The sequence below is a fragment of the Perna viridis genome, chromosome 8, assembly GCF_037379345.1.
Source record: "Perna viridis isolate PV_CMFRI_1.1 ecotype Kerala chromosome 8, ASM3737934v1, whole genome shotgun sequence".
Taxonomy (NCBI): Eukaryota; Metazoa; Mollusca; class Bivalvia; order Mytilida; family Mytilidae; genus Perna; species Perna viridis.
Window position 1 is genome coordinate 45,870,706 of NC_142452.1, and position 144,179 is coordinate 46,014,884.

Here is a 144,179-nt window from a genome sequence, read left to right on the forward strand (position 1 = left end):
AATATCTCTGTAAAGACAGTAAAATTCAAATTAGCATATCTGTCATGCAATTAAATTACTGGTCAGTCAACGTACGGCCACACGGATTAAAATGAATTAAATAATCAATTTCACATGTAACATACCCGCGTAAGAGGTAAGTCCGAATGCATGTTTGCAGAATAACAGACAAATCCAAATTTTTGGACGGAGCGTTAGCGACGTCCGATAAATGTAGAGTGTAAGACCAGAATTATAAATGGCTAAAAAATATTCTGACGGAAGTGACGAAATTTGTCGGCACGAAAGTAGACGATTGCGGAAGTCCGACGACGCTGTTCAGTATTTTAATACGTCGGTGGATACGATCTTATATTTATTTATGATAATTTTGAAAATTAATTATTGGCTGTGTAGAAATGCATTAAGCTTTCCCATAAGAAAGTCACGCACATTCTCCTCATCAAATGAGACTTCGCCAGTAGTAGTGTGCACCGGTAAACAAAGAATGAGCTTCGTCCATCATAGGCAAGCTTATAAAATCATATTATAAAATTAGGAGCTGTGTATTTCTACAATTAAAAGGGTGTTCATGCAAAAACCAGGCATTGGGTTGCACACAAAAAATTTTGTTTTCAAAATGTGTTTATCCATTTCATACCACAACTGCATTCTTTCTCAAAGTTCAAAGTTGTTTTAGTTGAACTATTAAGGAGAAATAAATTACATATGAAATTCATTGAAGAAAGGGAGATAACTCTTTAATTTGAGCAGAATTTGGTTGCATTGTTAGGGAACTTTAGAACGAACTTGAATATATATATATATACACATTACATTGGAACAAACAAAAATCGGCGGAATAAGATATTTAAAATAACTATGATCGAAATGTTTGCAAGCTTTCAGACATGTAAAATATCACACATCTAATATCAATGAAACTCATGCACCTACCATCTTATTACAACGGTGGGACTGTGAGGGCGTTTCGCGGTTTTTTTTTTTCACATCTTAAGAAAATCTACATTTTTTACGTACCAAGTAAAGCATAATATTTCGGTTATTAATCCACCATTACTTTGCGATACTTATACTTCAAATATGTTAAGGATAACTTGACCAAATATGTTATTCACATGGAATAATGCACAACGTAATTGCTAACAAATGATTAAGTGCTTTAATGTCGGTATTTCATTTTAAAACATTAAAATGTTCCATTATTCTCTTTTGTTCAACTCTATAAAAGTTTCGAATGCTTTGATAGATTAATGTCAACATCTGGTGTAAAAAACCGTTTTCTTCCACTTTAATTTTTCATTTCTATTTTGCGGGTGTAAACACATTTACATCACGTTTTACTCATTATTCATCAGGTTGCAATCATCAACTTTACCCGTACTGCACTCATAGCCTCGGTCGTAAATTGTTGGCGTCTTGAGGCTCGTGTATATATATATATGTGAGAAGAAACGTTTGACTGGAATGGCTATCTATTATTTACAGAATATAAAAACCTCGCTACATATGTAGTGGATCAAGCTCTACGCAGCGGCACACGTTCGTTCCGTCTCTTACTAACCGCTAATTTGCAAGATTTTTGCATTTTCTGAGAGGAACTTCGAACGTAAGATGCTGTTTCGGAGCTTGGTAGTGGATTGTGGGTTAGTCCATTTTATTCCCTACATTTAAGACCACACTATAAGACGCAATAAACCTTTAAAGTTTACCGAAAAGGTTGATAAAAACATACTCCAAGACCGGTGGTACATAAATTGATACATCAAGGGCAACAACTCAATTTAATTAGTTCAACTGACATATATGGGCAGATTCAGGGACTTTGAAAGGGGTCCCAGGATTTTTGCCCAAGTCTTTCATTAATACAAATTTCAACAGAAAAGGGGGGTCCCCATGGATCTGCAACTGACTATTATATAAATTAGAATTAATTAACGTCACTGTGAACTTGGATATCACGAAATAAGGACTGAACTTCAGGATGATCTAAAATAGGGTATGATTTATACAATAATTGGATCACCAAATACAGGAGATCCATCCAAAATACTGATTCACTAAAATACACAGTTTATTGATAGGGTTCAGAAACATTTCAGAAAGAGTGGTTTACCTAAAATTTATATGCAACTCGGGAATAGTAACAAAACAATATCCTTATTTTTCAAAATTGTTTACTGAAAAACAATATTTTACAATCAGATAACAATTGACATAATTTATGATTTCAAATAATGAGTTATAAGATAGAAACAAATACAAAATAATAAAAATATAATGAACAAGTGAATATAGTAATCTATTGAAAAATGCTACACATTTATCCCCTAATAGGCCATTCCAAATTAATTACTTGTTCCTTACCTACCACAACTTAAAGGTTTCTGAAGAATTACTTTCAGGGCTCCAGCTGCAAACAATTGTCAGCTGTTATAATGGAGGGTGATGATGCTATAAGCACTGAGCAGAGTCTATTTTAGATATTTCTGACGAAGACGCAATGAAATTCATTGAAAGCATGATGAACCAAAATAAGCAGTGATTTGGCAAGTTGGAAAATTACTAGTGTAAATAAATACATAGCTTTGTAACTTTCCTAACTCCCCAGTATGAACCTAGAAATATCAATTCTATGCTGCTAATCATTACAGGTCTGAAAAATATATAAATTGGAGTGGCCTTTTAACTAGTTGCTGATCTTGTCTCTGAGTGAAGTAGCAATAACCGAGGTACAAACTATGGGGAAATCTGTAGACAATACAATTTCATGAACACCAGGACAACTGACTAAGAATATGCTGTATATTATTATTTCAAATTCATTTACATGCAGAAATACTCATTTGTTTATGAGATTTAAATAAAATAAAACCCAAAGCTCTACACTGCACCAAAGGGGTCTAATGAATACCGCTTCTTGGACATTTTCTTGTGGTCTTTAAACTGCCCAACCAAGTTACTGCTCCTTAAAAATTGGAAGTTTAGATATCATAGTGTGTGTCTTTACACCCTGCAGATGTGTTTAAGATATCAGTTTTCTTTGGTTCTGTGTCATAATGCACAAGCTAAAATAAATTAAACTTTTCAGCTTCATAAACAAACACTAAATGTGATGCCTGTCAATTGTTACTAACAATTAATAATAGATTTATTTCGAAGGGCAAAATCACAACCAGATTTCATTCTTAAGCAGCAGTGTTAAAACAAAAACAAAAAACACAATCCTAAACTGTTTACAATCAGTAACATGATTACTACTTTATAACATTCAATAAATCATCCAATCACTGGACAGAGTAGGTCAGGGGGGAGGGGGGGGGGGAGGGTCATGTTACCTTTACCAGTAAAGGGTGAGAAGGTAATACAGGACCAGGTTTAGTCCTAACAAAATTTATTCATGGTAATCTTGACCTTTAGAACCTAAACTCAATATGGCATATTTCATGTTACTAACTTTAAGCATCTATCTACACATACAGCCAGTGCATTTTAATATTTTAAATCAGTAAATTTAGAAATGTTTAATCATCTAACAAAAGCTATTATTCAGGCACATCTATTTGTGATTTCCAACCTTACGTGTCAAGTTGCATAAAGATCAACTGAACAGCTGAGGAGATTCACAAATGGATAGATAGACTGAAGATGGTATACCAACATTGTGATTCCTATACTTAACCCCTTAGTTAAATTTTCAGGAGGTAAAAAACAGGACGGACATTTTTTTCCTGTCAAGAGCTACTGTGAAAGTACTTTTATTCGTGGGTTTCAATTTCATGGTTTTGGGGAAAAGCACAAGTTTGTGGATTCTAGAATTTGTGGTTTTGATGATCCTGTCATACAATTTAAATTAGTCCTTTTTGTTGGGAATCAAATTTCGTGGTTTACCTTACCCACAAAATCCACGAAAATTGGTAACCCCTTGAACAATAGTACTTTTCACAAAATTTGCTGTATTTTTTTTAACAATGACTAGTTCTTTAGCCCAATTTATTGAATTGTCTCCCCTAACAAACAGTGAAACATGTCTAAACCAACCATAATCCGAAAACCTGTCTAAACCAAACCCTGAATAATCACTGAAAAGTCGTAACTTATGAGCAAGGGTACAAAAATTCAGACTACAGGGGTTGACAAGAACTAAGAGGAAAATCAAACCCTCTCTTTTGGTGATGTACAATGACAGCATAAAGGTTCATAGGACTTCAATATGAAGACTCTCCAATACAAAAAAAATTAAAAATATTACATTGATATAATCAGAATAGTTCTATACAACAGTTCTTTATTTTAAGTACCATTCTGTGTAGGCATTAGGCAATTGATAGCACATCATTTTTCACAATTTTGTCTTTTTTTTGCCCTCAAATATATTTAATACATCTAAAAAAAATAAATAATAAAAAAAAACTGAAAAACTGTTTAAATCTATCCTGAAGCATTTGTGACAATATTTTGTATGCCTTATATAGAGAAAAAGGTTATTACCAGTGCATTCAAATGAAATTTGACCTATCAACAACTTCACAAACATTTTGATTGGTTATTTCTAAAGGTTGCGAAGTTTAAATACTTGAATTATGCAATTAAATCTCTCTGCTTTTTTTTCATGTGCCACACCTTATACATATTTAGCCTGATTCTTAAACAGAAATGCACTTAAACTGATATAAACTAATCTTACTTCAAGAAAAGGTAGAAACTTCTATAACAAAAAATAAGCTTGCATTTTATAGCTGTATAAAACAATGTTTTGTACAACAAAACTTTGTAATATTTAGGTTCCACTAAGGTCAATATCTAGGACACTATTTGTCAAATTTATTAGAAATGTCCTAGAATTTGACTTATTAGAGTTTTAATGTTAATCAGACCATGGTTGTTTGGTCCTTTCTATAGCTTATAAAAAACAATAAAAAAGGGGTTCCATCCCCACCAACACAACCTCTCCCTTCCCCCAGGATCTACCACTGTAATGAAATTTAACTCCACCAAGTGATTTTCAATAGCACTGTACTGTGTCAAATAAATTAAAACTAACAACTGTAATTTTATTACCTTCTAATGGTTTTCAATTACTTTTCACTAAAATTAATTTGGTTTCCCTATCTTCACTGAAATAGCATTATTATTTATTGCAAATTTATAACCATTGCAAATTTGTACAAACAGTATGCCATGAAAATTGAAAATGGGAATTCTTCATTTAAATGTGAGAAGAGAGATCACTCATGTACCACTACCACTAAAGTAGGATCAATACATATATAAATCTGAGCAGTTTGTAGAAGGGACAGTTCATATCGCTATTCATCCTTTCTCTAACATACTCTTCAAGTCCTCAAATATCTGTAAGAAAACAAGATCATATGATTTATTTTTATCAAATACATGTATCTGCATCTGCAAGAATACTACCAAATGAATTACTCACTAATATCTACAAGGAAATAAGATCAAAGAATAAGTTCACATAACCACAAACGTTCAAATTTACTTTTAAGAGTGGTTTTTATACACTCCTTGAGACATTTAGATTTGTAAAATCTGTAGAAATAAATGAAAGCTTCTATTGTGTGTTTATCATGTGTTTAAACAAATGCAAAACGATGTGTAAACGCACAATAAACAATGCACGAATGCTAAAATGGGAAACGTGAAAGTTTTAAGGAGTGTAGTTTCAAACCAATGGCAATGTTGTAGTTTCAAACCAATGGCAATGTTGAGAAAAATACAAAATCCCCAATGAAGTGTCAATTAAAAGAATTGAAGGTCCAGGACCAACTTATATTAAATTTTCCAAGGTTCTAAGTCAGATATTGTGGTCCTGGACTACCATTAATTTGACCCTCTGAATCAACATCACACAATCAAGTTGATTTGTATACATTTAATTGTCATATTATTTATATTATTTATATTTATATTATTTCACTTCAACAAAAATTAACAAGACCAGTGTAATATTTAATGAATTAAATAACAAGCTCCAGTGTCAGGCTATTATAATTTCCATGAATGGAGAATCCATTTTCTCTAAAGTTTTCTATACAATTCTTTCCCATTTGGTAAAGTGATTTCCAAATGCATAGATTTTCTTTTCATAATTAATTATGAAACGTCAGTTAGATTTGATTAAACAAAAGGTTAAATCAGAAACATTGGGATACATGTATTAAACAAAAGCTTAAATCAGAAACATTGGGATACATGTATTAATCTATGGACTAGGCCAATCAATAAAAATACTTTCTAAACAATTCAATAAGTATACAACATGTACTAAATAATAAGGAAAGAGAAAATATTAAATAGTGGTCCAGCTAAGAATCATGCAAAATATGATACAAGGCTGGAAAGCTTAAATTTTTTTTTTTGAAATATTGTTTAAATAGTAATAGTAAACAAAAATTAATATGTGGCTTTTCATATAACAACTTTTTCACATATTTTAGAATTTGCATAATTCTTACAAAGACTACTACTTAATTGTTTTGTTCCTTCTTTACAAATTTAACACAACAATTATGTTTGTACCTTATACAGCTCTTGTATTCTGGATTAAAAACTTACTTTGAGGACCCACGTTCTGTTATTTAGACATTTATCAAGTATTTCAGCATTGTCTAAAGCAGTGTTTCCTTCTCTCACTATATCAACCTAATAAACAGAAAAAATATAGTGTAACTCAGACCTTACTCTTTAAACCATGTGGGCATGTCAAGATCATTCCTCATAAGAACAAAGGTATGCATAGGTTCTGCATTTAATTATCAGCCAGTTTTAAGTTATTTTAGAATATACTAACACATTAATGTTGGAAATAGTTTTACATAATTTTTAGTTTCTCCTCTACAAATGTCACTAATTTATGAGACTTGCGTTTTCTCAACCACTCATGTAAAGTCTCCTTCGTAAAATAAGAACTCTCCCATATTGTCATCCACAAAGAACTTAGAAGAAAAACGTCACCAATGTTTATGACCTCTGCTTCAAACAGATGTGTAATTGTTGAACTAAATGTATGAAACCGGTGATGATTGAAAATTCTCAAGAGCTTCGGCCATATTGAAGCCCTTATTGTTAGAATGGCTAATGTGTCAACAGTTTTGCATTATTTTTAAGGTCTTTTTCTCTATTTAAATGATAAATAGAAAAATCTCCTACTAACTTGGCTCTCCAAGAGGATATTAAGTAGGATAGTGTAGAAAATTATATTATCTACCAATGAAAAAAAATGTGTAGGTATTATTACATATGTACAAGCAGGGATGACGCTACTGTAGAATATGGGGCCACCTGGCAATTCCCAAATGCAGTATCGAAATTTTTTAATCTGGATTTTTTTCATGTCCAAGTCTGTTATCGGTCTTTGATCCAAATCTGCTTTGTAAATTGACAGGAAAATTACACCTAAAACATACTCTTGCATCCAATTATGGTTTAGTAGCCGGTGTTTATCAACAGAGACAGGTACTTTGATCATTTGATGGTTATTTTTTAAAATAAAATTATATGTGTAATGTGTTACTTTACTTCATGGTATACTTGTGGTATTTTAGTGCCTTATCGTACTTTGACAATTTTCAATTCCGAGGGAAAATTCCCAAATGAGCTGATGTGGGACCCATTTGAAAAAGTTCAAAATCATCCACGGTGTAGTAGCACTCTAAATATAAATCATGCAATATATGACTCATGGTTGGAAAGCCTACATATTTTTATTTTTGATATTTTATTAAAAAATGCCATAGTAAACAGAAATAACCAAGTGACTTATCATGTAACCCTTTTTCTTAAGAGATAAAATTTATATAAAATGTACAGTAGAATTCAAAAGTAAAGGAAATAAGGCTGTAAATGGCATTAAAAAACAATATAAAACTATTGGAAATTCAATATGGATTATCTCCTAAAAGCAGATAGATTGGAATGAATAATTATACATTTCTTCATATAGACCTACGAACCAACTTCATAACAAAAATATAAAAGTATAGCTTTTTTTTCGGGTGTATCACATACTACAAAAATTGCATGATTCTTACAAAGACTGCTACTTAAATACTAACCTTGGCACGACATCTTTTATACAGATTGTATTTAAAGTGATGAAGATTGTGATAGGCACTAATGTAGTTAGATGCTGTCTTCCCAATCAAGTACTCCTGAAAAAAAAATAGGTCAACCTATTTATAGCAACTTTGCCACAGTATTGAAGACAATTAATTTAATACAGTTATTTTGGGACTTTTCTAAAGCTAGACTCTAAACCCTACTGTACTATTGTCACAAGAATCATTTAATCAATAGTCTTAGTTATCCACGTACATTTCATATTATGAAATAAATCTCTCATAGTCCTTAATGATCACATGTAAGATTTTTGCATGTTTTATTAATCAAAATTTAATATTTTTTAACGAATCATGAATTGAAATTCCATAGGTAAATATAGGTGATTATAGGGAAAGTTATTGGAGACCTTTTTGAAATTTTTGGACTCACCACTGAATCCTACAACCAGAGTTTTATTAGGATGTTATATGGGTCCTTACCACACTTCCTTGATTGAGGGTTTTATCTGGATGGTCCTGTAGAGTAATTCTGTCATACGGCTGACCAAACAGATGGACTGACTTTGTAGCTGTTTCTGTTGCACTCTTCGTTGCCTAAAAATAATGAAAGTGGAGTGAGATGTATAAGCTCAAGTCCATTAAATGTCTTACGATCACATTTAAATTTAGATTGACTTCCTTGGTTGAAAACAACAAAATAACAGAAGTACTTAATTCACAGACAGAGATGCTTAACAACTTAACAATACATACACAACGTATCTGTAGAAGTGTTCTAAAAATAATGTAAAAATCATAATTTTGTCAGCAATAACTAAACCTTATAACAATGGCTATTAATGGTGGAGTACTTGAGTAATTATTTAATGGCAGATTTGTATCAACATGTTTTAAATGCAAAGAAGTATCAGAATACTAAAATTGAACTTGAGTACTTTAATTTCATATCGTTTGCAATCCATAATTTCTATACCTACAATATTTCGTAAAGAAATGAATAAAAAGATGTGCTTTTGTCATATGATGTTTAGGTACACATACATAAACCAATAAAAACAAAGTTTTCTTCCAAACATTGCAATACAAAAATCTCAGAATTGGTGAAACTATTCTGGGACTTGCATTTTTTCTCCTTAAAAAGTCTAAAAATGAGAAAATTTCTGACATACTGCACTTTCCCATTATTACTAATGAGTAATATGTATACAGATGTATGGATGAATAGTACCCATGTATAAACAATGGGTTTGTTAAACTAGGAATATCATGTAAGTACCTGACATATGACTTTTAGGTTTGACCTGTTAATTTCCCTGATATGTGGTCTTCTCTCCACAGTTACCTGTGAAGTATAACTCATACATAGAAACAATACAACAATACTACATGTATTAGTGGGTTCAGTGTTCAGATATTTAACAGAAAGTTTTTCTAATTTTTTTCAATGAATTCACAGTATTGCAACAACTGTATATATTTGGCATGATCCTTAGATGGAACTATACATAACATTTACCATTTAAATACTAAAATGTTAATCAGTTACATATTATAATGTTAATATAACACTTTCTTTAAAAGTAAAAACAAAACAAATTTCACATGGAGATATTAAGAATCTAACACCTGTACAAGATCTCAGACACCTGAGGGTAAAATTAAATCATTCTCTAACAAGGCTCCACAGAGTTTGAGAACTATTACACCTTACACCAGGGTGTCTGAGATTTCCCAATCTCACATCTTATACCAGGATGTCTGAGATTTCCCAATCTCACATGAGAAAAGCCATTGTTTGATTCTTTATCTCACTTTAAATTAGTTTTCTGATAAAATGTTTGAATTAAAATGACCTGCATTTAAAAGTTGATCGTTACATATCAGGCCAGTGATACATCAAAACCAGGTATAAAATTTAGGCCTCTTCAAAACAGTATAAACAAAGTGCAAGAAATAATCAATACATTCTCGATAAATTATTTTAAAAGAATTTTCAAACACATATTTGATATTGGTAGGATATGATAGTTCATTACCTCTTTATTCAATTGCGCAATTTTTTTTTGACAGGAAATCTGATGTGTTCTGTCTCAACCCAATGTTGAAATGAAGAAATCTTGCACAGCTAAAAATAGGAATTTTACTGTCTCTTCAGTGAGAAAATTCCCTGAGAAATATTCTACTGCTGATATTTTACCTTGAATTCTGAGACCCATCGTACTTTACTGTTTATTTCCATCAACTTGTTTTGTATGATTTCGTCAATCATTTGTAAAGGCTTCATGTAGAACTCCTCTGAAATCGAAATTAATCATTTATAAAGGCTTCAGGAAGGACTCCTCTGAAATTGAAATCAATCATTTGTAAAGGCTTCAGGTAGCACTCCTCTGAAATTGAAATCAATCATTTGTAAAGGCTTCAGGTAGAACTCCTCTGAAAGCGAAATCAATCATTTATAAAGGCTTCAGAAAGAACTCCTCTGAAATCGAAATCAATCATCTGTAAAGGCTTCAGGTAGAACTCCTCTGAAATCAAAATCAATCATTTATAAAGGTTTCAGGTAAAATTCCTCTGAAATCAATGAGAATAAATTAAGCAAATAAATAGTGCCATCAATAGAATTCTTCTAAAATCAACAAACACTAATTCATCATCAAAATAGAGTACTGTTTTATTGTTCACTGAAGCTTTTGAAAAAGGCAGGGAAATCCAGGTTAAATAATGGCACTCTAGCAAGAAGCAAAACTGGAGGAAGACCATGAAAACATTTACATTAGAAAATATTGATAGAAAAAGGTAGGGCTCTACTAAGCAGCACAGCTCCCATGTCCTCCCAAAGCCGTAAATGGAGTAATCTGGATCTAAGTGAGTAGGATTACAGATTTATATGCACAATTAATCAAGTTGTGCACCAGCTTAAAAAAACTGAAATGATACTTGTCTTCATTAATTTTTACAGCTGCCATTTTGGTGTATTCTGTCAAGTGAACAACTTTTCAGTATCAACTTATGAAGCTTTAAAAAATCACAAGTATATAGTAGTGATAAAGGTAAGATTTAAAGTTGTCTTATGAGGCTGTGTTGTGTTAATAGAACACTATAATCTTATCCATGGCTTGTCAAATTTCCCTTGCACAATGTATTTACAAGATTTTTTTTTCATTTATTGTGATGTTGCAAAACATTTCATGTTTTACCTCATCCATTAGTGAGATGAAGAAATCTCACTTGACTTAGAATAAGTGCATCTGAATCTCAAAGAGTAATCAAGGGAACCAAGGTTATAGCGGTAATCAATAGAATGCAACCCAGGGACAAAGACCAGACATGGAAAACAGACATACACAACAAAGAACATAAAGTAACTAAAATCATACATACAAAGTAACAAAAGTAAATGAGCAACTCGGACTCCACTAAAAACTGGGAGCATGGACCAGGTGCACCGGTAGGGTAAGCGTCTTCTGCTTTTCTAGAAACACCCGCCGAGTTGCTCATAAAAAGTCAAGTCCGGGGTAGACAAACGAGGAAAGGAAAACCATGACCCGTTGAATAAATCAGTTTTCATGGTGCTGATGGATACACCATAACGATCCACGAGTTCATGATGACGACCACAAAACTTCTGTAGTGATGACCTCAATCTGGCAGCAACACAACCCTGTTCCAGAAGCCTATTTGTTAAGAGTTCTAGCGCGATACAAAAAGTCTGCATAGTTTCAGCAAGCTCTGGATGCGATGTATCAAATCCCCAAATTAGGATTGTTTAAAGATAATACGTCAACTATATAGCGGACACTGAGATTGAAGGATCTAGCCAAATGATATTCTTTCTTTCTGATCAGATCAGCCATAAAGTCAGCCTCATAAGAGTGAAGGAATAGGCCAGCAAAGTAAAGGAGTACAATTTGTTCCCATTGGAATACCGACCGTTTGTTGAAAAACATGTCCACCACACTGGACAAATATTTTGTCGATTAAAAATTCTAGCATTTTGTAAACATCTTCCTCTGTATATTTGGAAGATGATTTGGAATTATTTCTTACAAAGTATGAGGAATCTCTACCAAGTGTTATATATTTGTATCTAGGTGTACCATCTTTTTTGGAAAACAACAATGTATAATGTTTTTAAGTTGGGATATTAACTGAGTATGGGGAATAGAAGTATATAGTGCTGAAAAATCATAGGTTTTAATGCTATTATATTCAGATAATAGTCTTGAACTGATTGTCTCCAAAAGATCTTTCGAATTTTTCAGGATCCACATTGAATTAATACCACTACGGGAGTAACAAGTGTTGTGGTAGGACTACAGACCCTCTTTGACAGTTGTGAGTATAGAAGTTAAAAGTTTTGAAAGAGGTTTGGTGGTACATTTTGCAGATCCAGCTATGAAACATTCTTTGTATGGATTCTTGTGAAGTTTAGTAATCCAGTACATAGACGGTAAATCACAATCATCGTCCTTGGTAGAGAGACCAAAAGAGGATAGCACAGATTAATGGTTTTCCACAATCCCTTCTTTGGAGAGAGTGGTAGCAGTGTAGGTCTTATCACTGCTATTATTTTCTACGTCTACCTCTGATAATAAACATTGGATATTAAACGTTTTCAAATGTAGGGGAAAAATTCTGTTTAAGAAATTGAGGAGACACCAAGTCTTTTCTTTTTACAAACTATTGATAAATCACCCCCCAGCAAAATGTTTATAACAAACTCCCCATTCAAGCACAGAAATAAGCTGGCAAATAAAATCATACCAAGTATTCATTTTCCTCCATACTAGTCATTTTATTCATTTTTTCTCTAACACTAGTCTTCTATATTGACTACAAAACTTCTGGACTTCCATAATGTTACAGAATGATGTTCAACCCCAATAAACCTACCTCCACTATCATGTATTGCACTAAGGAATGTAGGTTCCATGGCCTGGCTCAGGAAAACTTGTAGGTATACATTAAACATGTCTGATAATGGGTCCTTCTCATACTCAATAGCTTTCCTGGAAAATACAACAAAAAATTAAAATCTTAACTAGTGTATCCTTTTCTATTGTCCACAAATATATGTACAATATCAGAAAGTAAATATTAATGAGGTTGGCAAAATTTCAAAAAAAAACATTGCAAAATTTTAGCTAGACAAATGTTTTAAGGTGGTATGGATGAATTACAGTCAGCTGTAAACCAAAGAAACCTATTTTAATTGTTCAATTTGGGCAGGTATTTAGTTACGGAAGATATCTGGATTAGACAGGTAACAGTTCATTGGGGTTTTCACTATAACATTGTTAGTTTTAAAAATGTTCATAATGTCACTTGTACTTCATGCAATCTACTTCATATCGAAAAGTCCTCTACTTTACCATTGAATTATTGCAAGTGTTCAAATCACCAACAAGATTGGAATATTTGGTTGAATGCTTGAGTATTTTTATAACATCTTCAAAAAGACAAATATACTACAACAAGACCATGGAAGGTGTGTTTAGTAGGTCAAGACTGACATATAGTCAATTCTTTTATTTCCTTAATTAAAATTTTTACTAAAGGAGGTAGACTTAGGGTAAGGGACACAACTCTTATAAATCATTGGCACGTTTGTATTCAGCATTTAACGTCAATCTCATGTATGCATCGAAGTAACTTGGACTAATTTCACTCTGTTTCAATTGAAAGCTTGAAAGCTTTGGTGAAATTGAATACGATACAAACATATCACTGATTTCAAAAGTTATATCTCCTAGGTCTACCTCCTTAATATCCAATTTACCCAGAGTCTAGCTTTGGTTTTGGTCGATCTTCTTCTAAGACTTGTACAATATGCTGGTTATCTTTCTGAACAGATTCTGCCTTGTACAGAGGAATGGTTTTGGTTCTGACAGCAACATAATTCTTCTCCATATTAGGTATCCAACTTGAATACTGAAATATTAGTCCAGTTTTTCACAATGTTTGATAAGAATAATATTGATTCAAAACTTTTGCATTATAGATCACATTAAGTACACACAGGTACAGTCCAAACATAAAGTAATGAAAATTCCCTAAGTTAGTTGAGAAAAATGGTCAAATTACTCCATAATTGGACATGCCAGGGCTTTTTCTACCTTTTTTCAAATAAGGCCCCTGTCCCTGTGATTGAGAATTTTTTATCAATTGGGAAAAAACTAACAAATAAAACAATTTACTATTATAAGACAAAACCAACAATGCCATTTTCACTGCAGATACCTTTTATTTTACAACTGATGGATGATAAAGGTAAAAGAAGTTCTGAAATAATTATTGCAAATTGGCTGCCGTAAAAAAAGGCACCTATTGAAGAATAGATGCACTTCTTTCCCCCGGCCTTAAAATTTCTCTCAAGAATCTGTGACAATAACTATTAGCTAACTCATCAATAAAATATTACTTTCATTCTACCGACAGACGAACTAATTAACAACTTTCATATTGCTTGCTTCAATTAGGGAATTCATGATAAATTTTGGGAAAAAAAGCACATTTTGTCATTGGGATTAGGGCCGATAATCCGCAGTAAATCGAAGGTAGAAAAGCTCTACTTGCCTATCTTCAAAGGGAATATGAACACATTACAAAGTTGAAAATGTTTGTTTTATACATATACTTTTTGTTTTGAGTTATAGATTACACAAAGTAGGTATCCCATAAGCGTGATGGACAGCTACTAGACGTCCTTTCATCATTTGTGACACAGGTATAAAGCAGGTGATAGACAGATGGACAGCCACTAGATGTGCTTTCATCATTGGTGACACAGGTATAAAGCAGGTGATAGACAGATGGACAGCCACTAGATGTGCTTTCATCATTGGTGACACAGGTATAAAGCAGGTGATAGACAGATGGACAGCCACTAGATGTGCTTTCATCATTGGTGACACAGGTATAAAGCAGGTGATAGACAGATGGACAGCCACTAGATGTGCTTTCATCATTGGTGACACAGGTATAAAGCAGGTGATAGACAGATGGACAGCCACTAGATGTGCTTTCATCATTGGTGACACAGGTATAAAGGAGTTTGGTATAGACAGTTCTAACTGTACAACTAAAACACATACTTACACAGTAATTACAATTTTCTTGGTACAGGGAAAATTATTAGTTCATAGATTCTAGACTACATGAATTTGACAACTCTATCATACAAAGTTTCTTCTCAGTTGGACCCAAATTTCATGGTTTACCAAACCCACGAAAACCATGAAAATTAGTACTACATTGTACTTTCATAGTAGAAAACATACCGTAGAAAGAGATCTATGACAAATTTCTCCTTTGTCAACGAACAGTTCATATTTCCTCATCATCATGCCTGCCTCTATTCTCCAGATAGGAAATCCTTCATAGTTATTCATGTCTTGCCTATTTATCACAAATGTACCAAGCTGAAATGACAATTCACTACATGAAGTGATTATAAATGTACCATGTAATGACATGTAGTGATCATGAATGTACCTAGCTGAAATGAAATGTTATTATCCTGTATTTGTTTCATTATTTTACAGTGTAGCTAGGTAATATTTTAACATAACAATTCACAGTAACTCCAAATCATCTCCACCCAATATTTAATCCTATAGTTAATACCAATCATATTTACTTTTCCATCTTGTGAAGTAATATCCTGAATCAGAAGAATCTGAAAACCAAAAGCAGGGAAAAATCCAACTCACCATAAATCCCTCTCCACTCTGAAACTTCAAACCCTAGGTTATACTCACCATAAACCCCTCTCCACTCTGGGTAGAACTATCAACTCTACCTGAAACTTCAAACCCAAGATTATACTCACCATGAATCCCTCTCCACTCTTGGTAGAACTATCAACTCCACCTGAAACTTCAAACCCTAGGTTATACTCACCATAAACCCCTCTCCACTCTGGGTAGAACTATCCTCAGCATCAGAAGAATCAGACTGAGAACTGGGCTGAGATGGAAAACCAACTCGTGGAGCTTTAGCTGGTGTTGCTTTATATGGTTTCATTGGTCTTTTGGATTTCCTTTATAGTAAAAAGAGATTGAAACCATATTCATTCTATCAAAGAAGTAGTAGTAAAACTGAAAAACACACACGATTAAGAAAGCCTTACAAAAGGTGCAAAGTTCAATGTAACATGGAATTACATTGGACAGGGCCATAAATGACAATTACAAGATTGATTGACTCAACTTTTCTATGCAACTGCAAGGTTATAATTCAAAGATATATTTGGCAGTTGAAAATAATTGTATTGTATTTGAAGATTTGTTGTTCCAAATCAAGATTTGATTGTGCAATACGTCTTGCCAGTAAACTCAATTTGCCACTGTCAAATCCTTGATTGATGCCTCCAAGTCTCCAAATATAATAAATACCGTTATCTACTAATTTTCAGTGCCCTTTCATTCAGTTTTATTATGCATTTTTCTTAAGAAAAAAAAATAGCAGATGTACCATGTTTGGAAGAGCTTTACATGTGTAGATTTTTTTTTATTTTGGGATACAATTTTAACATCATACATCATCATCTTTTACTGCAATCATAATTTAATTTGAAATGAAGGGATAATTTTATAGAAATCCAATGTTTATCTGAACATTAAAACAAATTGTTTTGAAAATTTAGAGCAAACATTTGACCCAAAAATATTCGTCATTTTTTAAGATGATGGTCAACACTTCACAGATCACTGATAGTTTTAAGATGATGGTCAACACTTCACAGATCACTGATAGTTTTAAGATGATGGCCGACACTTCACAGATCACTGATAGTTTTAAGATGATGGCCAACACTTCACAGATCACTGATAGTTTTAAGATGATGGCAAACACTTCACAGATCACTGATAGTTTTAAGATGATGGCCAACACTTCACAGATCACTGATAGTTTTAAGTACCCTTTGATTCTGTTCAGCTTAGAACGTCCTCTCTTTCCTTGGGCTAAAAAGTCATTATCTTCTTTTTTATCCTGTAATATAACAAAACAATTAAATAATTCTAAAACTGATGCTTTATATTCTGTTGGTAGTGTGAAAACAAGAATGCCAATAATATTTATAACCATTTTGTACCAATTATCTCCCTTCAAAACAATACAAAAAAGAGATAATTTTTTTAACCAGCCAGTTGGTACAGGGGAGAGAACTCAATCCACTGAGAATTTCAACACATACTGTGAATTCAAACATAATAGTGTAAATGTATTATTTTTTACTATGGGAGTTTATAGTGCCCTCCAAATTGAACACTATGAAACATCACTCATCTTTTTTTTTAAACTGAAAGTTTATACCCATTAATGTTCACTTCTGAGCTTCCCTAAAATAATCAGAACATATACAGTTGAATTTTTAAAATGTTCTACAGTTCAGTTAACTCAACACACAAAACAAGCGTTAAATAAATAATTACTATAAACATTTATCCCAGCAAACTGTTATCCAAATATTGGGTAATTACTATAAACATTTATCCCAGCAAACTGTTATCCAAATATTGGGTAATTACTATAAACATTTATCCCAGCAAACTGTTATCCAAATATTGGGTAATTACTATAAACATTTATCCCAGCAAACTGTTATCCAAATATTGGGTAATTACTATAAACATTTATCCCAGCAAACTGTTATCCAAATATTGGGTAATTACTATAAACATTTATCCCAGCAAACTGTTATCCAAATATTGGGTAATTACTATAAACATTTATCCCAGCAAACTGTTATCCAAATATGACACATACCTGAGCAAATGGTGTCCAGGCTGGATCCGAGTCCGAATCATAAGTCTCTGGTAGAGGTACATCATCAACCTCACTGTCACTCTCTCTATACTTCTCTACAAAACAATGACACACTTCATGGACAGAACAATAAATATCTTGTCCACATCAGGTACCAATGTACTTTGTGATGTAATATTTTGTCCACATCAGGTACACATGTACTTTGTGAAGTAATATTTTGTCCACATTAGGTACACATGTACTTTGTGATGTAATATTTTGTCCACATCAGGTACACATGTACTTTGTGATGTAATATTTTGTCCACATCAGGTACCCATGTACTTTGTGATGTAATATTTTGTCCACATCAGGTACCCATGTACTTTGTGATGTAATATTTTGTCCACATCAGGTACCCATGTACTTTGTGATGTACTATTTTGTCCACATCAAATACCCATTAATTTGTGATGTAATCATCATTTTACCTGATTTTCATATGAGTTATATAATGATTATAGAAACCATATGTGTTACAGATAAAATAATAGATGTTGACAGTATATATGCAGCTTAAACATATTTTCAACACCATCACAATAAAAAAATGTTTCAATAATATTTACTGGTGTAAACTTATGATGTTTAAAAATGAATTTCATCAAAAAATCAATCTGCAAGAGTTTCTGGTAAGTATATTTGCCTGACTGCTGTATGATACATGTATTTGTTTAGGAACAATATAGACATACATGTATACTTGGCAATTACAGTGAGTAAAACAGTTAACTTCAGGGAATAGAGTTGGTCCTCCCTTGATCAAATGATCATTACCTGACAAACTTCCTTAGGTATTACAAAAATAAGCATGTACAATGTTTATGTAACTGGCCATTTGACAAAGGGATGTAAATTTTCCTTCAAATTAAGCAGTAAAATAACAAACAAAAAATTTAGAGAAAATTACAGGGTATTCTGTAAAGTGTTGAAGACTTTTTATCTGAATTTTGCTAGTGACTTTAACAGTAAAGGAATGTAAATATATATGTATATACATACTAATAGGAAATAAAGCCAATTTTTTTTTCAATTAAGTATCAGTCTCTGTAAGAATCACACAGTGGGTGAAACATGGTATGAAAAAAACCATCATTTTGATAGTGTAATTTGTCTATTTGCACCACCAGAATCAAAAAGAAAACAGACAAGATTATCCAAATCACATGTATGCTGAACCAATGAGTTACAATTTCATTGAAATGCACTGAAAATGAACATTTCAAGAGTCAAAAACCTCATTTTTCTAAGATTCTATTGAAAAATTTGAGAAAAGACAGTGATACAGAGATCAAATAATAGTTTTGTCAAATAGAGAAAGTATCCTTGAGTGATATTACATTGTCAGATCGGTGGGTTTTTGACATGCATGTTTCTGATTTTTCTCATTTTGCCTGATTCTTACAAATACTTACACTTAATAAATAAACCTTACTTTCTTGAACCTTTGCCTTTCTGGTTGAAGTCCTTCTCGCAGGAACAGGCGAGGGTGATCTGTCATTTGTCCCAGAATTTGACCTTACTTCATCTCCAGAAGCATGATCATCATCACTGTCCTGAAAACTTTTAGATCGCTTGTATTTACCTGAAGATTTTGGAGTTTTCAATTTTAATTTTTTAGGTTTAGGAGGTGTTTTTTGTAAAGTAATTTTCATTTTCAGACTGGGATATTCCTCATTGCCAGTTTCAATACTTTGAACTCTTCCTGTAATTTTAGCTGCCACGTTAGAACCATCACTTGATTGGCCATTACTATCAGATTTGTCAAGGTCAGGTTTTATGTCAGAAGTTGAACTATGGTGAATTTTATCCACTGGGGGTGGCCGTGGGCGTTTTGGTTCCGGATAGTACTTCGGGAGTTCTGGTTTTTTCACGACAGAGGTATTAACACTTGCTAATGTCTCAGGCTTCTTCCCCTGTAAAAAGCTCAAAAAAGAGTCCATAAATGCATTGTTTTTATTAGCTTTAGTAGATGAGGTTTTCTCTGGAAGTTTCACTGGGGCTGATTCAACAGGTTCTGGTGGTTGTGAAACATGTGAATTGATCTGAGATGAAAGCATAGACGTATTGGTATTAGCCTGTTGAACAGGAACCACTGATGCATTGTTTTTCTGAATGGCTTGTTTCTGTACATTAAATGCATGATTAGTCTGTGAAACAGCCATTTTGTTGTGTTGGTGAACATTCGAAGGAGCAGCAGGTTTTTTTTCAACAACAGGTGGTTTTTTCAAATGTTCAAATTCCTCATCTTCTTCAATTGGGTTAACTACAGAAGCTGTTTGAGGAGCTGGCTCAGCAATGAAAGGCCTCTCTTCCACAAAGCCCTCATTATAGCCCTCAAAATATCCCTCCCGTCTGTCTATGTTTGGATTATTACTTATCAGATCTGACAGAGCAGATTCGTCCACTGTCGAAGAAGAGGCATTGTTACAGAAATTATTCTGTCCATATGTATTGTATGTATCTAAATTGCACAGATTTCCTGATGAGTATACACCAGGCTCTAGCTCTAAAGCATCAAACTCATTTGAGTTCAATTGATCAACAAATGAAGGTTGGTTTGGAGGAGATCCAAATCCAAATTGATTGTTCTCTATCATTCTATTTTGTCCTGACATGTTTCCATCACTGAACATATTCCCTTTGGGCATAAAATTATTTGTGTTTCCGGACAAACCCATTCCTTGGGGTGTATAGGTATCCTGCTGCATTTGGGAATTCCTAAAGGGAGAGTCCATATTTCTTTGTCCCATATTGTCCATGTTTACTAAATGTCCAGAACAACCAAAAGTATTTGACAGTCCTGAAGAATTGGACACTGAACAGCCTATTCCAGCCTCCTGACCTTTCACATTTTGCATCTGAAATTGGTGCCTAACATTTGGACTACAGGTACTATTGTAGCTTTGACCAAATACATTACTAGTTATAGGAGATGAATTTGAAATGAAGTTTTCATTTTGACGTTGGTTTTGTAATGGATTGTTAGAGAATCTTTGAAGCTGTTGTTCTTGTTCAATATACCTATTGACTAAATTTCTATCTTCATCCTGCTTTGGGTCTTCTTGTGAGTTCTCTTTCTTCTTTCTTCCCCTTGGTTTTTTCGGTTTGGTTGTCGAGTCAGCAACTGCTTGTATTGTTACAGATGAGCGCTTGGTGACATAAGGCTCAGACTTGGCCTCAAAGCCACTTTGTTGAGGACTGTAAGTTTGTCTCTGAATTTCTGAAGTTGGTACTCTTTGGTTAGAGACAAAGTTGAGGGGTTGAGTGTCACTAAATCCTGATGTAGAAAATCTATCTGTATTCTGTGGATGTCTGTCACATGAGCTGACACTGAAGTTGGCTATTTTCTCCTGTTCAAATTCTGATGATGTCCTTACTGAACCAAAGTGAGAGTTTTGTTTAGGACTTTCACAGTAAGGTTGTGATCGTGGTACACAAAAACTATTGTTAGAGTCTACTCCTCTTGATATCAAGTCCCTATTTGTACCAAATGATGGTGTTAAATTGTCTCTTACTGAAAATGGTTCACGAGTAAACAACTCTGATCTATCTGACACAGTAGACCTGAAAACTGGTGGTACTTGTATTTGTGGTGGTGCTCCAATAGATGGAGATTGATTAATGCCAGAGATACCTTGATGGGCAGGTGGTGGGAGGAGCCTCTGGCTAGGAGGAGATAACTCAGTTCCAATATTTCCAAAAGAACCAAGAGGAGTCTGTGGGAAATTAATCTGTCCAAAACCCCTGCCTTTGTCCTCTTGTGAAAGAATAGACTTTTGAGGAGAAAGTCCAAGTCCAAAGTGATCAGGTTCTTTTAAACGTGTCCCTGCTTCAATGCCAAAAGGAGATATTGCTGTTGGTTTGTATGGTCCTGGGAAGGTTGGGTTAACAGTTAAGCCTTGAACCAGTCCTGTCCCAGATAATGGGGTATGAGTTGGTATCGACCCAACTGAGAGACCTGGAATGATGATTTAAACAATCATTACAAAAAAAAAGTCTTATTGTGATAAAACTAAAGTTGTCTATACATTTGACCATAGTATCAAGCATATCATGATTGCAGATGTAGGTGACACATATAATAGGAATTCTACTCGCTTAAAGGAATGTTATACTTGTACATCATATATTATCAGTGTTCTCCCCAGGTCATTACAGTGCTGTACTTAGCAGCTCTTTGATTTCTTAGTACTGTGCTATCATTAATTAATTTTAGTTAGAATGCACTATGGGCACTGTGCTATAATTTTGGAGGACGGCGAAAAAAGCTGTGCTATACCAATAAGCACAGTGCTTTTTCAAAATCATGGGAGGAACAGTGAACTTATACAATGATCACCCCATAAATTTGGAAAAGTGCAATTCCACTCATACAGCACAATTTTTTACACTTATATAAATAAAATACCTTCCATGGTGCAGCTTGATACAAAACCTTGAACATTTTGGGCAAGTATAGGCACACAACTCAAGCTTGATAAAGCTTTGAATTAATGCTATTAGACATTTGACACAGGATAAGAATTTGACCAGAATGAAAGTAGCATTTATTACCTTTAATCTCCAAAGGGTTCCAATCATAAACAGATCCTATTCTTCCTTTGAGGTATTATACCTTGTGATACAATTGAAGAGAGATCAAGTTATTATCCAAGAAAATAATTGTTTCTGACCTCTTTTTGGCCTCTTATTCTTAATGGCTCAAGTCATTCCCCTGAAAATCACTGCCAGACTTTCTTTTGTGGCAAGGCACCTTATAGTACTATTTAAAACAGATCAATACAATAACAGTCAAATTATTGTCTAAGCTTCAGGAAAATGTATTTAACCCCTCATTCCTAAATGAGTTCAAGTTACACCAGTAAATCCCAAAATCAATCCTAGTGTGACCTTTAAGCTACCAAAGTTAAACATGTATTAGTAAAATTATATGAAATGCTTGTTTTTGACCTTGACCTTAAGCCGCTAATTTGAAAATGACAGTGGCCATAGTCTTTATGATATAGATTTCTGACTTGACTGACAGAAACCCAAATTTGACCTACATGTAAGAAATCAAAAACTTTCTAAATTTTTTTTTTCTGGCATGTCTGTCAGTCAAACGGTATTACATAATGACTGGGGCCATCTGTGACCCCCAAAATCTTTACTAACCTTCCTTCTTTTTTGGAACCTTGTTATTAAATTGTATAATGACCTAACAAAAACATGTAATACTTAAGTACATTATATAATTGCATGCAAACCAAATGTCATTGGAGGACAATGATGTCCATGCCAAGCAGAACAAAGTGCAATACCAATACATGACCCCAATTTTTGTTTGCGGCCATATAAAATACAGCACAAGTTCTTAGTGCTTTCTAATCAAATATAACTTCAGGTAGAATAGTGGTAAGAAATAAAGGGTATACTGGTCTGAAAAGATCACTTGTTTATGTTACTAGGCAAACTCTAAAAATAACATACTTTTCTAAGAAAACCAAGTACATGTACCAAGATCTTTTTACAATGATATAATAAACCCTGCATTATTGCTATTTTTATTATAATTCTTACTTTGTTGTTCAGAAACAATATATGGGTCTATTCTAGGAATTCCAGGTCCAAATGAATGATTTCTCCATTGGTTTGGATCCATTACACAACTAACAAACCTCCATCCTTCAGGTCATTCCTGTAAATGTATAACAAATAAAATTTGATATAATTTATTCATTACTTCTAGGTCAAGCTCATTGGCAGATCTATATTCTATTTAAAAATAATATGGAGTAGGCATTGCCTATAACCAGATAAGTATTTCTTGTTATCAGTGTTATATGAAGGTTTCACAGTAAAAGATAAGAACAGTACAGAACATGCAATGCAGCATGAGCAGTACTTATATGTAGTCAGCAGAAAACGTAGATTTCACATATTCTTCGAAATAAAATTAATAAAATGTATACAAAATGTATAAGGGTATTAATACTGTTTGTGTTTGGAACTGAGTTTGGGACGAAAGCATAAGGGAAGACATGAATTGCAATGTGATGTTTTTTTAATATAAACAGCTGCAGCCTGCCCAGTGGTTTCCTCATCATTCACTGAAGACCCATGGGTAGGCTTGAACTGACATTTTTTATCCTGTTGGTGTTGTTGTCTCTTTGACATGTTCATCACATCCAATCACCTTATATTGTATGTACTTCCAAACCTCTTGCTATTGAAGTCAAGATTCGTAAGCGTTCAACAAATTGTTTTTGTTTTTAAAATAATTATTGGAGACTGTTATCGATGATTTATTTTCTTATCATTCTGTATCCTGCTGACTTGCACATGTATGTTGCTGTAGAGCTCTCCCCGCTCGCTGTGGCTTCTTCTCAGCTTGAGCTTAGCTCGCTATTAATCAATGGTGCAGACCATGATTTTCACCACACATGAAGACAATAATTTTTGCTTGACAGTGTGAAGTCTTAAGAAGTAACTACATGTGTGACATGGATTGAACCCTTAAGGAGGTAAACATAGGGAAAGGAACATAACCCTTGAAATCAGTGATATGCTTGTATCATATTCAACTTCACCAAAGCCTATCAAGCTTTCATTTGAAATAGAATAGAATGAAATCAATCCATGTTACTTTGATGCTTACATGAGATCGATGTCAGTTGCTGAATACAAACATTCCAACGATTTGTTAGAGTTGCGTCCTTTACCCTAGGTCTACCTCCTTAAACTATCATAATTTAAGCCGAACTTTAGTAATATGACCACCATCACTAATCTTTGGTTCAGAAATTGAATTATAAGGCACTGACTGATTTCCTTAGGCATGCGATACATGAATGAATTGACACTGTGCTTTCCACTGCTGATAAAAGGATGTACCTCCCAAAAGTGTGGCTCAGGAAAACATACATGTAGTTTATTCTAACTTATATATAAATTCCAAACTAAAATAATGTTTATCTCTGCAAGGCATTGCCTTTTGACAATCTCTTCCATGCTGGGTATATTTGCTATTTCAAAGCTATTGCACCATCTTTGCAACTCAAGTGCTTAACCCAGATTCTTAATGCAAAAGAGACAGGTTAGTACAGTACAATAGAAACAGCTTTGCTCATTCCTTGTCAAGTTTTTTTTCACACTCTAAGAGCTATAAACTATCTGAATGATATACAGTATAAAAAGAGAAAACCGGTGTGTTAAAAGATTTATGACTACTGAAGCTTTACTTACAGTATGCAAGAATAATCAAGGAAACCTAGATTCTGGTGGAAATCAAAAGAATGTAATCCAGGGACAAAAACCAGACATGGAAAACAGACATACACAACAAAGTACATAAAATAAAAAAAAAATCCATACAAAGTAACAGCAGTAAATGAGCAACTTGGACTCTGGGAGCATGGATCATGTGTACTGGCAGGGTAAGTGTCCTCTACTTTTCTAAAAACATCCTCTAAGTTGCTCATAAAAAAGAGTTATCAATCAGGGTAGCTTATTTGGAAAGATACATGTAGTGCTTTTAAAACAAACTACAGGTTTAAACATGTCAACTGATTAAAAAATGCATGTACATGTACATGTATGTCTTCAAAAATATTCAAAAATGTTGCCAAAGATATTTGTTGGCAAAGCATTGTGTAACAGGAGAGCATGATTTGCCTTACAAATTTACACCTCCCCTACCAAGGATTGAACCTACACTGCTTGGCAACTGTTAGCTAGTGACTAACTGATTCAGCTAAATTAATCCTTTAGCAAAGTAAATCAGCTGGCAATTAAAATCTCACTACCTACTACAAGAGCAGGTAGACAGTCCTGCCACAATTATATTGAAAAAAAAAAAGACTCCAGAGTTCTAGTAAAGATAATCAAACTGGTCCCATGTGGCAAGTACATGTACTAATCTAAAATTGTAAATTTTGGAGGTAGACAACTGTTGTAATAATAATTTTCATTCAGAGGCCCAGAATTGACAAAAATGATACTAAATGTAGCACCCCTTTTCATGAAGATCCTCAGCTGGCATTCTTCTTTTTCAAAGGTCAGACACTTCATCTGCATTTCCATTTTCAGTATCTAAATTTGATGCTGTAAGGAAGACTTCACTTGCCTAACTATCATCAGTTCCTGTATCTTTACTTTCAACAACTTCCCATAGCACTGAATTTCTACCCACACTCCAATATCTGTATATTTGCAATTCTTCCAAAAATTCCATCCTGGTTGCACGGCATTGCTCCCGGACATTACAATTGCAATTTTCTGAATTAGTAATTGCTTTTTTTTTTAATTATGTTGATTGTGCAGGGGCAGATCCTACCGGTTAGGGGTGTAAATAGAATTGGAGGAAGACCTTGCGAAAAATCAAGATTTAAGGGGGCGTACACCTGGTACGCCCTTTCTTGGATCTGCAGCTAATTCACTAAAACAGTTGTATCATGGATCTTGTGAATCACATCATAAAAATCAAATTTCACATTCATTTCTATTTGTTTAGTGTCCAAATACTCTATTGCTGACCTTTTGATGTTAGAAATAAATCTGTGTCACAGATCAGAATTGAATCATATCTGCAATGTTCTATATTGTTTACGTCAACTTTTGTAACATCATATCAACATTTTGGTGCCCCCAGTGTCAAAGATCATAGTTCACATCAGTAATGCTCCTTAATTTTTTATTAAAATGTACCAATATTGTTCATGTCCACTTGAGTACAGTGAATGAACACAATAGCTTTTTACTATTTTTTTTACCTGCGAAGAACTAACCTTGAAACCCTAGCCAATTTGTGAAGGAAAACTGGGCCTGGTCGGAAAGCTGACAGGTCTTGTCAAAAAGCTTTCACATAACGGATTTGCTGTTAAATGGGGGTCTGGTGGAATAGCCATGGCCTTTTAAATAAAGCTTTTGGACTGTATACTTCCACTAGCAACCTTCAAGTGAGTCCAAAAACATTATACTTTTTTTTTTTAAAAATGACATTATTAAGTCCACTGATGAATGATTTTTGTCAATTCATCAAAATAACCTCTCCATTCGTGACATACATGTACACAAGATTCACTCTTGATGCGTGTATGAAGCAGGTTTTTAGCTCTAGTCTGTCACTTTCATAAAATAATAAAGTACTACACCATTGTCCTTTATGGTCTAATTTATCTTACAATATACTTTGATTTTTTTTTAATTTAACAAACTTGATTCTTTTTTTTTCAAGTGATAAAATTTCTAGCAAACTACATTTTGTACCATGGACCATTAATTGTGTCCCTGTTTAATTATCTTGGTATCTGAAAAGTATTTCCTTAATTAGATTTTGGGAATCCCCATTTTATTTGTTTACCGATTTTCCTGCCAAAAAGTCACATGGCAAAAGTGTGAACAAATGTCATCCATATTCTTTCATCAATTCTTTCATTTCTAAGTGTTTAGACATTTTCTGATGGGATAATCGTTGTTAAATGGATTTAATTTATTTAGTTATTAGGTAAGTCTGTTTCTGAATGTATCACATGGTTAAACATGGCTGTTAAGCTTGTATGCAGCCACGTGCACATGGCCACAATTGTGTTTACCTTTGACCAGATGATGAGAGTTTTGATTGGCTCAATAATATATTTACATTTGATTGACACCTCCCATGATGACATTGTCACTCACGGTCGTCTGATCTAATTACCGTTAATTGCCTTCAGTCGTAAATTGGTCATGGTCAGTTAACTCTGACCAGGTGTCAACATAATTTGATAATTAGAGAAAATATCCCTTGCTGATAAACTTCCTGTCAATTTTAATATACAAACCTTAGGCGCCAAGAAAATCGCTAACTGGTTATTTTTGTTGCCAGATCAAATAAAAAATCGCAAATTGCAACATTGGCGAAGCCCAGCACGACCCCTGGGAATAAAATTTTGGTGAGCAGATTGGCAAGAATTGCTTCTTTCTAGAAAATGGTAATATCTACTCTATGACCAGCATAATACATGTAACATTAGAGAAGATTATGTTATTGTGCAAGTCATATATATATCCGAATTAATCTGTTAAATTTTCATGAAAATTAAACTAAAAAAATATAATTTCAATTTGTTAACTAATTAATTGCTATTTATAATGTGGGAAATTGAATTTTCCTGCACCTATGGACACCACCATGATCATTTAATCTTTGGTATCACAAAGTCGGTTCATTAAGTGAAAGTAAATAGGTAATTGATAATGATGTCTGAAGAAAGCACAAATTTGAGACTTTTTTCACTATAATACATTGTAGTTGAACCCAAAAATTACAGAAAAAAGAGATTGAGGCACAATGTGTGAGCAAATGTCATACAACATTGACGAACTGCAGGATTTGCCAATAGAAGACCAGGATCTCTAAGGATAATCTTATGGCTACTTCCAAAGACTGTTCATGTTGCCAGTCAAAAAACTTTTGAAATACATTGTGTATATCTCTTTTATCAATTATGTAATCATAAGCTTGGCAAAACAACATGTTTTGGTGATTAGAAAAATAGGATCATAGAAATATTTAAGGGATATTCTAAGCTTACACATTTATATGCAGTACTTATATCAGTACCAAAGCAATTTAGTGACTTCACGAGCTAATCGGAAGCTGTTAGAACGGGTCCTACTAAACAAAGAGTGGTAAAGATCACAAAAGTGTGGTAAAGACTGGTCCCGAAATATTGATTTATTTTGTTGAATAAAAGTTTCTTTGTATCTATATAGTGATATTCTTTAATTTTTAGCTAAAATAAATGTTTTTGGTGCATTTCTGTAGACATTTATTTACATAGTCACGACTTCAACATTTTCATTTCTCCAACATGGCGGCCGTAAAGTCTGGAGGTACACAATTCATGACAATTTCAGTAAGTAATATTGTTTTTATGTGAGTTGTAGTTTAATCATGTTATTTTGTCATTTTCATATGTTCTTAAAACTTTTTCAGTCTTTAATATTTTATTTTATCATTCATTGATAACTCCCAGATGTCACGACAGATTTGTTGTAAACAAAGGATAGAGTAATTATAAAATGGATTCGGAATGGAGATGAAAAAAAAAACGTAATGTTCAAATAATTTTATATTTAATTTATTAATTAGTGGTGTGTTAAGCCCGATCAGCACAGAAAGGCTATATCCAAGCAATGTTCATATTAAGACAACCATTACATGCAGTAATTATGTAAATAATGGAAGAGCCCCCACGCCACGTCAAGGCTATTAAACGTTTGGGGATGGGTCCCCAAAATTCTTTAGCCAAAGTTTCGGTGATCAACCATACCCACTCCCTTCATTTCCTTTTATATCAGATAATTTTGGTTTCATATAGAAAATTTATTCTGGAATATTCAATCAAAAAATAATTTATAAATCTGGTAGCCTCTGGACAACCCAGTTAGTGCTACACTTAATGACATTATTGTATGACTCATTACAGTTGTTATACCAGAGTCGGGGTAGCCAGGGGTACTTTGAACGGGGCTTGAAGGCAAACTCCTTCAAGTTGGGCAGTAACCTGTTACACTGGTAACGGATGTCATACGAGTCTATCAGTTCATCGCGTATTTCGTCAAAAGTAATGAAGTCGTCGGAGGTAAGTATACCATCATGGCCAAACAACTTGGCAATAATCTTAGTAACCTCAGGTTGAGGTAAAGACTTACCAATATTATGTACCGCGTTGTCCTTAAGATGCTTCGCACAAAGGACACGCGAAGCATTGGGAAGGGACAACTTAATAGCTTTCATAAAAGCAAGTTCCTCATCTGACCCAAATATCATGTGGGACTGGTCAGTATCAAGCAACTTGCACTGAAGGTGGGAGGTGAACTTATGATAGGGGTCAAATTGACCATCCCAATGTAACAGCATGGGGCCTATCATAACTGGATGCACAGACGTCTGTGTGCTCACCAAATTAACATTTGGAAAGCACACAGGGGTGAGGAAACATGAACTTAAGTTAAAAGTTCTGTCTATGCCAATAACAGTACCTGTGTGACGACTTCTCTAATAAAGAGACTGCCCTTAACATGTTTAAGATGTCATCAGCAACGTTAACCCTATAAGTGGACTCAGGTCTGCCTTTCCTTTGGGCGTAGTACTTGGCATTCTGAGTAAAGCGGTGTGATATAATGTCTTCATTACGGGGGATTAAAGGATGTGTTCAAGATCTTAATATACCGATCTGAGGGTCCAATAACAACAGCGTACACAGACTTTATAGGTCTACCAATAACACTACTGGCAGCGTGCATGGTCAATGCACATGACCAACTACCAGTCTGTGCACAGTGTTAAATGGAATCAGGTAAGGGCAGGCATATATCTGGAATAAGTGTTTTTGAATGAATGCGTTGATAGTACGCAGCATTCTCAAACATCTCGAAAAATGTCTTCAATCTGAGCTCAGATGAAGCATTTTCGTTGCCAAATAATACCACCGAAATAGCATTAAAAAGGCAATTCCCATTGCCTGTGACAGCAACTGGGGTGGACCCCATCATCAGCAAATACCGTTTTTAGTCGCATTTGTAATTTTGTAGAGATTATAATTCAACAGTACGGGGTTGGAGAAGTAATAATTGGTAGCTTATTCCCACGTTTTAAACCAAGGGGTATGACAACAGATGCTTATGAGGAAAAAAGAAGTTCTATCAACAGATTACTACAAGACAAATTTAGAAACAGTAACAGAGTTATGTTTTGGAAAGTAAGAGGACATAAATCCTAAAGAAAGTGCATTTCTTTAAGACAGTGTCCATTTACCCGAAGAAGCATAAAAGACATATGTCAGACAAATTATATTAGCCATGTTTTGTAAACTTTTTAACCATTAAGTATTATCTCGTTTGTTTTAGCATGTTTGATATTCGTTTTCTAATAAATAAAGTATAGAAATTCCATTTATCTTTTCATCAAGATGTTATGAAATGGTTGAATATTACATATACTATAACACATATTACCAATGGTAGCATTTATTAGTACATACAAAGAAAAGAACTATATCATTTACCACAAAAAATAGATGGGATATTTTGACATTCGAATCTATTTCCTGATTAATTACGTTTCCTCACCGTCACCGTTACATTATTAGTTTATTTATCTAGTCGCCATTTTGAACAGTCTACGAGTGGAAATACATACTCCAAAAATCATTATTAAATTTAAAAAGACACGTTAATTTAATAAAATAACTTTGAATCATAACAAGTTATATACCACACATCATTGTTTTTGTTTATTTAAATGCAAATAAATAGCTATTTAACTCCTTCACATCACAAGACTCTGTGTACTGATCGCAAGACGATGTCTAGATGCCGATCTATGAATAAATATCCAGAATAGTAGTTGATATATTATTTTCAATGGTCACATAGAAAAATAAACACTATATAGATACAAAGAAACTTTTATTCAATAAAATAAATCAATATTTCGGCACCAGTCTTTACCAGACTTTTGTGCTCTTTACCACTCTTTGTTTAGTAGGACCGGTTAGAACTGTTGTATGTTCTAAAATTACATTTGTATATTTTTAACTTGATGTCAAACAAATATGTTACCTGTGTAAATATATTTTGTCAATTGTTAACGTTGGACAATTCAATACGTAATAGTTTGACATACTAACATATTACACTAATAAAATCAGGTCAGTAGTGAGAAATCTGATTCTGATTTATCTGAAGAAAATGAAACTGAGCTAGCAGTAGCACATCTAACAAGAAATTCTTATTACCTTTCTTTGTAAGTGCATTCCTCTGTACGAGAATCAATTTTATCATACAATGAAATTGATTAATAACAGAATTTGTCATTAAAGGCCATGACAACGTTAAGAACAGGGTTATTTTGCTAGCTGGTCAGATGAGTTTGTTTTCCTGCGCCATGTCCGGCCTATACTACCCATAATTCCTTACCGGAATTCGATTTTTGTCTTAAATCAAAGAATGCTGCGCAGTGCCCGGCATCATTTTTACAGAATCATTTAAGAACATTCATCTTGTCAGTCCTATTTTCGCAATTTTTGACTTCATTGGTTCCTCCAATTTGTTACCAACGCCATATGTACCAGATAATGCTCTAAAATTGGACTTGATCTAATGACATGCGGACCGGAAGTCGTTTACAATGATTTTATAGTGAAGGCGAGCTCCATAGAATTTTGAAAAATTCCCAAGTTTTTATGTTGAAAATGGAAGGTAATTGTATTAATACTGAAAGCCATGTACATGTGTTCGCATTTGTTATCGTCCACTTTCATATTTCTCATGCACGCCCTTCAAATAATGCATTATAGTCCTACAGAAAAAAAAAAAAAAACATAATGCACTGAATTTTTAATTTGCAGCCTTGAGGACATGGTATGAAGTACCTAGCATTGCACATTTCTGTTCCCTGTTTAGAGCAGCTTTTGATCTTCCAGACTTCGACATTGAGGTAAAGTTGATACGTTAGATTTTGTACCCAGAACCAACCAATATTTGGCAAGTTATTTGTTGTTTTTATATCTATGATTTTATTTTTCTTGACATGCTAAAATGTATTCTCAATCTTTTAATTAAAAAAAAAAACATAATTTTGTGTTGATGGTATTTCGTTATAGCAATGAACTGACACTACATTACTAGGTGTAAATAATTTTTAAACATATACAGTTGGGTAATTTGAGGATAGCATTTTTGTAGTCAATAAGTCAATTTGTTTGGTTTTGTTTGCCTTTTTCAATAATACAAATATGTTACATATAAAATATGCATCTAAGAGAATCACAGGTTTCTAAGAGACTATGATTAGCAAGTAACAATTCAGGTTTTACTGTACATTTTGTGAAGAAAGGGAAGTAACTCTTAAATATTTTTTTTCTTATCATTAGATACAATGTGCAGTATTTTGATGATCTTTCAACTTACTCCATTTTTCATATTTTATTTCTGCTTCTGCACTGAAAATTTGATGTATATGAATTTTTGCTAGAATATTTTCAATCAAACAATATTGATTGTATATTTATTCAGCTCTATAATTTTTGTTCAAAACTCCTCATCTGATTAATTCTTAAGAAGCTGTATGTATATAATCTAATAATCCATTAAGAGATTGAACTGAAGACTACTACCATGCTGTCTAATGATTTCAGAATGACTTTCAAGTATGCATGTTTTCATGTGTAACACAAATGTCTAAAGAATTATACATACTGTTTACTGTTATTTTTCATTTTTTATTCTGTGTAGGATTTAGAAATTGGTTTACAAGCATTTAGTGAAGAATTAGAAAGTCCTTTTGTTATAGAACTTATCTGTAAACTTCTGAGAGGTTGTTATAGCAGAACAGATATAGAGTAAGTATTATATGCAAAAAGATTGATGTTGGTTTAAAGTTCAGGTGACATTCCAGAAACTAATTGAATTTATTGTGAACTTCCCAAATTGAAAACAAAAATAATCAAACAATGAAAAATCAAAGATTAGAAGTTTTTAATGTGTTGGATTGTTACAAACGACATTTACTGGGATCATCTTGTACATGTTTTTATCTCCTTTGTGTAGTTAACAAAACAATGTAAAGTAACATTATTGTCTTCTTTTTGTTTATTGAGTTAAAAATTCTAGGTCTTTAAAAACTATTTTATTCCTATTTCCAACTTAATATCTAAGGAAAAAGAGTATTTTCTTTTGGAGACTGAATTTTTCAAGCAACATGTGATAAGTTACAAGTATATATAAACAGTCTGATGTAATACTGTTTCTTACTGGACTGAATGAATATTCACTGTCTACATTTTACAGGGTTTGAGGACTTAAACTTTATGTGGAGTGTTACATTTTTAAAGGAAATTCATGTAATTTGTCAAATCTGATCAAAATGTTCATATACCTAGACTTAAAGTAGATCATACTTAATATTTCTAGTAGGTAAATTTTCTAGTTTTTCTGGAAGATTACAGTGAATGAACATACTTTAGAATTTTAATGTAAAAACATAGGTCACCTAACTTGATTTTATACTTTATTAAGTTAAACATTATTAAGGCAGTTTTTATATGTTTCCTGTGGGGAGTTTCAATATTTCGCAAACAAATAAAAAAACTGGTAGGGAGAATTTCTTCTAAATTTATATAAAGAACTCTTAACTGACATTCTTTCATATTTCAGAAAGAAAATTAGGGTCACTTAATGTTTTTTCTTGTAATATTAAAAGAAGTATTTCTATAGAACATTTTCCACCAATTATCTCCCCTCAAAAGAGGCATTACACAATGTTTGTAATTTTACCATACAATTGTTTGTAAAAATTCTGTTAAAATAATTTAAACATGCTATATTTGCATCATTTTGAACATTATTATTAGTTCACTGACTATGTTTATATGATTTTGTAAGATGACAGAAAAGAATACTCTGTGCAATACATATGATCTAACTTTAAATATAAAATACCTTTTTCAGGCCATTTAATTATGAGGTTTATCTAAAAGACATATTCAAATACAGAGCAGCATTAGAAGAGGGTGAAAGCAATCCGTTTAAAGACTCAGATTTCAAGTCATTGAATCTGAGAGATAAAGTATTAGTCATACATAGATTATGTGATTACAGACTTGATGCTGAAGATGTTATGGATCAATTGAAGGTATTTGTGATGCCTGTCTGAACACTTTTTAAATTCCTCTTACATCAGATTAAATGCATTTAAAATCTGTCTTAACAATACGCAGGTCTCACTGCATTTCACTGGCACTTACATGTAGTCAGATAGAATGCATACCTGTAGAATATATGGTACTAGAATTATGAAATTGTTTTGAAAGGTTTGACTGTTCCAAAATTTAAATATAAATATATTATCATATAATATCAGCCCAATAAATTCTTGGAGAAACAAAACAGAGGGACAGACTGAGTCAGTCAATAAAATTGTGTCTGTTTGGGATTTCAGTAATTAACAGTATAATTAATATTGAGGATCAAGTCAACTATACATGACAAAATACATTTATAGATCTTTTAAGCTAATTAATCAATACTGAATAAGTTATTGTACCTGCTTTGATGGAACTTGCGAAGACTGTGTGGCCCACCTGAGCAGGTTTACTTATACTGTATAAGATATACAGTCGAACTTCACTCGCTTGAAGTTGGATGTCTCAAACACTCGGGATTTCTCAAAGACAATTAAAAAAAAACAAACTTTTCTTATATATAATCAACATAAATAACTTTGGATTTCTCAAACACTCGAACTGACTAGTCGGTCCGTTCAGTAATAAATCTCGGAGAATAACCCTCACTAACTCGAACTCATCAGCCATTTTGTCAGCTTTGGAAATGAAAGGTGTGAAAAACTGAAACCCTATCATTAATCAAAAGTCATGATCACTAATTAGATAGTTTTAATTTAACATAGTATTGGATACTGATTGAAGTTTGAGAATGTTCCAAAGTCAGCATGATGAAAGCATAAAAGAAAATTTAATGTCAACAAATTATTGAAGAAGAAACTTGAACTCTGAAAGTTTTTAAAAGCAAACAGTATTTTTAATATCAACAAGTCAACATAACCTTCAGAAAGTGAATGAAAAATATCAAAGACCTAACAAAACTTCGTACGTAGTGAGCAATTTCTAACGATAAAATCAAAGTCGGATCGGCAACGGAAAAAATCCGGAAATCTAAGAACTTCAATTTCTCAAACGCATGATGACTTGAACTAATTTCAATGGTCCCTTGGAATTCAAGCTACCGAGGTTTGACTGTAGCTCTTTTGATTACACATGAATTTACACTTTCGAATTTATCTCTGACAGAATTTATCTTACCTCATCAAATCCAATGACAATTTCCAAGTTACTAACAGACTCTCTATATAGTTGTTAAGTACGATGTGTTGATGTGTAAGACACATGTAGATTTTTATGCATTTTAAAGATACCCGAGGTTTGCAATATACAAACTTATTAAGTGATATTTTATTTATAGATTATACACAAATCAGCTGAGTTGAAATTTCCACTGTATATCTTTTTTTAAAATGTTGTTATAAAAACAGAAAGTTCTGCAACCCCTCACTGAATAAAGCTTTGAAATGTTTACAATGTAATGTTATGTTGGTGTGTAAAAAAATTTGAGTATACTCAACTTCATCTTTCACTTTCCATTAACAGGGTTTAGATGGAGATAATATGAGAATAGCTCCATTAGGTGTTGATGATGAAGGAGGTACCTACTGGTATTTCTATGGCAACAGACTATACAAAGAGGATCCAGGACCTGTGGTCAAAGAGGAAATACCAAAGAAAAAGTATAAGATTATTTATTTATTATTATAATCCCTACTTGCAAAGTAGTGTGCATATAATCAGTTGGTTTCCAAATTATTATTTTTACCGGTGAACTTGTCCGTATGTTTTCTCGGAAACTATTTGAGGGATTGGGAGGAAACTTGCTCAGAAGTTGGGCCTCACCCCACAGATGTGCATCTCACGAAAACAATTTTGAACTAATAGGTCATAATTTAGGACATTGCGATATCTTGGAAACTTAGCTGGCCAGGAACTTGAAACTAGCCTTGATATGGATTCAACTGATTTACTGTACAATAGGTATGAAATGGAGATAATTTATTATTGTCTTCATTTATTCTTGTATATGGTGGGCAAATTAAAGAAAAATACAATGAAAAAAGTCATAAAGCTTAAATGTATATTATAGGGTTGATAGCTGACCTAATCAGGTTTCTACTTTAGGAGTAGACACAAAACTATTAAGGTATAAATTGATGCAGATTAGTGTTGAAGTATAACTTGCATAGAATTTTAGGGAATTGTTAGTTTAGATTCATTCCATTTTACTTCAGGAGAAAGGAGAAAGATAAAGTTGAAAAGAAAGGGAAAAGTTCAAAAGGAAAGAGTACCAAGAAAGCTATGGGAAAACAGAAGAAAGAAGAGGAGACACCAGCCAGGCGATCAGCGAGGGGAAGGGTGTTAACTAAGAAGAAAACTTACGAATCAAGTGAAAGGTAATAGTCATAATATTTAAGAAGTTCTCTACAAGAAACTGCTGCTATTTATTGTCTATCCCTTTCCCTTTCTTTCTTTCTTTTTTTGTTTCTTTACAGTTTATGCCCATCTCTTAGTTTACTCTGTTTAATATAAAAATACCAACCATTAAAGTGTGATTTCTCTATAGTGAGAAAATAACCTTGCTTTTATATTTGTATTTCATTTTTCATTCTTTGTTTGTGTATTTTTTTTTTAATTCTATTTAGAAATGAAAACAAAAAATTAAATGGTTTCAATTAAATATTTCCTGATTGACTTCAATTTCAGACTAATTGAAAGTTGTTATCATTGTTAAATAAGCAATTATGAACATTACGAGGAGATCAAAATACATTAAAACTAATTGATTATACCATTCATCTAAACTTTAAAACTTACACTAAATAAAATTTCAAAACGAAATAAATGTTTAAATTTTACAGTTCCAATATTTATACATTTTTATTAATATCAGTCCACGTAGTATAAGTTGCAAAGAAATTAAAGTTCAAATTTTACACTTTCAGTATTAATAGAAATATTATTCATAATTGATAAAATAATTTCTCATGGTGTGGGTGGGGGAGATGGGTTTTGTCTGGGAAGCTTTAGTCCTGATCCTATTGTTTCCATTGTAAAGCAATGTCAAGTTAATTAGTATCAACATACATGTACTAGCATTTCTAACTGATTGATCAGCCTCTGTCATGGTATTTTCAACTTTACCATATAGTAAAATAGAACTTAAGCATTTTCTTTTAATGAAAGTTTATGAATTGAATTGAGGCCATACCATACTATAATCTATACTATTAAGATCATAGAGTTCATTTATGTAATCAGAAAGGTTGGAAATAATTATTAAGAAATATGGTTTGATGAATTTGAATCTTTAATGTCATTTTCCCCAGTTCTGAAGAAGAGGAAGATGGAGAGGAAAGCAGTGAAGAAGAATATGTTACTCCAGCAAAAAGGCAGAAATCTCAGGAGAGTACACTAAAGGGGAGACAAACGAGGTCTGGCAGAAAAACCAAACAAACCATAGAAAAAGTGTATGTGTTGTACAAGAACTTCATCTTTGTTGTTTTTTACAGATATGAAAGCATGACATATAAAAATACACATTCGTTGGAATTAGATATCCCCTGAAATTGCCAGATGAACAATACAACAATTTGATATGAACATCCACATTGTCACTGAAAACAGCTGATATTTTTTATCACCGTCACACACACCAACATTTCTTAATAAATTTTCATATGTCCAGGTCATTTTTTTATCCATTAAATAACATTTCATTCTTTTTGCAGTTCTAAAAACTACATATTATTTTAATGATGCATTATACATACCATTTTTGTGTTTATGTCTGATATATTATAGGGAAGAAACCCCTCAATCTACAAGAAAATCTGGCCGAAGATCTATAGTACAGAATACACCAGTCTCAGGCAAGAAAGGCAGGGGAAGACCTAGAAAGACAGAAAAAGCTGCTGTCAATGGGTATGGTTGTCATTGTTTGAAATGCTTCTAACCCGTTTTATTCTAAAATAATATACTTGAATAAAGTTTTATTTCAACTACTTGTTTTCTGATTTTGACCAGTCAAAAACTTTATACAGTGTATGAAAGTTGTTGGAACAATCTCATTTTAAGATTTTAATTAATTATTTTTATAGTTTTCCTACAATGTTTTTCATTATGAAAGTAAGCACTCTTAAGAGCAGCTGTTTATATACTGATCTGCAATGTTTTGTTTGTCTAAAATTTTGTGTTGCCTTGATTTTGAATTTATGTTTTCAAATTTAGAAATTTTAAACGACAGAATGGAATAAGTCTTCTTTCTCTCAGATGTTTAGCTGTGAAAATTGATTTAAGGAAATGTTTTAGGGTTAGCAGCTAAATTTAAGATCCTTAAGAAATCCTAAACGTAAGTTTAGGTTATCTCTCAGTATGACATAGTATTCTTTTTTCATACAGAGGTGTGTCTGATGATAGTGATGACGATTGGAATACTCCTCTGTCGAAATCAGTTACTAAGACGAGTACCAGGGGATCTCATGGGAGAAGTAGGAGATCCAGGCAGGCTTCTGTGGAGAAGTGAGTATAAATATGTCATGGGGAGAATCCAGCAATTCCCTTGGTTTGTTAAGATGAAGCCTATAAGGGACAGAGTAACAACCAACAACTTGATGATGTACCACTGTGATATTAAGGGTGATGTCACAACAAAAAATGATATGCACCGATTTCATAGAACACCAGTATTGTACCTGTGTTAAAAGTTGTAACAATGACGTCTGAATTATGTACATTATTTCCATTGATTATGAGCCATTCATGCTTCAGAAACCTAGTTATGAAAGATGTCACTCACACTTTAACTTCATAGCTGGGTTCAATGAGAACCTATATAAACTCATAGCTGGTTGAACTGGGTTCAATGAGAACCTATATAAACTAAGTAGTTATAAAAATTATTGATTGGATTGAATGTCTAGTGAAGTGTAAAGAGCTGGTTTTCTTCCATATAAATTAAGTGGAATTCAATTGTTTTAAAATACGATTTCCCCCTTTAATTTCTTTCTTTTAATGTAATTATATACTTGCTTCCAATTTTACCATTTTCCACTTCAAGGAACTAGTTATCCAGGTCTGATCATGGAAAATCCTTATAAGTAATAGAACATTTATGATACCTTGTAAGTATACAGTATGGTAGATAAAATGTCATATGTATTTTTATTATTCTTCCATATAGATCTGATGAAGAAAAAGAGGAAGTTGAAGTTCAGACTAGGAAAAGAGGAAGACCTAGAAATGCTGTTAAAATCACTCCAGATTCCTCTGTAAATGGGTAAGTTTTATACTCCAGCAGTTAATTTCACAAAAAAATTGTAATTTTCTGTGATAACTGCCACAAATTTCTCTGTTCATGTTGAAAGATTTTCACTCCAGGTTCCTATGCTAATGGGTATTGGTTTCACCCTCCATATTTCTCCGTTAATGGGTAAATACCGTATTGACTCTATTAATTCATCGCCCTAATTTTTCATCACTTTTCATTTTTTGGAAATTTTTGGATTTTTAAATTTCTGTAGGGATGTTCATAAGGTATTAAAGTTCATTTTCAGTAAAAACACAAAGCAAGAAAGATAATCACTGTTATAGTTTGTATGGGAATTCTACTAATTGTACGTACAATAATTTTGTAGAAATGTAAATTTTTTTAATAAATCATTGAAAATTTTTTATATTCATTACCTTAAGTGATGTATGCTTTGAAACCTGCCACTTAAATGTCTATCACCGAAGTGATAAGGGTTGAATAAATAAACAGCGTCTTGATATGCCATGTGCATCATTGTTAATGTATCTGTCAGATTTTACCATTTTGAGCTAAAAGTGTGGCTTCACAGGTCAATTGTTGTGTAAACATTTGTTGCAAATGGTAGTTTACCGATTTATTTATAATTTCTAGCAATGATTGGTCAATATGTTTACTGAGGGACAGAAAGGGGAGAAATGTATAAAAAATTGTAATGTAAACAATTCTTTCCATATATTGATGAAAACAGCCCTTATAAGTCCCACTTATTATTTTCTAAAAGATTCTTGACTTGATGGTACAAAATTGATAAAAAAATAAGCTTAATCCCATTTCGACATAATGCACTGGTAGCTCCACTGATTCCCTGCACATAGCCCATACTATCAAAAACTATTTTTAGCACCAATGATACATCACAATACACAAATGTCTGTGATGTGTAAAAAGCTATGCAAAGCCCAGGAAACGCTTTACCAATTAACTCTGCTTTCAATTACTAAATAAAAAGATTAAAAATTATTGAGGACAGGAAATTATTTTTAATTGATGATCAAGTTAGGCCCGACAGGTGTTCGTAGGTCATAAGCATGTCAGCATGGTACACATTGTTGGTAAGGCGAAGGCCACGGTTCTGGTTAAGGCGCATACACAGGTTCTGGGCACAAGAAAAAGTTGCTGGACGCGCCGGGTTAAAACATTGTGTGTCCACAGGATGCATCTTCACATCAGTAATTTATTTAAAAATCATTAAAACTATCCTAAAAATTGTTGAAAAACTCTATTAACATTGTTTTAAAACTTTATTTAGTATAATAAGTCAGCAATTTACGATACAAACATATAAGATTAACACATTTTATACTACAGCTTCTGAACGTAGCAATCCACTATTTCAAAAGATTGATCGAAAGAAAAGGTCGTCAAAATGTTTGATTTTTTTGTCACTTTTCCCAAATTTGTGAAAAACGTGTTTTTAAGTGACAAATAGAGAAATTACTGTAGTATAATAAATTGTTAAAGTCTCAAAATGACGTAATATAAGTTACAAACTTGTTTAAATACTTGAAAATCAAAAGAAAGAGGAGGTGAGAAGGCAGGGTTGAATATTTGGTCTACAGGGATGTCTGTTGATATTTTTTTTTTTTCAATGAAGATGATGCATAGTTGTAAACTTAAGTTCTTAACTAAGCCTTTTGGTAAAAAATTTCTTAAAATATATTCAGTAATGGCCAAAAAGTGCCTAACAAACAATTAGTCTTTGTTGGTCCATTTTCTGGCTAACGTGTACTCTTCAACATTATTTTCAATACAACATTCAACAGATTAAATATGATTTTTTTTCTATAACCTATAGACCTACATGTATATGTAAAAGTAGTTTGGAACTATTTTATGTGTGCGTGTGTGTCTCCTTATATTTAAATTTCCACTGCTTCTAGTGATGCCCAAGACCAAGATATGGATGATGTGATTGAGAACAATGACAGTGGTATAGAAGATGAACCTATTGGTAGTAGGAGTTCAAGACAAAATAGTGCTGAACCTGATTCCAGAACATTAAGCAGTAAGGCAGGTTCAAGGCAGAATAGTACTGAGAGAGAAACAAACAATTCTAGTTGCAAGAGTGGTTCAAGGCAGAATAGTGTTGAAAGAGAGACAAAATCAAGCTCTCAGAGTAATGTTGAAGAAGTCAACACAGAAAACTCTGAATTACCTGTACACCTAAATGAAGAAGAGACAGAAAACCAGCATAAGATGGATAGTGATCCTGCTCCGTAAGTGTTTTGTGGAAAAAGTTTAATTGAATTTAAAATTATTTGATCTTTATTTTGAAGTAAATTACACAGTTGCATTGGTAGAAATAAGTCCAACTGGTCATATTTTGCTGAAGCTGAACTGTCCAGAGTGAATTTAACTTGCCCTTATAATATGATGAACAGAATAAGTATCCAAAATTAGGTTGCCCAGTGGGTAAAGTCTGTTTGACTGGCTCATGATGTACTTTGTGGGCCAGTGGGCTTATTTCTACCCCTGCTTTATGTAGGCCAACTTGATTGGATAATGCTTTGTTAGGTATATTAGGTAAATAAACATAGTAGTTGGTTGGTTTTTATAAGAAATGGTCACTCGTTATGGACACAAGCTTGTTTTGAATTCGAAGGAAGATATTTTTTGCAAGCAGGAATTTTAGGAGGATGATAGGTTCTTGCACTAGTCTCTACTAAAAATCTCATATTTGTTACATTAAAACTGAACAGTTGATAAGGAGATTTAAACTTTCTGTCATTTTATTGGTGTATAAATCTGTGTCTCCTGTCTAGTATACTACAAATGGTAGTTCAATAGAAGCTCAATCCCTCTTCATTGTATGCATTATAACTTAAAGATGCTTTAGCTGCCAAATTTGTTCAGTTTTGATTCTACTGAATTTTGCTGATTCTATGAAATAAGTTTGCACTAATGCAGTTGAAGCAATAAATATCAATAATACCTACAGAATATTGTGGAAGTATAATTTTTTTTAATCAAAGAAGATCGATAGCTCTAATCTAAATTTAAGATTGCCTACAGGACATTTCTGGTTAAAAACACTTTCACCTTGGTTAAAAATAGCAATAACGGATAAACAGGTAAGCGTGTGTCTTGTTTTCAGTTCATTTCATTTATTTCTGGATTAGTTTTCAATTAAATAATTACAATTATGGACCATATTTGTGCCGTATTATACCACTATATGTAAATTACAAAAGGATCCTTCCATTATATATTTGAGCTTTTTTCTTTTACGGCTTGAGTCCATCAAAGAAATGGATCTTCCTTACCTCTGATAAACCACTTTCGCTTTGCAATAAGATTTTTCTTAAAAAAAGAATTGACCCTTACAGCACATGCACAGATTAAGGTCACCAGAAGTTAACCATACAAATTTTATCTAGGTCGACTTTGTCTTGCAAGACAATATATGTATCAACACCTATTTGATGTATACATTTAATACATTTTATTTGTGGATATCAAATGAAATTATACAGGAAAAGTACAATTTAGTACAAGTACATGTAGTTCAAAGTTAAGGCATAGTTCAACAGAAACAAAAATTTACAAAAATGGCAGCTAAAGCAGCTTAAAGTAAAGACCAAAATTTGTTTTCCATATTTTAATGGTGTTAAATGATAACCAGTGATAAATGCTTGCCTGTATAAGTGTCTTAAATTTACTGTGGGATCAAGAGAATAACGCTTGTGTATGCAAAAAGGAATTATTTACATACATTATTCTTACATTTATCAGTCTTTCTTTATAGATCATTGGGCAAAACAGAAAATGGTGTTGAAGAGAAATCTCAGTCAGATGATAAAGAAGAAAAAAACCATGAATTGGAAGAGGAAAATGAAGCATTAGAAGTTAAACAAGAAAAAGTGGAGGGTTCATCAGAAACAAAAAAATCTGAGGTTAAAGTTGAGGATAAAATTACAGAGCAGGAAGTAATGGATGCAACAGACACAGGGCCTGATAACGGGTAGGATATTAACTACAAGTCTTTGTAAGCATCATGTAAAATGTGGAAAAATCTGAAATCCATTGAACTGACACTTACAGAAGTACAACACGTGTATTCTCTTTTTGAAATGACCACTATTCTGATCTCTGCATGGAGATGTTATTTTCATTAGAATATTATAAAATTCAAATTATTAATATAGCCATCTTCCCTTAAAATGATCATTTGCATAGCATTTAAATGAAATTATAATAATTCATTTTAATCTGGCATCAAAATGATAAAAAGATATACAGTGGAACCCCCATAAACCGGCCCCTCTGAAAACCGGATTCCTCTGAAAACCGTACATTTATTTTTGGTCCGGAATGAACGCCTATATATTCAAGTAAAAAAGTCCTCTGAATACCGTCCCCTCTAAATTCCAAATTCCGGCCGTACATTCTGGTACGAACATGTTTTCATACAATATTGACCTCTTAAAATCGGCCGACAAAATCTGTTTACCTGAGAAATCAGTGAACCATTGCCGCCGGACTATTTACCTTGTTACGTAAACATGTCATACAGGTGCAAATCGTAACTAAATGTAATTATCAAACATCAAAACATAATAATTAAAACAAATCGGCTTGTAAAGATAATGATTAAAAGGCAATTTAGCTTGCTCACATAATGATCGGCGCGGTTTATCACATGTATATTTTTAATTTTGTACCTGTGGTTTTGGTTCAATGCACTTGTTTATCTTATTTTGTTTTATTAAATATGGTGTCATCCGCATGAATGGATTTTGAAAACTTATTCACATACGAAATGAAGAGGTCTTATCCACGTGGTCTTATCACCCAGCATGGTGAAGTTAATCTCATTGATCTTCGGCGACAATATGGACGTTAGTACCTGAGCTCCCAGATCACTGATCTCCAGATTTCATTTGGGACCCCAGAAAATCAGAAGGGAGTCCAAAGAACATGTGAAAATTCTTAATCCTATCGCCTAAATCGTTAATAATTGATTTGTCTAGCTTTAATTCAAGTACATTAAAATCGTAAAAAAGGCATTTATTGTTGATACATAGACACAGACACACATCGGAGACATTGTAAACAATGTGTTCATTTAAATTTAGAAAATATACAACTAACTATTTATGTGTGAGGTTCGTTAAGGGATTACTTTTATACGGGAACATTGGTCGGCATCAATGAAATTTCGAAACCGTTTAACAAAACTTATAATCGAAATAAAGATATGTGTAGGTTGTATTTGAAAAGTACTTTAAATAAGAAATTTCTAGGAGTTACATGTTGTAACTAGAAGCATTTTAGTGGTCGAAAACAACCAACTGAGGATGCTGTCTCATCCTTGTTTGGACAACATCTTGTAATTTATATGATTATTATGTTCCCAGTCCTGATTAAGGGCTTTTACTTTATAATTCTCATGTACACATTATCTTGGGACCTGTAATTAGTTTCTTTTATTTCTATAAAAGTTGTTCAATTATAAAAACTATCAGAAGCTAAAAGTGTCACCAGACTGTTTTTACAAGTCCATTACTCGAATCAAATTACAAAAATGAATACTCTCAAAGATTGCATTATTACTTGATAAAAATATGAAGTGATATTTCTACATGATATCTCCCACTTATTGGATGTAGAGCTGTAAATAAAAAACAACACATCAACAAATGATAAACATGTACAAAATAAAAAAAAAAGAAGATGAATTTTTAATAACATAACTAATTTTTTTTTATCTTAACTGCTTCGAATTACCTGAGAACAGAAACTTAATATACATGGTATGTTACAATGACTTAAAATGCCTCAATGAATTTTACAACTATTGCAATATACAAACATTTGGTGTTGGCTAGGTGGAATCTTGGTGGTAAACACTCAAAAAGTCAGTGGAACACCAAGTTTCACTCAGGTTGGACTTGAGTGTTAGAGAAACAAATGTCGTTCTGTGTAGTGTATAAATCGTCATATGGAATAATTGATTTGTATGAGTTTTCTTAATGGATGTCTACATAAAAGTTGTATTTTGGTTTTTTTTATTGTCAATTTCACTTAGACATCTATATTATGAAACTGCTTTTCTATCTTATTTTAGAAACACTGATGAAGTCGTGGTGATTAAAACAGTACCAGAAGAAAAGATGGAAGTGAAAACCAGTGCTAGTAATGACAATAACAACTGTGAATGGTGAGAAACTTTGTAACCTATTTTGTTTTGCAAAAGATTAAAAAAAACTACTGTGAATCCTAAATACACCAAAAACTTGTCTAAACAAAATCCCAAATACACCCATAACCTGTCTAAACTGAACCCCAACTACACCAAAAACTCGTCTAAACCAGACAATTTTTTAATTCATTTGTATTGGTTGAAATGTATTTTGAACCCAAATATGCAGAACTCTTGTCTAAATCCAACAAAAGGGGTTAGGTTAAGACAGGTTTCTAAATCCAACAAAAAGGGTTAGCTTAAGACACTGTATTTCTGTTTGTTGAGTAGGGCAGCAGTAAATATTATTACTTTATGGTCAACTTATATATAATAACTTGCATGTTTAAGGAACTTCTTATGGACATGTACTTACAGATGTCATTCAACTCTCCTTGTATAGAAAGAAATATAGGTTCTTACATGATTAAAGATAAGATTATTTTTCATGAGTGGTGTATAGCGGAACAAGTGAAAAGACCACTCATTTCTCTAATAGTGAAAGATAATCTGTCTTTGATATGCAACATGTATAAGTACTGTTGTTTCTGTGAAAGCATATATATTTTGTTCAGTTCTCCTTGAGAGAGCCACCATTTCAGGAAACAGTGTATTTGTTTAGAACATGTATATGATACTGCCACTTTCAAGATGTTTCATTGGTTAAGAAAACAATTTAAGACTAGCACATGTGACCTCATCTTACACTGGTTGTCTCAACTCTCAAGTGGTAATTTCTAGAAGAAGTCTTCATCTTATTCTGAATTTGCTGTTTGATTTACTCATGAAAACTGCTTTTGGCCCCAAAAAATAATACAAATGTTTCCTGCTACCAGCTAGAAAAAAATAAAGTTGGTAGGTAGAGAAATTAGATTATTTTAAAAAAAAACCATTCTAATGGAGTTATTTGAGAAGCAATCTACTGTTTCACAGTGCTTGAGCCAAAGTAGCCATAAAATGTTTGGGGTAGGGATAAGAAAAAGGGTAGGTAGGGTAGCGGAATACAGACATATAATTTGTTTGGCCTTATAGTTACACGATATATATACCAATACTAACCTAAAGTACAAAGAAAAACAAATATGTAAATTCTTCTTCAGCAAGTCAGATGACTCTGAAATGAAGGAAGAACTCAATGTTAAATCTACTGATAATGACATAAATACTGAAGACAGTGAATTAAATGTAGTGGATTTAAAACAAGAACAGGATGTCAAAGTCCCAAAACCTCCCCTCGAACCATTATATCAAAATCCAAGGTGGCATTTAGTGTGTGAAACTATGGAGGACTGGACAGGGCTGGCTGAGAAGTTAAAGGAGAGCACGTCAAAACCTGGAAGAGACCTGTATAAATGTATTACAAATGATTTCCTGCCAGAGATGCCTACTATTTTAGAAGCTAGGGTAAGTCTGTTTCTCTGAAGATGTACTTGTGCATGTTTGGATTCAGTTTTGTGGATTTTAAGGATAGTAGTACAATCAATTGTTTTGAATTAAAAAGTGCTAGGTATATTTAGCTTATATAATTGAAAGTCACATGTTGAATAAGTGTGTTGAATTTGGTGATTTTAAAAATTCTTAGCCTATTAGTGAAATGTGTATTTATTTTCATTAATTTATGTTGAATTTATGTTGTCCTTGCCTTATGCCCCACAAGAAAAGAGTACGTGGAAGCTATTGATTTTGTTCAGTGAATTAGCTAGCGCTCATCATTTTCGCCATTTACGAAAGGATTTTGTAAATGGCGAAAATGTTATAGGTCGTTTTCATCACTTAAAATTTAAAAAGTGTATAAAAAAATCCATTCAAAAATTATTTCAGATAATTTTTTGTCACCTTAAATATAAATGTTGTTAAAAATTGTCAAGTTACATAATTTCACTGGCCTTGCGCTCTGAGAAGTTTATGGCCCCATGATTGGTAATTACCTGGTCAACCAGGTGTGAATACATTCTATTGCTGTTAACCTGGCATCCCTGATATGTGCATTGTGAATAAGCCTTTAAAATAACACCAATTTATCAATCGTTTGATCATTAGGACCACAAAAGATAATCCCAGGGTTTCTTACTCGTCTTTAGCCGGTCGTTTTTGACCTCTGAAAAAAGCTTTGAGTTTAGTCGAGACATTTCTGAGTTTAAGTACTTTAAAAATATAACTTATATGTATCCTTATTTTAAGGATTAGTCGTGTTAAACGATTTCGATCTTTAATGGATGCCGACCGATATTTGCTCCCATATAAAAAAAAACCCTTCACGAACCACGCACATATATAGCTTTCTATTTTTAGAAATTTTAATGCACACATATACAATGTCTCTGATGTGTGACTGGTCATCTAATGGTTTTTGATTAATACCAGACAGTTAGGAAGTATTAATCAACAATAAATATTTATTTTACAATCTTTTCTCCTTGAAACGAAATCATAATGATTACGAACTTCTTCAATTCCACTCATGATCTGGGGTCTGTACCTGTAAACTTAAGATAAATATATTAAACGTGTTTATGTCTTGTCTTTAGTTAATAATACTATTGACTATTTAGAAAATTCTGCTGCCCATAATATGTTGTTCGTGCTTTATGCAAAAGTGACTAAAGCCCTCAAAATCTAGCTAAAACCCTGTTTTGTTGAAAAAATAGCTATTTAGAATAGTTATTTATTATTCAATTCTTTCTGAGTTCATTGTCAATTCATTTTCTGGTTTCAGTTGAAAGGGAAATAACTCTGTTCATCTTTGCTGCTTTTCTTTATAGTTTCATTTCCCCAGCTAGTTTATAGCAGAATGCTACAAGATATAAAAATGTTAATATTTCCCAAAATATACGTAAAAGGACCTTTACCAATGAAGCCTATGTAAATCTCTGGCATTTCTAGTCTAAATATAGTCATACAATTTTAAGAAAAAAACTGTGTTTCAGTCTTTCTGGAACAGATAAGTTGATGTAATGTATTGTCTTTTTTTATTCACTGAAAGGCAACATAGTAAAATTTGTTTATTTTACATATAATTTTCTAAATTTCATTCAAGAAATAACACATGGCACGTAATTTTAATTTTCGATACACAGTTTTTTCAAACACCACTGAGTTAATCAGTATTTGGCCAATTGGAAACAGAATTTCCTTTAGGTGACTTGCATTTCCATGGAAGAGTGTCTTAAAGGTCAAAGGGTAAAAAGCGAAACTATACCGACTGCGTCGGAAAAAAAAAAAAAAACCTCAGTCTCCATGCTGATAGCATGGTGGTACTAGTACATGCATATTCTCATCATTTAAGTATTTTTGAATCTGGTAGTAGCAATATTGTATATTGACTAGTACTGAAGTTTTCATTACAGCTATTATGAACACTATGTGTTCCTTGAACACTTCCAATCTTGGAAATTACTGTGACCTAATTAATCAACACTGAATAGCCAGAGCAATAGTTTGTATTGATCTTAAAGCTAACATGGCTTTTTGCTTTGCACAAAGGAAATATTTTTTTGCACTACACACAGGTGAATGAACCTGTCCAGATTTTTTTCCAATCAGGACTTGACTGGTTGAAATTTTCACCATTCCCTTTTATTCTCTTCTCCTGCAAAACTTGGATTTACTGTTCCTGATTTGTAATGATTTCTAAATTAATTTTTTAAGGTCATTCTGGTGGAAAGACCGTATTAGTCTTAGTATACTTCAATTTCCAGCAAACAAGGAGAGGAAAAAATTTTTCGATCACCTTGTCCATTCATTCATCCATCCATCCAAATATCATTGCAATTATCTTGGCTCCCAATCAATTGATTTAAATTTGATGTGTGGCTTTAAAAAGATTGGACATACATTATAAGTGATTATGGAAACTGCCCAATATCAACTTTCTGTACTATATAATAGGGTATGCTCCAGGTTAAGTCAATTTACTGGAGTTATATATATCTTTTAAAAAAAAACCATGACTTTAGAATGGAATTAAGAAAGTAGGTCAAGGTTTAGTTATAATGTCAGTAAGTGCTAATTATCCACTGTGAAGAATCTAATTTAGCAGTTTACTGGCCTATCCTGTCTCACCTGTTACCACAGGTAACATTGGTTTAATGTGTTATTATTACTATTATGGTGAGAGTTAGTTAATTTAATACTTGTCCTTGCAATATGCTTAGACCAACTTGGTACATTTAGTACCTTATTAATTTATGTTTTCAAGGTCACTGTCAATGTCTTGTCAAGGCCACTGTCAATGTCTTTTCAAGGCCATTTTCATTGTCTTTTCAAGGCCACTGTCGTTGTCTTTAAGGCCACTGTTGTTGTCTTTAAGGCCATTTTCATTGTCTTTTCAAGGCCACTGTCAATGTCTTTCCAAGGTCATTTCCATTGTCTTTTCAAGGACACTGTCATTGTCTTTAAGGCCAGTTTCATTGTCTTTTCAAGGCCACTGTCAATGTCTTTCCTAGGTCATTTTCATTGTCTTTTCAAGGCCATTTTTATTGACTTTTCAAGGCCACTGTCATTGTCTATTCAAGGCCACTGTCAATGTCTTTTCAAGGCCACTGTCATCGTCTTTAAGACCATTTTCATTGTCTTTTCAAGGCCATTTTCATTGTCTTTTCAAGGCCACTGTCAATGTCTTTTCAAGGCCACCGTCTTCGTCTTTAAGACCATTTTCATTGTCTTTTCAAGGCCACTGTCAATGTCTTTCCAATGTCATTTTCATTGTCTTTTCAAGGCCATTTTCATTGTCTTTTCAAGGCCACTGTCATTGTATTTAAGGCCATTTTCATTGTCTTTTCAAGGCCACTCTCAATGTCTTTTCAAGGCCACTTTTAATGATGTTCAGAGATTATAATGGTTATGGTGACAAATAGACAGTTTGATTCTATGAAAGTTAGCTTTTCCCCTTTACAACACACGAAATTTTCCTGTTTTTTGTTTTTGTTTTTTCTGAAAACAAGGTTACATTTTCAATGAAGTTATTAAAAAACCTGAAAAAAGTTAAATTCTGACATGATACCTGTGTAGTACATCCTTTAGGTAGAACTTCTGACTATTTTTCCCTACAATCTGAAAATTAATTAAACCACATTGAATGTTGGTTGTAAATATGTCTTCATGTTGTTATACCCCACGCAACGAAGTTGCAAAAAGTATGTTTTTGACCCGTCCATTAGTCCATCTTTAGTTTTCCGGACTCTTTTTTTTAAACACTTGCAGATATTGACATGATTTTTGGTATATATGTTTACCATGATAAGTTACAGGCCAAGTTTACGTTTCGTTCAGCTTCGATGATTTACCAAAATTACGGGCCTTAAACTTCACATAAATAACAGTTCTCCAGACTTTTTGTCTGCAGATATTGACATGATACTTAGTATATAAATTCACCATGACACAGTTCAAGTATACGTTTTGTTCTGCTACAATTATATTACTTTGGGATAACTAAAACTCAAAGAAATCACAGTCTGTAGTTTGAAATTACCATTCTGAATAGCAGAGATAAGAAGATCAAGGTCTAAAGCCTGAAAAAACACTCTTATTTTTTTTTTATTGGGGTTCTTCTACATGTATTTCTCTTATGAACAAATTTACTTGAGTATCCAACATTGGGACGTGTGGGGTATGTGAACCTGCTCACTAAGGTTCTTTAGATATTTTACTGTTTAGTTTATTTTTGAGAAGTGTCATTGTTCTTTTACTGTAGATGTTATTACTTGTGTTGTCTGAGTCTTTCAGGCCTTAATACTTAAAGGTGTGTTTTAGACTTGTTGAATATCTCTTGGTGATCACTGAAAATATTTATGATTTTGCATTTAGGTTATACGCTGGTGCATTTGTTCTGTTTCACCATATCCATTCTTTTTCTATTAATATTAAAAAGGTGAATTGGGTATATTAGCACAGATTTTTACTTCCTACTATTGAATTTGTCCCAAGACCACATTCTACTTGCTAGTAAGCTATTTCTTTAAGACTACATACAATTTTATTAACTTCATCCTGTTATACATCCCTCTTATAGTATTAGCTTTGAAGTCTCCCCTAGTAGCTTTTAAGTCTCTCTAGTAGCATTGAAGTTTCCCTAGTATTGAGTTGATAGTAAGCTTATTTCATTGTATAAATAACAACTGCAGAAGTTGTCAGCTGTTCTAATTGAAGAATTTACAAATTATTTATTCTTGGAAAATATTTCTGGACTCCTGTAAAAAGAAATGGGAATTTCAGAGCTCTGCAATATAGCTGCAAGTAAACAAAGAACAGCTTAGGATAGTAATGTTTCTTTCTACTGTTGGCAAGTGGAGAATGAAGCACCCTTCTAATCTGTAGTTTTTTAATATTCCAGTGTTTTAACACGGTGTTTTGGTATAGTGCTTGCTGTCTCTGAGTTTCTGTTTAATGTGATGTAATAACTAAGAAAGGGGGCAGGCATATCATGTGCACAGCTGTTTACTTACCCTATGGTGTGCAGCAGAAGGAGGTTTTCAGATAAATCACAACATGTTGCTATAATTTATGAATGAAATATTACATGATAATTAAACCACCTTATCTTCATCTAGGTGTTATGTAATTCTTAGGATTTGAATAAAATTTTCTCTGTCATTTTCATAATTCTGAATGAAATATTTGCATATAGAGAAACTTTCAGCCAGTTTCAAATACATTGAAAGTAATCTGTGAAACTATGTTAAATTGACTGTCAAAGAGAAGTAAACAACAAAGTATTAAAAAAGATCATGTTGAATTTTAATTATGACATCTTTATAATCTACTTTCCTATTAGATTTACATATACATGTAAATATATCTGAAGTTGGTCATGGACGAGTAATCAAGGGAACCAAGGTTATAGCAGTAATCAAAAGAATGTAATACAGGGACAAAGACCAAACATGGAAAACAGACATACACAACAAAGAACATAAAATCATACATACAAAGTAACAAAAGTAAATGAGCAACTCGGACTCCACTAAAAACTGGGAGCATGGACCAGGTGCACCGGTAGGGTAAGCGTCCTCTGCTTTTCTAGAAACACTTGCTGAGTTGCTCATAAAAAGTCAAGTCCGGGGTAGACAAACGAGGAAAGAAAAACTGTGACCCGTTGAATAAATCAGTTTTCATGGTGCTGATGGATACACCATAACGATCCACGAGTTCATGATGACGACCATAAAACTTCTGTAGTGATGACCTCAATCTTGCAGCAACACAACCCTGTTCCAGAAGCCTATTTGTTAGAGTTCTAGCACGATACAAAGTCTGTGTAGTTCGGGCAAGCTCTGGTATAACGCATGAGTTGTGATATGAATACTCCATACGCAGGAGCCAAAGGGATGTTGCCACAGAAGAAAGGAAAGTTTACAATTCTGAATGAAAAGGCATCACGTTTGTCGTAAAGTTTGGTCAATAGTTTTCCTTTATCATCGATTTGTAAGTGTTGGTCAAGATATGAGGCTGACTTCACAGTGTCTGTAGTATCCTTTATCTCAAGTTCTATTGGGTAGATGCGATGTATCAAATCCCCGAAATTAGGATTGTTTATTGATAATACGTCATCTATATAGCGGAAACTGAGATTGAAGGATCTAGCCAAACGATATTCTTTCTTTCTGATCAGATCAGCTATAAAGTCAGCCTCATAAGATTGAAGGAATAGGTCAGCAATTAAAGGGGCATAATTTGTTCCCATTGGAATGCCAACCGTTTGTTGAAAAACACGTCCACCACACTGGACAAATATGTTGTCGATTAAAAATTCCAGCATTTTGTAAACATCTTCCTCTGTATATTTGGAAGATGATTTGGAATTATTTCTTACAAAGTATGAGGAATCTCTACCAAGAACTATATATTTGTATCTAGGTGTACCATCTTTTTTGGAAAAACAAAGATGTATAATGTTTTAAGTCGGGATTTTAACTGAATATTGGGAATAGAAGTATACAGTGTTGAAAAATCATAGATTTTAATGCTATTATATTCAGATAATAGTCTTGAACTGATTGTCCCCAAAAGATCTTTCGAATTTTTCAGGATCCACATTGAATTAATACCACTACGGGAGTAACAAATGTTGTGGTAGGACTGCAGACCCTCTTTGACAGTTGTGAGTATAGAAGTTAATGTTGGTCATGGAAAACAGCTATTTATAAGCATAAACCATATTGTCTGATTAATAAAAATCCTTTTCAAAATGTTTCAGTCTGAGGCCTTCTTCAGTTTAATTGCAAATTACAATCCCATTTAGAGGCATTAAATGCATTACATTGTATTCCAAAAATAATTTTGACATTTTTACACTGCAGCTTGACTTACCTCTATAGATAGCTTTAAGAGTAACTGATACAGTATGACTCATTTTTAGGAAAAACTCTCGAGAGTAACTGATACAGCACAGCTCAGCATTTAAAGAAAGCCTCATGAGATACTGTAATAGTGACTGGCATCCTGTTTAGCTAGATAATACTTGTTTTATTGGAAGTCAATCTTATCTCACTGAAATTTTCTTTTTAAGTTGTCCTTCCAATATGTCACTTGACTTTTTGAACAAAATATGATGGTTTTATCAATGAAATTTATACAGCTGTTTCGGTTTTTTTTTTTTTTCATAATGATTTTGCATCATTTGTATACAGGATACTGTGGGAAGTGTTCTACAGATTTGCTGTTACATTTAATGGTTCATTGCATAGTTCACAGTCAAACCTGTTTTCATCAATAATCTGATTTTAGAGACTATGATTAAAATATCCCCATGTAATTTCTCTGTTTATAAACCTGTCTTAGCAGAACATGGATTGCTTGAAAGGTCACTAAAGACTGGTTTGTCTGTAGACACGATACTGACTGTCAGCTTGGCTGATATGCTTGTTTGTGGCAGACCTGGTGAAATCATTTTTCAACCTGCTGGACCGAAATAATTTCTCTGATACAATTTAAATTTGTCTCGATTCTGACACACACCATCTTTAAACCGGAAGTTCCGGTTGAGGCATGTCTAATAAAAAAAAAACGTACTGGACATCTGGTCCAGAAATCACACAAATTTTACCGAACCAGCGGCTAAAAGTATCAGTTATGTCCAACGAATTTCGCCATGACTGTTGTGGACTGATATACCTGTGTGTGGACTGATATGCCCATGTGTGGGCTGACATGCTTGTATGTGAACTGATATGCCTGTGTGGGAGCTGATATGCTTGTTTTTGGGTAGTTTGTAGATTGTTAAAGATCAGTTTAAGAGTGGACCTTGGCGCCCACTTAAGCAATTGGAATTTTTTATATGTTATACGTTGTTGCATCAAAAATTTAAAAAGAATATTAGATAAATACTCATTGGTTATTGTCCCCTGTGACATGTTGTGAGGGGACATGGAAATGCCAGGCATCTGTCCATCTGTCTGTCTGTCCAACTGTCTACGTTTTCCTAACTTTCCTAACTTTTTTTGGAAAGGCTTTTACCAAATAAGTTTGTTTTTGGCCTTATTTTGAAGAGTTACAGATTAAGTTTGACCTTGGTTATGGTTGAATGATTTTTATGGAAGTTACGGCCCTTGGACTTGGAAAATTTTTGTGAATTTCCAGTTTTCTGCATTTTTTTTTTTTAATGCTTTTACCAATTGATTTTATATTTAGTATGTAGTCTTATCATGAAAAGTTACAGGTTAAGTTTTATTTTGGTTATGGTTGATTTATTTTTATGGAAGTTATGGCCCTTGGACTTAAAAATTTTAGTGTATAGAAAGTTTTTTTTTTTTTTTTTTGTTTGGGGACATTGGAATGCTGTTCTTTTATTTAATATTGTACAAGTGAATGTAATCAGGGCTTGATTGGGAGTGGGAAGTTGGAGAAATAAACAAAAATTTCTCCTTGTTTGTGTTCACTTCTCCCATTTGTCTATGATGGGGAGATTTTGTAGATTACAAAAATGTCAATATTGTTATATATTTAATAAACCTTTCAAAATTTTTTCCTTTTCTTTGATGTATATGTAATAGGCCCTGAATTATAATATTATTTTTCACATTTCTGGATCTTCCCGTTGTTTTTACACGTTCGTGAGTACTTCAAACTTTTGTTGTGTCTTGGTTATTTCACACACAAGTGAATTTGAGTGTAAATAAATATCTGCTTTTTTTCAGGTTGTTCTCTTTTCATTATTTTATAGAAGAAAAAAATATTCAGCTTTAATTTGTCACAAAACCTTTTTCCAAAAGTCTGAATAGTTAAAATAAATAGAGAGGTGAAACCCAACAAGTGAAAGGCTGACATTCAAATTAATAATTACTTAATAATTCATTAGAGACTTTTCCTAGAGGGATTTAATGCTGAATTGAATAAAAATTCTGTGTGAACATTGGTTAAATGACTCATGAATTTTGGTTTTAAAAAATGCAATACTTAGTATGTGTTTTTTCTAGTTTAGATTTTGTTTTTTTTTTTACTTTGGAGAAAAATCATATAAACCTGTTACTAATTCCTGTCATGAAAGCTATTTGTCAATAGTAAAAATAGCTACAAGAGAACATTTTAAATTCACGATTCATTACGGACTGTTCCCAGAGGGAATTTTACTCTGAATCGATTAAAATTGAATGGAAAAATTATGCAACATGTTTCAAAAGTTTATGAATGAAATATGAGACAGTCATCAATGAAATTAATATTTTCAACTTGAGATCAAAGAAATCATTTACAGAAATAGCTTAACTAAATACGTCTTTATTGTAGAAACATGTGGCAAACTTTGAATCTAGTAACAGTAATTAGTATGACATACATGTACAGTACCTTAGGGACATGACATACATGTATTTAGGGATTGTTAAAAAAAAGGGGGGATAAATTCAGGTTGTAGGTGGACTGTTGTGTAATATAGATGGCAGATTATAATTGATAAAGCTCTTTGATATGATTGATCATGACATATTTTATTTACTGGCTTCCTAACCATCCATGATACAAAAACAAATATATCTTAAAAAGAGTAATTATTGACCCCTGATTTCTACTAATACCCCCACAAAAATGAAGATGAAATACATGGAAAATTAAGAAAGATCAGACAGAGACACTTGTTAATGATATTTGTACTATCTGAGTATGTTGTTTAGATAATTTACTGCAGTGATTAGTACGACCACTTGCCAAGAAAAATGTCTTGAGCTTCCATTCCTGTCGGAGAAATTTTCACTCTGCGCCAAAAATTCATGTTTTGCCGAGTTTAAGCCTTTGTTGATAGTAGTACAATACGAAATAATCATCTCCAGAAGGTTTGATGGGTGAGATTTTTGCATACTTTCAAGTTTTTGCAGTTTTTGCATGTCTGCGCCATTCAAACTATTTGGCATTGAACCTGCCTGTTTTGTCGTCTGCAGTGCAGATCTAAACACAAACATTGTTATAACTTCCACATCAGTGTCACTGGAATGCATCAGTTTATTTAAAAGGACACTTTTTGTCAATTTCTCCAATGACTTTGTCAACTTTTGACTAATACTAGTAATATTCACTTTATTTTGATGAAGTTTTAATTTATTGTCACTGTTCTGTAAAACTTCATGGCTCTTTGAATTTAGTTGACTTTTGAAATGTTTTGATGAATTTGATTGGATGTCACACATTATGTTGATTTGAATGACCCAATCATGTCCAAGTTTATTTTGAACTGTTTCTATATTTGCCATTGTTTTACAATTTGTCAGCACTGTGTGAACACATAACAGCATCTTTTTATAATTTCTGAAAAAAAAATTATGCTTAGCATTAGGGCACAAGAGTACATCAAAATTGCATTATTTCTGCTCATGAATTTGAGGTTCTAACTTATAATGACATCAGATGATTTTTTACCCTGAAAATTAAATCATGCTATAGGCTGAGTTTGGTAGCTTTAGAATGTGCCTAGTAATCCTGCTCTGGTCATGTGACTAATGAAAGTTCTAACTTAGGTAATGTTACTGATATTCTAGGGAGTTTTTGGCAGCACCAATTTTGACCTCTGTACTGGCTTTGCTGGCATATTATTTACATAATAAATCATGTGCATTGCTCTGTATTTACAATTGTTACCGATGACTTACTGCCACATTAGTGTTTGAGAAGAAATATTAGAATCTTATGGAGATATAGTGTATGATATTATTTATACAGAGTTAAGAGTAAACTTCTGCCAATTGTGTGCCAGCCAGCAATAGTAAATGGAAAAACATTTCATATTCATTCATGAACTTAGGCCTACTAAAATAGATTCCAGGTTGTCATGGCTTCCCTCAGTCAATCTACTCTCATATATTTTTTTGACCATGAATAATATTTCAAGAACCCACATCACTTTTTGGAGGCATTAAAAGCTAAAAAGAAATGCCCCCCCCCCCCCCTCAAACCACTCATTGGTTTTCGTGAAAGAGCCTGAGAACATAGAATGAACTTTGATTTAACTGTTGTTTGTTGTGTGTCTTGTTTCTTTCTATGTGTCGGTATGATCATAGTTTGAGAATCGTTTCTGTTTTTTTCATAGCAAATTTCATAACATGATGTGATCTTTAATATATTTCAAATATTCTTTTCGATGAAGCCAAAGCAATTGAGCAAAAATGGAATGGTGATATTTGTCTGTCTCCATGCATGATAGAACAAACGGTAAATGATTGAGGCATGTTTTTATTTTTTGTCATTGGGTTCAGTCAATTTCAAAACTGTTACTTAAAATTTGGTACAGTAAAGAAAAAGAAAATAAAAATATTACTTAAGGAAGTTTTTTTCTCACTAATGAGTTTTTAATTTCCATAGAGTTACTATATTATATGTTTTCAGTGATAAGCCATCCTCTTTCTAAACATGCCCAAGCATTTACTTAATGATATTTTAAATTATACCAATAGCTTTTTAATTTAAAAAAAAAAAAAAGACATATTTAAAGGGCATATTGACAGTAGGCATTACAATGAGTTATAAATAAGTTAAAATGATATGGCTGATGATGAACACTTGTTTATTGTTTGTGCTCCTCATGTAATAATTAAAGGATTATGTTACAACATCAGCTTGTAGATGTAGATTGTTATTTCATCCACAGTTGTTGTATAAAATGTCACTTTGACTTTTGTCAACCCTCGCTAACCATCTGTCACGCCTCATTTGCATAAATGGATAGAGATTAGAGAATTTGTCTTCATTACCTTTTAGTTAGTTAGTTGTAATATTGTAGAGATGCTTGTTTCCGTGAAGTTTATCTTAATTTCTATGATGTCAGTGGTTAGTACATACAGGATTCTGCTTGGGCTTCAATGTAAATACTTTAAATCACCTTCTGATATACATTATTTACTTCTTCTGATATACATTATTTCTTGGCAGTGATTGGGATTAGAGGGGGCCTTGCACCATTTATCATATTCCAGCTGAAAATGTCCCTTTCAAATCAGAAATTATTACTAAGAGTGTTATAGAATGACCCATTTGAATTCTGAAGATCATAAAATATGGTAGTAGTCTTGCTAATGATTCTAATGTATCTGTGTAGTTCTTTGAAAGGATGCATGGAATTGTAACACAATATTTTACATATGGAAATATCATCTTTTATCATAAATATCAAGAAAATAAAACCATGTCTGAAATAGAAAAGTTCAAGGCTCTTTTCACAATGTGAAGTAATAGATTTTACTATTGAAAAATACTTTGATCCTATTTAGATCCGTTTCTTTTTAATAAATAGCTTCGATTTTCTTATTTCACTCACTTATCATGGGATTAATTTCTCATAATTCCTTCCTCATTCTCATGTCATAAGGCCTTAATTTATAATTTTACATTATTTTCCAAAAATAATAATGGAAAGAGGTGATGTTACGGTCATTTCATTAATTGACAAGGGATTATAATTAAGATGGAGTAGGGATCTATTTTTATTCTGTCTTTTGTCTGCTTTAACATGTTTTAACATTGTCATAATTTTCATTATATTTATGCAGAGAGTTGCTTTTAAAGCCATATTGGTGTAATCTTATTATTGTCATGTGTTATTAGAGTCTTGAGTACTTAATGTACATCTATTTTTGTGTTAGTCTCAGGAATGCTCAGATCCCTAAGTATGAATGGAAGATAGTAAGAATGGCTTCAAAGAATAAATGTAAGAGCTTAGCTTAATAAAATCATGCCTCAAAGATTTATATTAATCTAAAGTCTTGGAATAAACTTAACTGAGCAAGTGATTAGATAAAACTGATTAGATTTGGGTTTGTGGAGCCAGGCCAGAATAGGTGCTTTCAACACTGCTTTCCTCATCTGAAAAACTCCTTTATTTCTAAGCTCATTATTGTATGTACTCCATCTATTGGCATTCTCTTGGGCTGAAGACTTTTCTTGATATTCTGTCTTTTGTTTTTAATATATTGTCTTTTAGACATAATGTTGTTAAGGATGAAAGTTGATAAGTTTACTTACTTGCAAACATGTTGTACAAATATATGATGTAGAAATGGGTCCCTGGGTACTATCTTAGTATACTGGTCAATATGTGGTGTGAAACTATCCATACATGTGTCTATATGTTTGGGAAAACTCTGGTCACATTGTCGAGGTGGTTGTTTGTTAACACGGTAATTTATGGACATTGTTCCTGCTATTATACTACACCATAGAAGGATAGAAGAATATAAAATCATGTTACTCCACGGTGCCAGGGAGTAAATGTTTAAGTCTTGTGTGGTGGATTTATCACAGCAGGATGTAACATTCAATAATTTTATTTTCACTTTGGTCATGTATTTCAACAAGTCTGTGCTTTCGGAACTCTTTCTCTTCACATCAAATCATTGCTTTCCAAGTTATGAAATATTAAGTGCAACGACTGGTTGAAATATTGCATTTGCAGTGAGTTCAGCAAAATTTATATCCTTATATGTTTTAACAATATCCCATAAATTTTACAACAGCTTGTTGGTCTGTGTGTGTGTGTGTGTTTTTTTTTTCTCTCCTTATGTTACTAGCACAAGCTGTGTGTCAAAGATGGTTAATGTAACTTTATATTCTCACAGATCTGTGTTTAACTGCTATCCAATTATATGTCCAATAGATAGGGTATATTTTGATTCTCAGCAGAAAAGTTTGAATGTTCCTGGACCTGACGTGTCAATTTTAACAAAGACCACTGGAAATCCTGTATGTTGTTGACCACTAAATATAATAACTGATCTGCTTTATGTTTTTAAAGTGTCCTCATTTGATCATTCTAATAATGTATCCATTTAGAATTGATGTGAACTCCTGTATCAGAATCGTTATATTGCTCTGTATCAATGCGTTGACAGTTCACATCACTTTGGGTATCTCTAATCTAATGGTGCTATTGTTTCATACGATTCTTAATGAATATCAGCTATTTTCATCGCTATCAACAACAAAGAATGGCACAGATAGTAATCTACTGTAAAAATCTAAATTATCGCCAGGTAAATAACAATATTGGCGGTTTGATTTTTTTGACTGTGTTGATGGGTTATCTCAATTCAAATGAAGTTCTAGAATAACTTGTCAAAATTTCTCACAATTCAGGTCAAATTTTGAAAAGAACTGTAAAAATCTTGTTATTTTATGTGAAGTTTGTAGCAGATTGATGATTAGGGATTAGTAGTGCATGTTTTGTTGATCAACAATAAATAAATCTGGCCTGACCCTGTAAATAATAATATTTATCTATCTATAAAGGTGCCAAGTACTTAATAATGTATGTTTTTGTAGATGAATTATTTACCTGTATAATTATTAAATTGACGATTTATTATTAATAGAAATCTTCATTACTTATATTTAATCTATTTAGCATTATTCTGATAAAAGAAAACTCATACTAAATTTCTTTTTAAAAATTATGTCTAGCAATGTTTATTTGACATGTCTTCTCCTTAATCTAAAAGTCTGACCTGCATTCGAAACTTATCCTTACCAAAAAACTAGATGTTGCATAAAACTAACTGTGAATTGTGAAACTCTAGAAAAAATTTCAGCATTTACCTATATACATTTGTATTTTCCTTAATAATTATTATGATGTCTTAACAAATTGGTTATCTAAAACAAACACTTTTATTAAATGAAAAAAAGAATGAAAAATTATCCTTTATACTTACATTTGTTATTCGAATTATGAAAATATATAAGTACCAAGTTCTCCCAACTACCACTACTTTCTTTGTGCTCTTCCACTGAAGAACTGACAGTTACATGCAGTTTCTCCCTGTTTAAATTCCATGTGTGATATTGATCAATTTTATCAATGGATCATGGCTATATTTAGATGGGGACATCCCACATTCGATTATTTTCATTGTTAATATAATTTTTTGATGCAGGAGCTTTTGAAGAATATTTAATTTTGGCTATTACCATGTTTTCTTTAATGAAACATGTTGGCAGAAGAAAAAAACAGGTTGTCAAAAATAGTTTTAATTGTTTACTTAAATTTAAGCAGACTAAATATTTCCCTAGTTTTTTTGGAATATTTCATTCATGGTTTTTGAAGTGCATACGTAAATGATAACGATTGCCTTAGAAAGAGGAAAGTCATACTAAAGATTACATTGATTATTGTAAAATTAGACCATTGATAAAATGTTATGAGAAAAAAATATTTGAACAGGAAATAGATGAAACGATATTGTCAATTACCCCGATACTCACTGTGGAAGCAGATGTTGAATTAAAAGATATAATCTTCAAGTTTCATAAATGATTGTAATAAGTTGTAAACTGTAGAAATTAAATTTTTTGGGGTCCTGATAATGTTTTTTGCTCTGATGGTTCATGTATTAAGGTTGGTTGGAACCCATGAAATCCCTGCTTAAGGTATGAGATAAGAGGAGTGCAATTGACTGAATGCATTATTTGTTTCTGCAACATAATTTTCATTAAAAAAAATATGTTAAGAAAAAATACCATCATGCATATCATATTCCATTTTTTATATAATTTACTTGGCTAGAGTTTTGCTAACTAAGGATAGTGGCCTTGAAAACTTGTGTAGGTGTCGCAATTGCAACATTTTTGTCAATGTGTTGCAAGATGTTGAATGGAACAGGTGGAAATGGACTGGAGAAATGAGAATATGACATAGGAAAGTGGGTGTGGCCTGGATGTCATGGGCCGTCTCTGCAGGATCCTAATCTTGTTTGTCACATGTTTTGTTCAGCTGAGCACTAATGATGTCAGTTCTAATTAAATTATTGCACCTTAATAGGGGCTTTTAGGCTGTTTCAAGCTTTAGTCAGCTGTCATAAACAATCGGGAGCCCTAGTGAGACATTGTATTGACTTGTAATGGATTGGTATTTAGACCAAGGGTAATGTTTGTCTAAAGTATTAAGTAGGGGTGTTGAAAGTCCTGCCATGTTTTGTTGGGGGACAATACTTGTCAAGGAGTGAAACATTGCATTTTGTTGTTGAAGCATACAAAATTCAAGATAAAATGAATGTTAAAGTTTAAATTTAAAAATACTTCGGCTGATCACGAAAATTATTAGAGGAAGAGTCTGGGCTATTTTTTGCTCTTTTTGCCCTAATTTTGCACAAAACTAACTTCTGAAATGCCTCTTATTTAAGTCTCAATAACCAATAAAATGCACTTAGAAGAGTTTGGCTTCCTGTTTGGAACTATTGAATTATATATCATGTGATTAAATTCAAGGTTACAATTTTGTGAAATGACTAATTCTTATTATGTGCCAAATTATCTATAACTTTATAGCCCATTTTGTTTGCAGAATGTGAGAATTGAATTTCTATTACTAATTCACATACAACTGTGATTCTTTGAATTATTTTCTAATCATAGCTTCTAAGTATTTAGTCATGAATCCTTGCTTAAGTGTTTTAAGAGGACATATTTGAGTACTAGTGCACTCTGTCCTGGCTTCATATTTTTTGTGGGTGGTTGGGGAGGGGTCAATCTTACTCATTATCTCAATTTGTTATATTTTTGTTTCATGTTGCATTTCTTTTGTCACTGATTTCCCAGTCTTTTGTCTTTTTAAGTTAAAGAGTGACATTATTGTATATAAGTGTTCTATGGTAATCCTCAGTGTTTTACCTGATAAAATTGGTAGAAAGGATTGTATTTAATTAGAAATTGTATGGAAGTAAAGTTGGTCCCTGTATAATTCTGTAGTTTAGAGCTTAAGGCCTAAATTTTACTTCAGAAGCTCACTAATGACACAAGAGTACTCACTTATGACTGGTTCACTAATTATATGTATGGTCTGATTGTCACGATATTTAGTTCCGTTGTAGAAGCCATAGTCCCTTGTTATTGTTAATAGCAAATCCCTGAACACTGCTTGTAGCAGTTAAAGTTACTAGGTTACAGGGGTCAGTTGTCATCGAGTAATGCCAGTCAATAATTCATTCATAAATTAGTCACATTGTCCAAACCATCTCATTGTTTGTTTAAAGTCGACAGGTGAATTAATGACCAATAGTATAACAAATATTGTCCATTAGGTCCCACTGAGCAGGATTCAGACCAAAAGTTAGATTGATTAGGTCCCACTGAGCAGGATTCAGACCAAAAGTTAGATTGATAGTCTTGTTAAGTGCAATTTTTTTTTAATGAAATCCAATGTTTGTGGTCCCTCTGGCTTGAAAATAAACTAGATTGTTGTTTCTTGCATTGTTGAGGAATTTTTATTGTTGGTAATTTTGTGGGTGAAGTGGTGAAGATATCGTTTGTTGTGATTTGGTTGACGTTTTTGTGTTTGTATCTTCAATATTAACACTGATAACTACATGTAGCAGCACTGGATAATATGTCACTAATCATTATCTGTCTGATGTAAAAATATTTCTAAACATCTAATGTAATAGTGTTCTTCACATTTCAGGGGTTTTCCTGACTTTAGACTATTATGGGTCCATTTTATATAGGAGCTTATAGAAATAGTCAGGATTTCAATGGCCCATTTGGAAAAAAGATGGACCCTTGCAAAATTTCTTTTGGCCAGAAACCTCTATAACTGTCATAAGGGGAAAAAAAACAGTTTATTTTGGTGCCTTGTCAAAGGGCCCTGTCAAATAAATGACCAGTTTAATTCTATCTCTGCATATTTTCCCATAAAATTGAAAGGGCCCATCCCAGGATAATTCCTGTAATTATTTACAAATGTGCACTTTTTGCTTAAGGCAATTTAGTATAACTGACTGTAGTTTGTTTAAACAACTTTTTAAGTTGTATACAGGTTTGTCTGGCTATGGTCTGTTTAGATAGGTCACTATCTGGCTATGGTCTGTTTAGAAAGGTCTCTGTCTGGTTATGGTCAGATTTTATAGGTCACTGTTTGGATATTGTCTGTTTAGGCAGGTCACTGTTTGGCTATGGTCTGTTTAGACAGGTCATTGTCTGGCTATGGTCTGTTTAGACAGGTCACTGTTTGGCTATGGTCTGTTTAGACAGGTCACTGTCTGGCTGTAGACTGTTTACACAGGCCAATGTCTGGCTATGGTCTGTTTAGACAGGTAACTGTTTGGCTATGGTGAAATTTTACAGGTCACTGTCTGGCTATGATCAGTAAGATGAGTCACTGTCTGGCTATGAACTGTTTAGACAGGTCACTGTCTGGCTATGGACTGTTTAGACAGGTTACTGTCTGGCTATGGACTGTTTAGACAGTTTAGTCTTGTTTTAGTCGGGTACTAATTTATTCAGGATCCAGGTTTTCACAGAACACTTTCTATACAATTTTCATTTGTGTGGTGGCAGACTTTAATACTGCTATTAATGATTTTAATAAAAGAAAAAAACTTTAAAATCTAAACCTGGATATCTATTGATAATACAAGACCATATATTCTGATGAAAAGAAAAATAGGTGATAAACTGGTTATTTTTTTTTTGCTTTAGAAAATGAATAATGAATCCAGTAGTTTCCAAATTTACAGGGAATTGAATTATTTCAAGTAGATCTGATGGCCTAATAATAAAGTGATTATCAGAGAAGTCAGATGAATTTGTGGGGACAGGAAAGTATTAGAATTTTATATTCGGGTAACAATTTCATATAAAATAATATTTGCTTCATGAATATTTTATTCAACAATTAAAGGGAAATATTTTAGTTTTTATCCTGCTGTGAAATTGTTCTTGTTGTCTAAAGGTCAATTGTAACTAAGGTAGGCAGCCCTGCATCAAGTTGGCAGTGTTCAAAGCAAAGTGTTTCAGAATTAGCATTGTTACATGTAATTTTATACTGTTTTATTATTCCTACATTCCTGTTCATTAGTACATTACTGTCCATCAAACAGAAAAACAATGAGAAATTAATCGGAGAAAATGAGACTTTGAATTGTTTGAAGAACTGAGTTTGATGTCAGTTTCATCTATAACCGATATTTCTCCCCCACATGTATTAATTAACATTCAAAACGTGGCATTTTGGTGTCAGCTATCTTTCAATATTTTTATATCCTGCATTGTGTGAGAACAAATCAAATAATGTAATTATTATTTTTCATAAAAATTCTCCACAATAGAAAATCAAATAAACAATATTACATTGGTAATAAAAACTTGGACACATTGGTGGTATCATATTTATTGAGATATTGAATCTTTTCTCCCACATTTGTGAATCCAAGTTCTCTATTATCAACATTGGTGCCTGGAAACTATTTAGTGCATCTATGTCATATCTTATTGAGAAACAGGCTGGCCATTTTATCTTTACCTTATAATGGATTTTGAAAATGATTTTAAGTATGCTGAAATGTATCCACCAGGATTCAAATTTTTTTTTAAGAGTTGGAGGTCCTGGATTATTCCAAATGATGGGTTCACTTGAGGGAAATCAGTGGTCTGTAATCAAGATCCAGGACCAAGGTAACCCTAGGTAATAAATTAATAGTCCTGGACAGGGGTTCAAATGAATGTTTGTCTGAGAACTGGGATGCTCACTTTCTGATATATGAGACCATTGAAATATCATTAACTGATGTCCCGGACCTACCATATTGTAAATTTATTTTCTCTTTCTTCTTGTGGACCTTTCGTTTAGAATGCAAAAAAAAGTCCTTTCACTCTTGATAGGAAATATGAACATCTGATCGGGACCTTGGACCACTAACTTAAACCCCTGTATTCTAATGTGTTTTCTATCCATACTGTACTAAGTTTAACTACCCCTGTTATTGACTGTCCATTTTTATTAGCTCACATGGTGTCAGTTGTTGTTGTCAATCCTCATTAACATTTTCCAAAAATCTTTTTGTCTGACATCACTGGACCAATTAGAACCAAACTTGGTATGGCTGTTCCTTATGGTATTCTGCCCAGAACTGACGAAGGGATTTTTATTTTTTTTTGCTGTAGACAAACATGGCTGATATAACTAAAAGGAGAGCATAGGATTCTGTCACTATTTTGTTTTACAAAAAGGAGAAAGCTGAGATTTCTTATGCTCTTCAGATCTATCTGCGTTGCAAGTTTCAAGTTAAGCTTATGACCCATGAAAGAGTTATTCACCATTTTTTGTGCAATTTCTTGGTTATTAACTTTAAGAAATATTGCAGTTAGCTTTTATAAAGAGAACATGGGAATTTTTTACATTTTTTTACAACTTTTTTTTTTTATACTATTTCTAAAAATTTTCCCCTTACATAATTGGAACTAAGTTAGGGATGAATATTCCCATCCAGAACTGATGTAGAGATTTATGATCTGTTGACAAACATGGCCATTGTTACTGAAAATAGACTTGAAGAGTGGAAACAAGATTTTTGCAAATACACTATATCTCTTTAACCATTTGAATCAGACGAATTGTGACATCAATAAAATGTTCAGCAAGATGAAATCTATCCATTGTGATATTTTTGGTGAAATTCTATTGACCCTTATTGGAATTATTGTCTCTATTTTGTTTTTTGGCATTTCTTATTGCCATATCAATATTTTCATTTTTAAAACAACTCCTGAAATCTCTTGTGTCAATGTTTTGAAACTTTAAAGGGATGTTAACCTTATTGCTCTTTACTAAATAATTAAATTTTTGTCTGGCTCAAATGATTCAGCAGGTTATAGGAAAGATATTAGTGTAGGGACCTCTTTTAATTGATGAAATATTGTTCCAAATGATACAACTAGATGATTAAAGAAATTAAAGCTCTTTAGAGCTTACAGTTTTATATGCTAACAAAACTGTGCAAGAAATTGTGTTCTCTTAATGGCAAAATAAAAGTAGCAAGATTTGCCCGCCAGCCTCTAATTTTGTAAAATGTTGGATGAGAATCTAGGAACTTTTTATGATGGCCTAAATTAAAACTTTTGAATAACGATTGTTTTGTGTGTGGTTGGTGTTCTGTGCCTTCTGGACATTTTTGTGTTATATCTTAAGTGAAAGTTATCTAAAGAGGTAAACAAATATATATATCATGTCTTTCATACAGAAATGATTTGTTTTCACATTCTAAGAGTAGAAGATAAACTTTTTATTCTGTATCTTTCATTTACTATTTTAAAAGTTTTTGGCCAATTACTCAAAGTCAACTTCTGATGAATTTTGTGATGATGACACATTAAAGTTGTGTATGAAATGTGTTGACATTGGGGATAATATATTGAAGTGGGAAAGGGTTAAAATATTGCTATCTGATAACATTTCGATACAGGAAACAACCTTTTAATACATTTTTATTGAAATAGAGAAAATTTGTAAAATAATTATGAGAGAGGAGATAAAAAATTGAGTTTGATTGAACTATTGCACCTGGATGTGAGGCATTATAGTATAGCTTTTACTTTGAAAGCAGATAATGAAATAACCAGTTTTCATGTTTGAGGAGCAACTGGTTAATAGTTTTAAGGTATATGCCCATAATATTCAGAAATAAATCTTTAAAAAAAAGAAAGAAAGCAGCTGCATACTGAAATGTGCTAAGAAAGCATTTCAAAAGTCAAGAGCCAGTAAAACTGAGTCTGTTGAGATTTGCCAATGAATTAAGTTATATGATAAGTTCAATGGAAGGCTGTAATTGGTGACTATAATATGTTGCAATTGTATCAAGCTATTTATTGAAATCAGAAAATGACATGATGCCTTTATTTGTGTCAAATTACTGGGCATTCAGATCTAAGGATATAGTCCACAATAGAACTCTGTCACACTTTCTCCTCACCTTATAGTACTGCTGAATGTTACCTCACAAGGCAGTTTTCTTGTTTTTTACAACTACAAGCTGTTAAGTAGTATGTAATACAACAAGGATGTCCTTTAGACCTTGTATAATGTTACGATATTATATCACATTTTCAGAATTTTCCTATGTGACATTTATATATTCTTTCCTGATTGGTTACAGTTGTTTTAAATCTTCCTGCTTTGTTTTTACAAACTGTCAATACTTTTTTTTTCTTGGAAAACAAAAACAGAATATTATATTATGATCTTCAATCAATATTTAAATCACTGTTATATAGGTTATATGACTTCTTATCTTGTGGTTCACGTATGTTCAATGATAGTCCTTCCCAAGCAATGTCCTGGTTCACATATGTTCAATGATAGTCCTTCCCAAGCAATGTCCTGGTTCACGTATGTTCAATGATAGTCCTTCCCAAGCAATGTCCTGGTTCACGTATGTTCAATGATAGTCCTTCCCAAGAATTATCCTGGTTCACGTATGTTCAATGATAGTCCTTCCCAAGCAATATCCTGGTTCACGTATGTTCAATGATAGTCCTTCCCAAGCAATATCCTGGTTCACGTATGTTCAATGATAGTCCTTCCCAAGCAATGTCCTGGTTCACGTATGTTCAATGATAGTCCTTCCCAAGCAATATCCTGGTTCACGTATGTTCAATGATAGTCCTTCCCAAGCAATGTCCTGGTTCACGTATGTTCAATGATAGTCCTCCCCAAGCAATGTCCTGGTTCACATATGTTCAATGATAATCCTTCCCAAGCATTGTCCTGGTTCAAGTATATTCAATGATAGTCCTCCCCAAGCAATGTCCTGATTCACATATGTTCAATGATAGTCCTTCCCAAGCAATGTCCTGGTTCACATATGTTCAATGATAGTCCTTCCCAAGCAATGTCCTGGTTCACATATGTTCAATGATAGTCCTTCCCAAGCAATGTCCTGGTTCAAGTATGTTCAATGATAGTCCTTCCCAAGCAATGTCCTGGTTCACGTATGTTCAACGATAGTCCTTCCCAAGCAATGTCCTGGTTCACGTATGTTCAATGATAGTCCTTCCCAAGCATTGTCCTGGTTCAAGTATGTTCAATGATAGTCCCTCCCAAACATTGTCCTGGTTCAAGTATGTTCAATGATAGAAATAATTCCTCGCTTTGAAGGTATAAGTGGATATACTGTTTTACCTGTGTCTTTGTTTTCTTCCATGACAAATTTTTTCATTGCACTTTCATCAGCAGCTACGGTGGAATCCATTTTTAGGAAATTTCAAAAACAACTGCCTGTTTACCAAGGACATTAGTTATTACCTTATATCATGATTGAAATCAGGGGTATCCCTAATGAGCCAATGGTCAAAGATTTCTACATAGTTATACTAATTCAGTTTGTCTTTTTAATCTGGCCAGGTGTTTCAACACATTTCAATATATGTAATTGTGTAATTGGATATGATGCCTTTGGACAAATTCCTTTCAATTTTAATATACAAAACCAACAGAAATCTTCTTGTGTTGTATCACCAATCTATCTAGCATTTTTTTTTCTGGCCTCTGAATGGTATTTAAAAGACAGTTCTATCAAATCTTCACCAACTTGAACACAATTGTATGATGATGTATATTGTACTTGCAGAGTGAATTTGTCCCACTTTTCTCACAAAAGGGGACTATTGTTACATGTCTTCCTGGATAACCATTAATATTTAAACATTACTAAGTGGCTTATTGAAAAAAAAATAATTATGTTCTCTAGTTCTAATTATCATTGTTAATTGAATCATTATTCTGATCTATTCATTCTTATGTAGTGCACCTATTGAGATCCTTCACTAATACACTTGATTTTCTGATATATTTTTCATATCAACTAAGAATAAAAGGTGTCTTATATGTCCTTGGGATCACAGTTTTATGATATATTAATGAAGTGATGAATTTCTTTGTCTGACTTTTTAAGAATAGACTGACTTTGACTGATCTTTGGAAGATTAAGTCTTTCTGTTAGAGAAGCAGTTTTTTTCCCGAGATTTCAACAATTTTACATCTAAGAATGCTTCACATACTGATTCACTCTATGTCTTGCCAGGTTGTACTTAAAGAAGAATATGGAAATACTTGACCTGTCTGCACTCTAAAAGATGTGCTCTTATTATGTCTCTACAGGGGAAATTGGTCTATTATTATGATAAAAAAAAATGATTTTCACAGCAGATTAGTAGGTATTCAGATCTTGTAATCAGTGAATTTCTGTTTGGAATAGATTTCATATGGATTTATGGATTTGGGACAATAAAATAAAAGTTTAGTTGTTGAATCTCTTTTGGTGATTTCAGGCATTGAATTTTTACTTGAGGGTTTTTGAGTACATAATTATGATTTCAGTTGATTTTTGGTTTTCTCCAGAGCTGTAAGGAGTTTGAGTGTGTGTCAGTGGATTTTTGGTTTTCTCCATACCAGAGCTGTAAGGAGTTTGAGTGTGTATTTTCTCCAAAGCTGTAAGGAGTTTGAGTGTGTGTCAGTTGATTTTTTGTTTTCTCCATACCAGAGCTGCAAGTAGTGTGAGTGTGTGTTTTCTCCAGAGCTGTAAGGAGTTTGAGTGTGTGTTTTCTCCATGGCTGTGAGGAGTTTGAGTGTGTGTTTTCTCCATGGCTGTAAGGAGTTTGAGTGTGTATTTTCTCCAGAGCTTTAAGGAGTTTTGAGTGTGTATTTTCTCCATGGCTGTAAGGAGTTTTAGTGTGTATTTTCCAGGTGATGTTTGTTGTTTGTAGTTTCATCTTACAAAATAAATCTAAAGAATTTGATTATGAGTTTATGTTGTGTTTTTAGTACTGGATTGATTTGTTGCATCAGATTTAATATGTATTGTTTCTGATTGATCTGTTTGGGTATTGCATGTAGGTCTATTTTTAGATTAATGATATTATGGCTGTTTGTCAAAGAAGCATCTGCTGCCAATCCATTATTTGTAATGACTAAATTTGTCATAGATTGCTATATTTGTTTGCTTTGGAAATTTTTAGCTATTTTTAGCTATGGTAATTGAAGAATGCCTGATGGAAGGGAAAGTCAATTAATATTATCATAAGAGCATTCAGGGTATATGTAGTATTACTTGTATAAAGGAAGTATAACTTGTATATGAGGCAAAGTTCGATATTTCAATAATGTCTGAAATTTCCTCAGAAAATTTAGTTGTCCTGAGGGATATAATATTTCCTGGGTCTGGTGAAACCAGCCATTTCTGTCAAATATAATACTGGGACCGCCACAGACTTGACTACATCAAAAGTTCATTAAACATGTGTTTTTATGACCCCTGACCTTTTGGTATTCAATCGTGCAAGTTTTACTTTTTACTTTTTGTGTAAATAGGGAAGTTTTATTACTAATAGATTTTCATCAGTAAAATTTAGTAACACTTCATTGGAATTATTTTGAATTTGGACTGCACTTTTGTTGGTTGGTTTTACTTAATGTGATCCTCCAGTGTGCTCTACAGGCACACAGCAACTTTCTGTTCATTGGACATCTTTCACAGAATTTAAAATGAACCTTAAATGGAAACTTTTGAAAGCTTTACTTTGATATATTGTACAGCATGTGCCTTAAGTCTTGGTCACACAAAAAAATTACTGTCTCCAAGGGTCACAGATTTTACTCATTTATGTTAAAGGCTGGAGAATTCATATTCATATTATAGGGTACATTTTTGTATGCAAGTCTTGTCATGTGATGTGACTTTTGTTTCACAAGATTGGGTCCCAGTCTACCATTCAAATGCATGGAGATTTGTCATTTACAGAGTGTTGAGTTCAGTATAAAAAGCAAAAAAATGTTTGTGTGAAAATACCAATAAACAAATCACAATATCTAGTTTAATTTGATAAAAATGTAAAGACAAGCATAAAATAGACGATTTTGCATTGTAATGCAGCGTTTCAAGATACTGGAAGTAGACAATAAGATGCAGGTGGTCTTCAGGTTTCAAAAAATTCTACATCGAAACATCCAGTAAGGAAAATGACACTGGAACAAGACTTACAAGCCCTATTCATATGAAAAAGCAGGCTTTAACTATTGAAATATCACAATAGAGTAAAGTATGTAAAAGGAAAAGCTGTGTAAAGTTATTGGCTTGAAACAGAATTCCAAAGATTGTCAGCTGTCAAAAGACTCTTTCACAATATGTTGAGGGAAGAGTATATCCCCGATCTATTCTCACCAGAAAATTACAGCTCTGCAGTTATTATAAAATGGACAGTTACATTGTAGATATCATTATCTAATGAAAAGATTCATGTGTTCGTCTTTTTATTGTAGGAGAGAGACAAAAGGAAAAGACAACAACAGTTGGCCATAGAACCAAGACGTGTTTCAGCTAGAATTACCATCAAGATGAAAGAGTTTCAAGAACAGGTATGGAAGAAAATGAAGTTGTCAATAAATGTGGATATTTCCACTACATACATGGTCACCAATTATCCTTAAAAGTTTCCATGTTAAATGAAGATTTTGACATTGAAATTTACACCCAATATGACAATATAATCCTGAAAAATTTCTGTATAAACCATTACTAAAATCCCCACTCCCAATAGAGGAATTTTTTATATCAAACTTTATATTGTGTGGCTTACTGTTATTGTATTAGTTTTCTCCATTGCTTATTTTCGTGGATACTTTTGAGTGAATGTATTCGTGGTTATTAATTTTCTCAGTTTCATAAAAGGGTAAATGTTGTATAGTGTTAAGTAGCAGTCTTTGTAAGTATCATGCGAAATCTGAAAAATGTGATACACCCCAAAAAAAGGCTAAATGTTTTTTTTATTTTTTGTAATTAAGTTGTTTTATGAGTCTATATTGTAAAAAGTGTAATTATTTATTTATATATTTGCCTGCTCTTAGGAAATATTTAACATTCAATTTTCAATAGATTCTATTGTATTTAAGTGTCATTTACAGAGTTATCTCCCTTAATTTTGAAATATGCAGTGCATTCTATATATTTTTTACTCGTTGACATGTACAATGTAAATGCACACGTCTGACCCTCAACTTATTTGGCAAATTCGACCTATCTATGTCTTTTTTTACATGTATGGAAATTTGAACTATATTTTATTAACGCATTTGATATCCGCATATGGATTTCATGTGTTTGCCTATGTTTAAAACTAAAAATAGGTTGTCAAGATTACACATGGAGAAACAAAATAAAAACAAAATGAAAATGAAACAAAAAATAAAATAAAAAATGAAAACGAAATTCAAATTCAAATTTTAAATCATCAGTATTGTGTGGATGTGTATTTCTACTAGTGATGAAACTGCTGATCACATTATAAATAAATAATCTTGGAAATACAGAAAGAACAAATTACCATCAGCAGATTATAAAGTTTATAAAATACCTACAATATATCATGACTTCCAAGGTTCAGCACCATCAGCGCTTTGATTATCTCCTATGAACATATGAAAAACTATATCTTACTTTTCTGTTTAATATGACATTTTAAACAAAATATCAAAATTAAAAATATGTAAGCTTTCCAACCTTGAATCTTATTTTGCATGAATGTGGAGTACTACATAAAAATCAATTCCACTGGTACTATTTTCATGCTTTTCTGTTTACTTCAAGAATAGTGATTATTATTAAATTTACTGTATATAGATGGTGCATACATTAATATAGGGATAAACCTATCGTTCATGATGATATCTTATAAGTTATAAATGGCAGTGTAATGAACAAATTTTCATTTATTTTATTATTTTACCAAATATCAACACTGAAAAGTATGATCAGAATCTTTCAATCAGTTAGAAAGTGGGATTTTGTTCCTTTTTTTTGGCAAAAGTTAATATGACTGAAGTTCTGAAGTATTACAGAACTTGAACTGATTCATGCAACTATACTGTGAGTGCATTATTGTTCATGGGGTTCCAATTTTTGTAGTTTTCATGGATTTGGTAAAGCAACAAATAGGAAATATTCCATTCCATTGTATGATAGAGTTGTCAAATCCACGAATTCAAGAATCTACAAACTGATAACTTTAACAATAACCTCAAAAATTTGTACCCACGAATAGAAGTACTTTCACAGTAATTAAGATTCATCACTTTCAGATCAGTCATTGGTCCATTAAACATGAATTCATATTTTATGACAAAGCAAAAAAGATCAGCAACCAGTCAAAAATTGGTCATCATTCCGTCAAAAGGTCTCAGTCTTGTATTCTTTGCCCCATAGGCTTCTACAGTATACCTTAAATTTTCATGATTTTTTTGAAAATACACAAGGAGTTTCAATCTTACTTTTAACCATGTTTTTTAATTAAGGAAATGTCAAAATTATTTTTAGGTCCATCTTAGAAAAAAAAAAACTTTGGTACACCAGGACAGGTTAAACTAAAAATAGACTTTTTCTACTTTCACTTTCATTTTGAGTTCATAAAATAGACCCCTTTTCTGAAGCATTATTTTTCATGAAAATACTGTTTTTCCACAAAAACAAGTTTATTGTGTCATAGCTTGATGTTTACCCTGTACTTTTGATGAAAAATGATATCCATTTGCCAAGAAACAAAAACGGGAAAAGGCAAAAAGGAAGTGCATTATATGTTTTGACTTACACCCACTCAGGAATATGTAATACAAGACTGATACCAAAAAGTTGTGCTTATCAGTTCAAGAACCATAACTTAACTAATTAAAATATGAAAAACTCTAAAATATAAGGTAACAAGTTACCCTTTTAAGTTAGTTGAAAGAAATATAATGCTGGTAAGATTGTTCATTGTGATTCATTTTTTTCATTCATTTTAAACAAAAAATGTTGGTATTTTACAGGAGAGAATATTAGAAGAGGCTCGTCAGTTGGAGGAGCAGAGAAGAAAAGAGGAGGAAGAGGAAAGAGAGAGGATGAGGGAAATAGAAAGACAAGAAGAGGAGAGGAGGTTGAGAGAGGAAAGGCAAAAAGCCAGGGAGGGTAAGATGTTTTTTATGTCCCTGATATACTGTATTTTAGTGTGTATAATTTGCACATTTTTACATAAGAATCATTTCCAGAGCAAAGGGGTGTGTATTATGCATCAATATACATGTACAAAAATTGGCCATGAAATAAAAATATTTCTTAAGAGAAAAGACATTGTGTAATGTAAACAAACAAACCAGAAGTAAATGTTACTGAAAGCAAGTTTATCTAATCATCAAATACATCTTTAAGTATTGAATTTAAATGATATTTTCTTCAAATCATGTTCAGATGTCTTCACAATATGTTTCAGACAAAGGTTAGAACAATATTTCTTTCTCATAAAACATGGTTGGTCAGATATTAAAATGAAACAACTAAAATACAAAAAGGAACAAAGTCCTTGAAGATAGGGAGATATTCGGAATATACATGATAAAAAATTTTATATCCTGAGAATTGCAATTCTGGAAATTTTAACATTACTTAAATACGATTTCCCTAGATATGGCAATGGTAAATGCCCACAATAATTTCAAGAATGACAGAAATAAAAGGAGAAGGTTCAATTATGGCCAATTTTGGCTTGGAAATTTGAAATGTTCAAAATAGAGGTTTTTATCGTTTTTGTTAACTCAAGTGTTTACACCAGCTAGTTCGATTAGATTTAGGCCAAAACAGAAAAGTATCTAGTCATTGTAGCACCAACAAAATTGCCTAAATGATGAAAAATCCATAAAATCTCAATATTTCAGCATCTTTTTGACGTTTTTTTGTGAAAAACAGATGTGGCCGCATGCATGTTCATTCTTGATCTTCATACATTTGTATATATTGTGTAGTATTGTAAGATACAACATATATGTCAATGTTTTAGATAAACATGGATGGGGTCACTCCCGTATTTGACAAAAACCATCAAAAAAAAATGTGCAAAGATGCAACAAAATAGAAGATTTCACTTATATGTTTTAATTTTGACCGCTATTGGGTCAAAAACATGCATGATATCACCAAAATCGGTTGAGATGTATTTACTACAACCATTATCCTTTTAAATAAACTAAATACTATAGACCAAAAACAAATCGTTCAGAAACGTTGAATACTGGGGCCAAAATAGGGCCTTACCAAACCTACTTCTTTTGATTTTCTTAATCTTTTGATTCTTTGACAGACCAAAGTATGGTCACCATTTCACTTTTTCTTCTTTTATTCTTTGTAGAAAGACAGAAAAGGTTGGAGCTGAGAGAATTGAAGGCACAACTGTTAGCAGAGGGTAAAGAACTGCCACCAGAGCTGGTATATACTGGAAACACTCTTAACTCTAAATATATCGATGACGAGAGGTAGTTCACTTCTTTATTAACCACAAGCATATCTTATGTTATTGACACTAAGTGGTTGGATGGGCCTATAGTTTTTACCTGGTCTGTTCTCTTGCAGTTATCAAGTTCCTGATGTGTTTTGTGAATGCATAAAAGGTTGTTCATGTAGAAACCAGGCAGTTCCTATGATTTGGGTGGCACTGAGTTAATTTGATGTCACTGAATTATTTGTTCTAATGTAATGTTTATATCATATGTATGTCAAATAGTATAAAGATTGATCGACAATGGCTCAGAAAGTGATTTTATAGTTCCTTACAACAACCAAATTTTTCATAAAATAAAGAGTTATTTCCCTTTTTCAATGAATTTCAACTCTTTCTTTGTTATTTATTTCTCTTTTATAACACGTACAGTTAATCACACACCAATTTTCGACTGAAATCAAGCAGGACTGACCTATTGTTTGATGTTAGTTGAAGAAAGATAATTCAGCTGTATGTGGTTTTCAGTTTCAATGGAGCAGTAATAGCATATTTTAAAAGTAAATCATCATTATAAATTATGCATTTTTATATATTTCAGGGTTGAACTTGACCAAGAAACACTTGATGATATGGAGAAAAGTAAGTTAAACAAATAGTGTTACACACAGGTCCATAGTTTGTATGGATTTTCACTTCAAAGTTTATAATTAAGACTGGGATTCATAGTAGAAAACTCCATGTACAAAGTATCAAAATCATTATCTTCAAATTATAATGACTGTATATTGTGCATTGCAATCAATATTACTGAATGCTTCATGATTTGAGAAAACAAATATATCTCAATGGTTGAATTTAAAAAAAAATGCATTAATGATACTTTATGAAACTAAATTCATAGCTGTCTATCTTTAGTTTTTCCTTGGTATATAATGTAAACATGTAGGTATGAATTTATATAGGCGATTCAAGTAATGGCATATTTTAGATGATTGACTTTAAAGTTTCCTAAATAGTGAAAACTCATGCTAAATTTTAAATTTCGTGGAATATAAAAAAAAGTGACTCTTTAAATGGTTGTATTGATTTCATTCCAGTGTTAGATGAGGTAAAGTCTCACAAAGATTCATGGCCATTCCTTGACCCTGTTGAAGAAGAAATAGCTCCAGGATACCATGATATTGTCAAGGTTAGTTGATGAAACGGATTCAGATTAAAATTCTAGTCCTTTCATGTGTCATTGTTGATGCATTGTTGTTTACAAGGACTGTAGAAACACATAAAATGTACCTGGCCAAGTGGCTCAGAGTTACTTAACTATATTTAGGACTTCTCAAATGATAGTTTCAGCCACAAGTACCGATTATATGGTGAATATAAATTAAGAATTAAAGTTCCAAAGAACCAGTTAACATTTAGTTTAACATTAAAATTTTTACATACACAGAAATAATTTTAATACGTTCAGTTTATCTGGGATTGCTTATGCTCTGGGGCAGACCCAGATATTGATAAAAGGGGTTCCAGATTATCATTGCTCATTTGCCTGGACTTAACGCAATATTAACATGAATAACAGAATGGGGAGTTAGCTTGAGTTCTACTATTGGAACCCCACCTTCCAGTCTACCAAATGCTGATACTGAAGACTGAAATGAACTTCCGTAATCCTACTACTTAGTAGTAATTCTAATTTACCATTACAGAAACCAATGGATTTGTCAACTATAGAGAAGAAATTATCAAACGGTATATACAGAACTACCAAAAGATTTGTAGCCGACTTTAACTTGATGATTAACAACTGTTTCCAGTTCAGTGGGGCAGATAGTGGTGAGATATAAACTTGGCAAATATTTGAACATTACATGTAGGAACGGTTACTTAACACAGATTTGTCTACAGACATTTGTTGGTATTTTTTGTCTCCTTACAAAAAAAATCAGTGAACTTGAACTTGTAACTCCAATATACAATGGTGTCTTTAAATTTACATAAAAAAAAATTATGAAATGTAAATTTATGTTTTTATTTATCAATTAAAAAGGAAAAAAACTAAATATTTTGTGTATGGAGGGGGATTTTCTTACATGGAACACAGCTATAAATGGTTTGTCTTATTATGTTTTCCAACTTTTAGTTCCACCCAACTGATCGTAGATAATATATAAAGTGAGTGGATGTTGTAAGTGCAACACTGTGTTAATCATATTACCTTTTCAAAGTCCTACAATATTGCATCACAGTTTTTAATTTACTATCACTATGAACCAATATTTTTTAATAAGATCATACAATGATATGAATTGATACTGTCACAGAATCCACTAAGTCACTTCTACAATAATTTAAGGATTTTTTAAAATTTTGCAGAGTTAGGTAGAATGGCAACAAGGTTAAGACGATGTATCAACAAGTGTATAAAGATCTTCCTGGACAAGACAGATGAGGACGATGAGGACGAGGACTATCACACTCCTGTGTTAATGCAAACAGAGAAAAAATATCGTCCTCGAAGAGCTGCTACATCAAGGGCTATGGATACCATTAGAGGAGCATTTGATGATGACAAATTTGATGAGGTAGTCTCGTATGAATCAATAATTAGCATGCAGGGGGTCATTTTGGCAGGATGCTGTTTTTTAAACTGTAGTGTATTTAAGTGGTCTGTTTTAAACCATGAAATAAATTCTACAAAATATTTACTCTGACTGAAATACTTGTTACTGCAATACTTAGCATCCACCGCTGTAGGGTATGCTATTAAACTCTATTTAACTAATAGTTCATGTTGCTTAGGGTCATATGGCAAAAAGTTGATTGGTTGGCTGCACACAAAAAATAATATGGGCCATAGCTGAGGTCCATTGAATTTTTGGGTTGACCATATATTGCAATTTTACCCCAGGTAGCAAGAACTATTTGTTATATTATGCTTTTCAGATGTAGTTTATTCTTGGTAATAGTTTGAAAGAAAAGAGAAAAACACATACAATCTCTTAAATTATGACGTCACATTCTTTATTTGATAGCAAAGTGGTCCATATAATTTCCTATTGGTCTATATTATACAGTTATTAAATAGGTTGGATGCAATAGACCAGAATATTTGTCCTGAGGTACTGAGAATTATCAAGTGTTCTGGTCTATTGCATCCAACCCATTTAATAACTGTTTTATTACCTAATTTGTCTATGAGATATAATAAAGAATGGAAATGGGGAATATGTCAAAGAGACAACCATTCGACCAGGAATAGGAAATTGACCGCTCCATGTTTACGAATTGGCAGACGAGAGTCACATCTACATTTTTACACACAAGTTTTTTGTGTGTAAATTCCAATTCAAGGAAGCGCTTAAAAAAAGTTCAACCAATCAAAAGGCTTGGATAAAGGTCATTATGGGGTCAGTGCAATAGACTCCTCAAGGAGACTATTGCACCGTGCAATAGATCGCCCTGTCCTGAATAAATTTTGAAAATAGAGAAAAATATGTGTATATTTAATAAAACCTTATAATTAGGTAATAAATCATTATATGGACCAGCAGTTACATCTTAAGAAATTATACAAATGAAAATCTTAAAAGTGTAATATTAAATATTATTGAATATTGTTTGAATATTAGCCTAAATATGATCCAAATTGACTATACAATACAAAATACGAATTGCACCAATACTGGATTTAGCTGTCCAGTTTGAGTTTTATCTTTTCAGTACATTGGCCAATGGTAATATAATGTATTAGACTAGTTAGCCAGTAAAGATATAATTGCTATAGATTTTTCATATTGTGTGAGTTATTGGTCCTTGGCTGAAATCCAGTATTGAGGACCAATAACTCAGTCACTATTGAAAATATTAAGCAATAATACTATAATATTTCAGGGTTGAAAGTCTGGTTGCAAAATGATCTTTGTTAATTTTGTATCACAGATAAATTGATTACTGTATAACCTCCTTTGGATTCATGGTATCTATAATGCCAGTCTTTATTAAATGCTTAAAGTACTGATAACTACCTAAGCTACATGTATTCATAGCAATAAAATATGAATTTTGGTCAGAAACTTTGGTGTCTTGAAAGTTCACTAATCGAACTTCATGGTTTTTTGAATATTTGTTTTGTTTACTAATTGTATGTTTATTGTTTTGCAAAAATTGCTATACATTTTTATTTTTTATATTAAGTTGTTTTATAGGTCTTTATGGTGAAATGTATAATTATTCATTCCAATCCGTCTGCTCTTAGGAGATAATGCTTTCTATTGTATTTTAGTGTCATTTGCAGAAGTATCTCCCTTAATTTTGAATTCTTTGGTACATTCTATATAATTTTTATCTCCTAAGAGCAAGTTATATGGAAAGCCACATGTTAATTACTGTTAACTATAACATTTTAAACAAAATATGAAAAAAAATTATATGTAGGCTTTCCGCCAATGTATCACAGTTTGCATGATTCTTACCTGGAGTGCTACTTAAGTCTGTTTAGACAGCTTTCTTTCTGACGGCAACTAAATCTTGTCTCTTTTGTAGGAAATGACTTCTACACCAGGCCATGAATATGCAGCTACTTCAAAGAGAAAGAGATTGATACCTGAATTATCAGGAGAAGTTGTTAACACTCCACCAAAAATCATTGTTAATGGAGAGAGACAGGTTAACAAACCTGATGCTAACAATCCAAACTCTGCAACAAAAATCTGGGCGGAGTCTACTGACACCACCAAAGAAACCAAAGTTCTTACTGTTAACGGGAAAACTTTTGTGTATAAGTTCAACACTGCACCAAAATCAACAGCAAAGAAAATAGTGGAGAAACCTTCTTATGTCATATCTAACTCACCAGAAAGGAATGCAAGTAGTGCTATACCAACTGTTGTGAATCCTTCTAGCTCAGGATCCACTCCCAGGATAATAGTACGCCCATCTTCTGCCTCAGGGGGTGGGGCTATATTGCCTGTTTCTTCATCACATGGAAATAAAGTGCCTACTGGAATAGCAAAAATAAATACACCAGATGGACCAAAAATAATTCAGATAATGTCACCACAGTCATTAGGGCAAAGTGGTACGACCCAAGTGCAGCCCCAAATGGCATCCACTGGGGGTACTCCACCAGCAAAAGCGATTCGTATATCAGATGGAATGCTTTTATTAGATGGAAAGGCAACAGGGATTCAGATATCTGGTAAAACAAAAATTATTTATCGTGGTGCTGTGCCTGGTGGTCAGGGTACTTCAGTGCAAGCTCCTGCTGTAATTAGTGGGCAAGGTCAATCTAGCCCTAGGGCAGCTAACCCAATTATGATTCCTGGGCTAGGCCAACCTAGAGCTGCTGGTTCATATATTTTACAGAAAAATGCAAGTGGACAGATTATTGCCACTATGCCTGTTGCAAGCCAAGGTATTGTGTCTTCTGCTGGGCAAATTCTCACTAATGTTGCAACCGTGGCAAATCAAGGTGTTGTTCAGAATTTACCAGGGCAAGTTATTGCCCAGTCTGCTGCAGTGAATCAACCTGTGATCCAAAGTGTTGCTGGGCAGGTAATTGCTGCAGTTCCAGCAGCAGTGAATTCAGCAAGGCAGGTCATAGGCAATACTGGGTCAGTAATTGCCCAAACAGCTGTAATGGGACAGGCAACCACAGTTGTTCAAGGATCAGGTTCTCCAGGAAAAACAATTTTAATTCCAAAAGTTGGACCATGTACTATAAATCCATCAACTATTACTTTAAATAAAGGACTTGGAGGCAATCAGGTTAATATTGTTAGCCAACCACATGTTGTGTGTGGCAATAACTTACAACACAATGTGGCAGTTAAGACAGTTCGGGCATCACCTGTCATTCAGTCTGTTAATGATTCCAGCCAAATTCTTAGTGAATCACTGCAAAATGTAAATGTATCATTAATACAGACATCCAATCAAAATGTGTCATTCCCACCATTTACTGTGAAATCTAGTCCTGTTGCGTCTAGCAACAGTGGTGACCCAAATTTGGGACATATACAAAGTGTAACAATTGACAATCCTGTTTCTCAAGTTTCTATAGTGACTACAAATATATCTCGGCCTATTGTGTCTCAAACTTCACTTATACAAGATACTTCTGAATCTGTGATGGGACCACCATTAGTAGTTCCACCTAAACGTAAGTCATCAGGTAGTCCAGATAGCAAGTCTATACTACCACCAAAAACTCATGCAATTAATCCTGACGGAAATGTGAACCAAGTTAGTGATAATGAACAAAGTGGCACAACATTGACATTCATGGGAACTTCAGATGTGGCACATACTTTAGAACATGTTAAAACTGATCAAAACTTGAGTGATAGTGATAAATATCCACCCTTCAAAGTATCTCATAGTTTGTCTCCCGGGAAGGGTAACTTATTTGACAATATAAAAACTAATCTATCAGGATCTTCATCTACTGGTGTTGAAACAGATGCTAACAAACACTCTTCTGATTCTGGTGAATCTGGATTATCCAAAGGCATGTTGGATAAGGTGTCAACATTTGCAGCCAGTCTACAGTCCAAAAGTTTGGCAGGAAAAATCAGTATTCCTGCCCATTTACTACAGAAATCACCAAGTAAAGACAACCAGGTAAAGTGTTCTGTAGAAGGAACAGTACTTATACTGTTAAATTGTTTTCTCTTTTTTTGTGGGGTGGGGGGGGGGTATTTGTTTCTGTCTGTCTGCAACTTTCTGAACTATCATGCAACTGTATGTTGTGTTATGTCCGTATATGAAGAGGTGAATATTGTCTTGAAGTTACTGTAGTTTTCAACACGATTTTCTTTACAGCTAGTTGAAATAGACCAGTTCCAATTTCGATACAAATTTAGGTGGGCTACTGAGTAGTTTTACTTGTATACCAATGTCTCCTACTTAATTACCACTGAATACCTGTTTGATCTTTTGGACACTGTCTTTTAAGTTTGAATAGCTGTCAATTATGCTGACCTCTATATTATACCATCCACCAGTATGTTTTGTATTGAAATTGGAACTGGTCTATTTCAACTAGCTGTAAATAAAATCATGTTGAAAACTACAGTAACTTCAAGACAACGTATATGCAACGTATACTGTATGTCACATTAGCAGTGTAGAGCTAATGACTTACACAACATATACTGTATGTCATATTAGCAGTGTAGAGCTGATGACTTATGCAATGTATACTGTATGTCACATTAGCAGTGTAGAGCTAATGACTTACACAACATATACTGTATGTCATATTAGCAGTGTAGAGTTAATGACTTATGCAATGTATACTGTATGTCACATTAGCAGTGTAGAGCTAATGACATATGCAACATACTGTATGCCACATTCGCAGTGTAGAGCTAATGACTTATGCAACATATACTGTATGTCACATTAGCAGTGTAGAGCTAATGACATATGCAACATATACTGTATATTTGTGGTTTTTTTTCAGCCTTCAGTTGTAATTGGGAGCCAACAAGATCCAAACATTGTTGTACTTAGTGATGCTTTATCTGTTGATCAAACTGTATTACAGCATGCTGACTCATGATATTAGGTATGCAACCCTATTTACTAACAGTCATTTGGAACCAACAATCCTCCTTCCTTTACTTAGGTTTTTGCAATTTTAAAATATGATTTGGTTAAAATATGATTTTTGGAAATTTGCTTGCTTTCCATGGCTTTTTATGTATGGTATTCAGTATAAGGTTAAAAAGTAAACAAGTTTTGACTGAGAAATTAAATATCTGGTTCTTTATATTTAGATTTGGCAAGAAGGATTTTTATATGCCCTTGTCTTAGGATTTTGGGGTATTAAGGTTTTTGGTTGGCTATATGTCTATCAATTTTTCAACAGCTGGAAATGTCAAATAAAACACTTTAGAAGAACTAAAAACTATGTACTTAAGAATTGATCCGGTTTACTAACAGTCAAAATACATTTAAATTGACTTAAACTGTGTCAACTATTTTTGAGATACAAAATGATCCCTGAAAGCACTCTGAAAGCAAAACTTTTTACTTAAATTGAATATCAAAATATTGAGCAATATTGTATCCAAACCGGTTGTTGTGTCCTTAATGTACTGTATGTTTAAGTGTGTCAACAACTAATCTTGCATCCCAACTCACCCCAAGTGAATGGTGTTCAACAGGCTGCAGTCGCATCATGCTGAGCTAGGCAAAGCTTTATTTGCTGAGTTATTGCCTTTGGATGTCATCTTTTTTTTTTCAGTAGTGGACTTTGTATTGCCATGACATACTCTCTGAATAATCTAACTAGTACATGTCAGTGTCTTTATTTCAGCTTACCAAAGAGTCCTCTCAGAACAAAGATAAAGAAGTGTGATGCTGACAACAGTTTTCCTTCAGAACATTGATATGGAATTGTGATGTTGACAGCAGTTCTAAATCCAGATCTGACATTATTGTTTACATGTGAAGACTCCTTCATCTACAATTTGAATGACTGATTACACCTTTTTCAAAATAATATTGTGCATATTTTGTTTCAATTTTTGGTATTTTAATGATTTTTTTTTCAAACTCCACTGCTGTAGAGTTGAAATACAAAAATTGTTGAGTTAAACGAATTTAAATTTACATACTGATTGTGCTGATTGCATTAATAATGACCCAATATTATCTTAATTGGTAAATCCAAGCAGATAAATTGCAAATTTTGTAAATTTTTAGTGATTTTCAAACATGAATAATAGCTGAACAGATTCTTTATATTTGATTTGTCATTATAAGAATGGAAAAGGAACTTCATTGTTGCTTTTTTCATTCAAGGAAACCTATTGGGTCAAATACATCTAATCATTTTGAATTTGTTTCATGCTTAAGCTTCATATTTAAAAATACAATACAATAGTCATAGTGTATTGTTGTGAACACTAACATTTCATTTTCTTGTTTAAAGTTAAAAACATTTTACTGTTCAATTCTTTATGAAAGATTGAAATGTATTGAGTTTCTGTTTTTTTAGATTTAAGCCAAACTTTAATGTTTACAGTAATTTTAGATTGAGCCAAAAGTTTCTAAATTAACAGTAATCATGTAGAAGTTATTACTTCCCTTGTTTGCCCGATGTCTGTTTATTTTTTTTATTATTATTGAGATTTTTACGTTGATACAATTGAAATTGGTTTACATCTGCCCTGCGTGCCACAAAACTTTAAAAATATTTAGGTCTTGGAATATTCTGAACTTCCATGGTAATTTGAATTGAAGTCTTTGAAATGTATGACTTCACAAAGAGTTATTTATTTTCTCTGACTAAAAGTTATTTTTCCAGTATTGAGGGCTGGGGCTTGTAGAATGTTATATCTATCAATTTTGATTCTATTTTTTTTTTTTTTTCAGTTTAAATTTGATTTGAAAATTATCTGCATGATAGTTTACTAAATTGAATTTCATTACAACTAAAGGGATACAATTTCAGGCTTTTGAAATCTGAATGTTTTCTGAGAATCCTTTAACATGTTTGAGAGGACATGAGTTGAGTACAAGTTCTTACTTTTGAACCACAAAACAGGTTGTATATTTATTTTAGAAAACAATCAATCTTCATTCTTCATACTAAAATCAATTATTCTTCAAAGGAGCAGAAAATGTCCATCAACTTTAAGCAAAGTTTAAGATTTATTTTTCATTACATTTCAATTTTGTCTACATTTTGAATGTATGAAGTTGTTGAGTGACCTATCATACATGTATGTTTGTTTTGTGAAAATCTGTTTAAATGATATTTTTGTTGTGTATATGATTGCTACATGTATATGAGAATTTATAAAATAATTGTAAAAATGGCAGATTTTTGTGTAAGGAGATGAGTTTGAGCATTGTTTTGTTTATCTTTTGTAGTATGGTTAAATGTCAGTCTGTTTGATAAACAGATATAATAAAATTTCTTTTACTTCAGGTTGTAAATGAAAAATCTGATTTTTTTTTCACCTGCAAAAAAAAAAAACATCCATGTTTGTACATCAATATTTTTATTTCAATTATTTCTTTGTGTCATGAATGATTTTTTTTTTAAATTATAAATCATCATATTGCTGATCAATGTGATGTCAATGTACCAGTACATGATTGTGTCTGGTTAAAACAAATAGGGTATGTAAGTCTCACAAAGTGATTCCTGGCTTAATGAGAATGGGTCCTTGTCTACCATTCAAATGCATGGAGATTCGTCATTAATATATCATTGGGTTCAATTTTTTAAAACAAAATATCTCTTTGTGTAAAATTACTGATAAAAAATGACAAATATCTAGTTATACAGGATAAAAGTGTTAGAAAAGCTTAAAATAAAAGAGTTTGCATTGTGATGCAGCATTTTGATTTCCCAGAAGTACACAATAAAATACAGATCGGTTTTTGGATTTCAATTCGTTCTACATTGGAAATTGTGGAAGGGAGACTGAAACTAGAACGAGACTTGCAAACCCTATTATGGAAACATTTTCTATAGATGTCATGCATGAAATGTATAGCATAGGAATTTATTGAATTTTGTATTGAAATGTGTTTTTTTTTTTTTTAATAAATTAACATTTATCATGTCTTTTTCTCATGACATTTACTATTATTATTATAGAGTTGAGTCTTTAGCCTTGATTGATAGAATCAGCTCTGATGAACAACTTAAATAAAAATAAAAATACAAATATGTGACATCTGTTTGAACATTAAATCACCCATGCCTTGTTATTAAATCATGATCCCACTCCATGTTTGTCATTAAATCATAACCCACTTCACTATTCCTGTTGTCATCAAATCATAACCCTCCTTGTTGTCAATTCATAACCCCATCGTCATTATATTGTCATTGTCATTAAATCATTCAGGTACATTTGTAAAAATCAAACTGGATCTGAATAAACTTGAATGAAATTCTTGAATCTGTTTTCATGTTATCATCTGGAATCACAAAGACCAGAGATGACATCAACACTCTACAGATGGGGACTGTACTATATGTAGTGAATAATTGATTGAAACCAACTACTACTAGTAGTAAATCTTTAAATGACAATTATCCAAACTGCTTAACTCCAAAACTACAATCTAATTGCTGTCCAAATTAAGTGTGAAAGACCAATCATTAAACCTAAGTGTAGAAGTTTTAAAAAATGTGCAGATTTTTTTTATCCAATCTACTAAATTCAGGCTTCTGTATTAACAACAAGCTGACAAGCATTTTATTCCAACAGAAAATAACAGATACATTACTACAAACAAGCATGTACCATTAAAGTGGCAATTCTCTTGATAAAAATTAGACAGGAGTTGATTCATGCACATTAAAAACCCATCTAATTCAGTTACATTTCAAAAATGGCTAAAACCATGTTACCAGTCTAGGTACCAGTATCGTATTGCATATCCCTGAGCAGGTGTCCGTGAAAACATGGATGCTATAAAAATATAGTGCATTTTCTTTTTGCCTCTCTACAAACTAATATTTTGTCAAAAGATATGAACAATGACTTATAAAATAGAGCAAACATCACACTGTAAGATGAAGAACTTTTTTAAAAGAAAATCTAACATAATATCATAAAAATGTTCCACTGAAAAGGTTGGTTTGGTGAGTGCAAAACGAAAGTGAAAGTAGGGAAAATGGCTATTTATAGTTCGAGACTACTTTTCTGTCCGATCTTCGTGGACTCACCCTATTTTCTTTGCGGGAAATTATTTTTTCACATGTCCTTAGAAATGCTACATAAGTGAAAGTTTTATTGAATCAATTTACATATTTTTTTTAAAAATCCTAAAAATATGCACTTCACTATAGAAGTCTATGGGAAAATTAATACGATACCGAGACCTCTAAGTTAGTCTATAGATTGTGTATGAAATGGACACTTAGCCAGAGTTATTGTTCTTGATTTAGTTGATGTACGATTTCCTCAAAAGTACAGATCTGAATGCGGTCGTTATGTAAGAATATAGCACAAAGATTTTCTGCACCATAAATCACCTTTTCAATAGGGAGTACATGGATTCATATATTCCAGGGCCTAATTTACACATCGATGACAAGGAGAAGTTGAATTCTGTTTGAAAAATAACAATATTGAAATTTTTAGATGACTGCATAAAAAGGTAAGTTCGTATATTGGCATGGCACTATGACGTCGACACTAGATTTCCCTGTGAAAACTTGAGTACAATAGTTGGTTGATCTTTATAAAATTTTATAACAAGGTTCCTAATCAGAAAATGAAGGTCGGTATTGATTTTGGGTTTTTGGCCCGACCATTTGAGAATTAGGGGCCCAAAACACAATCCATGAAATTTTAACTATATATACTGAATATTACATGTAAAAATCTGTATCACACGCTGTATCAACCCGAGAATCCTATATCTCGATAAGAGCCATCGGCCCGTGGGGTGATAGGTCGAGGGTTGATACAGCATGTGATACAGATTTTAAAATATCATGTTCATTATATCATATATTTAACCAAACTTCAAGTCTGAAGGGGTGCGATATCAGGGATCCGATATAGGTCTAGAGGTGTGATATAAGATATGCGATAAAGGTTTAGAGGTGTGATATAGGGTATGCGATATAGGGTAGACGATATAGGGTTGAAACAAACACTTATAATGCATATACAAAAAAGTTATATTTTAATCTAAATATCTTATAAGGTGCCAATAAAAGCATTGGAATGTCTAAAATATTGTTTCACAATATTCTTTATCACAATGGTCAGAATTGAACTTCTCAGAAATATGCATTTTCTGATTTGATTATTAGAGAATGAATCTTTTTTGCAATTGTATTTAGGTGCCAAACCACAAAAGAAAGACTGGGATTGATTTTTGAGGGGTTGTGGCTTGAGCCAAATAAGAAGAAGGGCCAGAGACAAGTTTTTTTTCTGATTTCTTGACGATACCTTGCTTATTTGTGGCCTGATTTTAAAGTTTTTTCTTATTAGTTTCCTTATAAAAAAATCCCTGCATGGAATTTTCATCACATTACAGATCACTTATGGTTTTCGAGTTATAAGCGGTCAAACGGGACTACGCCCCACACAATGGACTTTTTATTTTTGGCGCGGTTTTGATTTTTTAAAATTTAAAATCCATATGAAAATCCCAGCCTGAATACAGGAGCTTAAAAAAGTGAAAGATACCCAAATGTATTCATCCTTTACAAGTACATCTGTATTTGAGAGTGAGTTCCTTGTATCGGTTGAAAAAAATGTGGAATGTTTAAACAAGCTTGTGATATCGAAAACCTTGATGTAGTGATATCTCGGTGATATAGATTACTTTCGTTAAAATTCGAAACATTGTTACAAATGAAAATGTGCAATTTGCGTAAAAGGACGCTCCTGTCGAACGGGGAGGGAGGTAATCCTGATCTGAAAATAGACAGGTGTTCATATAAAACCCCCACTCTGGACGGACTCTTGTGTTTTCACTTATTACTTCTCGACTTTATAACAGCAATGCTTTGCTCTATAGGAACAAACAAATGTATAACATCAAAACTCAAACGTGTGCAGAATGCAGCTGCAAGATTATATTACGGACAAGAGAGTATGAGTCAATCATGCCAGTTATTATTTCAGTGCATTGGTTACCAGTTCAATACCATTGTCAATACAAACGTTGTTTCTTCACTTGGATCAAAATCAGCTTTAAAATCAGCCTCATAAGAATGAAGGAATAGGTCAGCAAGTAGAGGAGTACAATTTGTTCCCATTGGAATGTTGACTGCTTGTTGAAAAACGCGTCCACCACGCTGGACACTGACATTACAACCCCACTGTCACTGTAATGAAAAATGTCTGCCCATGAGTCTTCAATGAATGACTGAGAAATCCTCACAACCATCGAAATTTGCTAAATCGGTATCGAATATGGCAATTTATCATATTCACTCATTAAACATGTCATAATCTGGTTTCCTTTTATACTGATTCTCGTAATTACGCATGTCCTTCATAAAATCCTGCATCCGCCCCTGTATTATATAATACTAATAGCAATATAAAGTCCCTGTTAATGATTTCCCTCAATTAAAAAATATATATATATACATTTATTTTTTTACAGATGATATCATAAATAAATCATTATGCACTGAAATCCTTCAATAAATTAAATTTCGTGACATTCCAATCAGTACAATAATATGCACGTGTGTCAAATAAATAATTTAGAAAATCCGCGGGAAATCTGCATGAATTATTTCCCTTCGATTGTTTTAGCAACAGAAGGCGCTGCTGTTTCGGATGCTGAGGAGATGAACAGATGATTCAGAGAAAGGCCGAGGATTACTAAATTTAGCTTTAAAAGTGTTGAATTTATGAAATTGAGTGCAATGTCTATTGATTACGGAACCGTCTTATTTATTCCTAAATATAAATCGGTGTCCGTGGATTTTTAAACTCAGCGGAAATGGGAATAGCTCTCCGATGATCTTGTATTGATCAATTCTATGTTAATGATAGTGCATTTACTTGGGAAATTTATGTGGCATTTCTTATTTTTTTCTTATGAATATATTTTTACACAATGTCAAGGTCCCATAGGATATCTTTACATCGAGATGAGCAGTATGTCGGGCCGTATAAGCTGGAAAAGACCCTTGGAAAGGGACAAACAGGTATACAGTCTTTTATCCCATAGTATGACACTTTGACAGACAATCACCAGTCGGGTACCAGGGTATCCTACTCATTGTGACTTAAGTCTTGTATGACTATTATTTAGCCTTAGGAATTTGTAAGGGGTGCTCTTTGAAAAAAAAAACATTTACTGTCAGCTGGTGTACATGTACTTAGAGATTACTTAAAATTAAATGTACATGTACATTGTAACTTTTAACTACATGTTCACTTTATATACATGTGCCTCCCTTGAAATTAAGAAAATTATTGGACAGGATTTACACATACATTTGCACCACTTATATCTTTTGTACATGTACATGTGTATAGCCACATCAATTCTGCATACATGTACATTAGTATGTTTATCCAATTAGGATTGTACAGTAGTACGAATACATTTTCATAAAGTGGTATACATTAACATGAGTTCATGTACAAATGTATTACCATGTACAAAATGTAGCTGGTAATTTTTGTATCTGCCAAATTTCGTGATTTTCTCCATTAATTAGGGTGTCAATTTTTTGTGGTCTTTATTTTCTGTGTCTTAAGAATTATAATAACAATCGCAATGTATTTACCTTATTTTTACACAAGTTTTAATCTGTTCTTGGAAATGTAATGGCCATCTACTTTACAATTGTAAGTGTATAAATGTACATTTAGGGTTAAGTTGATATGTATGTACATGTAGTATATTTTTCTTTAGGTACAATGTACTTTGTACAGTGCACATGTACAAATGTACAGCTTTAATCCTAGTAGAAATTTCAAATAATACATGTATGTGTAGGCATTAAACAAATGTACATACTTCATATACATGTTTATGTACAGTCCACTCTGATCATAGATCTAGAATGCATGTGTAACGGGAGAGCATGATTTGCCTCTCAAAATTAGACCTATACTACCAAGGACCAAATGGTAGACTGCTCAGTTACAAACCATTTTGGCTAAAGAAGGAATCCATTAGCTAAGTCAGTTAACTGGTTATTTCAATTTTTCTACCTACTTCAATTCAGGTAGGCCTTCCAGCCACACTTCCTCTACCTCAAGAGTCTTCATACTATATGCAACTCATAACACTAACTTGAAAGGATTTTCATTGCACCATTAGTATTTAAAAAAAATATGAATTATTACTTACTTGTACATATACATGGTGTAACTTCAGAAATTGACAAGTTTAACTTCACTGCCATTTACAGTTTTTTGTATCTTGCCATTAAAGTTTTGAGTCCCTTTTACTAAACACTTGATTAGCGGTAACTGGACAGTTTGATACAATTGTACAATGTACATGCATTTGTACATGTACAAATGTACATTTACATGTACAATGTGAATTCTCAAAGCACTTTTGTCAGTCCTACATGTATCATGCTCCTACATGTACATGTAGTGAATATTCTTTAACCTGAAAAACTACATGTATATAAACTAGGTCTGTCAATCAATTAGAAATAAATTTGTTAACTCAGACAAAAAACAAAACCTTTATTGCTTTATTTCAAACAAATGAACAACTGTTTAATCTCCAAACGTTCTAGTTACAGACATTAAAAATAGACAGATAGATAAATTTGTTGCATCATTAATTCAAATCTTTTGGCAAAAAAGTGAAATCAGCTGATAGAAACATTTGATTTGATCCATAGGTTTTTATTACTTGTGCATAAAAAACAGATATCTAAGCAATTATTTGAGGAGTGAGTCAGGATGCACCTTTGTGGCAGAATGTTAACAGCTGCCAATCTCTAATTTCTGTATGGCAGAGATCTAGATAAGCTGTTTTCTGGTTAATTATTTTATTAAAATTGATTAAAAAGTATGGTTCTTGCTGATAGTGCAAGTGAAAAAAATGTTGAAAATATCATTTTTTATTAAATTAAATTGATGTTTACAATTAATGTACTTATACATGTATTTGTACTTGCTGTATACATGTACCTATCTACATGTACATTGTACAATGTAAATGTGTATGAATGTACCTCAATACACAATGTAATTTTACATGTACATGTACAATGTACATGTACTGTTTCATGTTAATTTACACATTGTACATGTAGTAGGGAGGTACATTGTTTTATTTTTATTACACATATACATGTACATGTACCTGTATAATGTACATGTGAAAAAATCAGGGATGAGCAGTTAGGTTAAATGTCAAGGATTAATTTAGAAAAGTACAATGTGCATTGGTAGCAGTTACAATGTAATGTATAACCAGGCAAGTCATGGATTGCTTCATCTTGTAGCATAAGCTGAGATTACATGTTTGCTCGATTATAATGCACTACATGTACATGTACATGTATCTCAATGATTCATGCTTTCTCTCTGCTATTTGTGTTACTGACTCACCATTTAATGGACAATTTTTTGGTTTATTTTGGCTCAAAATTCAGACTGTTGCTCCAAATTTTGAAGAAAAAAATACCACAAATCAACCATATTTGATATCCTAAAGGTTTGTCTGTATTTTATTACGTTTTTTGGTTCATGTACTGGTACTACATAGTACATTGTACAAATGTACATGTATTTAAACTGGAGATTTTGGGACCAATGTAGGATCAATACTCAGTCAATATAGTTCTTGAGATTAATTGCACATTAACTTTTGGATAGGTTTAAAATTGGGAAAAAAAGTGAAATGGAACAAAATTTGTAAATGTGTGTGAAGTTGGATCAGTAGTATGGATGACTTACAGTTTATACATATTAGATCTTAGTAATATTTAAAATGCAAATGTATGATCACAATTTTGCAATCATGTAATCCTTGAAATTTTGTTTATGATAAAATTTTCACAAGTCAGAAAACATCAGTGCTATCAGCACTTTGATTTCTATATGAAGATGGAATGTTATTAAACAGGAGAAGAAACATTTTATATGCATGTACCTGTACCTTGGTACAAAATGAAAATATACATGTACATGTAGGCACAGGAATTAAACTGCAGGCATTTTTTGAAATAATGACCCCATTGGGATGGGTGGAGACCCTTGATGTCACTCACTTAATAGATGTACATGTAGTCAGTGTGGAGAGTTAAGAAATAAAATTAATATTGACAAAACTGTACATGTATTATTTTATGTCTACATACATCAATCTAATAAGCAAATAACTACCACTATATCAGCGTACATATACATGCATGTATGCTCACTTTAGTCTCCCGTGTTAGTGGTAGAAGGTAGCCATGCACATAGCCAAATTTTAGGTGACTTTGAATGTTGCATGTATGTTTGTTTATATTTTGAAATTGCCTCTTCAGATACATTGGACATTACTTATTAGCCACCACATTTGTCTATGCCTTTTTTTCTATAAAAGTGAGGCTTATGCAAATTTTATACTACCGCTATAACACAGCAGTTCTTACATGTACATGTTAATATAATAGAACTTTTATTATGACAGTGGGTTGCCCATATGTTGACCCCATGTCTGTAATCACTGTCTACTTGTATGTTTGTACATGTAGGTGACAGATATAAGATGAAGTTGAACTTGGTACATGTACAAGTGTAGTTATTTATCCGAGTTGATTATTGAAGCAGATATCTGTGTTTTCATGTAGTAGATATCATTATTAATGAAGATATGATGGAATAATTACTGTTATATTTGATGGTTAATGCTACTAAGGTATAAATAAGTATTGTAGAGGTTCATTAACTTGTTTCAAAGAATTTACTGGTTCTTTTTCCCTTGAAATAAACAAAATTACAATGTACATGAAATAAACAAAATTACAATGTACATGTATAGTTATAATGCTCATCATATACAGTGCATTTTTTGTGCAATGTACCCTTGTAATAGACACATCTTGAGTGCAGGATGTTGTGGGTTCCAGTGACAAACTGAATTAGATAAAAAAAAATCAATCCTTTCTTAAAGTCAATTAGGCAGGTATTTAAAGCTACTGCAAGCTACTACAAGGCAGGCAGGCTGTTCTAGGATTCCACTTTCCTGTCACCTGAGGCAAGTGCAATTTTTGTGCGAGAAAGTTGTTTATTATGCCCCACTTTCCCTTTGGCAAGTAGACAGCTTGATTATTATAAAGAATATGTTAAGTTTGGAAAGCAAACTTCAAGTGTGGAAAGTTAAACTTCTTTTAGAATTTTTCCGTGGAACCCTAAAATTTAAATAAGGATTCCCTATTAAACTGCTTTCTGTTCTTTTTTCATAAGTTAACGTAGTATTTACAGATTTCTCTCCGTAAATTTAAATTGTAGCGCATATTAGCAAAGCAGTTAAAAACAGGTATAGCACACTGCTCATAGTGTATTTTAAGTAAAACTGATTTCAGATAGCATAAAATTATAGTAAAATACACATGTATTGCACAGCATATTGGGTGTGGTATTTTGTGGGGAAAACACTGCTTGTAAAAACAATCCTTTCATATATTTACCCACAATTACATTTAAATAACAGATGAGTACATGTACATTTGTATATTTTTATTATTTACCTTACATGTATTTCATGAAGGTGTAAATAGCAATCCTACGAGGATTTGAGTAGGAGGTCATTATCACTTCAATTAACATCCATAGTGAGAGTGTTGTGGTATACCGGTATATATATACATGTACATGTTGAATTTTGAGGATGAGCCATTTTTAATGACCTTCAAATTCTTTTACATTTTTCATCACAATATTTGATGTTCATGGGTGATTCAGCTTGAATGTGATAAATGGTGCATGACCTGTCTAATCCAAATCACTGAACATGTACATGTATAGGTAAGAAAAAAGGTATGAAATTTAAAAAAATGGAATTTAACGGATAATGTTCAACGAAAAAATGTATATACACGGGCATATCTGTGCACGAAAAACAATAAAAAGTGCCATTTCACTTGGAACACTTGTAAAAGATAAACATTTTTTGTATCGTTGTATAGGAAAAAAACCAAAAATTTATTTTTTTGCTCAATCAACCACCTGTCTGGGTGAAAGTGTTAAAACATAATTTACATATTATCATCGCTTATACATGTAACTGACATTCATAGTCTGTGTTTTGTAGAAGGAAACGTGACATTTATGACAATAATTAACAGAAATATTTATTTTTGTATCATAATTAATTAATGTATGAGGGTTTATAGCCTCCAATTAATAGCAGCTCAACAAGTCCATTGATTGATATGTGTAGGTCAGTAAATAATGATTAAATGTCAGCTTCATCATGATCTGTTTTTGAAAAAAGGCCAATACAGGGTTAATGTTAGTTTTATGTATCATAATTAATTAATATATCATGATCTATTTGATAATAGGCCAACAAATGATAAAGATCAGTTTTGAAGAGCTTGTACATGTACTTTAAATTAAACGTTGTGATAAACTATGTTCTAATATAAAAATGTGATATTTCACATCATTTCATGGGAATGCCTATTTTTATATGTATTGATGCAGTTTTTTCCCTTTTTGCAAGGTCATTTACATGTACATTTACATGTATACAGTTACATATGTATATACTAGATACATAATACATGTATACGTGTACAGATGTTAAGGTACTTGTATAGATCACTATGGAAGGGACCCACACATTAATGTGATCGAATGACAATATTTGGAGAGTGGATGGACTGCAGCTTCTTTTACCTGGAATCACAGCTGTTAACTGTAAGCATTAAAATATTGGTCAAAGATATTTTGAAGTAAAATCTCAGATAGGGTTTTTTTTTGCCAGAATAATGTAAAAGTTACATTAAGCAGATGGAAAACTTTTTGGTAAATCAATTAAACTTTCGTTGTGTTTATGTATTGTCTGATTAGCTATCATTCAGTAGCCTGACATGATGAAGTAAGCAACTTGGGTTGGTGGATCAATATTCATAGTAGGATTTGGGATTTTAAGTCTATTTCTCGAAAAGTTTTTTCCACAGTGGCCAGTTTTAAAAGGGGGAGGGCTGTGATCACACAAAAGAACTTTAACCCTGCCTGTCCCATTTCGTTTTCACTTTAATTTTTGTTTAATGTTGCTGGAGTATATGTATATAGAGGCTCTATTTTGCTGTATAATGTTGTTTTGAAGCCAGCTATACAGCCTGTCCCAGAGGTGTTAGGGTTTTCTCATTGTTCATTGAAGACCTGTGGATTGCCCTGAGCTGACATTTTTCACCCAAGTGGGATTGTTGTTGACACATTCACCATATTCATTCTCATTATTTAGTAAGATTCATGATTTTTAGGTAATTTCTTGAACTGTATTACTAGTAAAATTTTGTAAATACCTGGCCTTCTACAAATACATTTGTCTGTTTTTGACTGCAGGCCACATTGTACGATGAAACCTGTCTGACTTTTAGATTTGTTCAGTTTAAACAGAGGTGTCAGTTTGTCAAGTTTCAACACATTAAATTGTTGTCAAGGAACTTTAAAGTGTCTGGCTTGAACAGGTTTTCTGATTATTCAGTGTTTGGTTTGGACAAGTTTTACTTTATTTTCATGTAGTTGAAAGTTCAGCTTCATTCAATACCAGAACTACCTGTACATTTTGTTCATGTACATGTAACTGTTATATATGACTTTAGTTAAGGAATATCAGAGGTTTGCACTTTTATTGGTTCTCTGTAGTTTCTACATATTATCTTTGCTAATTGGGCTGTACAGATTGTGATTCTCTCAATTAGACCTACATGTACATGTATACTGAAAAAATATCACCAAATTCACGATTTTACTGATCATGTTCATAAAATACATCTTAAAATACAGATTGTAATAAAGTTACAAAAACAGGTTTTGATAATGGATACTGCAGGAAAATGTAGATTTTGAGAAAAAAAAAGAGAAACTTGACTAGGATATGAAATGTAAATGAAGGTAGCTGCGGCCTCCCCTGTGGTGTGAGGGTTTCCTTGTCATTCATTGAAGACTCGTGGGTGGCCTTTGGCTGATATTTTTCATCCTGGTGGGGTTGTTGTCTCTTTGACTTATTCGCAATATCCATTCTTGCTAAATATTGTCTAATTTAACAAAGTTACTAAACTTATAAAGTTACCCTGGGTAATAGTCAAAAAGATAGTAAAAAAAGGAAGTCTTTATATATACATACATATAACAGAAGTCGATCCCAAGGTTAAAACTATAAAGTTTGAAACCACCCCAATGGACTTACAGGCATTTCCAATGGTGATGGTGTGTTAAACCAGGACTTCCTCAGTACACAAGTTCAATTTGATTTACAGTGTAGCCTTTTCTAGTAATCCCACTGTGGATGTGGACATGTTCTGAGCAAATTTTCAATGGTTCATTGCATTTGTATGTAAATGGATTGATATGAATTCAGTAATTCAGTGTACATGCATTAATAAGGATTTAGACTTTTCAGATCAATACTACATATAACGCTCATCTGTTCACAATAAAATTGTCTGTATTTGTAACATTATCAATTCATTGATATTCATGAGATTTTATATGCTCACCCACATCAAACCAAGTGCAGAAAGGTTAGAATGTTACTTCCAATAGACAGAGTTGAGATAACATTCAGGTCTAAATTAAAATGATGTTTGTTTGGCCTTTCCAGATTTATAAGGATCATTTTTAGTAGGTAGGTAAAAAAATACAATTTAGAAACAACTGATATCAGTTCTAAATATCTTTCAAAATGTAAAATGCAAATTAAATTTTTGGGTATGGCCATTTTCTCGGGGTTGATAGGAAAAGGCCAAACCTGCATAAAGTCAGCCTCAGTACTGAGCTGTTGGTCACTGAGAAGACGCATTGCTTTTGGGACACGTAGGAAAATTTGTACTTGATTTTCAAAGAGATTACCTCTTTTCCCATTCTGAATCGGTGATTATGAATGTGCGTGACTTAAACCACCAGGGGAAGATTAAATTGAGAGTTTTCCTGCCATTTTACATTTTTCTAGTTTTCTATAGATTTCAGCATATTCTTAATATATATCAATTCTCCACTCTCCAAAATTGGGCCTTAAACATGCTTTCTGAATTTTGCATGTTGAAAATATCAATTTTTCCATCTTTTGTGGAGAAAAAATGTAAACCACTGATCAATATTTCTCATGATGTCAGTGATGGTCAGACCTGTGGAATGTTAATCAGTCAGGACAGATGAACTGAATTCTTTTGGAATCAAGTTGATTACAAGGTGCAAAGTACATTTTGTCATGTTTGTATAATCCAGCTAATACATTTTTTTTCCCAATAATTGTTTTATGCATCCATGACCATCCTGTTCACTTAAATACACAGAACTACATGTAACATAGTTTTCTGATAATTTTGATATTAATTTTAATTCATCAATGCTGATAGGATATCCTTCATAATTACCATCTTGATAGGCTTAAAAATGTATATGTATATACATTTAACCTTTGCATGGCATGTAAGGCAGTTGTCCATTATTTATGTTAATGGTGTCATACTGTCTGTCTGTATGATTCTATCTGAAAGGGTTGTAGTTGCAGCACATGTACACAGATATATACATGTAGTTTAGTTCATGTACATTTATTTTAAGCAATTTCAGGCACCCGGTAAATGTACAATTGACAGCTACATGTACATAATAGTCTTATTTCAGCCAGTCTTCTTGGAGAGAACATGGATAAAAAAGGTTAGGTCTCTTGTATATTCAAAATGTAGGATTTTCATCTAGTTTGTCTGTAATGAAAAAAAAACAGTGTTTGTAAAAACCATTGGTCAGTCAGTAGATTTTGGCACTATTTACTCACTCTCAAATATTCCCTACTTTGAGTAATAGTGGTGGTTTGGGTGTCCATCTTTCCATCCATACTTTCTATTCCAGCATTTCTAGAGGTTGTTTGGCAAGCTTTTTTTCTGACTTGGTGCCATCCTTTATGGAGGAAAGGAATTGACCAACCTCGTACATTGTAGGAGTACTATACATGTCCTTCCTTCCATTATGCATAGGGGTGCCCATCTCTTATCCATCACTGTTCCAGCTACAATGAACAGTATTACACCATTGAGTGGAATGTAATGAAACTTTCACAGAATTTCATGTATTTTAGATTTTGATCCAAATGGAGGTCAAAAGTAGCATATTAAGTTATTAAAATGGGCATAGGGGTATTGGTCTCAGTTTTTCTTCTTTTTTTTTTCATTTTTGAAATAGATGGGACCAACTGGATTTCTGAATGGACCAACTGTGTTTAAAAAAATGTGAAAACCATTTATAGGGGTGTATATGTACATGTATATCCAATTCAGAGGTTAACTGTGAAGTTTAGCATTGATACATTATACATGTACATGTAGCAGTTATGAAAAATGGCTAGTTTGACACCAGATATATATTCAAATACCTTTAAAATGGAAATGTTAAGTAATGACTGATTTTGGTTTTTTGAGACATTATCTTTGCTTATAATCACACGTAAGTCATGTAATCATGCTCAGGCAATATTTGAATGCCACTACTCTGTATCAACTGGGTATTATAAACCCTGATAAAAACTATGTCACAATTGATGCAGTTTTACCAGGATCCATTCATGCTGATATTTGATGTCCTGTTGCTATATTGATTATTTGGGGATTTCCATCAATTATTCCTAGGTTTACATTGTTTGCATTTATAAGCAAATAATATCGTTTTAATGAACTTGATTGTATCATGTGTATTAATTTTTTACGTAATTTTCATGAATGTTTTATTGAATATACATGTATGTTTTTCCCGTCTAAACTGATTTTAAGGACGAGAAATACATGAACGTGAAGTGAACCTTGTACTGTATAGATATGCATAATATTACTTATAAAAATTTGTGTTTGGTTCTGAAAAAAATCACTGGGTTGAATAGGTGAACTGGTTCATGCATAATTTTACTTCTGGTTCATGTATAATTTTACTTATCTTCTAACCTACAAAAATGAATTTGTAGTTCATGATGTAGAAGGTCATATGGCAATATATATAGACCTGTGTGTTGCCTTAAATATGGACTGATGTGTAGCTGATATCCATTGAATTTTTTAGAGCAATCTGTTGGTATATATATTGCATTTCAATCTGAAGTATTATGAAGTTTTAAAATGTATTTTACTCTTCAGTATTTGTGTTAAAGAATAGAGAAAAACACACATGACCTTTTGGAATTGTGATGTTATGCTTTTAATTTGAAAACTGCAATCCATATTTACAAAATATAATTTCCAAGCATTCCAGATCATAATTTGGACCAGCATATATCTTAAATATTTTCAAATATGACCTTACGTTGTCCTGAAGAATTATAGAACTAATATTTGACAATTGTCTTATGGTACAGGTAGAGTCTTACAATGATAATTGTCCCAATCCATTCTTACGTCTGTCCTGTCCTGTCCCGTCAATTAAGGGTAATAAATATCTAATTTTTATTGTTGTTTCCTGCTGTGGGGAGTCGTAAATATGTACCTGGCTGATCGCTAGTGGTACATGTACTTTAAGTTTAAACTTACATATACCTGTTCACTTCAAATATAAATTTTACCTTCACATATATGGTATATTGTATATTGCATATGTATGTGTTATGGATTTTTTTTTCTTGGCTTGAAGTACATCTTACTTCTATCATTTCCATGTAATTATTTTTAAGAATAAATAGAAGGTCAGATAATGAAACTATTGTGTGTAAACATTATAGTACATGTAGGTAGTTCCTGATACATGTACATGTTGTTGACTGGGGCTGAAAAATATCAAGGACCCAATATTAGCATTTGGCTAATTGGCTATCTTTAAAACCACTAACACAAGCTTTGAGTCTTTGAGGTTTAGCAGGGGCAAAGTTGCTGGTATTTACAAAAATGCATATTTATCAAACCTTCGAATTTGTCTTATCAATAGAAATTCAGATGCTATGCCTCAGTTAAGAAATTAGTCTAAGAATGTCCAAAGGTTCAGAAAACTACATCATATTCTCATTGGCTACAAGTCTTTCTGAAGAATTGGGAAAAGTGGGAAACATCTGGAACATGCATGTCAAAAACCCACTAATCTGACAATATGATTATACTCTTATATGTAGCGTCTCTATTTGATATCTGCAATACTGGATTTGAATTGATTGGAAATTTTTCATCCAAATGGTAGAAAACTGAAGTAAATCAGGTAATGAAATGTTAAGTTGCGGTACATTTCAATGAAATCGTAACATGTATTACCAAAATGATGATGATGATAAAAGGTCATGTCCTTATTCTACAGATAATCAAATTACATTGTATAATAAGGGATGGTATATTTTAACCCTGTTTCAACCACTGCCTGATTCTTGCAGAGACTAACACTTAAGTCCTTTCTTATTAAAGCCTTCAACAGTCAGGAAACCTTTCAGTCAATATGTTTTTTTCTAATTCCAATGACCTTACATAATACATGTACTTCTATTCTTCCAGGGATCATAGAATTGTATCCAATGAAAGCTCTCCAAGGCAAAGTATAATATAATTCTCCTTTATTCTTGTCTATTAGGGGAATCAGTCAATTTGCTACTAAATCTAATAATGTTGTTTATTGTGTGTGAAGAATTTATCTGAAGGCTGTATGAGGAAGTGACAGGCAGTCTTGATGATACAGTTGTCACTTCCAAAATGCTGTTATGAGTTTTCTTTTTTCTTTCAATATCTTGTCTTTATCATTTCCAAATTGTGCTCCTTTACTTGCTGACCTATTCCTTCACTCTTAAGAGGCTGACTTTATAGTTGATCTGATCAGAAAGAAAGAATATCGTTTGGCTAGATCCTTCAATCTCAGTTTCCGCTATATAGATGATTTATTATCTTTAAACAATCCTAATTTCAGGGATTTGATACATTGCATCTACCCAAAAGAACTTGAGATAAAGGATACTACAGACACTGTGATGTCAGCCTCATATCTTGACCTACACTTAAAAATCGACGGTAAAGGAAAACTATTGACCAAACTTTACGACAAACGTGATGACTTTTCATTCAGAATTGTCAACTTTCCTTTCATCTGTGGCAACATCCCTTCGGCTCCTGCGTATGGAGTGTTCATATCACTACTCATACGTTATGCCAGAGCTTGCCGAAACTATGCAGACTTTTTGTATCGCGCTAGAACTCTTAACAAATAGGCTTCTGGAACAGGGTTATGTTGCTACAAGATTGAAGTATTCACTACAGAAGTTTTATGGTCGTTGTCATGAACTCGTGGATCGTTATGGTGTATCCATCAGCACCATGAAAACTGATTTATTCAACGGGTCATAGTTTTCCTTCCCTCATTTGTCTACCCCAGACTTGACTTTTTATGAGCAACTCGGCGGGTGTTTCTAGAAAAGCAGAGGATGCTTACCCTACCGGTGCACCTGGTCCATGCTCCTGGTTTTTAGTGGAGTCTGAGTTGCTCATTTACTTTCGTTATTTTGTATCTATGATTTTAGTTACTTTATGTTCTTTGTTGTGTATGTCTGTTTTCCATGTCTGGTCTTTGTCCCTGGATTACATTCTTTTGATTACCGCTAAAACCTTGGTTCCCTTGATTACTCTTCCATATAGAGTTGCACATTTACTTTTAAGTCATATGTATTATTTTGGTTATTTTATGTTCTTTGTTGTGTTTGTCTTGTTTTTTCTGTCCTGTCTTTGTCCCTGGATTGCATTCTTTTGATTTCTGCTAGAATCTTGGGCCACTTGATTACTCTTTCACAGTAAGGGACAGTTCATATTCTTTCTGAAAATACCAGTTATTAGCTACTTATTCAATCCTTGGTTAACAGGATGCTAAATCTGGCTGTGTATTTGCCCTTCTAAGAAAGTTAAGAGGATATGATACACAAGTCACTTTGTCTGCTTGTCCATTTGTCTGTCCTCAAATTTTGTAAATGCTACTCCTCCTGAACCTCTACATGGAATTTTTACATGTTGAAATTTTACAGAATGTTTAGGCATCATAGAGGTATATAAGGATATAATACATGTAATTGTCTGATGTATTCAAAGGGAGATAATGTGACAAGGGTTTTACATGACTTTGCTTCATTTGAAGGTTGAGGGGGGATGGGGGAGTATTTTTTGTAAGCTTATTCAATGTCACATTATTTCTTGTTAATTCTAACTTAACCTGTTTAAATTTATACATGAAAATGTATCTTTATATTCTGTCAAACTCAGGAAATGGTTTTAACTAATCAATAAGGATAAAATTACATTTGATCAGAAGCAGTATTTTTATGAAAAATCCACTTAACTACCTTTTTTGCTAGTACATGTATACATGCATGATCAAAAAATTTTTAATAAAAAAAAATACACCTTTCAGTCTGACAGGAAGTTGTCATGTCATTTTAAAAGTAAACCCAACCAACTCATAACAGACTTCTCAGACAACTTTCTTATGATCCTTTGTTGAATGTTAGGAGAATTACATTGACATTTATCTCATTGCTGAATAAGGAAGTTATATAAAACATTGAACTGTTTAGAAAAGGATGGCTTTAGCTAAGCAGCATTGATTGTAAAATTTTCTAGACAATTTGACAATTAAATGGAAAATATACTGAGTTTGTGAGGTAACAATCATGAAGGAGCAATAAAAGACAAGAAACGGATTGTGCTTATGAAGGAAATTTAAAGCATCTGCTCAAATACATAATTTATAAGTCTCAGTGTCACATTTATGAAGATTCAGGAGTTATTTGGTCATTATTTGGTCAATTTTTTTTCCCTACATGTGTTTGGACAGAACTATGCATTTACAGTGTAGTTGAATATGATACTGAACAGATCTATACTTGCGATCACCATGAAACTGATCACTTAATTAGTGATCGCTTCCATTTAACTTTACTGATCAGTTCATATATTTTAATGATTGGTTTGTTTTGGTTTTTCATTTTTACACGTTTACTAAATGATACAAATGTAGACATCGATTTGATTAATTTTCTTATAATTTGTAATTTTTAAAACAATACAAAGTGTGGATTTTTCTAATTTTGAATTCCAAGTAAAAATTCCAAGTAAATTTAATTTTTCCAAATAGAAATTCTGAAATTTATTTAAAAGGATCATCCGTAATTTTACATAACAAAACTGCAATCATATTGATCAGCGATCATTCAATCATTGGTCATGGATCAATCAAATACATGTAGTTGCATGGATCAGTTCATGGACTATATATTCATGTACATTGTACATGAAGTTCAATTTTCCATAACAAAGAAGTACATTATTCATGGTTTCAAAGAGTAATCAGTGGAGCCAAGGTTACAGCGGAAATCAAAGAGTAATCAGTGGAACCAAGGTTATAGCGGAAATCAAAGAATGTAATCCAGAGACAAAGACCAGCCATGGAAGATTAATCAGTGGAACCAAGATAACAGCGGAAATCCAAAGGAATGTAATCCAGGGACAAAGACCAACCATGGAAAACAGACAAACACAACAAAGAACATTAAGTAACTAAAATAATACATTCAGAGTAACAAAAGTAAATGAGCAACTCGCACTCCACTAAAAACTGGGAGCATGGATCAGGTGCACTGGTAGGGTATGTATTCTGAAGTTGGCTTGCCTTGTGAAAATGAACATTATTCACCAGAAACCTCTTGCCAATTTTTATTTTTGAAAACAGCTATATTTGGCAAGTTATTGTTATGTTAAGTAGGAACTCTTTGTTATATATATTTTAAAATTTTCTTTAGTTTCCATTCTACTTGCAGCTTTCTTTTTTTCTGCAATGTTTAGACAACTTCCAACTGGGCAACTGGGCAATGGAAGTTGAGCTAAATCTTATTCTTTTGCTGTTTTTTTTGCTCTTGAATTTCCATAATTATGCTTAACAGTAACTTTGTTTTCTGACATTGAAAGCACATGTTCAACTAGTAAATTATTTTTTTAATTCATCTGAAATCTATAACAGAACATATTTTTTGATAGTCTGTTTCCATCAACTGTAAATGCAAGCCATTTTAGTTTTTCATAGGGGCATAACTCATCAAGACATGACAACCTGGTTGGCAGTCTCATTAGGGAAAGGAAGAAGAGCGAATTTAAAGTATGCTGCTGTCCATTGCTTCATTTAGACAGTAAATCAGTCTATTGGGTTGAAGACTTACTTCTCTTTGCTTAAAAAACAAATCTAAGTCAGGATATGGAAAAGGACTATTCTTTGAGTGATCTATGGTACATTGTTCATGTAAAAAAAATGAGTATACATATATACTGGTTAACATCCCTCTTAAGCATTTATACATGTAAGTTACTTTATTGTGCTAATTTTAAGTAGAATTTACACTCAAAAGATGCTGGCTTTGGAGCACTAATGTAATTTTCTTAATCACTGGAATTTCCATGTTTCTCTTCTGATGAACACAGGTATAATGTAATAAGAACATGCCATTTTCTCATCTTATGAAAATAAGGAAGTGATCATGTCCTGTTTTATAGGCTTACAGTTCAGTGAACTGGAATTATGTAATGATTCTCATTTGTAAAAATCTTTTACTTAAAAACATTCAGGTGGCTGACAGAATCATGGGTCTCAATTTCAACAGTGTCGATAACCCATATATATATATATATATCAATTTAAACTGCTCAATAGCCCTTGCAATCCACAGAAATAGCTGAATGTATTGTGAACTTGGTGTTCCACAAGAATAGATCAATGGTCCTTAGAATTTCACAGTTACAGAACTCAGTGGTTCATAGCAACCCACAGTAATAACTGAGTGGTATACTGCATTCCACAGCTATAGCCCAATGGTTCTTGGAAATCCTTAGCCATGGCATTCCACAGCTATAGCCCAATGGTTCTTGGAAATCCTTAGCCATGGCATTCCACAGCTATAGCCCAATGGTTCTTGGAAATCCTTAGCCATGGCAATCCACAGCAATAGCTCAATGGTCATTGGCACTACACAGCACTAGGGAAATGATTCTTGACAATCCACACTGAAGCCCAATGGTCTGTTGCAATCCACAGCAATATGTCTGTGGTACTTTGCAATCCATAGGAATCTCAGTGGTTCTTGACAATACACAGTAATAGGTAAATATTTTCCTTTGTAATCCATAGAAATCTCAGTGGTTCTTGACAATACATAGTAACAGGTCAATATTTTTCTTGGCAATCCATAGGAATCTCAGTGGTCCTTGGCAGTCCATAGGAATCTCGGTGGTCCTTGGCAGTCCATATAGATTAATGAAGAAAGAATCAGTTGTTATAACTGTTTCAACTGAAAACTATTTGCAACAAAACAGAAAATTGAAAAAAAACTTTCTAAAATGCATAAATACAGGATACTCAGTCTTGTTTCACACATGTACGTGTACCAGAATCCTTAAAATTGATCTTTTGGTTTCCAGATGGTGTACATGTGTTGTTTGTTGATAACTTGATTACATGTTTACACATTTAGATATGTATGTACATGTACAACTATTCAACAGGAAATTCCTTGTTGCATGGTTTCATGTTATTTTACCACTGCCCTTAAGGAGAAGGGTTTACTGTTTTACTGTTATCCTTCCATTTGTCTTTCCATGTGTTTGTTACATTTACTTTTGTTAAGGGAACTACAAATATACTATTTGATTTTTATTTTATTTTTTTTTTTTTTTTTGGGGGGGGGGGGGTAGGATTGAATTTGAAATAAAAAAGGCAGGGTTGAAATTTTCAAGAAACACAACACCAGGACAGTCCAAAACAAAAAAATAAAAAGGCAGGATCTATTGTTGCCCTGATATTTTTTGCTTGTATTCAAAAATAATTTTTTGGTGCTTAGTGCAGAAGAAGAAGAAAGGCAGGACCTATTTAATTTTCTCAGAATCAGAAGGCAGGACTAAATATTTGATGCTACCCCCCATACAAATCAAATGATTGCTCCTTAACAGTTTTCTCTGAAACTGCTGGTTCTGTTCACAATTACTTGATATTTTGAGACAGGCATCATACAGATTTGCCATATTGTTAGGTTTGATTCTAGAATTTTGTGGCCTGAACTTCCATTTTCCAACTTAGTTTGTTTTGGCCATATGATATGGTTTTTATATAAAGTTTTCCATAACGTTCCTCTGGAACTACTCTTCACAATTACTTGATATTTGGACTCAAGCTTTATATAGGTATGCTATATATAGACTTGTGCAACAACTACTTCCTGTTTGTCGTTTGACCAAACACTTAGATTGTACAGGTCAACAGAGAAGTACTACAGCATTTTCATTGTGCACATGTAAATGTTTTATTGTATGTAATAAAAAATTGAAAAAAAATCTTTGGAAATAACATGCAATGATATCCTGTGATTTGCTAATGGTTTGAAAGTTTTCAGTTCATTACAAAATTTGGTAATAATCTATTAGAACCTTCAGTCAGATGGTTTCCTTTATCTCAAATTATATGTAGTATTTTGTGTAGGCTTTGAAGAACACCTGTGATACCAATCTTAAGTTATGTAACACTCTTGTATTGTAAGCTCTTCCTATTGCCGAATGTTTTTGAAATTTGAGTTTGATGATAATAAAGGATGGCTGTTACTTTGTATCCTGAGAAGTTCTAAGAAATAGATGAAATCATTAGATAGAAGACACCTAAAGGATTTATTGTAAATTTTACAAAATGAACTTGTGAACTCTTGATATTAAAAAGGTTAAGGTCATATGTCATAAGGGAGAAAACTTTTGTTGTTCAAAACCTTTCCTTTATTAAAAAAAAACAGATGAAACTGATAAAAGCCTTCAGACTCAAGTATTAAAGTTTAATCATCAAGGAGAAGGAGAGTAACATGAATTGATGTGTTTCTTTGCATTAGGTTTGAACCAGCTGTAAAATGTGCTAGCATGCTGTGCATGAGTACATTTAAGTGATGGCCTTGAACATATCTGAAGTATTGACAAAACAAGGTTCTGGACTGTCTGAAGTATTGACAAAAAAAGGTCCAAGACCATCTAAAACACTGACAAACAAGGTTCTGGACTGTCTGAAGTACTTAGAAAACAAGGTTTTAGATTATCTGGAACACTGACAACACAAGATCCTGGACTATCTTAAGTACTGACAAAACAAGGTCCTGGACTATCTGAAATACTGACAAAACAAGGTCCTGGACTGTCTGAAGTACTGACAAAACAAGGTCTTGGACTATCTTAAATACTGACAAAATAAGGTTCTGGACTATATTAAGTACTGATAAAACAAGGTCTTGGATGTTTCTAGAGTGCTGACAAAACAAGGCTAAGGACTCTTCAAAATTACTGATGACCTGAGACCCTAGATTTTTCCTAAATAAGGGTTTTAAGGGTCCAAGGTCCTGGATTTATTAATATTTGTGAGGGTGTAAGACCCTAGACTTGTATTAATTAGTGTACGTTTTAGGCCCTTGACTTGTTTAAATTAGTGAGGGTCTGAGTCCATGGACTTATCCAAACTAGCTTTTGACTCCCATGCTATTTACTTGAGTATTGACAGTCAGGTGTGCCTTTAATTTATATTATCATATCTCGTGTACTATTTTCTATGTATTTTTCAGGGCTTGTGAAGCTAGGAGTACATTGTGTATCAGGAAAAAGAGTTGCGATAAAAATTGTCAATAGAGAAAAGCTCAGTGAATCTGTCCTCATGAAAGTAAGTGCATGTACAAATATGCAGTCATACAGATTTCCTGATATAGTTTTATATTTTTAGTTGTTCATGTACATGTATTTGTTTGAGTATCTTGATTTCATGTTAAAATACATGTCATAGTACTTTGAAGTGATATAATAACATTAAATCATATAGAAAAAAAAATAGAAATAACCAGAGCAGACCCCTTAGGCCAGTCAGCCCCCTTTTTGGGATTTCTGGATCCATCACTGGAAAAATCATCTGATAACATTCTCTATGCAGTGTTCGCAAGAAAAAGACTTAACATGTTTCTACATGTTTCAGGCACAGTAGGAATTCTACGTGTACTTGTATTTTCAGTTGTTTCATATTTGAAAGAATTTTGGGTGTTTCATGCAATCATTATTTATTGCTGAATCAATGATAGAGCGCTTACTATTTTCAGTTTTTTAATTTTATAGAAGTGTTACTGATATAAAATGTTTGTATGTTGTAAAAAGTACTGTCTATCTCTACTCCTCTTCTTACTTCAATACATGTGCATTATATGTCTTTGCTCAGAAGGACCCATAAAATAATGAGAATTGGTGATAGACCAAGATAGTTTAATGTAGAAATAATTCTCCTCTTAGATTAGTAATTTAAGTGTTAAATTTAACAGGAAATAAGTTAATGATACTTAAAATTGTTATTCTCTATACAACATTCTGAGGCTTTATTCTACAAATATGTTTTACTATGGGGTTTCATTGTGTCTATTCTTTTAACTGGGAACTATTACGACTGTGGTATCATGTGTGAAGCTGAATTATAGATTCATAATCCATTTTTTTTTTCATAACTATTTGAAACACTAATTCCTTATGATATACATATCTCCATGTGATTACTAGATAAAGTTTCATGAAACTCCAGCCAGTGATACAAGAGAAGTCGCAAACAAGGTTATGTTGTAAGATAGATTTGAAAATTAACAAAGTCCATTAGGTACATGTATTTTTTGTAACTCAAATTTCTGGCAATATGCACATTTCTGTGATGTGGTCTAACACTTTTTAGAATTTATAAGAGTACTATAGGAGAACTTTACAGACAGCATATAATATAAAACAAACTAACAAAGATGGATTAACAATCAGAACTAATGAAACAGTGAAACATACAAACAAATGGACAAACAAAACCCATATTTGTCTTGGACATAACCCATTAAACAGATAATTCTGGGTATCTGAGTGAAAATCTTATGATACATGTTTTATTGCTATGAAGGATCTTGATCAAAGATACCTGCTGCTTTAGTAATAACTTTTAAATAGAGTTTTCAAAGGATTGATTGTGCTTTGTTTTGAGATATGCAAGTCAAAATTTTAGAATTTATTTGAATTGATTTAAAATTTGGTGTTTTCTCTGATAATCATGTATTAAAAGTTAAATTTGTATTATGACATTGTAACGGTAACATTTAATATCAAGAAAGGGAATAGTTACAGTTGTAGCAGGGAGCTAGTAAGATTGGGAATTAGCTAAGCAGGGATCAAGTTTGCATACATATAGATTTATGAACTTAGCAGGGATTTGGTTAGGTAGGGAATAAGCTACATGTAAGCAGGGATCCAGTAAGATTCCGAAATCAGTTTTGTAGAAATCCAGTAAGAATCCATTTTTTTTTTTTGGATTTAGAAAGAATCAGAAATAAGTTTTGTAGGGGTCCAGAATGAATAGAGTATAAGCATGGGATCCAGTAATAGAGAATATGATGGGAAAGAAGCTAAGCAGGGAACCAGTAAGATATGCTAGGTTGGATCCATTGAGCTAATTTTATCTTCAGGCTTATTTAATCAAACACCCGATATTTTTCTTTGCTTCGATCACTTTCATTTGCATGCCCCATGAAAGAAAAAAAAAAAACAGATAAAAACTCTAATGCTGCTGCATCTATCTGTTCACAATACCTTAACTTTCTTGAATTAACATTGTTATTAATTTTTTTTGGAAAATTTTGAATCCTGTCAATTAAACAGTTTTATACATTGTCATATGTCAAGGTCACAAGATTGAAAAGGATGTCACACATTGATTCGTTAGGCTTCACAAAAAGCTTCACAAAAGAGCTTTATTGTGGCTTTAAATGGTAATGTTCAACAAGCATTACAAGAAATGTCTTAATTAAATATACATTTTTATGCTTCCTTTCAGTTATTGTTGGAGCAAATTAAAGAGAATAAGGAGTGATTGCATTATAAAAATGGGTACATAATTCTTTTCATTGTCAATCCTTTTGAGAAAGTCTTACCATAAAAAATGTCTGATTAAGTGATGTTACATTGAATTTGCATACTGTAGTCATTTTATTGTCCAGGTTAGTGTCTACTAGACATTTAACCCAATTTTACACTTTACCAAAAAGCTAGCTAACAGGATTCAATAAAATTAGGTTTGTTGGTAATAGTCCCTTACATCTTTTGTTGTTAAATTCTGATATTACATGTATATTACTGAAAAAGTACTATTGTTAGTTGGGTACCAATTTTCTTTGGTGAGCCAGACCAGGAAATATGATTCCCAACGAAAAGGGTATTCCCATTGATGTGTATACTAAAATCCTCAAAACCAAGAATTCAAGAATCCAAGAATTAAAGTACTTTCACAGTTTTGAGCATAGGTTTTAACCATAAAAAGCTGAAAATAAGAAGGAGTAAGCAAGGGAACTAAGTTTCTAGCAGAAATCAAAAGAATGTAATCCAGGAGCAAAGATCAGACATGGAAAACAGACAAACACCACAAAGAACATAAAATAACCAAAATTATACATACAAAGTAACAAAAGTAAATGAGCAACTTGGACTGGTAGGGTAAGCGTCCTCAGCTTCTCTAGAAAGATCTCCATCCAGGAACTTTCTTTAAGGAGATTGTGATAAAATATACTAGAATTTGTGACAATTTATTTTCATATACAATGTATTAGAGCTTTAGATCTGATTTTTTATGTAAACTTTCATTTCGGTTCAAAATTGAAACATGTCACTTTTAAGCTTTGACTTCCCATGAAGTGAATTTTTGGGTAGGCAGCACATATAATGAATGGATATTGGGTCAAAGAGACAACATTCATCTACAGAAGTGATGTACAGTTTTTATGTTAAGATTTCCCAAGGTAAAAATATTTATTTAAGGCAACTATTGTTGCCACTGTTGAATTTTGAACAGATCTATTTTTATCCACAGCTTCAAATTATTTTCCAATGTTTTTTTTCTGCTGGATAATTTCTATGTAAGCTACTGGCATGTTTGTGATACTAAAAAATATGAGAGTGCATGGATGACATGACAGTTAACCCAATGTCTTTGACTTTTGACATATGACCTAGAAAATTAATTGGATTATAGGTTTTCCTAAGAACAAATATTTATGAAGGATGATGATTCTTGTCTGTTCACAAACGGATGGACAGATATATGGGCCTAAGTATGGATGGATATATAAAATTACCACTAACCCAGATCATTTTCATTTTCTGAGAACAGTCCAACTTCTTATTTTTCTGCAATAAAGTGTATAGATATTTTCACCTCTTTGTGTATTGCCTCCACCTTTAGGTATTATGGACACTAAGTTAAATGTCTGCCCTATGACTTTGTTTATTGCCTCAACCTTTAGGTATTAGGGACACCAAGTTTAATGTCTGCCATATGACTTTGTTTATTGCCTTTACCTTTTGGTATTAGGGACACCAACTTTAATGTCTATCCTCTGACTTTGTTTTTTGCCTCCACATTTAGGTATTAGGGACACTAAGTTACATTATGTAAATGTCTGCCCTATGACTTTGTTTATTGCCTCCACCTTTAGGTATTAGGGACACTGAGTTTAATGTCTGTCCTCTGACTTTGTTTATTGCTTCCACCTTTAGTTTTTAGGGATAACAAGTTTTATGACTGCCCTATGACTTTCTGTAAGCATATACTAAAAAATAAATTCTTTATGGGAATGCTCTGAAATTTTGCCTGAAGATTTAGCATATGGTTTATATATTTGTACTGTGTGCTATTGGTTCCTACATGTCTTGTATTTTTGGGTATAAATAATCTCCCTATTTGGCTGTCTTTCCATTCACACTGATGTCTGTCTATATTTCTTCTAAACACAACTTCACCTTGAACTGCTCAAGGGATTTTTATGAAATATTATAGAAAAATATTGGCATCATATGTACAAAGTACATGTAGATGTGCTTGATGAAATGCAATAATTGTCTTGAGGACCGCTAAAGGAAATAATCAAACTTAGGGGTTTTTATTTATAACTTGAACTACACTTGAAGTAGGGTAGGGTATTCTCTTTGTGACTATGCTCACAGTATTTCTAGCTTTTCGTCAACTTTGAAATGATAAAGTGGGATTTCTTGGTATCAGATGCTAGGTTTTTAACTTTTGCATAAAAAATTAAATTATTGTTGTTGAACTTATTTAAATCCACATCTTGTTTACAGGGAATTTTCAATGGCAGATTTACACAATGCTTTTTCTTACTTCTGCATTTACTAAATAAAGATAGTGAATAAAAACGAACTGAAAGATAAGTTCAATTCAATTTTGTTGCCACTTAGCCTAACATTTGGATCAGGAAACCTTCAAATTTTCAAATTAATTGAATTTTGTTCTATTTATTTATGATATTCCATCCCTTCCATCAGCATTCTCCAGAACAAGGATTGATGTTATGACCATTTCAATAATTCATAAGATTTGAATATCGGTGTGTCTTTGGGACTTGAATTTGTAAATTTTGTTATGGTTCTAATGAAGTTGTTATCTCAGCAAGGATGAATTCAAAATTGAAATTAAGGTTACACCAGACAGTTGAATCTTTCTGGCAACACTTATGTAAAATGTATCAGTATTTTTAGGTACATTTGTATAAATTTTCATGGAATTTTTCATGGAATGTCTATTGACTGTGAGCGACTAATTCTATTTATTCATTTGATGGAGTTTGAACTGTAGGTTTAATTATAGAGCACTGGTATCTCAGTTTTCAATGGTAGTTATATTTCAGTAGAAATATTTCATGATTTGAATGACAAATGTAAAAATTTTCATTGTTTATCCACATAAAACTTGTGCACACAAACAATTTTACTATCATCAGCAGATAAAGGGGGTCACAGTGTAAGGGTCCTGAATTCCATTAATTACTAACTAAAAACACAAGTGAAGGAATAAGGGAATGGAACTGGTCTTAGCAGGGTCCGTCTGCTTATTTTGTATTTTAGTAGCAAAATGGTTGTCTAAGCAGGGTCTGTCTGCTTTGTTTGTATTTTGGTAAAATGATACTACAAAATGTTTCAAAATCCTAAAATTGTTCATTTCTTAATCTTAAATTGTCAATTTGGAAGATTTTGTTACTGTGAAAGTACTATTGGTCGTGAGGTACCAATTTTTGTGGTTTTTGTGGGCAAGTCAGATCATGAAATATGGTTCCCAACGAAAAGGAGATTCACATTATTGTGTATACTGAAAACCTCAAAACCACAAATTCAAGAATCCATGAATGTATCTTTCCTATTCCAGGAAAATTGATATCCAGGAATTAAAGTACTTTCACAGTATCTAAAGATTGCCTAGGGTTCCCCCTTTCTGTGTTAGTGATGGTAGTAATTTGCCTTTATAGCCACACTGTTATAAAGAAAAGGCATAGATAAATGCTGTGGCTATCAAAGTCCATTGTATTTAAAAAAACAATCTTCAAAATTTAATAAGCCACATTCAAGGTCATCTAGCATTTGGCTACGTGGCTACCTTCTAATGCTAACACAGCCATGACAGCCCTTTTAGCAATTATTTCAATGAATCTCGATCTTCCTGTGCTTCATACTATTTCATAGAAGTGATAAAGATTATTGTGGACTATCTCTCTTTCCAATAACTCAACCATCACCATCTGAGACATTAAAACCACAGACTCACAAGTACTTCATCAAATCTTAATAAATGAAAGTAAAACGCTAAGTTGGTATTTAGATGTATTCCAGTCCCCAAAAGACACCTCAGTGATGGTTAGAATGTATACAATTATCAAATGTTGCCTTGAACTTCACGAAAATCAATCCATTTTATTGATTAAACAGTTCTTATATAACACTTCAGGATTTTTATGGCCGATATTTTGTCTGTGATTTGGTTTATTGAAGAAATATTACACTGTATGAATTGCACTTGGTATTCCTTAATATTTTATGGATGTATTTTGGTTCCATAACTATTTCATTATTAAGTAGCTGTATTAGTAAGAATCATGCAAAATCTGACAAATGTGATACACCCAAAAAAGGCTACATATTTTTATTTTTGTAATTAACTTGTTTTGTGGGTCTATATTAAGGAATGTGCAATTATTCTTTCAAATCTGTCTGCTTTTAGGAGATAATCAACATTGAAAATCCAAAACGTATTGTATTTGAGTGCCATTTACCAAGTTATCTCCCTTAATTTTGAAATCTACAGTGCATTCTATATGATTTTTATATCCTAAGAACAAGGGTTATATGAAAAACCAAATGTTAATTTCTGTTTACTATGTCAGTTCAAACAAAGTATCAAAAATAAAAATATGTAGGCTTTTCACCCGTGAATCACATTTTGCATAATTCTTAGCTGGAGTGCTACTTAAATGTAAATAAGAGAGAATGAAAGGATCCATGTCATTATGATAAACCAGGCAAAATATTCTTGGTACTAGATAAACTCATTATATAGAATGAAGACTAGACTATTGGTACTGATGATTTCATACATTCATGACATTATGTCATCGATCTGGTTACTATATATAAAAATCATTTATATGAATTTTACTCAAAAATAGTGAAACCTGCTGCACAATTTAACTTTAAAGTCTCCAGTTTTTTCATGTGAAATTTGCTGCTGTCAATTTAACATGATTGATGTCCAGCAGATTTTCATTGTCATTTCTTCTATCAGTCCTTCAGTGTGTCCGTGTAGACCTTTTTTCTATAGACTTACACATATTTAAATTATGTTGGCTTTGTGTTTACTATAGTTGATTACAAATCTACTGGTGTCAATGTAGACAAATTTCAAGTCTTTTTTCTACGTACTTTCTATAAAATATTCATGAAACATTAAAGAAAAAGAGGATGTGGATTATACACTTGATGAAGTCTGAATAGACACTGTCATTATGAGAAGGTTGAATGTTTTCTAATTTTTTTGCAGGTAGAAAGAGAAATTGCCATTATGAAGCTGATAGAACATCCTCATGTCCTTGGTTTGTTCGATGTCTATGAGAATAAAAAATACCTGTAAGTAAAAACCATAATGCATTTTTTATCAGAACATGTCACCTTTGGGTTAGATAGAAATCTTGATAAACAACCAGAATGCAAGGTCTTCCTAACAATTGAATAGTTACAGTGGGTCATGTCTAATCCAAACCCAGAATAATCAGTAAGACCTGTCTATACAAGACAGTTCTCATAGTTATTTCCCCTGTCAGTATAGCATATTATCTTCCACAAACATGTACTGTTAAAGTACTTTTATTCACGGATATCATTTTTTGTGGTTTGCAGACAAATCACTAATAGACTCTTAAATTCATGGTTTGGTGTTTCCCCAGTACAAATAAACGGAAAATAAATATGTTCGTTGGGAATTTAATTTCCTGGTTTGAGTCGACCATGAAATCCACTGAAATTGGTACCCCACGAATATAAGTACTTTCATAGTATAATGTAAATACAGAAATTGTGTTGGCAGCACCTACTAGGGTTGAATCTTTGGGACCTGACTGGTTTGCCTTTATACTTAACAATTTTTTTTCCTTGGAAGTCTGTGATGTTATGTTCAAGAAACGTGTACTGTGAAAATACTTTAATTAGTGGATACCAATTTTCATTGATTAGGAAAGATACACAAGTTTGTGGATTCTTGTATTCAGGGTTTTGAGGTTTTTAGTATGACATGAATGGGAATCTCCTTTTCGTTGGGAACCAAATTTTGTGGTCTGGCTGACCCATGAAAACTATGAAAATTGGTACCCCACGAAACAATAGAACTTTCACAGTAATATATCTGACTTTTTTGTCATAAGATTAAAGCTATCTCCTGTTTTAGTATCTTGCTATGCTAAGCATAATCTTTTTACGACAGTTTTTGATTAATTACATCCTTATTTCATCATTAAATCATTTCTAATCCTAAAAACACATTCAGTTGGTTGTTGTCATTGATAATTTATAAATGGTTGCCTTTTGGAAGAAAAATATATTATGAAATAATTAAGTTTGTATTCTAAAGCTGAACGTCAAATTTTTACTCTTATCAGAATAAGGATATTGCATGACATAATCTAATTTGTACTGAGGTAGCATTCATATAAATATAATATGCTTGAAGTATTTAATTTACATCTTGTTGATATTTTTTTCCAAGGTCAGGAACAAATTTGAAAAAGACTGCATTGATGTGAGAAAATTTTAAAACATTTGTCATACATTTTTAGTGAAATATACATTGATAAGTTTTGTTATAACTGAAATTGACACTCATGTGGCATTGAACTGAAATTGACACTCATGTGGCATTGAGGTGAATTTCATGTCTTTTGAAAACATTGAAAAATCAGCATGTCCATTACATGTTCATTATATACTAAAGTGAAACCTTTGGAACAGTGAAAAAGTGGTCCATATTGAAGACAAGTTATGGAACGCAATTAACATAATTTAGAGATTTGGCCAACATAAGGGTGTTTCAGGCCATTATTTGATCTTTTTTGCAGAAACTTTGCATTGAATAAACCAAATTTTCAAAAGGGGGGTTCCAAACCCCTGGATTTAACTCTTGAATACTAGAAAAGCAAATGAATATGAATCTTGAGGATATATCCCTAGGTTTGCAGATCCAGCTGACTTCAGGACTGGAATAGTCACAATTTGACTTTAAAACTTCCCATGATTCTTTTGACAAGATTTAATTTTTATGGGGTTAACCATCAAAATTGGTGAAATTTGATATTCATAATCATCATTTAGGTTTATGGAACCAAAAATAGCAGTCAGGCCTAACATAAGCTGCAGAATAGCCTCTAATTCTCGGTCAGGCCTGACATAAGCTGCAGAATAGCCTCTAATTCTCGGTCAGGCCTGACATAAGCTGCAGAATAGCCTCTAATTCTCAGTCAGGCCTGACATAAGCTGCAGAATAGCCTCTAATTCTCAGTCAGGCCTGACATAAGCTGCAGAATAGCCTCTAATTCTTAGACAGGCCTAACATAAGCTGCAGAATAGCCTCTAATTCTTAGACAGGTCTAACATAAGCTGCAGAATAGCCTCTAATTCTCAGTCAGGCTTAACATAACTGCAGAATAGCCTCTAATTCTCAGTCAGGCCTGACATAAGCTGCAGAATAGCCTCTTATTATCAGTCAGGCCTAACATAAGCTGCATAATAGCCTCTAATTCTGTCCAAGTCTCTATGGTCAATAGCCATATGCCCAGTGACTGGTAAATATTGAAAAGAGGTTGAAGATAAAATTTTGTTTTACTGTATATGAGATACCATTGAAATTGATGGTTTTTAAGGACAGACTACCTATTATAGATGACATATGTGGCTGTTTGACCATACTATAGGTTGATTTACCATTGACAGTAGTTTAATCCTTATATATTTTCAGGTATTTAGTTTTAGAACATGTATCCGGAGGAGAGTTATTTGACTACCTGGTGAAGAAAGGGAGACTGACGCCTAAGGAGGCCAGAAGATTCTTCAGACAAATTATTTCAGCTTTAGACTTCTGCCATAGTCATAATATATGGTAAAATTAAATAAAAAATCTAAAAGAGGCCAAGTGTAAAACAGTGGGTGTGCATGGTTATACCCCTGCTCTGAAGTTTTACCCATGTCCATGTTTCTATTCCCATCACAGTTTTCTCAGCAACTACACATCACATTGGCTTGAAATTTTAACACATTCTTCCTGTAGGTATGCCACTTGGTGGTATTTATTTTCAGAAAAAAAGGCAATAAATTCCTGTTTACCGAGGTCTTTGTTTATATTTTCTGTATCGTGATTGAAAGTGTTATCACTTGTGAGTCAGTGCTCACAGATTTCACAGATTTTTTTCCCCAAGATTTGTCAAGTTTCCTTAAGAGCGTAGGTTTGATCTTTATAATCTGCTTAAGAGCTGAAATTTATTCCCTGTCTTCTCTGTGCACTTTACTTTACTTAATTTTAGTTCTAACGAACTGGTGACATTCTGTATGTAGAGCATTATTTTAATGATATCCAAAGTTTTTTTTTCTGTTTAACTTAATTTTCCTTCATTATCCTAGTAACTTTTTTATAAATTACATCAATTTTTTTGTCGTAATAAATCTAATCTTACATAGTGGTCAAGCAATTCAGAAGTAAATGCAAGCCTGGTTTAACTGCTTACCTAAGTCGATATTGAAACAAAATTGTGCAATAATGGCCAATAAATACAAAAAAAATGTAGATGTAATGGCTTTTATTATATTTATGAGGTATGATAAATGGTGTTTTATGGCCTTCTAGTATTTTTTTCTGACATCATTTACATATACAGAGAGACTAAAGAACTATGGAAAAAAGGTTTAATGGAAGGTAATTAAATTTTTTTTTGGTTCTGTGGCTTTCAAAGGGTTGATCAATTATTGATCTAATGGTGAAGTGCTGATAGGATCAAAAGACCTAATTATTTGATTGGACTAGAATATAATGCATCAACATATTTCTTGTGTTCTACAACGGTTGATCCTAAGACGGGGGAGGTCTGGGAGTTGGAACCACCCTTTCTTTGGGAAAATTTAATTAATTTGTTGCAAATTTTTGGCAAATGAGCAAATAAAGGCCTAGAACTCCCCTTCTTTTCATACCCCCTTTTTCAAAATCTCAGAACCTGTGTCTGAACTAACTATTCTACAGTTGGTGATTCCTGCCGTACTAGACTAAATAATTAGCTACCCTCCACAATACATGTAGTGTTTATTTTTAAGGAGAGGCAGTGATGTCTGGACCTATTTGGTTGAGAAATATTGAGAATTCATCTTACTGTGTAAATTGTCTTCAGGCTAATTTTTGTCACTTGAAATAATAGTAGGTAGTGTGAAAATCATGTGAAATAATTTTGCCTGTGTAGGGAGTGTGACTTGTCTTTGGAGTCTAAGATGTTTGAAATAACTACAGTAACAATCACGTAAGAATGTTTCCAGCAAAGAATCTTGTGAAATGGAGAATTGGTGATAATTGAGGACTACATATAACTTCCATGGTGTCAGGACAATTACCACTGGTCCAAGGTCTAGGGCCATTAAAACTTCATTTGTCTTGGTCCTAGAGCTCACATACTTGACATTCATTCTGTATGAGGAACTTTCACTTTCTTCATTTTGACCCTTATGTTCTATTTTAGTAACAGTGGGCATTTTTTTTCAGTCAGTTTGTGTGGGATATCCTAAGCCATATATAAGTACATTTGACCCCGTGCAGGATTTAGGGATGTATCATGTTTAAATTTTCCTTGATGATTTTAACTGAAATTCACAAATTAAAAGATCCAACATAATTCTCACCAGTCGGCATCCATTGAAACTTGTATTCATGACTTAATAGTATAGTAATTCACAGTATGTGTGACAATAAAATATGAGGTAAAGAATATGGAGTTATCTTTAAGATTAAAACTAACAATCTGTAGGAAGAGTCAATCTGTAATTCCATTTAAAGAAAAAAAGAATGAATTTAGGACTTTTTGCCATGTTGATTACGTAATGTATTATTGATGCACTTCCATGCATCAAATTCACCACAGACATGATAAAATGTTGTATCATTATTTTATTGTTAATTGCTAATGGCATTTTAAAACATTGCTAGGTCATTTATTTTTATGCCCCTCGGTGTATTAAGTTTTACTACTGTCTATGTATGTAATGTTTGTTGGACCCATATTTTTGCAGTCACAAAAACTGAAGAAAAAAAAATAAAGGAAAAGCTGCCTTAATTTCATGGGAACCATTTGAATGAGTAATCAAAGGATTCATGAGGAAATCAAAAGAATGTATACCATGGATAAAGAACAGACAAGGAAAACAAACACAACAAGTAACACTCAAAATACTAAAAATGAAAATGCAGTCAAAGTTTATGCCTCTTCCTGATATATATCTTAAGTGGACACATGTAATGGTCCTGAATTTTTGGCACTTGTTTTACCCCAGTAATGACAAAAAAGGGGCCATGTAGACCATTATTAATTTGCCTAGTAAACTAGGCAATGGAAACATGGTCAAAGAAATCAATGGAACCAAGATTCTAGTGGAAATAAAAAGAATGTAATCCAGGGACAAATCTGACATGGAAAACAGACATACACAACAAAGAACATAAAATAACCAAAATAATACATACAAAGTAACAAAAGTAAATGAGCAACTCTGACTCCACTAAAATCTAGGACCATGGGCCAGGTGCTCCGGTAGGATAAGCCTCTTGGGCTTTTCTAGAAACACCTGCCATATTTTGATATGCAGATTCAGCTCGGTAAGTTGTATCTTTTAAAAGTGTAGCTGGGTTGTCAGGTCTACTTCTTGCTTGTATATGTTGCATCTCCAGTTGCTTTTAAGAGTTTCTATGCACAAATTTTAGCAACCTTCCTTTGAACATTTGGAAATGCAACTTTAGTTAGATGAGTTGTATTATGTGTAAGTATTTTTTCTTGGCCACTCATTAACTTCTTGTCTGTTATAGTATGTTTCTTTCTTTCATTTTTAATTGATTTTCACACCTTCTAATTGGTGTTGGAAAAATATTTCTTGTCTCTAGGAAGATTCCAGTTCTTTGACACTGATTGATGGAAATACAGAGGAGTGATTGGTTATTGTGTGATTGTGTTGCATTCTCTTTAAAATCTCATTGGTCCAAAGAGATGTTGTAACGTTTCTTACATTGTTCTCTGGTAACAACTGATGAAATCATAGACAAACAATTATAAGCTAGAATTTCTTTCATGACACAAATCCAAAATAAAGCCTAAAAAAGATGTTTGGAGAATTTGCAATTGAATTGCTTTCGTTTTAAAAATTAATAGAATCAGTATCTACAACTTTAGCTCGTTACTGAACAGAAAAAAGATTTGTTGGGGTTTAACGTCCGAGCAGCAATATTTCAGCTATATTCAGACGATGAACATGAAATTGATGATAAAATGAACATGAAATGATGAAATGAAAAAGGGATGGGACACAAGGACAATAGAGTCAACAAACTTCGATTGCCACTGGAAATAGGGAGAGGTGGGTACGGTCGGGCAATTTAGCCTCCTGTGGCGGAGCCCTATGGTTCCTACTACGGGAGAATACCAGTAAGGTTCTTTAACGTGCGAGGAACATGGCATCTTTCCCAATATGGTGCACCACTATGGTTTGTGGTCAGGTTTTCCGTATTATAGCCTGACAACCCCAGCATTTAACATGCCAGGGGTACCCCATTCCACCACCTGGGGCACACATCCCAGTTGCTCTGTGGGCAGAGTGCCCTAGCCCCCGGCTAGGGTTCTGAGCACTATTTAGTCGCCTTTTACGACAAGCTTAGCGCTGTTGCAGGCCTATTTTTTTAACACCTGGACCTGCACGGGGCACAGAAAAAAGAAGTGTTGGATCCTGTATGCAGTGACTGAATAGAACAAATGGATGGGTCTGATTTGATTGAACTTATTGTATATATGTTGGAACTTACATACATTTGTAGCATGACAGTACTAGCAACTTTGTTTTTCATCCCATAAATCTCGGCAACACTTTTATTGGAACACTTGGAAATTAAGAGTGCTGCTTCTGCTTGAGAGTTGTATAGTTTGTTAGGCTTTTAGGCTCAGTCCCACATCTTTATTAGATTTTCTAATACCTCTTGCCAGGATTTTGGCAATTCTTTCTTGGAGTGGTTTGAAATTTTAATTGAAAATTCTTGTGAAAGTCGCCAGATTTGGTCTGAAGTGCTAGTTCTGTGTGATACTTTCAGGTCAGCCTGTTCCATGTTTCTTTGAAGGGGTGATAGGTCCTTGTCTTATGGACGCATATCTGCTAACTAGTATTATTTATAGATGTATAGAGTAACATTGTCATTAAGATGAACTTTAGAGCATGCATTTTCTTGTTTGTTGGTTGCAATGTTTCAAGCCAGACAGTTAGTGGTTTTTTCTTTTTGGTTTAAGGAGGGAGACCTAGGGTAAGGGACATAACTCTTGAAATCAGTGATATGTTTGTATCATATTTAATTTCACCAAAGCCTCCCAAGCTTTCATTTGAAACAGAATTAAATAAATCCAAGTTACATTGATGCTTATATGAGATTGTGTTGTGTCCATAATCTTAGGTCTACCTCCTTAATTCAACTCTGTTACTTGACAAAGTTACCTTTAACTTTGATGCCAATAGAAATATCGATGTTGTCAAATGAAGACACATTTAAAAATTGGTCGCAACTTCAATGTTTTTATGTACAAACAGTGTCAACAAATTATGATCAAATAATATAAAGAGCCATTACTTTCCTATTGTCTTTAAGGGAAATACATGGTGAAAGAATGTATTACATAATATTATATAATTGATGTGTTTAGAAAAAAATCTGTTAATGAGTCTGGCCTAGGCAAAGTCTTTAAATTCTGTTCATATATTTTGATTTTCATTTATTGTGACTTAATTTAACCATAGATTTCCTCTAAGTTTAATGTAATCAGGTTATGACATCAATGACTGCCTAATTGCTCCTTTAATTGCTTTAATAACAATGAAGTTGTTAGTTACCAAGCATTGCTTAATTACAGAACTAAATGAATGTGACTATAGTGTTCTAGGATTCCCATTACCCTGGGCAAGTGCAAATATGGAATGGGAAAGTTGGCCATTATTCCCCATAATCCATTTTGCAAGTAGAAAGCTTAAACTGTTTAAAGAATTTGTAAGTTTGGAAAGCAATCTTCAAGTGTAGGATAATTAATCTTCGTTCAGAGTTTTCCTGTGGAAACATAGAATTTTGAAAAATTCTAGAACACTGAAACTTGTAAAACATGATGGATGCTATATGATGATGCTTCTTGGGAAATAATATGTCTGATGTCTACAGCGTATATAATAGTGATTTTCAGAGGATACCATTGGTATTTTCTTTGTATGACAATTGCCTACGGAAGAGCTATAGGGTACAAGAGTGCAATTATTCACAATGCAATTTCCATATGGGGGGTCCTCACTTCCACTTAAATCTAAAAATAGATCTGGGTGAAATTTCTCTAATCTAACACAATGTTACTAAAATACACCCATATAGCTTTTAAATTTTGAAATAAAAACCACCATGTCATGCGGCGTTTCTGCCCGTAAATTAAGGTTCAAAAAGGGGGATACTTTTTCAAACATCATTTTTTCAGTAGCCACCCTAAGCCTTAAGTGCTCCATAAAATACACATATATGGGCTGCTAGCTTTCAAATTTGATACTTTTGGTACCTTACTGTTCGTACAATTTTTTCATGAAAATATCTTTTTTTATTATCAACCAATCGTGAACGTTTCTGTATTTTCCACTGGGCTGCATGTTGGTGTAAAGATCTGGCTGAATACCGAGGAGACATAATTGCGCTATTGTAACCTTTAGATAACTGACAAGGAGATTTAAACTGTCATGTGTATGATCTCCTTATCCATTGTCCAATTCATTACAAAACTTCAGGTGATTGTCATGAGGACAAATACAAAAATATGTGCAGTTCCCATTGCCCAACCTTTGACCCTTTTTTGATGATCCAAGTTTTTTTTTGCTGCTGCTTCAGGATTCAGGATTTACAACAACATTGGCTGCTGTCAAGAAACAAGTGAAAGCTGTAAATTTACAGCGTGTTTGATGTTTTATTCCTGTCTGTGATGATTGTCTAGTGATCAGTTGTTTTAATTAATATTTTCTTTGAACACCGAGGCAATTGTTTCCGGATTTAGCCAGCCTTGACATGCAATGTTATGAAAAAAAGTGAAAAAAAAATTCTGACCTTCGGACCGTATTTTATTTCAAGAGGTGACCGAAATCACACACATATTTGTTTTTCACTGACATCATCGTTGTTTGTGCTGTAAAGGTTGTTTGTTTTGACACAGTCTGTACAGATTTTATATAACTGCACTTGATGCTTGAAACAAAATAAAATTCTTAGATACATGACTGTCACAGAATTGAAATATGGGATTGTTTATTAAAGAGAAGTATTAAACAGAAATGCCTATTGGGGATGTATTTTTTCATCCATGTGTGATTTCCAATATTGCAGAATTGCGTAACATGACATGAGGATGTTAGGACATTCTAAAACATATAGTTTTATGTTAGAATCAGGCAGAACTAGAAAACATTACTCATGCACAGAGAAATATTTCTGATCCAAACCCCTTTAAAAAACGATAAATTAGTTCAGCTAAGACTTATGTTAGGTTTTAGGGGGAAAACAAATGTATAACATGTTCAGTATGTCATGAATGGCTCCCTTCCCCTCTCTTCCCCTCCCCCTAAAAGTAAGCATATACAAATCATTATTCTTACAAAGCAATTAGATAGAATTGAAGATACAGTAGCATAGATAATTTAAGGAGTCTCTTGAAACATCTACATTTCTAATAAAGAACTGTAATTAAGAAGATTTGACCCCCCTCTTTTTGCATGAATTTTAAACATGGCAATACTTTAAAGCAGACATTATAGATGTTTGATATTGCTGTTTTATGGTTTGTTGCAATATTTATTATATCTGCAAGCAATAAATTTGTAAAAAAAAATAAAATTGAAAATAGAGTGATTTCCATTCCGAAAAGTGATGTAGTAATGTATAGATTTAAAGTTATTTATTTACATTTGCTACTGCTTGTCCAGTATTTGTGTCATATAAATTTACATTTCAATTTTTAGTCACCGAGACCTGAAACCAGAGAATTTATTATTGGATGATAAAAATAACATACGGGTAGCGGACTTTGGGATGGCTTCATTGCAGGTGGAAGGCTCAATGTTGGAAACCAGCTGTGGGTAAGGCCATAAAAATTGCAAATTGGATGACATGACCAATGTGCAATAGACCAAATACTATATATCAGTCTTAAGGAAACGTGAAAAATTTATTTTTAAGTTGTCGAAATGAAAACTAAGGTTTTCTCAGGTATAGACATTAATAGACCCCCACCAAAAAGGGGGAATTCAGGTACATTAATGCATCTAAAATTGTCTTCAAGGTCTGTTTTGTTTAAGCAAATTATTTAAATTTTCAATTTTTCAGTTAACCTGACTTTTATATATATTCAAGATGAATTTGAAAACTTATTAATTTGATCTTGAGATAACTGAACTGTTTTATTACTACAGTAATTCAGTACTAAACAACAGCATCATCAAGAGTGAAACACTAACTCTATATTTTATAAAGATTGATTGATTGATGTGAAACACTAACTCTGTATTTTATAAAGATTGATTGATTGATGTGAAACACTAACTCTATATTTTATAAAGATTGATTGATTGTAGTTTTATATCATTTGGCAGACATTGCATGCGTTTCAGGATGAGAAAAATCTTGACCAAATTTTATTGTTCATTACAATACGAAACATGCTTTAGCCACCAGATATCAACCCCAATCAAAGGTTTCTTCTCTTTCATACCAAATTAATCCCTATTGGCTGTTAATGATCTTGCATAGCAGGAAAAATACTTTTCACATTAAAGAATGCATTGATGTATTACTCATCACAATTATATTGTCATTTATGATTATCATTATATTAATGTTTATTTCAATTCAAACCGTGCTCTGTAATTGAATGAGGTCAGATAGAAATATGTGTTGGTTGGTCATTACATAGCTTCCACGTACAGTAAAACCTAGCTTAAATGAATCCATTTTGGACTGAAGGATTTTTAAAGTTTTGATAGGAGATGATGTGTTAATAAAGGTTTTAAAATGCATTGATATTGATATAAATAGGTTTAATGTCTGGATAAGATTGGTTTCTGGGTTTAACTGCTTCTATAAATTATATAGTGGGTAATTTTTGCAGGGTGCTAATTTTGGCATTTTTTGGCAGTCTGATTAAAAATGGCTAAATAAATTCTGAAAAATATTTACACCCGACTTAAGTTCTTATTGCACTACTTAGCATCTGCCGAAATTAGAAACACCAACATTTTTTGTAAAAATTCTTGCTTCAAAATCATCAAATTTTACAACCACTAAAATAACCTGCCATACTGTGTATAATTTGTTAACATGAGCTGTAAATTGAGATGAAGACAAAAGAATCTGTGTGGTATTGATTTTAAGTACAAAAAAAAGGAATGGAAATCATAAACTCCTTGTGAAATTTATCGTCAGGTTTGCTTGGAGGTTTTTTTTTCTAAATGCAAAATTAATTTTTGTGTGAATGTTTTAAGTAAATATATAACAACAGTGCTCTGACTAGAGTTAAAACCAGATGATGCTTAGAACCTTTGAGACATACTAGGCTGTGGTTCAAACCAAGTTTTTGTCATAGCATTGCATTTTTTTGTTTTCATACTGCACCAAAAATAATAAAAGTCATTTTAGCCAGAAAACAATGTTTTTAACTCAAAGTAGGAATCATCATGGAAATTTCAAAATTATGAAGCATCAAAGTAAGCAGACAATTCAGGGATATCAAAAAATCCATAAGTACATGCCCAAAAAAAGTGACATTTGTGGGGTCACAACAAAATGTTATATTCAGTCAGCTGAAAAAAATGCTGTGTCCTTTTGATTTAATTGTGCTTAAAAATTTTAAACCAAAAAAAAAATCTTCACGATTTACCAAATAAATGCTGATTTAACCAAGTTTATTGACTGTCAGACTGAATCTGTTGACCAAGAGGGAAAGTACTTTATTTAGATCATATAATTTTGCTACAGATTTAATGATTATGAAATATGTAAATTTCTGATCATATGACTTGCATATTCAGGTCCCCACATTATGCCTGTCCTGAGGTCATAAGGGTAAGATTGACCAATCAAAAGCATGGATGTCATGAATGTTGTCGTTTTCCTTAATGCTAGAAGTCATGTAATATTTAAGTGTGTCATGTGATTAAAAGATGTCACCTGTCATTTTATTCTTTTATCGATATTAAATTTTAGTAGTATTATTATGTGTCATGTCAATCCTTAGTTTTTTGTAGTATTTTATTTTTTTTGAGAATTCTAAAGTTTGTCCATCAAAAAATAGTTCAGTAATTCTTTTATGAGCCACTGGATGAGGACTGATTTATTTCAAGTTTAGAGCCATGTTATGCTTACATGCATATTAAAAATGTTTATCCAGTTCATGCAGTTTTAACTGCCCAAAAGTTATTATTGCATATAACTAGGTCACAAGTTATTGTCGAGGAAAAATGTTTTGATTGCTGAACATTTTTTTTTTTTTAAATAGATGTAAATTTTTTTGAGTGAAAAAGATTGTAAACCAGTTTTGAAGACTTTTTTGTGTGATTAAGTTATATGAATGCAGTTTTACTTTTAGTTTCTTCACATATGGGCCAAAACAGAACAATCATGTTGTATAGAATATGTAAAGTTTTCTGGAGATAATGAAGATGTCATGAAGAATTATATTATTCATTTAGATGTTCAATAAAAAATAATGGGTGAGGTTGGGGGAGGTTGACGCTGCATAGTAAGTGATAACACAGGATAATTTTCTGGGTCTACTTAGTACGCAGTGATTGAAAACACCTTTGTTTGTGTATAGACTTGTTATATTTTATTTTGAGTGTTCTTTTAGATGTGGTATTTTTTCATTTGCTCTTACTCGTATTTTCTGTTTACATTTGGAGTGATTTATTCAAGCTGAGGTTGGAGATTTTGCCAGGTTGAGGAATTAAAAGACTGTGTTGTGTCCTAATATGATTTTTACTAGCTTTTCCCATAAGGGATGGAGCTATCTGTACCCAAATAATATTTATCTTTATTAATAATGCATCTTTATTTTATTATATCGCTGATGTCTCGACCAAGAGGAATATATGCGAGACTTCCTGTAACATATAATGTGCGTCCGCTTTAAAATTTCAGACTATACCATCCTAGTTGCATACATTACTTTCTTAATATGTCACTTTTGACAGCAAGATTTTGATCCATTCATGTTTTGACAGAGGATCTACATATGTATACACAGGCAAAATTATTTTACATGATTTTCACATGAATTTCACCTGAATTGAGCAGATAAACTTTTTGATAGAGTTCACTTGAAACTCAGGCATATTGTTCACATGAAAATCGTGTTAAGTAAATTTCTCATGAAATTCACTTTAATTTCATGTGTAGTTCACATGAATTTTGTATGAAGCTCGATTAACATGAATTCCATGTAAAAAATATTTGCCTGTGTATAGGACGTCCCTGATGCTCCATCCCTATGACCATTTTAGTATAAAATGTAGGTAACAGGACGTAATATATATGTTAAATTCATTATACAGCCTTACATTCCTATACAGTTTTTTTCAGTTTAAACTTTTAACAAGATAAACACACTATTCCCTTACTAAACTCAGGAAAAAAATGAATTTAAGCTCCATGAGGACAGAAGTTTTAGTTTTCATTCAAACATGAAACACATGGGATGGCTTCATTACATACGTACAGACAGAAATCAATATCTGAGTTAGGATATACAGATCCTACTATCGATGTTACCCAATTTACATATAGATAATACTGTTAGGTTTGATGAGACAAACAGGAGATATTGAGTCATTGAATGGTTGTGTCCCCTCTATTGACCTTGGTTTTAATTGATAGGAATCATGTATCTATTAATATGTGATATCAATGAATACCAGAGCATCAGAACAGAAGAATAATTTGAATGTCAGAGAACAATTATTGTAAACTGAAACAATTTTTGCATTTATTTGTAATTTGTTTGAAATATTATCTTATTTTGAAAAAATCAACTATAAATAGAAAATTCATTGAGTACGGTGTATTTAATTTCATGTTCTGCTAAAGGGGATAGGGTCCTATAGGAGGTGGGGGGAAAGGCAGTTGGCAGGTGAAATGAATTGATTGGTAATAGGAATTTCCAAGTTTGACTTCAGAAGTTGCGATCATCTCCAATAAACAGGAAAATGATGAAATGAAATTAATTCCTGTTGTTTTGAATAATTTTGTATTGTCATTTTAGTTTCTGCACACATTACCATCTTTTGAAATTTATTTGTTTGTGTGTATTGTAGATTTATGAATGTGCATGTGTAGTGGATAGATTTCCTTAGATTTATGTTGAAATTAAATAGAAATTTTACTCTATGTTGTGTATTTTTTGTAATGTTTTAAAAAAAGAAAAAAAATATTAAAATTTCATAACCCCCACCTGAAATTAGTTGCTAGGGTAGTAAACATAGTGAAGAAAAAAGATCTCATGCCATTTTGCAATTTTTTTGTCTTAATTTTGTTTTTGAAATTTAAGAGCAATTTAATCAGCAAAAGACATTTGAGCAAAAAATATAAGAACAATCATCCTGGTGATGTTGTTGTCTCTTTGACATATTCACCATTAAGCAAAAATAAAAAATTAACATAGGCCATTCTAGTGCTGGATGTACCCTGAATGAAAATCCTAGAGATTCTGTTCATTCTCTTTGGCTGTTCATCTGTGAGGTGCATCAATATTCATATTCCAAATTTTTATTTAAGTCATGGATTGTAACTGACAAACTCCATTTTCATACTTTAAAAAAAATATTTTGTGAATTTACATAAAATATCATCAGAAATTAGTTTGGTTAAGGTTTATAATCAAATGATTTTACATGTATTTTTTATTTTTGCTCAAATGTCCTGTGCCTTTTGAGGCAAGTAAGGTCAATATGTACTTTGTTACAGTGATGTCATGGACTAATGTTTCTCAATCTGTAATTCAAAGGATATCAAACAATACAAGTGTAATACTGTGTTTAGGTTTCTTTTCTTACTCTGACAAGTAGAATTGTAAGGATTGTTTCAATTTTTTGGAAAGCTCATGGTTGCTCACAATAATTGCATAATGGGTGATAATGCATAAACAGCCCTAAATTTGATTATTCTGTAAAACTTGATGGAAAATTGTAAACAATCCATAATCAGATCTTTTATACACCCATGTAAACAAACATTTATTTATGTTTAAAAACACATCTATAATCTTCATAGTCAGGTTCTTCTTAAAAAAAGTTTTAAATTGACACAATTTTGTAATTATATGCAAAAAAAATATGATGATGAAATGCTATGTCTTTATGTTGTAGGGAGAGAAATATGATGGGCGAAGAGCTGATGTATGGAGCTGTGGAGTGATTCTTTATGCACTTTTAGTTGTATGTATAATTAGTTGGCAGATTTTCTCCTTGTTATTTACATGATGTATAATTGGCAGTGTATGATGTTAAAGCATATTGAAGGAGATGGAGAAATATTCTGTTGAATAAGAAATATTCAGTGGCTAAAGCTTGTAGCAAACAATTTTTAGGGAATTTGAAGGGGGTAATGTGTGCTAAATTTTCCCAGGTTAGATAGTCCTGAAATAATGGTCAGAACAAAAATATCAGTATCCTGCCAAGTCTATATGGTGTGTAATACAGGTACTTTCTGTCAAGCCCTTCAAAATTAATGTTCTTTTTGGGTTTTTGGTTCATCATAGGAACTTCACTACTATTTCTGAACACTAGTACACTAACAAAAATATAGTCCAAATGTAATTCCTTTTATATCCTTCAAATACCTCTTTTAGTATCAGTATATATGTTTCTGGTAGTTGTTCATCTCAATAATTTATTATTTATGTAAATAAAATTAAGATCTTGTCTTCAAATCAACTGAAGATTTGGTAGACTCTGTTTTTGCCTTGAAAGATATTTAGTAATAACTTTGCATTTAGGAAATTAAGTTGCAGTTATGTATCCAGAAGCATTAAATGTGTTAAGCATGTTCCAATTAACACATTAATCAGTCAGAATCTCCATTTTATCATTAATATTTTACTATTGATAAACAGGAAGTGAAAAGCAGTGATTTTAACCAAGTAAAATTGGTGGGAAAATTCAAATTTATAAAAAGTGTCTAGTTTTGGAAAATCTTCATCAAGGAAATTTTTTTTAACTGAAATTGGTTTTAATTTAGTACAATTGTAGGATAAATAGTCTGCTAATAAAGTTTTTGAATGTAAATGCAAATTAACTTAATTGACAGGTTTGAAAATTTGGGAAAAAAGTGAAAAAAAAAGTTGGATACTATTTAACTATTGATTACAGTTTATACTTCAGAAATCAGAAGTATTGATCAACATTCAATTTATATGTATTGGAAAAAAAATCCTAAATAATATGAAAAATGCAAAAGTGTAATCCCAGTTTCATTTTGTATCATTCAATCTTTAAAATTTTATTCATGCTACGTTTTTCACTGGAATCAAAAATCGCCAGTGTTAACAGCACTTTGATTACCTGCCAACGGTAAAGGCAGGTCTAGTAGGCTTCTGACTCCATTTGTCTGTCCATTATACTGAGGGGTACTGCTTTGTCTGTCCATTATACTGAGGGGTACTGCTTTGTCTGTCCATTATACTGAGGGGTACTACTTTGTCTGTCCATTATGCTGAGGGGTACTGCTTTGTCTGTCCATTATACTGAGGGGTACTGCTTTGTCTGTCCATTATACTGAGGGGTACTACTTTGTCTGTCCATTATGCTGAGGGGTACTGCATTGTCTGTCCATTATACTGAGGGGTACTGCTTTGTCTGTCCATTATGCTGAGGGGTACTGCTTTGTCTGTCCATTATGCTGAGGGGTACTGCTTTGTCTGTCCATTATGCTGAGGGGTACTGCTTTGTGTGACTCAAAAAAAGTATTGAACCAATTTTTCCAAACTGCACAGTAATTATATACACATCGAAGATGTGCATCTGATATAATGGAGAAGTTTTATAACTTTTATTCTACATTTTCAGCATGTTGAACTTAGAATGTCGAAACAATTAAATTTGCCAGGATATATAGGAATGGACCTAATTTCAAATCAACTGTCATGCACAAAAATATTCCTGTAAAGGTACTTTCTGTCAAGCCCTTCAAAATTAATGTTCTTTTTGGGTTTATGGTTCATCATAAAAAGTAAAGCCTTTTGCAGTATCTTGAAACAAAATGCATGATTTGATTTAAAATTGAATGAAAATAATAAATGACATTTAGTTTTTAGCAACAACCTTGGCCCTGACATGCAAATGTCATGAATCGTGATAAAGTTACTATACAAAAAACTAAATATCATTTATTTCTCTTAGAAAAATGATATATCACAAATGAAGAATTATTGGAAAATAAAACACTTTGCCTGAGTTTTTACCTCCTGATTTTTATACCATGCTACTAAAAATGATTGCCTACGCTGTATATCATCATTACATCATACTGACTTCAATACTTCCAATATACAAAATAATGTCAGTTTTGACTCTATACTTGCATTAGATAGTGACACCTATCAGATTTGGCTTAAACCTTTCAGATGGCATAATAGACTATGTTTTCAAAATGGAAATTGTCAGTGAAAGTTGTATTTAGTAGGTATATGATTGTTGTAGCCTGAAAGACATCCTCTACGTAACAATAGACAGGTTTAAAGTATACAGCATTCCTACAGCACCCAACATGCCAGGAATTTCATGAGAGTGTTTATTTAGGTGTACATCTGTGCTACTTTATATCTAATACTGTGAAATTGCTATTTTTTGTTGTCCCAGTTTTTAATGTTTTCATGGTTTAGTCAAACCACAAATTAATATTACGGCATCACCAATAGCTAAATCTTTTATTAAAAGACGTGACATAAAAATATCATGTTTTAAATGTTTATATTTATGAAAACAGTATTTTTTATATACATGTAGGTCAGTTGAAAATATTTAATTATAGCAAAAAAGATTTAGAACACGAGGAAGCTTCAGCACAAAACCCTTATGGGTTCTCAAATAAAATTATCAAAAACCAATAAAAAATAAACATGTTCATATTTTCCTAAAGCTGTACTTGCGGGGTACTGGTACACTTGTTAGGAGTAACGTTCCGTAAAAAGGGGTGAAATCAATATGTTCATTGAAGATCGAGATCGGAAGAGTAAAAATCCTAGAATGTGAATTTAATTTACTTTGTGTAAAAAGTTCAATCGAACATGACAGAACATAATGAAGTATTTCTTTGTAATCTCCAAAAGAAGTGGTGTCGTCTCTGCGGATTCCAGTCTTCATACATGTAATAGTTAAATATTTCTGTCATTGTTTATTATTTTCTTCTCGAAATGGTTTAAATTGATACAACTGTAAGTATGTATTCGCTGGCAACCCTTAACTTTCAATATTTTCACTCTCAGTAGTAGAAATCATGTAAAAAGTGCAGAAACCCCACGCATTTCAACCAATCGATCTGTGAATTGAGATTCAATGACGTAGCAAGGTCATGTGACCACATGGCTAATTAAAATTCGTTTGGCTTGGGTCATTGTTGATTTTGAATCAATTTATCTTCAATTAAACGACGTAAGTGACTACAAGGGGCGTTTTTATGATATATATTTGGTGTAATAAATCAAATAAACCAAGCATTGGGAAAATTGTTTTTTTGTGTGATGTCTCCTTTAAGTTTTTATAAGATTGGGAAAAAAAATTTTGGTTACAGTATTACAGTACCTGAACTGATCTGTGCAACTAAAATTGTGATCGGTCATCGATCAATGATCTGTCATTGATTCATCAAACCGATCTATTAAACTGGTGACCACTGAGCAGTCAATATATTTCACGGAATCCGTTGTTTCATTTGTCAATTTTTGTCATATTTACATAATGCAATATATTTAAACATCAATTAATTACTTTTATTTTTCACGATAAATGTAACATTGACTGTGTATTTGTAGGGAGCACTTCCATTCGATGATGACAATCTTAGGCAGCTTTTAGAAAAGGTAAAAAAAGGTGTGTTTCACATTCCACATTTTGTCCCGCCGGACTGTCAGAATTTATTACGAGGGATGATAGAGGTTGATCCAGAGAAAAGATTAACAGTAAGTATGGAAGTACTAAGATTCTGGGTTTTTCTACTTGTTACTCATCTGCAGTAATGATTGAAAAAACTCTTTATCTTTGCAGGAAGTTTTACTAGAATGTGGATGATATTAGGATATTACCTAGCCTATCAATTTGATTAAATTTTAAAAGCTTAAATTTATTAGTACATTTTTTCTATAAGATCAACTCATTGTTGTGTATATCAGGTATTGCTTATTTTTTACGAGTAACGATGGGGAAAATCATAAAAAATAGCAAATTTTCTTAATTTTTTGCCAATCCTTGTGATTCCAAACTTCAGGAAGTAAAAAGATAAGAGCACACCAAAGAAAGAAATCTAAATAGATGTATATAACCCCTCTCCTTTTGTTAATTACTATCAACCCTATCAACAGGGCATCCATGCATATACCAGGCAGTGGGTTGAACATAGCAAATTTTGTTTTCCAAAAAAATTTCATCTATTTCATATCGCAAATGCATCCTTTCTCAAAGCTGAATCTTGTTTTTCTTTAACTGCAATGGTTAAAGGGAAATAAATTTCATAGAAAGCATTGAAATTCATTGAGAAGGGAGATAACTCTTTAATTTTATGCAAAAATTTGTTGCTTTCTTAAGGAACTTAAAATCACTTTCTGAGCCATCCATCGTTGATTTAAAAATTATTTGTACTATTGGACATAAATACGATATAAACATTACATAGGAGCAAAAATAAAGTGGGATAAAATTTACCATGTACCATTCATGTTATAGGAAAGGCCTTGTTTCTACATGTACACCCTCTTAAATGTTCAGGATTATTAGGTATACATTATTAATCCTTAAATTATTATTGTAGTAAATTACTTGAATGATTTCATTTTGTTCTTCAGTTAGAAGATATACATCGGCATCCATGGGTGATAGCGTAAGTAGATTTATATTGTAACAGTATCTTGTTAAATATTTTACAGATTTTAAGTAATTTTTTAATTTAAAATGAAACTACTTTTGTTGGAAAGTACTGAATCCTTAGAAAAAAACAAACACACAATATTATCCTCCTCAATCTGATATTAGCTTCTTTATTTTTCTGTCCTTGAAGTTGAATCCCCCTTTTTGCCGAATTTTCTGTTACTTGTGTGCATTACTTGGGCATAAAAGTACAAATTGTAGTCATAAACCCAACCCATTCCACCCCTTTTTCTGGACATTACTCTTTTCAAGATCAGAACTGCACCCGTCTTAGGCTTAGGACTGTTGATAAAATGTATTTTCTGTATAACCTCAGGATATCATTATTAGACTATCAGGCAGAACTCCCAGTCATTCATATTGTACAGGTAACAATGTTTGGAATGATCAGATTTAGAAGGAAATGGCATGAAATTACATAGGCTATCTAACAGCATGTCCAGGATGGGGTGTTTGATTGTTTCTTTAGTCTTATAATTTACATATTGAAACATTTTAACTAATATTACAGCCCATTCAATGATAATTTTATGGGATAGAGTTGATCTTCTGTTAATATTACAGCCCATACAATCTTCATTTAATTACCTGATTAACATTCTATCAAAGAATGTATTGATTTTTTATTGAACTTTAAATCTCCTCCTCAATTGTCTAGGCAACTACCTAAGGAAGTTGATCAGAGGTGATAGTCATTTAATTAAAATGAGGAGCAACCATATCCCAGAATAACTTATTGTTTTGGCTGTAACAGTATTATTCTACCTAATCTTTTACCATATATAACATGTATAAAGAGTGTGGTACATGTATAACTAAGCAGAAATATGTTCTTGTTCTATCTAACATTAAAAAAATTGTCAAACCCATCTTTATAGGTTCCTGTCAAAATGAAATTGAAAACCAAAAGTTCTTTGTCAGGACTTATCAATTTTTGAATATTATGGGTTGTTGTATAATGGGTATTTCCTCAAATTATAGTGTAGTTTTTTACATGAAAATGATTTCAGGTGAACTCAGTATATTTTTTTTAAATTTAAATGTCATGTTGTTTAAGTAGAAGTCAAGGTAAAAATCTTGCAGGTGGTTATTTACTTGAAAGTTTTTTTCACATAGCTAGTATTTAGATATATAAGGTAAAGAAGCAAGTAGTTTTTAAGCAATAATAAATCTTTACTTTTGGACACTTACTTAGTTTTGACTTTCACATGAAATAATTTGCCATTGTACAAAAACTTTCTTGGGTTATTTGATCTGTAAAGAATTTTGTCCTGATATAGGATTAAATTAAGCAACTAATACCTAAATATCTAAAAAGACTTTAAATCAACAAAAACTGTAGATTGTTGTATGATTTCCAATATTAATATCTTACTAACTTTTGGATTCTCCATTTACTGCATTGTACTTTGTTATGCTGCATGTTATAATCATTGTAGAGATTCTCAAGGCCAGATAGAACTAGAACAACCAGTCACACAAATCGTTCAGGTAAATAATCACACAAATCATACAGGTAAATAGTCCCACAAATAATAAAAATAATGGTCACACAAATTATGTAGGTAAATAGTCACACAAATCATTCAGGTAATAGGCAAACAAAACATGTAGGTAAATAGTCACACAAACTGTTTGGGTGATAGTCACAAATAATGCAGGTAAATAGTCACACATTTAATTATTAAAGGTAATAGTCACACAAATCATGCAGGTTAATAATCACACTAATAATTATACTAATAGGCATACAAATTATGCAGGTAAGTAGTCACACTAATGATTTATTTAATAGTCAGACAAAACATGTAGGTAAATAGTCACACAAACTGTTTGGTTAATAGTCACAAATCATGCAGTTAATAGTCACTATGTAGGTAAGTAGTCACACAAACTGTTTGGGTAATAGTCACAGATAATGCAGGTAAAAGTCAAAAAAGTAATTCATGTAATATTTGGACAAATGATATAAGTGAATAGAGCCATAAAGTGTTCAGGTAAATAGTCAAACAAAAACTTGTAGGTACATGTAAATAGTCACACAATTCATCTAGGTGAATAGTAATACAAATCATTCATGTACATTCCCTGTTCTATTAAAAAGTTATATTAACCACTGAGGTTTATAGTCAAATCCATTGTTCAGAATAAAAGAAATGAGGCAATAATGAAATAAGCACTGCAGAAATCTAATGCATGGAAATTCTGGATAAAATATTGGTTAGGTATGAAAGACAAAATTTGTGGGAAAAATGTAATTCATACACGGTAGTTACGTACTTTAAATATGAAGTTGAATAAAGAAAAATATGAATTTATCAAATTAATGTTACATGAAAGTCACATAAAGCTTTTGTTTTGTTTGGATTTAATATTTATGAAGAATTTTACATGGGATAAAGTTGCTTGTGTACTATATGTAAGTTTTTTGTTTGTCACTTTTCCTCCATTCATTGTTTACCTTAAGGGATTTGGTTCCATTTCAGATTTATGGTAATCATTTCCAAACACCAAAATAGTGGACCAAGTATATATACTATGTGCCTTTATTTGCATCATATTAATGTGTATAATCCTCAATGTTACTCATATATAACTGACTATTTAATTTAATGTACACATTATTATTTTGCAGACTTCCATTATACCAAATGTACAAGATTTAGATCCTGATGTACTATCTACCATGAGTTCTTTACAATGTTTTAAAGATAAAGATAAATTAATTCAGGAATTATTGAATTCCAAGTAAGTAAAAAATGGGTCATTTTTTTTAATTTTCTAAATGGTGTTGAAGTATTTAGTGAACATCTCAGTTTTCATGGATTCTATTTTCACAGTATTTTGGCTGAAAAATAGGACCAGTCTTAAAACAGAAATGTTTGTTGTTAACAACTTTTGAAGTATGCAGTTAATAAAGAAAAACAATTTGAAGTATTATAGAAGGAAATACAGTTGCTGTCTGATATTAACCTCCTGTTTTCAGCACTTTCACATGATAATGAAAATTTCATTGCAAAACCTAAAATGTTAACCTTAACTCCAACAAAATTCACACTATAAAAAAATTGGACTGTAAGAGGAATTTCGTGGTAAAAGTATAGGTACTTCAATGTTGTGAGTAAGAAATGATAGACCTGTATAGCAGGAACACTAATGGAAAGTTTTCAGTTGAAGAAAGAAAAAAGGAAACAAATTTTAAGGCCTTCAATTCCATAAAGTGTTGTTTTAATAAATCCTTAGCCCACAGTTGTCACTGACTAAGGTAAAACCTATCGATGACCTTCTATAATCTTACTAACTGTTACAAATAATTCATAAGGTTATAAATTATCAACCACATTCTGACTCATTGGTCATTCTTTTAATCTGTTTAAATCAGGGTGATTGGTGATGATATTAGACAAAAAGTTCTGAATTTTCACATCAGCAACATTTCAAGCTATTTTTGTGACTGTCCAATAACAAAAGGATAATGAATTGGAAAGAGTGAATAAAGTTCCACACACTTGTTAAATCTAGGTGTTCTAACTCACTGATGATCATATTTTGGTTATTTAAGATAACCAATTAATTATCCTATAATTATATAGATTTCCTTCATTATTCCTTGCTATTTTCAACATAAGTTTCAAATTTTGTGAACGGCAGATTAATATTCATGTTGTGAAGTTTTGGCAGGAAAGAGCCTGAGAGTGAAATTACGGAATTTATTTAACAGTGTGAAATATCAAAATTTTTACATGTGGAACATGGGGTTAATCTTTGCTGTCTACTTAACATATCTTTTTCTATATTTTTTTCTACAGACACACTACAGAGAAAGTTGTATATTCTCTGTTATTCTTTTTCTATATTTTTTCTGCAGACACAATACAGAGAAAGTTGTATATTCTCTGTTATTCTTTTTCTATATTTTTTTCTACAGACACACTACAGAGAAAGTTGTATATTCTCTGTTATTCTTCTTTTTCTACATTTTTTTCTACAGACACAATACAGAGAAAGTTGTATATTCCCTGTTATTCTTTTTATTTCTTTTTTCTACAGACACAATATAGAGAAAGTTGTATATTCTCTGTTATTCTTTTTCTATATTTTTTTCTACAGACACAATACAGAGAAAGTTGTATATTCTCTGTTATTCTTTGTCTATATTTTTTTTCTGCAGACACAATACAGAGAAAGTTGTATATTCTCTGTTATTCTTTTTATTTCTTTTTTCTACAGACACAATACAGAGAAAGTTGTATATTTCCTGTTATTAGATAGAAAACTCAGGAACCCCAGTATTGAAGATGAAATTGATATCAAAACCAGATCTGAATCAGGTAGTTACTAATAACTATTGTTCAATGAAAAGAATAAAATGTGTTTTGGAGATTTGATTGAAAGATGACAGTTACACAAGTGTGAAATAATCAGGGCCCAGCTCCACAAAACTTGAAAAATTACTTAAGTCTGAGAAAATTCTCAGCTGTTTGTGACAATATCAGTTTTAAGGACTTTTATTTGAGTTATCATGGAAGTTGAGAATATTCTCAGAAATAAATATTGTTTATTAACTTTTGTGACACTGTTTACTTTTGATACTTTGTATGTATTATTTTGGTTATTTTATGTTCTTTGTCTTTTCTATGGCCAGAATTTATACTTCTCTTGCCATTAATGGCCACCAAAATGCAAAAAAAACTGGTAATGCTGTAATATTCCAAATCTCCTTTGTTGATTCTGTCTCATGTGGGAAATTTTTAAGTAAAAACTTTGATGTAAAATTATCTATTTAGTATTTTTCACAGTAACTAAAGTACTTTTAACCAAAAACCTCCAAAATCTTAAATTTCGATTTGGGAGATTCTAATTTTTTTTCATTGATTTTGTGGGAGGGTTACCAGGTATGCAATGCAAAAAACCATGTGGATTGGTATATAGTACTACTTCTTCAGCTATGTCTGTACTTTATCAAATTGTCTTCATGAATTAGCTTCATTTAGTTGAAAAATTATTGAAGGCTTTATTTTTTTTTTTTATTTCAGCTGATCCTCCAAGAAAAAGAATAGATGCTGTTCAGTTAAATGGCCAGAATGGTCAACCCAGGTAAGAAGTGGCTATTTATAATGACTTGTTTTCATATGGTTCTGTCCATGCATTTATTTGATTGTAAGATATGGCCTTCAGGAATGCTTGCTTTGTATGTTGAATTAATATGGATGCCAATATTGATTTGTTTTCATCTAATTAAGTAGCTGTCTTTGTAAGAATCGTGCAAAATCTGAAAAATGTGATACATCCCAAAAAGGCTTCATATTTTTATTTTTGTAATTAAGTTGTTTTATGAGTCTATACTATGAAATGTGAAATTATTCATTCAAATCTGCCTGGTCTTAGTGGATAATCAACATTGAAAATCCAGTAGATTCTATTGTATTTGAGCGTCATTTTCAGAGTTATCTCCCTTAATTTTGAACTCTACAGTGCATTCTATATAATTTTGATCTCCTAAGAGCATGGGTTATATGAAAAACCATATGTTAATTTTTGTTTACTATGACATTTCAAACAAAATATCAAAAATAAAAATATATAGACTTTTTACCCATGAATCACATTTTGCATGATCCTTAGCTGGAGTGCTACTTAAAAGATGAAGCTGTAGTTGTGTAAGCTAACTTTATATTTCCATTGAATATTTTAAAATATTGAGATTGAATGGAATGTTGAAGTCTTGTCCTCTGTTTACAGTGAAACCTGACTAAACCAAACCTTTTTGGATTTTAAAATTGGTCTGGTTTACACAGGGGTTCAATTTATCAAGGGTCAAAACTCATTTATATTGATGTAAAGGGACTAAAAATTGTCTGACTTAGAGGGTTTTTTTGGGGTGGTTATTCAGTGTTAGGCATAGACAGGTTTTACTGCAGTAAAAATTGGATCTGAATAGGAACTACTTTAATCGTATTAATTTTCACGGATTCTGTCAAGTAAACATATTTTCTGGTATGAATTTTACGTTTTCAAAAAATGATTAGTGGTATAAAGTGTAAGAAATCAAATTTGTAAGTACTAATTTTTCATGCTTTTCTATCCATCCCCGAAAATAGTGAAAATTAGTACTCCTAGAAAATTAAAACATTTACAGTAACCAATATCCATTATGAAAAATTAAGGCATTCCTTAGATTTTCTCTCCTCATTCTTTTCAT

General features: G+C 32.5%; 4 protein-coding genes across 12 annotated transcripts in view; 2 read left to right on the forward strand and 2 right to left on the reverse strand.

Annotated features, from left to right (window-relative positions):
* Positions 1 to 2,160: 2,160 nt before the first annotated feature.
* Positions 2,161 to 31,980, reverse strand: LOC148610725 (uncharacterized). 2 transcript variants are annotated; one of them, XM_088596006.1, is made up of 15 exons: positions 31,842 to 31,980; positions 23,457 to 23,574; positions 19,330 to 21,855; positions 17,853 to 17,947; positions 17,005 to 17,075; positions 15,984 to 16,122; positions 15,362 to 15,502; positions 13,861 to 14,012; positions 12,975 to 13,090; positions 10,279 to 10,376; positions 9,358 to 9,423; positions 8,562 to 8,675; positions 8,076 to 8,171; positions 6,577 to 6,663; positions 2,161 to 5,352 (listed from the first exon to the last, which is right to left on the reverse strand). In XM_088596006.1, exons 2-15 carry the CDS (start codon positions 23,536 to 23,538, stop codon positions 5,314 to 5,316), a joined length of 3,822 nt encoding a protein of 1,273 aa, XP_088452132.1. In that variant the 5' UTR covers positions 23,539 to 23,574; positions 31,842 to 31,980; the 3' UTR covers positions 2,161 to 5,313. The 2 variants fall into 2 exon arrangements, with proteins under 2 accessions (XP_088452132.1, XP_088452131.1); XM_088596005.1 differs by lacking the exon at positions 31,842 to 31,980 and adding an exon at positions 31,661 to 31,835.
* LOC148610726 (uncharacterized) lies at positions 31,981 to 88,437 on the forward strand. 2 transcript variants are annotated; one of them, XM_088596002.1, is made up of 24 exons: positions 31,981 to 32,123; positions 32,273 to 32,361; positions 33,159 to 33,265; positions 34,374 to 34,557; positions 36,089 to 36,225; positions 36,781 to 36,942; positions 37,876 to 38,016; positions 38,351 to 38,470; positions 38,948 to 39,067; positions 39,729 to 39,824; positions 41,738 to 42,073; positions 43,603 to 43,818; positions 45,925 to 46,017; positions 47,139 to 47,442; positions 73,538 to 73,633; positions 76,076 to 76,214; positions 77,428 to 77,551; positions 78,116 to 78,156; positions 78,615 to 78,706; positions 79,224 to 79,350; positions 79,891 to 80,099; positions 82,060 to 84,138; positions 84,983 to 85,087; positions 85,841 to 88,437. In XM_088596002.1, the coding sequence occupies exons 1-23, from the start codon at positions 32,108 to 32,110 to the stop codon at positions 85,079 to 85,081; spliced, it is 5,127 nt and encodes a 1,708-aa protein (XP_088452128.1). In that variant the 5' UTR covers positions 31,981 to 32,107; the 3' UTR covers positions 85,082 to 85,087; positions 85,841 to 88,437. The 2 variants fall into 2 exon arrangements, with proteins under 2 accessions (XP_088452128.1, XP_088452129.1); XM_088596003.1 differs by lacking the exon at positions 84,983 to 85,087.
* Positions 56,938 to 62,318, reverse strand: LOC148610727 (uncharacterized). 2 transcript variants are annotated; one of them, XM_088596008.1, is made up of 3 exons: positions 62,166 to 62,318; positions 60,481 to 61,426; positions 56,938 to 57,774 (listed from the first exon to the last, which is right to left on the reverse strand). In XM_088596008.1, the coding sequence occupies exons 2-3, from the start codon at positions 60,798 to 60,800 to the stop codon at positions 57,126 to 57,128; spliced, it is 969 nt and encodes a 322-aa protein (XP_088452134.1). In that variant the 5' UTR covers positions 60,801 to 61,426; positions 62,166 to 62,318; the 3' UTR covers positions 56,938 to 57,125. The 2 variants fall into 2 exon arrangements, with proteins under 2 accessions (XP_088452134.1, XP_088452133.1); XM_088596007.1 differs by having other exon boundaries at positions 60,481 to 61,711; positions 62,166 to 62,300.
* Positions 88,438 to 91,786: 3,349 nt separating the features above from the next.
* Positions 91,787 to 144,179, forward strand: part of LOC148610728 (serine/threonine-protein kinase BRSK2-like) — a 64,841-nt gene continuing 12,448 nt past the window's right edge. For 4 of the 6 annotated variants that reach the window (XM_088596010.1, XM_088596011.1, XM_088596012.1 and 1 more), the window contains exons 1-13: positions 91,787 to 92,176; positions 110,737 to 110,831; positions 118,053 to 118,138; positions 120,516 to 120,656; positions 127,814 to 127,930; positions 129,878 to 129,911; positions 133,208 to 133,276; positions 136,870 to 137,016; positions 137,896 to 137,930; positions 138,294 to 138,345; positions 140,613 to 140,725; positions 142,208 to 142,308; positions 143,014 to 143,074. In XM_088596010.1, coding sequence (XP_088452136.1) covers positions 92,086 to 92,176; positions 110,737 to 110,831; positions 118,053 to 118,138; positions 120,516 to 120,656; positions 127,814 to 127,930; positions 129,878 to 129,911; positions 133,208 to 133,276; positions 136,870 to 137,016; positions 137,896 to 137,930; positions 138,294 to 138,345; positions 140,613 to 140,725; positions 142,208 to 142,308; positions 143,014 to 143,074 — 1,142 coding nt within the window. In that variant the 5' untranslated portion in view covers positions 91,787 to 92,085. Of the gene's footprint in view, positions 92,177 to 110,736; positions 110,832 to 118,052; positions 118,139 to 120,515; positions 120,657 to 127,813; positions 127,931 to 129,877; positions 129,912 to 133,207; positions 133,277 to 136,869; positions 137,017 to 137,895; positions 137,931 to 138,293; positions 138,346 to 139,416; positions 139,469 to 140,612; positions 140,726 to 142,207; positions 142,309 to 143,013; positions 143,075 to 144,179 lie in introns of all 6 variants that reach the window. The other 2 variants (XM_088596009.1, XM_088596014.1) reach the window with 1 other exon arrangement.

What these genes read in the sequence shown, in the direction of transcription:
- LOC148610727 (XM_088596008.1), bottom strand. Translation starts at nt 60,800, where the DNA reads ATGACCAAAGTGAAAATAAAATTATTGAATGTTACATCCTGCTGTGAT. An exon ending in TTTGTACAACATGTTTGCAA is followed by an intron (nt 57,775 to 60,480) that starts GTAAGTAAACTT and finishes TTTTTTTTTCAG; the next exon opens with AAATTATAAAAAGATGCTGT.
- LOC148610726 (XM_088596002.1), top strand. An exon ending in TATAGCAGAACAGATATAGA is followed by an intron (nt 33,266 to 34,373) that starts GTAAGTATTATA and finishes TACCTTTTTCAG; the next exon opens with GCCATTTAATTATGAGGTTT. An exon ending in ATGGATAGTGATCCTGCTCC is followed by an intron (nt 42,074 to 43,602) that starts GTAAGTGTTTTG and finishes CTTTCTTTATAG; the next exon opens with ATCATTGGGCAAAACAGAAA.
- LOC148610725 (XM_088596006.1), bottom strand. Translation starts at nt 23,538, where the DNA reads ATGGATCCAAACCAATGGAGAAATCATTCATTTGGACCTGGAATTCCT. An exon ending in TATTGTTTCTGAACAACAAA is followed by an intron (nt 21,856 to 23,456) that starts GTAAGAATTATA and finishes TCATCATTCCAG; the next exon opens with GTCTCTCAGTTGGGTCGATA. An exon ending in CCCTCAATCAAGGAAGTGTG is followed by an intron (nt 8,172 to 8,561) that starts GTAAGGACCCAT and finishes TTTTTTTTTCAG; the next exon opens with GAGTACTTGATTGGGAAGAC.